The sequence below is a fragment of the Marmota monax genome, unplaced genomic scaffold, assembly GCF_021218885.2.
Source record: "Marmota monax isolate L192 unplaced genomic scaffold, Marmota_monax_Labrador192_F-V1.1 WCK01_AAM20220418_F8-fsc00005, whole genome shotgun sequence".
Classification (NCBI taxonomy): domain Eukaryota; kingdom Metazoa; phylum Chordata; class Mammalia; order Rodentia; family Sciuridae; genus Marmota; species Marmota monax.
Genome location: NW_026692254.1, coordinates 21545671 through 21689849, shown reverse-complemented (window position 1 = coordinate 21689849; position 144179 = coordinate 21545671).

Sequence of the window (144179 nt, the reverse complement as noted above, 5' to 3'; positions counted from 1 at the left end):
GTGTGCAGGTCTATTTGCCTGGGGAATGGATTTTAGAACTACTGGCCAGAAGGACATCTTTATAGAAAGCTTCCTGAGGTTACCGCCCCCCCCCCATTCCCTCGCCTCCTTCCAGTAAGACTCAGAATGGAAGGTCCCCAACCCCCGGGGGCAAGGATACAGGCCAAGGAAGTGAAAAGAAGCACCCTTTCCAAAGCATAAAGAAACTCTTTACCCTTCTACTTATAAAATCCCAGTATCCATGACAACTGGATGGAGTGAAGAAAATGGCTGTCCCTCCCCTCTTCATTGTGTAACTTTCAGTTGCTGCAGCAACTGAGTACACTGGGCCCAGCCAGATTCTCTGGGTGCTTTCTTCTTTCTCAGTCCCCCTTTATTGCGGGCCCTCCTCGGTGCCAACACTGCTTTGTCTCTCGCTGGAGACGTCTGTGAGAACCAGGATGGGCAAAGTGTCAGGCTCTTGGTGCTATTGAAAATCCTTTGAGATGGGAGAAATTGCTGGAACAAAGGGACAGGGGAACAAAAAGCTTGAACAGCTTCGCCCCGGACTCTGAGGGTCTTTATCATCTTAAACCTTGGGATTTGAGAGTGTCTGACTTTGCCTTTCCCAGGGATGGTTTGGCAAGGATACAGACAGAGCTGGTCCAGGAAACTGGTTGAGAGAACTTTCCAGGGAGATGAAGCCTGGTTAAATTAGGTTGGAGTCCCTCCCTCCCTCCCTTCCTTCCTTCCTCCTTTCTCTTTCTCCCTCCCCCACTTTCCTCTTCTTCCTCTTCCCTCTCTTCCTCCCTCCCTCCCTCTCTCCTTCCTTTCATTCCTGCCTCTCTTGTACATGTTTCTGGTTAATATCTTTTCACTTGAAAAAATTCTGAACAATGAGATGGGAGCCTCAAAACCTTTGATCTATCAATTCCTTTCAGTAGTTTGTGTTAAGGAAATAATCAGATATTTACACAAATTATTTATCTCTCTGCGGATGCCTCACAGTGTTGTGAAACAATGGAAAAGGCCTACCCAGCTGTGAGATGGGTCCAATACATTTTGCCTTATTTATACGTTGGCGAAGTCATCATTTTTCATCTACTCATCTTACAGCTGTAAATTGGCCCTGTGCTGGCTTCCTGGCACGGTTCCTGCCCTAGGAGAGCTGTGAGTTATGGTTACACGATGCAGAAATAAATGCAGATCACAATTCCCGGCAACTGCCATGAGGGAAAGTAGGAAGAGTAGGCATATCGGTGGCACTTAACCTCATCTTGGGATGGGGAAAGAGTCTCTAAAAAAACCCAATGACCTCAAGCTGTGATTGAAGGTTGAGCTAGACACATAACACATGGATGGAAGGGGGAAAGGAGAAGGCCAGGCAGAGGAGCTGCCTTGCCCATTGTGAGGGCCCAGCTGTCACAGGGAGGGCCCTGGCTTGTCTAGGAAAAAGAGTGGGTAGGAGCAGCTGGAGCTCAGGGATGGAGAGCAAGGCAGGGCTGGGGCCTGGGGCCCTCTGGGTTATGTCAAGAGAATGGTCTTCATTCTAAGAGCAGTGGGCAGCTTCAGTGTGGTCAGGGGCTGAACATGGGGGTTAAGGGTCCTGAGGGTTGGGTGACAAGGTCAGATTTACAGAAAGGTTCTGTGAGTTTAATGTGGAGAAAAGTTGGCAGGGGGCAGAGGGTGTGGGGAGACCAGCTAAATGTCATTGCCAGAGTTCAGGAGAGACAAAGGCTTCTGGACCCGGTGGTGGAGGAGGACAGGGCAAGAAAGGGTGGATTGGAGAAGCACTTAGGAGGTAAAGCTGAGGAGATGTGGTGGTGTATGGGGTATTATAGGGAGTAGGCATTAGAAGGAAGGATCAGCTACCGTTAACTCACCCACTACTTCTCGATGTTTAAGTGGCACCGTGTGATAGCACTGGGCTAAACGCTGGGGCTAGAAATAAGAGCAAGGCATACATGGCTCCTGCCCTCAAGGAGCTCAGACTCGAATGGGGATAGACCTCAAACACATAAACAAGAATAAATGCCAGGTATAACCCATGCTACAAGAAGAGGTAACTTGAGAGCTTACTATAGTAAAATTTGATCCTATAACAGGTTAAGAAAGGGTTCCTTGAGGAAGAGATGCTTAAAAAAAGAGATAACTAGTAAAAGAGAGAGAGAGAGAGAGAGAGAGAGAGAGAGAGAGAGAGAGAGAGAGAGAGAAAGGTTCATGCAAAGGTCCTGTGGTGATTCTGAGCAAAAAGAGTATAAGGAAAACGGAAGGCTGGATACAACAGCTGGACTGCAGAGAACAGGAAGCTGCACAGTGGGAGATGAATCTGGAGGAGTGAGCATCCAGCAGGACTTGCAGGGAAGTCAGTTTGAAAAACTTTATGTGTATTCTAAGAGCAATGAATGGGAAACACTGGAAGACTTTGAGCCAGGGCTTGGGCTGATTTAACATATGAAAAGGATCTCTCTGCCTGCAGTTTGGAGTATGGGGAGGAGGAGAGCAGAGAGGATGAGGGTAGATCAGTTAGGAGACTCTTCTCAAGAAGCCCAGCTGAAAGGTGAGGGAAATGGTGGTGATGGAGACAAACATAAGACTCTGTGAGGTTGAGAGATATCTACAAGGAAAATATTTTTTTCTTCATCTTTTCAGTACTGGAGATTAAAACCAAGGCCTTGCACATGGTAGGCAAGTGCTCTACCACTGAGCTACATCCCCAATCATTTAAAACAACTTTTTTTGAGATAATGTCTCATTAAGTTGCCTACGGGCCTCCTGAGTTGCTGGGGTTACAGGAATGCACCATTGAGCTCCACTCTTAAGGGAAATTTGAATGCCTTCATGACCAGCTGGATACAGAGTGGGGGAGAGGGAAGTGTGCAGAATGGCTTTAGGTCTCTTGCTTCTATGAGTGCTGGCAGAGAACACGGAATGAGCAACTGGCTTGGAGAGAAAGTCATGGATTTGTTTGGAAATGGAGACTTTGAGGTGCATTGGAACCATTCAGGAGGGGAGAGGCTGGGAAGCTGCTAGATGTTCCCACGCAGTGCTGCGGGGTCTTGGCCAGGTGAGGGGAGGTGGGACCCAAGCAGATTTGGTAGGGCCCCGCTGAGCTGGCAGAGAACTGCCTACCACAGCAAGGAAAGCCAGGGGGTGAGTGTAGAGTGGCTGCGAGGTTTGTAGACTTAGTAGCAGAAGCATGAGGGAGTTGCCACTTTCTGATGGCTTCTCATTTTTCTGAGAATGAAGAGGGTAGGTTTCCTGCTTTGAGTGAAAGGTGAGAAGGTAGAGTGTGAGGCCCCTGGGGGGCTGGCAGGGAAGGTTCAAAAACGATATAGGAGAAGATGGAAGTGAAAAAAGTTTGCAATATGTGAGGAACAGAAAGCAACAAAGCAGAATGTCGACATGACTTCAATTTTGTACAGAAAAAGTAAAATGGTAACACACACATATGGATGTATATATATACAGTATGCACACATGCTCATATGCACACTTCCTGATCAGTTGTACTCTTAGCAATTTAAAACACTTTGTGCTTTTCTGTATTTTTCCAGATTTACTAAAATAAAGTACGTATTGCTTCTGCAATCAGAAAAAAGTAGCTTATTTTTTAAAAGTTATATAACTTTACTTTTATCCTTTTCTTTTCTTTTTTCTTGAGGGGATACTTGTACATTATTATATTGAAAAATTATTATTAAGCTGTTTCTGGTCTAAAACAACAAAATGGTCAAGTATTTGTTAACCAGAAATGTCCTTAAAATTGCAGAAGGCATGCTAATTTTAAGGTGACAAACTCAGTCCCTGAAGTCAAAGCTTTACTGTCTGTAGGTCTTACCCTGGGGAATCTTTACTCCCTGAGGAAAACCCAACCATGGCTGCAGAGTCATCTTGGTGGCCCTGTGCCTACCAGAGAACTCAATTCCAAGCACACTGGAGGTGTCTTTGAGAACTCTGAAGATTTTGATTAGTAAGATCATTCTTGCCCAAGCTTGGACATGCTATTTTTATTATTTTCATGTTATATTTATTATTTTCAACAAGAGTAAGTGAATAAATGTTGCAAATAAATCCTTTTTGTTTTGATAACTTTATACCTTTTGCAATGACAAAACTCACAGATGAGAAGAAACTTCTCTTCTGGGGCTTGGCATATTGGTTATAAAAGAGTAATGCTAGCTACAGTAACAAAGGACCCAACAAATTTTAACATGTGAAGAACCATAGAGATTTAGTAACTTGAAGAAGGTCACACAACTAAGGAAATGAAAGGGCCAGCATTACCAGCCCAGGCAATCAGAACACTGGTCTTCATTTTATTCCTGTATGGTTGGTCCTTGACTTAATGATGGTTTGAATTAATGATTCTTCAAATTAATGGTAGTGAGAAAGTAATATACATTCAGCAGAAACCATACTCTGCAATTTGAATTTTGATCTTCTGCTGGGTTAACAATATGATACTGTCTGGTGATGCAGAGCAGTGGCAGTGAGCCTCAGCTCCTAGCCCCCTGTGCAATCATGAGGGGCAGCAACAGTGAGCCGCTGTGGACAGGCTATGAGTAGGTTTGATGTATTACATGTATTTTCAGCTTATGATAATTCCAATTTATAATAGGTTAATCAGGACATAATCCTCCTACAAGTCAAAGAGCATCTTTATTACCTTTCAACATACTCAGACATCTTTGAAATATAATTTCTTTCTCATACCTTGGAGGGTAATTTATATATATATATATATATATATATATATATATATATATATATATATATATATATATATATATATATATTATTGCTGCAGTAAGGAGCGATAACATATATAGATCATATGAAAGCAATAATATGGAGGGGGCAAATTACTAGCACACCACAAATTATAGATATAGATCTATCAAATTAGCCTCATCCTAGGCAATATCCATGAAATCACTGTTTAACTGGGCTTTGCATAGCTAATAAGGATTAGAATAAATGCATAACTCCTCCAATAATGTTTCCATTTGTACTACCTGGAATTATCTAGCACATGACACACTTGGGGAAACAAGTCCCGAGCAGTCACACATTGTGTTCTGGAATCCTGACACATAGTGGGGCATGGGCAGAGCAGATAGGCTCTTTTAAGCATAGCCTGCCTTTTCCAAGGAGAGCACAGGACAACACCAGGGGACCTTATCCATAATGGTACAGGGAGCTTGAAAGTGCACTCCACAATGCAAACTTGGGTCTGCAGAGCCCTTAGAGAAGTGGGAGCTCTAGCCCCACCCCTCTGGGCCCCGCCCCCTCCAAACAGGATTTCTAAGTGCATTCAGGCCAGGAAGGATGTGAAAGGAAGGGAAGATTCCTCTCTTTCTGAGTTGTTGTGGGAGTCACCACTTTCACGAGGAATCCTGACAGAAAAGGCCAAGGTACTAACTGCACAACCCTTAAACCAAACTTTAGTTGATTGTCAATATCAGCTCTGAGAGGAGCCCTGGATGAGATAAAGTTTAGAATCTGACTTAATTTCCAAATCTGGTGATAAAAAATGTAGGCATCTCGGCTTTCTCAGGATGGTCTGCACGTCTTGGTACCAGAGAGCCCTGCCTGGTGCTGGCTCATGGTCATAAATTTCTGCAGTCCCAATTATCTAGTATGTTAAATGGGGCTAAAACACTGTATCAACATGTTCCTCATTCCAGGACCCCATATTTATTTAAAAATATTGAAGAGTGAGAATAAGTCAAATCATTCCACCAACTTGTGATTTTTATCCAATATCCTATAAGCAAATTAAAAAAAATTTTTTTTAGTTATACAGGGACATAATATCTTTAATTATTCATTGTTTTTTTAATTTTTATATGGTGCTGAGGATCGAACCCAGTGCCTCACACGTGAGAGGCAAGCTCTCTGCCACTGAGCTACAACCCCAGCCCAAAAGCAAGTTTTAAAAGTACATGTACAGCAAATTTACTAACTGGAAATTTTACTATCATCCCATTTTAAATCAGTACATTTAAATGACACTTTTCCAGTCTCCAAGTTCTTTCTCATAAACGACCTCATGAACCTTAGCATGTTTGTCATAGAATTTTCCTGTTACTTATAATTTTTTTCCCAGCCACAAAAACATCCAATACCCTCTACCCCCACAGTTACCTCCACTACATACAAACTCTTTCTTTCTTCCTTCCTTCCTTCCTTCCTTCCTTCCTTCCTTCCTTCCTTCCTTCCTTTCTTTCTTTCCCTCCCTCCCTCCCTCTCTCTCTCTCTCTCTCTCTCTCTCTCTCTCTTTCTTTCTTTCTTTCCCTGAATTGCCATGGGAGGCAGTGAGAGTGTTGAGAGGCAGGTGTGTGTGTGTGTGTGTGTGTGTGTGTGTGTGTGTGTGTATGAGACACTGAGGCTGCTTGTCAGGGGAAGCTGGGTGAGAAAATGAACTAGTGTTCCCCAAGTGTAAATCTCAACTGGAGAGACAAATGTTTGCTGTCTGTCACTGTATCCAGATGGAGGGTAACTGATCCACTCTGCCCAACCCCCTTGTCTCACTAGTAACTTCAGCAAATAATGGGAGGTTCCTTTCTCACAGAATCACATGGGTTGAGAGACCCTTTGACAATAAGTATGCATTATGCTACTCTAGTTTCTTTCTGAACATAATATATATAGAGAATATAATTACTTGCTTGCATTTAATTTAGTTTCTAACTGAACTAGAGCATTTGTAATTAAAAACACTTTAAGTGGATCCAATAAATTATTAAAAGTTATGGCTAGTGAAGCAATATTGTGATCATTGGTCGCTAAAACCGATTAACCAGGAGCAGAGCTCTTTTTGGGTGGGGCAGTGGGACTGAAAAAAAATATTATTTTGTATGAGGTGGAAACTCCCTTGGCTGGTTTGACTAAAGAAGGCTGGCAGAGAGGATGGGAAACTGTGGAACTGTGGAACTTGAATAAGAGATAGGTGCTGGGTGCGGGCCTAAGCAATTCATGTAGGGATAAATGGCTCATACTCAGGGCAACCTCTCGAGGTAGTACTACTGTTATCCACTTCACAGATAAGGAAACTGAGCCACATGGAGGTGGGAAAGCCAATTCTGACCCCTGGCAGCCTGGATCTGCTTACTAAGCCCCTCTGCCTTTTGCTCTCTGGTATCTAATGGCTAAAGGGCAGGTGGGGAATAGAGTTTCCAAAGGCCAAGTCTGAATCATCAGGTGAGTGGAATAATTGAGAACTCTGAGACCAGCAGGGGCCCAAGCTGCCTGTCAGAGAATACGTTGTGTAGAGCCTAGCACATCGCAGATTCTTGATAAATGTTGAACTGAAGGTGAGCATAATGACCATTAGCCCTGTCTACCTAGTTCTTCAAAGTTTATCTTCATTCTTTGATTTTTCTTGAACTGGCTAAACCACAGAAAATGTATTTCCCTACAAAAGAAAAGTTTGTCAACTTCATGGAAAACTACAGCTAGACCTGTGAGAAGAAATCTCTAATCACAATCACAATCCTGAGAGATCTGATCAGAGGCTGGAGCCAAGCAATCATTGCTTGTCCTAGAGCTCACTTAAGGGGTGCCCCCCACATCACCCCTCCTATTACCATCCTCTAGCTTTCCCCACGTGAATATTTTCACGGTGAAGTTTCGGTCTAACTGTGTCACTCTCACTGCCCACAAAATATACAGGATTCCAGTGAGCAAATAGCCTAGCCCAGAGTCGACCCAATACCCACCACAGGTATACCAGCAGGAACACGAAGGGCAGACTTGCAGGCATCTGGGTGGGGGCTGAGCTAGCAAGGTTCAAATCATCTCTTCTCTCAATGCCACCCTTTACCCGCCCTCTGGGCTGTGGTCCAGGTGCCGTCAGGGCAGCTGAACTGGGAGTGAAGCCAACTCCCTCTTGCATTGTCCCATGAGCTGTGTTGCTGTTCACCTCCTGACTCATTCCTTGGCCACTCTGCTCGTGTGTGCAGGGATTACCACCCATTCTGTCTTCCTGGATTATTGGGAGGAGAGGTGAGCTGCTGTGGAGCGCTCTTATCTTTCCAACAGCAAACCTGTCCGTGTGGTCATTCACTATTTGCCTGAGGTGATCATCCCTCTTCAAAAATTGGGCTTGTTTGGAAGTTAGGCTTATATTCTGAGCCCATTAGACAGAGATGATGCACACAATGTGTTGCAGCTGAGTCATGGGCAGTGGGAACCCTGAGTGGCACTATTGTTGCTGCTTCTTATATCTGTAGGATTCCAGCAGGGCAATGAGGAAGGGCTGACCGACAGGAGTTGGGTGACTTCTCCACGTTGGCCAATGTGCCTCACAGTTTAGCATTTGCACATTGCTAACTAAGCTTATTCTCATATTCTGCTTAACCATGTTCAATGGCTTCCCACAGCCTGTAGGACAAAGATCAGTCTTTCTCCTGTGGCATCAGAAGTCCTCTGTGCCCTGCCCTGTGGAGCTCTGTCTCTAGGGCTCACTCCTTCCCCCCCCTTTTTTTTAGAGAGAGAGAGAGAGAGAGAGAGAGAGAGAGAGAGAGAGAATTTTAATATTCATTTTTTAGTTTTCGGTGGACATAACATCTTTGTCTGTGTGTGGTGCTGAGGATCGAACCCAGTGCCGCACGCATGCCAGGTGAGCACGCTACCAGTTGAGCCACATCCCCAGCCCTCCTTTCCCTCTTGCAACCCACATTCCAGCTACACAGAATAACATGCTACTCATTGGCAGTGACCTACATGGGTTCTGGGCCATGCTACTTTCAATACTTGGATGCCTCATATCCTCATCCTTCAGGGTTGTGCTTAGCTCTCCCTCCATCTGAGAATCATCCCTGACATCGCTGGCTGGGTTAACCCACTCTGCTTCCATTTGTGGACTCTATTAGGATGGGCGCCCACAGGAAGCAGCATCATGACATCAGAGAGACCAGAGTTGAAATCCTGATTCTAACATCATTACTATGCAGATTCATCAGGAGTAAAATGAGGCCTTTAAGTACTTGCCTTGGAAGAGTGTTTTGAGGAGTGAGCAAATTGGTTTCTATAAAGTCTGTGGTAGGTTGACTTTTAGCCCCACAAAGACAAATCCACCAGGAACCCCAGAATGTGAACTTATTTGGAATAAAAGTCTTTGCAGATGGAGTTAAGTATCCCAAGATGAGGTCATCTTGGATTGAGGTTGGGTCCTTATTCAGTGACAGGTTCCATGTAAGAGAAGGGCAGAGGGAGGTGTGAGATATGCAGAGAAGTGAAGGCAGAAGCAAGAAATTGCTGTGATGCGGCCCAAGTCAAGGAAGGTCTAAGGCCACCAGAAGTTGTAAGAGGCAACAAATGATTCTCCTCAGAGCTTCCAGAGGGAGGGTGACCCTGTTGCACCATGATTTTGGACTTCTGGCCTCCAGAACTGTGAGAAAATTAAGTCCTGTTGTTTTAGATCACTAAGTTTGTAGTAAATAATTATGGTAACCCTATAGTACTAATTCCAGTGCTTAGCACTGCATGTGGCATATTGTGAATGATCCACTAAGGTGACCTGACAATATTACTGTTGTTTTGATGGTTCTTTGTTCTGTTTCTCCTCTTAGCTGTGTGTGTGTGTGTGTGTGTGTGTGTGTGTGTGTGTGTGTGTGTCTGCTCTGTGTCTCTGCATTGTGAATTTCTCAAAAACACAGAATGCATTTTTTAACCTGAGTTCTCAATTCTTACTACAATGTTCGGCATAAAATAATTGCTCAAGAAATGCTCACTCAGTGATTTTTGAGCAATGACATGCTGACATGGTACTGTCACCTGATGGGGGCCTCGCTTCCTTTTGTTTGTTCTATGATCACACATCCCAAGCTTTCTCTGCTTGATCAAAATCTTAATCGAGATTTTGCTGTTATAACAGAAGACATGAGACTAGATAAATTTTTAAAGAACAGAGTATTTCTTTACAGTTTGGGAGTCTGTGAAGTTCAAGACTGAGGGGCCCACATCTGGCAAGGGCCTCTTTCTGCATCAGCCCATGACAGAAAGCAGAAAGGCAAGAGAATATGCATGTAAGAGAACAAGAGACTGAATCTGCAGCCTCAAGCCCTTTTATAATCAGCATTAACCCATCTGTAAGAGCACAGTTTTTATGATCTAACCACCTCTCAAAGTCCCCAGCCCCAACGCCTTTGCATTGGGGACTAAGTTTCCAACACATGAACCTGGGGACACATTCTAACCATAGCATTGCTGAGTCTGATGATTTGGATTTCTGGTTCAATTTTAGTGCAGTCTGTAGTATGTAGCAGTTAGAGCAGTAACCAAAAGCAGTGGTGAAATGGATTGTACCCCGTGATGTAGAGTCGCAACATGTGACTAAATCAGTCAGGGTCACTCCAGGTGAATTTGGGTTGGCTCAAAATAATTACACACAGACAGAAAATACCTTTTTCTTTGGGTTTTGTGACCGCTCTCAACTTTAGGGGTCTGTTGGAAAGAGAGAAAGAGCATGCTTCGAACCCTGATTTTATTGAGGGAGACTGTTAAAAGGAACATTCCATCCATATAAGGCAGAGGACTAATGTTACAAGGGGCAGCCCACTCCCATTGGGTAATGCCCAATCCCAAAGCTTTGTTCCTTTGCTGAGCGGAGATGGGGATCCACCTGCTTCTGGGTCAGGGAAGCCAGTCTCCACATTTCCATTGCTCAAAGCTAGGGAGTGTTCAGCTCCTATGTGGCAGCTCCTGACAATGTAGCAATGGTGCTTGTCCCTATGGAGGGATAGAGTGTTGCCTAGTGGAGAGGGCTGGTGCAGGAGGAGAGGTGTCGAATGGTACCTGACCAGACAAGCTTCCGGGAAACAACAGCGGTAAGGGGGGTCTCCAGGGTTGTGCAGATACCTGTGGCATCACATTGCTGCAGCATAGCACTGGGGAGAGGAGGGCTCTGGAGACCAGAAGCCTGGGCTCGCAGCCAGCACAGCACACTCTTGCCTGCTTTATCGAGCCTGTGTGGGCAGTGATAACACCACCAACAATGAGAACGGGAATTCAAGGAGTGATTTGACAGAGGCTATTTAGGAAATGACAGTGTCAGAGTTTGAATCGGGTCCTTGATCATAATGCCTGGGCTTAGCAGGGGTGTGGGTAAGCGGAGAGAGGGAAGGGTATGGTGTGGGTATGGGAGAAGTGGTATCACCATCATATATTTTAATTCTACATGTTCTATAAATACCATAATACACTTACTGATTGGCTTTAAATGGTCAGTTATCTTTTCAAGAAATGAAAATGTACTCTGTTATATTTACTCACATGTTTACAATTCCTGGTACTTTGCATTCCTTCTTGCAGATCCGAGTTTCCATTTTTACCATTTCCCTTCGTTCTGAAGAATTGCCCCCTTAGGGCAGGTTTATTGCCAATAGGTTTTTTTCAGCTTTCCTTTGACCTTGAAGTCTTTATTCTTTCATCATTTCTGAAGGATATTTTTTCTGGATATCCTGTTCTGGGTTGACAGGTTATTTTTTCTTTCAGCATTTACAGGATGTTAATTTATTTTTAAAAATGTATTTATTTTACCGTGTGTGTTCATCTTTGGAAGAGTACTTTGGTATTAATATTTTTAAAATTTCAATATTTTAAAATGTTTTACGGTATTTTAATATCCATTTATATTTTGGATGCAAAATATGGGATTTTTTAAAAACAGTATTTCCTTCTAATGTCCCTCTTTTGCATTAATTGTTAAGATATTCAAGTTAATTAATATAAGTAATATTGCTATATATTAAGCATAATACTTGTGTTATTATTATTATTATTTTAAATATTTTTAGTTGTAGATGGACACAATACCTTTATTTTATTTATTAATGTTTTTATGTGGTGCTAAGGATTGAACCCAGTGCCTCATACATACTAGGCAAGTGCCCTACCACTGATCCACAACCCCAACCCATTATTATTATTATTATTAAAATATACTGTTGGGCTGGTAGCAGAAGGAAAATTTACTTTTTATACTCATTGGTGTAGGTTGAATATGTCCTCCAAATTTCATGTGTTGGAAGCTTAATCCTAGTGCAACAGCGTTAGGGGATGGGAACTTTAAGAGGGGATTCATGGATTAATGCCATTATTGTAGGACAGAGTTCATTAGAACGAGAGTGAATTTGTTATAAAAGTGAATTCAATCCTGTCTTGTGTGGCCCCCACCCTCCCTTATGTTCTCTCATCCATGTGATGCTTTCTATCTTGTTATGATGCCCACAGAAGACTCTTACCACATGCATCCCCTTGATTGTGGATTTCCCAGCCTCCAGAAATTGTGAACTAAATAAACCTGTATTGTTTATAAATTAAACAATATTATTTGTTTATTATCTGCTGCTATCACAGAATACCAGCCTGTGGTATTCTTTGATAGCAGCAGAAAATGAACTAAGGTACCAGTCTTTATTTCTTCACCATGAACCTATATAATTTTAATTGAAATGAAACAAACTAAAAGAGTGATGGATCATGAACTACAAGTGAGCATGTTATTAGGACTGTGCATTGATTGATTGGGGATAGGCACTCACCCTTTGCTTCCTTGAGTTGGCTGTGGTTGAATTTCCTCCCAAGGGTGTTCTCATTGCCTCCTTCTTTGACATCCCTCACCTTACTGTTTATGCGCTAACTAGTCATGAGGTGAACATTCCACAATAAGGAATCAGTGATCTTTGTATTTTGGAATCAGTGATGAAGGATGACGGCTATACTGCCTTTTGAATGTTATCAGAAATGTGTTTTGAGGTTAAGAATTATTTGCCAAAATCTAAAAACCTGGGGTTTTAGTCGGGTGTGGTGGCATATGCCTGTCATCCCAGTAGCTCCGGAAGGAAGCTGGGGCAGGAGGATCACAAGTTCAAAGCCAGCCTCAGCAAAAGTGAGGCAGTAAACAACTCAGTGAGACCCTGTCTCTAAATAAAATACAAAATAGGGCTGGGGATGTGGCTCAGTGGTCGAGTGCCCCTGAGTTCAATACCTGGTACTCCCCTTCCCCCCAAAGAAACCTGGGGTTTTCACACAAAATTCTGGATTTCCAGCTTCTCTTAGAAAAATGAAAGGTATGGAAACATTGAATCCAGTTTTCTTTGAGGGTAGTTGGGGAGCTACTGCCTCTTCCTGTTTTCACTTCCACCATTGGGTCCACTTCACCAAGGACATACCCAGCAGGTCCCTGCGTTCAGGTGAATCTGCACACTTTGTGTTGGAGAAAGAGCAAAGAAAAGCAAGGGAGGCATGAATAATTCCCTCTGGGAGGTGACGAACAAGAAAGCATTTGAACCTCGGGAGATGGTACTTGGGGAAAACGAAGCGGACTGTGAGTTTAGCCTGAATGCGGCATGGATTGGGATGTCCCGTGGTTCCTGTATAGACTGAGTCTTCTGTGCTTGCCTCTCCTATCCTCACATTCGTTTCAAATACCATGTCGAATGATTTCCTAGAAGCTTCCTCAGCCCATCCCCTGTTCTCCCCATCCTAGTTCAGCACCATGTTTATCTCCACCTGGAGGACTTGTGCTCATTCCTTAAGGATTTGCTGATCCAAGTGTGGCTGTAAAGCAAGCAACATTAGCACCTCGAGCCTCCCTTAGGCTGGTAGACTCAGGCTCCCCCTGAGACTGATCAGGAATCTGCATACTAACAAGATCTCCAGATGATTTCTATGCGTTATTCAGTTTCAAAAAAGCATTCCTCTAAGGTAGTGATTCTTGACCTCGCCTGCCCACTAAGACTACTTGCTGAACATTAAAAATCCTCTTGAATTCCTGGCCACACCTAGACCAATTAAATCAATTCTATCTGGGCCCCAACTCTACAGGTGTTTCCAATTTGCAGACAATTGGTGCTTTAGGATGGAGGTTTTCAAAACCGCCTGCTCATTAGATTCATTTGGAGATCTTTTGCAACCAAGCCACACCCCAAACCAATTAAATCACTGTGCTGTTGATGGCGTTCTATGTGTGCTTGTGTAATTGGACCCAAGCATCTGCATAGTGGAGCTTCCCAGGTGATTGGAGTGTGTAGCCAAGATTGAGAGCTAGTGCCTTTTCCTTCCTGGAATCCCTTCATAGGACATCCCCTACTCCAGTGATGAGTCAGGAGGCTATTCTTACTATTCCCATGATGCTCTGTGCGGATGGCACTAACTCTCCATCTAATTATCTATCATATGTCTTTCTTCACCAACCCCATTAGACTGGGAGCCCTGGAGGTGGGGGGGTGGACAGAAACTGTTTTCTTTCTTTTCCTCATGACTCTCACAATGCTTGGCAAACACAATATAATCAAGAGTTTATTCTTCTTATTGCTTTTATTATTATTGCAATCATGAGATCATGGTCAGGGCTGTGGTAAGGAAAGTTCCCCATGGGGCAGTGTAAGTTGGATGAGGGGACAGTTTGGCAGCAGGCATAGCAGCCCGGGGCCTGTTGCAGTGGTCCATGGAGAAGGTGACGAACTGAACAAGAGTGGTGGCGAATGAGGATACAAGGAAAGGGCCTGATGGGAAGTACATCAGGAGGTAGAATCAGTGGATATGTTAATTTTTGTTGGGCCGCTGAACAGAACAACAGAAATTTATTGTCTCACAGATTTGGGGCTAGAAGTCTAAGATAAGTTAACAGGGTTCCTTTAGCGAGCTGTGAAGCTCCCAGCTTCTGGTCATTTCCTAACCCTTCTTGGCATTCTTTGGTTTGTAGCACAGCATTCAACCTCTGCCTTCCTCTTCCCTTGGTGTCCTCTGTGTGTCTAAATTTCCCCTTTTTATAAGGATACCGATCATTTTGTATTTCTGCCCATCCAGTATAACCATCATCCTAATTAATGATATTTGCAATGACTGTTTCCAAACAAGGTTATAGTCTGAAGTATTGGGGATTGGGACTTCACCATAAAAAAGTGGAGGGACACAATTCAGCCTTTAACAGTAGGTTCAGATTTTTTTTTTTTTTTTTGGTAAATTGTGTCATGTGCACGAATTGAACTTTAGGAATTTTGGTTTCTCCATTTTAGAGATAAACCAATTTTTTTGCTGTAAGGTCAACACACTAATTTCTAAGCATTTGTCAAAATTATTATCATTTATGCCCAGGAACTCCGGGGATATTGACAAAACTGGAAAAACAGATATCATTACCAACTGGAGATCCATATGAGCTGAAGAGCTTGAAAGATTCAGGTGAATAAAACATAAACAACTGTTCCTGGTTATTTCTCCACCAGCTGTCTCTTTCTCTGATCTGGGCTCATACTCAAGTGCCCTGAGATTTTACAAGTGAGCTTTTGCAGGGTAACTGAGAAGCATGAAACTATTTGAAATAACAACACACATAGTCATAACAAACTATTGCATTCACACCCATCCTCCTTCCTTCCCTCACTCTTTTCTTTCCTCTTTTAAACTTTTTTTTTTTGGTACTGAGGATTGAACCCAGAAGTGCTTTACAATGGAGCTACACCCCCAGCACCCCCCTTTTAAAAATTCAAGACAGGGTCTCACTAAGTTGCTGAGGCTGGCCTCGAATTTGTAACCTTCCTACCTCAGCCTCCCAAGAGTTGCTGGGATTACGGGGATGAACCACCTGCCCCAGGCTTTCTCTTCCTTCTTTCTAAACTTGGAGTTAGCTTGACTTGTTAATTGTTCGTTTGTGATTTTGTTTGTGGCAATTAAATGCAGTGGTGGTTTGGTTATTAGCTCCTCTAATTAAAAACACCTTCAGGTTAGAAGGGCATTTCCTTTGTGTGGCTTTAGGAGGCCTTGGAACGCCTGCCCTTGGTGGGGACTTGCAAAGGGTGGCCGGCTGCCCACAATTGGTGGCAGAAGCGGTCTTCTGCTAACATGGGCACTTGCATGCTGCCTTCAGAAGTCTCCCCTGCAGCTACAAGCAGAACCGAGGTGCTGAGAGGACTGCTCTTGTGGTTAATAACTGCCAGACCTCCTGCTGGTCCTTGGGTGCACACTTGCATGTTGGAATCTGGACAGTGTTATCCGGACAGTTCAATCCCTGTCGGAAGGGTATCCTCTCCCCAAATGTTGTCTGTCTGCTTTTCTTCCTATTTTGGGCCAGAGGGACTTTTAGGAATTTATATATATAAATAGTTTATATTCCAAATGGGAATACCTATACTTCTTGTCAAAACAAAAGCTAAAAAAAAAAAAAAAAAAAAGAAAAGGAAAAGAAAAACCTCACGATTGATGACTGTCTTCTCTAAAATTCTTTCTCCCATCTCAAAAACAAAAGCAGAAACAAAAGACAAGAAAAATTCTCCCAGAATTGAAATAAAACAGGGGCAAAGATCTCCAAGTGGCAAGAGCTGTGGTTGATGGCGTCGATGGGGAAGAGGGCAACTGCGTTTGTATTCCCTTGTTACCAGAAGCTGAGCTTCTGGGAAGAAAGAAAAAGGTCTTAACATGTGATTTAGCCACTCTACTTTTTCAGTCTTGACTCTTTTTGAGGATTTAGATTTCAGACTGTCTTAGAGGGCCAAGAGAGGAGAAGGTCTTTCTGGGTTCGGATCTGTACCTACTTTGACTACTGCCTTGGGTTGACTGCTGCCCGCCCAGACAGTAAAATACACCTCACCAAGAGAGCTCCTCAGACCAGTGTGGACCCAGGGGGACAGATTCACTTGTGGGGAATCTTGAGTTCCCCCAGAAGTACTCTGAACATCCCAAACAAGCAAATAGCTGCCCCTCATCCCTTAGCACCCTGCCTCACCCCTAGGTCTGAGGAGGGGGACAGCTTTTGAAGAGTCTTTGAAGTGGTTCAGCAAAGTTATGACATCAATTCATGATTTCTCTCTCTCTCTCTCTCTCTCTCTCTCTCTCTCTCTCTCTCTCTCTCTTTAATTAAAAATGCATGTGAGTAGGATGTTCTCTTCCTTACTGTATCTATTTTGGTTCCAGGGGAAAGATGACACTTTCTCCACCGGATTTGTGATTAAAATTGTTTCTCCCCTGTGGATGGTGCCTGTCTATGCTGACGGGGTGGGGAACAGGCAGATGGGTGGAGGTGGCAAAGAGCTGCCTGCACTTATCAACTGGAAGAACAAAACAAAAACATTTGGAATATCACCAGATTGGGGCTGTCTCAGAGAGAGAGGCTCCAGAACCTGTTGCCAGCCCTTGGCATGACTACTGCCTCACGTTCCTGTCACTGCTCGGCCCAGTTTCCACAGGACAGTATCTGGTGAGGCTCTGGCTCGGCCTCACCCCTCCAGGCACTGTGGACTCTCCTTCCTCCAATATGGCATATGGTTCTCCAAGTACAACCTGGGTTCATAGCAAGGATTCAGCCTTCCATGTGGGGCTTTGCTTTGCCCTTCTTCCTTTACTTTTTGAGTCTTAGTAAACAGATCTTGAAGTCAAAGGACCCTCAGCCAATGTCACCAAACCACCAGGGCAGATGCAGTAGGCTCCCGGCATTAGCTTGACAGTGAAACCTAAATATCCTGTAGTGATGTTAAGTCCCTAGTGACAAACGGAGGGTGGTTGTGGATTTGGAAAGGGTAACTTGTCGATGGTGTGCCCTCCCTCACTGTCTCACAATCCAGAAAGCTTGAGTGAAAATGCAGTTGGCATTGACTTCCCTCTTTGCTGCCCTTTGAAGTTTCCTTCTAGGCAGTGATGTGATAAGAGAGAGAGAGAGAGAGTGTGTGTGTGTGTGTGTGTGTGTGTGTGTGTGAAGCATCATGGACCCCTGGTTGGCTTATCTTGGTCACAAAGAAGCCAAGGAAGAAAGGCATCATGCCAGGACTTCTTGATCAAGTGAGACTCACTCTTCTTACTGATCATGTTTTTAAAATTCTCCTCATTTGACCCATTTTATTTCTATGTAACATATCACCTACAAGATATTTCCCAACATAAATGTCTTTCTCTAGCGCCACAAAGAAGATATTCTTCTCAAATATTACATAAACCAAAAAATTCCCTTTTAGGCTATTATAATGCCTAAATACATCTTACTGCTCAAATACAAAGAGCATCTGTTTTGTCATTGCACAGAGCTGAGTTCAAATCTGGGGTCTATCACTGCAGAGCTGTGAGACTTGAGCTCTCTGAACCCCAGTTGTCACTGCAGAAAACAGGACAGTAAAACTCCCTTCACAGAAGAGCTAACATGAACCGGTAAAGATGACACATGCTGTTTCTAGTGTAGTATCTGCTACATACAGAGCCCTAACCAATTTGAGGTCATCTATTCTTTTCTTTGAAGGAGAAAGCATGATAAATGCATATAGCCCCCAAGAGTCCGCTTGAGTTTGTAATAGAAACCCATTGAAACCAATAATTTAGGGACTTGGAACATTTTACTCAAATAAATGGATTTGGATTTAATCCTTATTTGCGAAAAATGTAGCCGAGATTGCTGTTGTTAGACCTTAGTCTTTACAAAGTAAATGGAGAACATTATATTAAATATTGAAAAAAATATACAGATCTAGATGTTAAAATAACAGACATATTTTGAGTTAAATATCAAAGTGTGATATGTTCCATTCACATTGTTCCATTTAGGGGTCTGATAGATGAACCCTTTGCCTAAATTTAGTTGATTTTGATTCCTCATCAGAGATCTCAGTGATAATATATCACCCAAGTTAGACTATGGGTGTGAGGATTAGAAGAGGTAATGGTAAATACTTGGCAGACAGAATTCACAAGCAAATATAGCTCTGATTATTCCTCCAACATATTGTAGAAAGGTGAAGAATGCAGAGATAGAGCAAATCAAAGAGAGTAATTTCTTTAGATCAGTGATTTTCAATTGGGACAACTCTTATTTTCTTTTCATGAGATACTTGGCAGTGTCTGAGCGTTATTTGTTGTTATTGCTAGGGTGGCAGGGACAGTAGGTGTGGGTGTGCTACTGGCACCTGGTGGGCAGTGGCCAGGGATACTGCTAAGCCTCCTGCCCTGCACAGCACAGCCCCCACAGCAAGGAACTCTCTGGTCCCCAAGTCATAGTACCCAGTGCAGAGACCCTGCCTCAGCTGCAGCTTGTCTTTGTCAGGTTCTATGTGAGAAGGGAAAATTTTGATTTCTTCAGTAAATGAGAACAATGATTACTAAAGTCACAGGTTTTGCAAGTATATCTACCCATGATCTCTCAAGAAAATAATATAGAATTTAATAAAAATGATTTTAATATCACTATGTTGGCATATTTTATTACAATGGTGACAGAGTGGTCATGTTTTTAGGTTTTAATAAAAAAAAGATCTAATTTGTATGCTGTAAATCTGAAACTGCTCTAAAAATAAAATCTTTTTTTTTTTTTTAAAGAAAGTAAATGAAAAAGTGATTGTGATCAATAGAGCTTTGCGATTTGTCTGCAAATCTTGTAAGTGAAAGTTATGGTCAAATGAGTTCCAGCAATGAAACTTATTTTAAATAAGATTATTCAAATTTCCACATCTTTTCTCATCAACAAATTAAACAACATCAAAAAGGAACTCTCACTTTGATTTAATCAGATCTGGGAATAAAACCCATCACTATCACACTGTTCAAGATGAGAAGTTAATATGTTGGCCAAATTAAGATTCTGTGTTTTTAATCCTTTTGCTGTCCCCCCACCCCCAGTTCTGCACGTATTACTTTGTTGGTCATTTAACCATTGGGCCCCAGTTTACTCAGAAAAATAAGAAATCAGACAAGCAACCTCATTAGGAGCTCACACACCAAGATTGTATGCTCTTTAGTATGGAGATTCCTCAGAAAACTTGGAATGGAACCACCATTTGACCCAGTTATCCCACTCCTCAGGGTATACCTAAAGGACTTAAAATCAGCATTCTACACTGACGTGGCCACATCAATGTCTACAGCAACTCAATTTACAATAGCTAAACTATGGAATCAACCTAGGTGCCCTTCAACAGATAAATAAATAAAGAAAATGTGATATATATACACAATGAATAAGAATGAAATTATGGCATTTGCCTGTAAATGAATGGAACTAGAGACTATCATGCTAAGAGAAAGAAGCCAACCCCAAAGAACAAAAGTCTGAATGTTCTCTCTGATATGTGGGTACTAACATACAATAAAGGGTGGGAAGGGAAGAATAGAAGTTCATTGGATTAGACAAAGGGAAATGGGGGCAGGGTTGGGGCAGGATGGGGGTAGGGAAAAGGAAAGACAGAATGAACCAGACATTCCTTTCCTCTGTTCATATATGAACACATGACCAGGGTAACTCCACATCATGTATAACCACAAGAATGGGAAGTTATACTCCACGTATGTACGATATGTCAAAATACATTCTCCTGTCATGTATAACTAAAAAGAAGAAATAAATTTAAAAGGTAACACAAAAAGACATAAAAGAAAAAAGATACTATGCTCTTGTGGAGAACTGTGACGTGCGTGCATCTGGGTTATAGGGGAGACATTTTGGGTGGGGGTCACTATTAGAGTATTGTTGAGACATGAAAATGCTTCGTACTTATGGCCCCCTCTGGAATACAGGGGGACCTCACCACATCCTCCTTTTGTTCCTCCCAAATATTTGCCAAGACATTGTGAACCTGTCCTCTACAGTACTTTTTCCTTTGTTCTGGTGTCTGGATCGCAATTGATTGGGCGACATTGGCCTCAAGTCTCTGCCTCCTGAGGCTTTGCCTAGGAAGGCTGCTAAGGGGCTTGGGCACCATCTTGATCCCAGCAGCTAGGGAAGGTGTGGAGGCTTTAGCTGTCAGTGAACATGACCCTGCCCCAGACTCCTGACTGAACTTGGTTCTTCATGAAGGATGGAGACAGGTGGAGGCGGGTCCTCAGCAGCATCCAACATCAGATCTGGGAAAATTCAGAGAAGAGAACTGTGATGTAGTATGACAGTAGCAGCCTTTGTAAGGCATCCTTTCGGCTAGCCCGTGTGTAGTTCCCTCCCATAGTGCTCTGGCTCAGCTAAATAACCGTCTACAGTCAATTGGATATTGTTATGGTTTGGATGTTAAGTATCCTCCAAAAGCTCATCTGTGAGACAATGCAAGAGGTTTAGAGGAGTAATGATTGGGTTAAGAGAGCTTTAACCCAATCAGTGAATCAATCCCTGATGGAATTAACTGAGTGGTAGCTGAAGGTGGGTAGGGTGTGGCTGGAGGAGGTGGGTCATTGGGTGTGTGCGCCTTTGGGCTATATATTTTGTATTTGACAAATGGAGTCTCTCTGCTCCCTGATCATCATGTGACCTGCTTCTCTCTGTCACACTTTTCCACCACGATGTTCTGCCTCACCTTGAATCCCGAGGAATGGAGCCAGAGTCCTATGAATTGAGACCTCTGAAACTGTGAAGTCTCAAATAAACTTTTCCCCCTTTTAAACTGGTTCTTGTCAGGTCTTTTAGTCATGGCAGCAAAAAACAAAAAACAGACATTATTATAATGATATGAGAAGAAGCTTGATAAAGCCTGGGTTTGAGACTTGCTCTTTGGGAACCCTGAGAAACAGAGAGAAACCCAGGAAACAGAGCATCGTCAGTCGGGAAGACCAGTCCAAGCATACCGAGGACTGCAGCCATGAATGAACCCAGGCAAGAAGGTGAAAGAACAGCTCAGCTGAGCCCAGCTCCTAATCACCAAAATTGGGGGCAATAAAAAACACTTGGTTGGTTGGTTATAAAGACATTGATAATCTCTAGGAGCTGATTGGTTATTTAGTCACTGGCTTGTGAGGTCTAGTGGGCTGGGGAAACCAGCTCAGGCTCCCGCCACCCTAGTTATCTGCATGCCCGCCAACCCCTGATGCCCCGTGCTTTTAATATGGAGTGTTGTTTTTTTATGTCATGTGGAAAGAAAAAAAAAAAAGCAAAAACCGTTGTATGTGTACAATTATGAGAAAATATATTTGTTTCTGGATACAGGACAAAAACACAGGAAAATTAAAAGGTTAATCCATTGGGACAATGAGCTTGTGAGTATATATATATATATATATATATATATATATATATGTATGTATGTATTTAAATTTTGTTTTCTCTGTTATTCTGCTTTTATACAACAGTATACAGTTTTTAAAGAATAAAGAAAAAATTCCAATACTTGCTCCAGAAACTACTTATCTGAAGCACATTTTTATCTGTGGAAAAGCACCCAGCACAGAGTAGGTATTCAGGAACTGCTAATGCACAGAAGAATGAATGAATAAATAAGTGAATGAACAAGTGACCAGAGAACCCCCACCCGCAAACACAAGTTAAGACGAAATATGCACAAGGCTTAGGCGGGGTGTCTGGCACCTGGCAAACACTTGACATATCAACCATTGCTATGACCCTCAGGTGTGGACCAGCAGGTCAGCTGCCCTGTGTTTGCCATGTTTTGTATGCATCTCCTCTGTGCTCCCACAGTGTCCCGTGCCCATTGCTCATGACACTGCATCAGTTTGCTCCTTCATTCACCCCTCTGACTCCAGCACTTCCACAGCTGGCTATCTCCAGGGCTCAGGACAGAGCCTTGCAGAAATTTGGTGTTTAACAGACAAATGGAGAAAGAGTTTATGCAGCATGACTGTTCACGTTACAGAAAACCTTGAAGTCATGGACATCACACCTTGCCCCTTGAATCTTCCCAGCACAGGGACTTGCTATGCAGTTGACAGTCTAGCAAAGCAAGCTATGCGAATTCCAGAGCTAGTCATGGCAGGCAATCAGGACTTTACCCAAATTACACCTTACCCAAGTTACACCCTGACTCAGTTTCCACCAGCTCTTGATTATTTGAATTATTTCCACCAGCTTATTGATTATTTGGATTATTTGAAACTTATCTCCAGAGCCGGTGCTCCTGGCTCAGGTACATTTCTAATGCCTTGCCATCTCTCTTCTCCTCACTTCAGATGCCCTGCAGCAGGGCCCTGGCTCCTTTCTCTGTCCCCCACATAGTCTCATTCCCATTCTTCCCTCTTCCGACGTCTGAAATTTGGTGAGGGACCATTTAGGGGTGAAGTCCACCTGTGGCTTAACCATAGGAAGAATGGTATGGAGATGAGGTGAGGAGCAAGGTGCAGGTAATTTTATACTTCAGGCTCAGCCCTTCTAATTTCTCCCTTTTTAAAAACATTTTTTTTTCTTCTCTGTAATTAAAAAATAATAACTTATTCTCGGTAAGTTGTTTTTTGAATGGGAGCCTAAAATACTATCACTGATAAAAAATTGCATCACTATGGAAAAATATCCTCCCCCCAAAAAGTAAAACTGCTGAATGGCCATAGAATCTTTCTATGTGTTGTATTGGAACTCCCCATTTTGGTATTTGTCCCTAAGGAAGACTAGAGTTTTGTATCAGCAAGGCTGAGAGTGTCCAGGAGCTGAAGGAATCTCTCCGGAACATCACAAGATGGGAATTTAGCCCCCTTTTCTACTAACATCATCTATTATAATTTCTTTAGTTTTTAAGCTTATAGAAAAGTTTAGTGCATTACTGACCTATGGATACATTTCAAATATGGATGTTCATCTCAGCCCGAGAAGCCCAAGAACTATGGAAGACACTTCCACAGTTCCATCTTGAATGTTTCCCTAAGACCTGTCTGTTGAAGGTTAATCCCCAGCCCACGGTGCTATTGGGAGGTGGTGGAGCATTTAAAAGGTAGAGCCCAGTGGGGTATGTTCAGGTTGCTGGGGGCATGCCATTGGAGGGCATAGTGGGTCCCCAGTCTTTTTCTCTTCCTCTTTTGCTCCCTGGCCATGAGATGAGCAATTTTCCTCTATTAAACGCTCCCACCATAATGTGCTGCCTTACCACAGGCTCCACAGCAACAGGGCCAACAAATCGTGAACTATGATCCCAAATAAACCTTTTCTGTCTTTAAGTTGATTATCTCAAGTGTTTGTCACAGTCATGGAAAGCTGACTATCAAATACACACAGAGGTACATGACCAATGAATAATGAGAACAAAGTAAACCAAGTCAAATAAACGTGTGTCACTCTGTACCTTGAACTTCTTTTGAATTGAGGTTTATAGAACTAAAAGGAAGATGAGATATTGGAAATGGTCTATTTTCAATGGAGAGTCTTCTCTTTAAAACCACCAACCAATTTTAATTTCAGGCTTGTTATAATCTTAATTGTTCCATGGATATTGAGGGAGACTGGGTTTACTACTATTTATTTGAACTAGGGTTCAAAAGGGTTCCACTAATTTAAATTCCAAGAACCTAGCGATTTCTGTTGTTTATGGAGCATTGCTCTATGCTTAGCCCTTGCTAAGCACTTCAAATGCACGGCTTCATTTAATAATCCCAATAACTTTAACAAGTCGGTATTAGTATCTTCTTAGAGATGAGGAATCAGGCCGGGAGGCTTTACAAACTGCCCAAGATCACTTAGAAGTCAGAATGGAACTGGGATTTATAGAAACAAAAAGTCCATTCTTTTAACTTCTGTTGCCTTCTAAAATGACAGTTGATCATCTTTGAAAAAAATGTGTCACCTGAATCCTGTTGAAAGGGACAAATATGCAGTTTAAGGAATAGATATTAGACTTTTAGAATAACTAACTGTAAGTTTTAGATTTATATTTCTTTGTCCTCATGTGAGACCCATGAAGTAATGTTGTTGTGATGCTGGTGGCAGATAAAGCAAATTCTCTACCAAAAATCTCTGGGTCCTTCCATGGTACAGGGTGCTCCTTGAGAAACGGTACTTACTTTCTTTTTTTTTAATTGGTTGTTCAAAACATTACAAAACTCTCGACATATCATATTTCATACATTAGATTTAAGTGGGTTATGAACTCCCATTTTTACCCCAAATACAGATTGCAGAATCACATCGGTTACACATCCACATTTTTACATAATGCCATATTAGTAACTGTTGTATTCTACTACCTTTCCTATCCTCTACTATTCCCCCTGCCCTCCCCTCCCATTTTCTCTCTCTACCCCATCTACTTTAATTCATTTCTCTCCTTGTTTTTTTTTCCCATTCCCCTCATAACCTCTTATATGTAATTTTGTATAACAATGAGGGTCTCCTTCCATTTACATGCAATTTCCCTTTTCTCTACCTTTCCCTCCCACCTCATGTCTCTGTTTAATGTTAATCTTTTCTTCCTGCTCTTCCTCCCTGCTCTGTTCTTAGTTGCTCTCATTATATCAAAGAAGACATTTGGCATTTGTTCTTTAGGGATTGGCTAGCTTCACTTAGCATAATCTGCTCTAATGCCATCCATTTCCCTGCAAATTCCATGATTTTGTAATTTTTTAGTGCTGCGTAATACTCCATTGTGTATAAATGCCACATTTTTTTATCCATTCATCTATTGAAGGGCATCTGGGTTGGTTCCACAGTCTAGCTATTGTGAATTGTGCTGCTATGAACATCGATGTGGCAGTATCCCTGTAGTACGCTCTTTTAAGGTCTTCAGGGAATAGTCCGAGAAGGGCAATAGGTGGGTCAAATGGTGGTTCCATTCCCAGCTTTCCCAGGAATCTCCATACTGCTTTCCAAATTGGCTGCACCAATTTGCAGTCCCACCAGCAATATACAAGAGTACCCTTTTCCCCACATCCTCGCCAGCACTTGTTGTTGTTTGACTTCATAATGGCTGCAATCTTATTGGAGTGAGATGGTATCTTAGGGTGGTTTTGATTTGCATTTCTCTGACTGCTAGAGATGGTGAGCATTTTTTCATGTACTTGTTGATTGATTGTATGTCCTCCTCTTAGAAGTGTCTGTTCAGGTCCTTGGCCCATTTGTTGATTGGGTTATTTGTTATCTTATTGTTTAATTTTTTGAGTTCTTTGTATACTCTGGATATTAGGGCTCTATCTGAAGTGTGAGGAGTAAAAATTTGTTCCCATGATGTAGGCTCGCTATTTACCTCTCTTATTGTTTCTCTTGCTGAGAAAAAACTTATTAGTTTAAGTAAGTCCCATTTGTTGATTCTTGTTATTAACTCTTGTGCTATGAGTGTCCTATTAAGGAATTTGGAGCCCGACCCCACAATATGTAGATCGGAGCCAACTTTTTCTTCTATCAGACGCAGAGTCTCTGATTTGATATCAAGCTCCTTGATCAATTTTGAGTTAACTTTTGTGCATGGCAAGAGGAGGGGATTCAGTTTCATTTTGTTGCATATGGATTTCCAGTTTTCCCAGCACCATTTGTTGAAGATGCTATCCTTCCTCCATTGCATGCTTTTAGCCCCTTTATCAAATATAAGATAGTTGTAACTTTGTGGATTAGTCTCTGTGTCCTCTATTCTGTACCATTGGTCCACCCGCCTGTTTTGGTACCAGTGCCATGCTGTTTTTGTTACTATTGCTCTGTAATATAGTTTGAAATCTGGTATCGCTGTACTGCCTGATTCACACTTCCTGTTTAGAGTTGCTTTTGCTATTCTGGGTCTTTTATTTTTCCATATGAATTTCATGATTGCTTTATCTATTTCTACAAGAAATGCCTTTGGGATTTTGATTGGCATTGCATTAAACCTATAGAGAACTTTTGGTAATATCGCCATTTTGATGATGTTAGTTCTGCCTATCCATGAACAGGGTATATTTTTCCATCTTCTAAGATCTTCTTCTATTTCTCTCTTTAGGGTTCTGTAGTTTTCATTGAATAAATCTTTCACCTCTTTTGTTAGGTTGATTCCCAAGTATTTTGTTTTTTTTGAGGATATTGTGAATGGGGTATTTTCCCTCATTTCCGTTTCAGAAGTTTTGTCGCTGATATACAGAAATGCCTTTGATTTATGCGTGTTGATTTTATATCCTGCCACTTTGCTGAATTCATTTATTAGTTCTAGTAGTTTTTTTGTAGACCCTTTTGGGTCTTCTAGGTATAGAATCATGTCATATGCAAATAGTGATAATTTAAGTTCTTCTTTTCCTATTTTTATGCCTTTAATTTCTTTCGTCTAATTGCGATGGCCAGTGTTTTGAGAACTATATTGAATAGAAGTGGTGATAGAGGGCATCCCTGTCTTGTTCCAGATTTTAGAGGGAATGCCTTCAATTTTTCTCCATTCAGAATGATGCTAGCCTGAGGCTTAGCATAGACAGCTTTTACAATGTTGAGGTAAGTTCTGTTATCCCTAGTTTTTCTAATGTTTTGAACATAAAGGGGTGCTGTACTTTGTCAAATGCTTTTTGTGCGTCTATTGAGATGATCATATGGTTCTTATCTTTAAGTCTATTGATGTGGTGAATAACATTTATTGATTTCCGTATATTGAACCATCCTTGCATCCCAGGGATGAGTCCTACTTGATCATGGTGCACAATTTTTTTGATGTGTTTTTGTATCCGATTCACCAGAATTTTGTTGAGGATTTTTGCATCTAGGTTCATTAGAGATATTGGTCCGTAGTTTTCTTTCTTTGATGTGTCTTTGGTTTCGGAATCAGGGTGATGTTGGCCTCATAGAATGAATTTGGAAGTTCTCCCTCTTTTTCTATTTCCTGAAGTAGCTTGAAAAGTATTGGTATTAGTTCCTCTTTAAAGGTTTTGTAAAACTCTGCTGTATACCCATCCGGTCCTGGGCTTTTCTTGGTTGGTAGTCTTTTGATTGCTTCTTCTATTTCATCCATTGATATTGGTCTGTTCAAATTGTGTCTATCCTCCTAACTCAGTCTGGGCAAATCATATGACTTAAGAAATTTATCGATGTCTTCACTATCTTCTATTTTATTGGAATATAGGTTTTCAAAATAAATCCTAATTATCTTCTGTATTTCTGTAGTATCTGTTGTGATGTTGCCTTTTTCATCCCGTAAGTTAGTAATTTGAGTTCTCTCATTTCTTCTCTTTGTTAGCATGGCTAAAGTTCTGTCAATCTTATTTATTTTTTCGAAGAACCAACTTTTAGTTTTGTCAATTTTTTCAATAGTATCTGTTGTTTCCATTTCGTTGATTTCCACTCTGATTTTAATTATTTCTTGCCTTCTGCTACATTTGCTGTTGTTTTGCTCTTCCTTTTCTAGGGCTTTGAGATGAAGTGTGAGCTCATTTATTTGTTGGTTTTTTCTTTTTTTGAGGAATGACCTCCAGGCGATGAATTTCCCTCTTAAAACTGCTTTCATTGTGTCCCATAGATTCCGATATGTTGTGTCTGTATTTTAATTTATCTCTAAGAATTTTTTGATTTCCTCCTTTATGTCTTCTTCAATGAACCCACTGATCATTCAGTAACATATTGTTCATTTTCCATGTGATGTAGGATTTTTCCTTCCTTCTATTATCATTGATTTCCAGTTTCATTCCATTATGATCAGATAAAATGCATGGTATTATCTCCACCCCTTTATATTTACTGAGGGTTGCCCTATGGCATAATATATGCTCTATTTTTGAGAAGGATCCATGCGCTGCTGAGAAAAAAGTATATCCACTTGTTGATGGTTGATATATTCTATATATGTCAGTTAAGTCTAGGTTATTGATTGTGATATTGAGTTCTATAGTTTCTTTATTCAACTTTTGTTTGGAGGATCTGTCCAATGGTGAGAGAGGTGTGTTGAAGTCACCCATAATTATTGTGTTGTGGTCTATTTGATTCTGGAACTTGAGGAGAATTTGTTTTATGAATGTCGCAGCACCATTATTTGGTGCATAAATATTGATAATTGTTATGTCTTGTTGGTGAATGGTTCCTTTTAACAGTATATAATGTCCTTCCTTATCCCTTTTGATTAACTTAGTATTGAAGTCAATTTTATTCGATATGAGGATGGCCACCCCTGCTTGCTTACAAGGACCGTGTGCGTGGTATATTTTTCCCAACCTTTCACCGTCAGCCTGTGTATGTCTTTTCCAATCAGATGTGTCTCCTAGAGGTAGCATATTGTTGGATTTGTTTTTTTAATCCATGTTACCAGCCTATGTCACTTTATTGGAGAGTTTAGGCCATTAACGTTTAGAGTTACTATTGATACATGGTTTGTACTTCCAGCCATGTTTGATTATTTATCTTTTTTTTTAAATTTAGTTTGTTTCTCCATGATTAGCTTTCCCCCCGCCCTCTGTCTTTACTGAGGCACTTCCCACTGATGGTTTTGGTTATTGTTTTTCATTTCTTCCTCGTGTAGTGTTTTGCTCAAGATGCTTTGCAATGCTGGTTTTCTGGCTGCAAATTCTTTTAACTTTTGTTTATCATGAAAGATTTTTATTTTCTTGTCGTACCTGAAACTTAATTTTGCTGGATACAAAATTCTTGGTTGGCATCCATTGTCTTTCAGTGTTTGAAATACGTTGTTCCAGGATCTTCTCGCTTTCAGTGTCTGTGATGAAAAATCCATTGTTAACCTTACTGGTTTACCCCTGAATGTAATCTGCATCCTTTCTCTTGTAGCTTTTAATATTTTCTCTTTGTTCTGTATATTGGATATCTTCATAACAATGTGTCTTGGCGTTGGTCTACTGTGATTTTGTATGCTTGGTGTCCTGTATGCATCTACAATTTGTATATCTGTTTCCTTTTTTATTTCTGGAAATTTTTCTATAATTATTTCATTCAGCATGTTGCTCATTCCCTTGGTTTGAACCTCTATACCTTCCTCTATCCCGATGACCCTTAAGTTTGGTTTTTTTATGTTATCCCATATCTCTTGGATGTTTTTCTCGTGATTTTTTACCAGCCTTTCTGAGTTGGCTAGACTCTTTTCAAGATGATATATTTTGTCTTCATTATCTGACGTTCTGGCTTCTACTTGCTCCACTCTGTTAGTGATACTCTCATTTGTGTTTTTCATTTGGTTTATGGTTTCCTTCATTTCTAGAATTATTGTGTGATTTTTTTTTATAATCTCTATCTCCTGATAAAGATGCTTAAATTCTTCTTTTATCTGTTTATGTGATTCATTTTTAATGTGTTCTTTCACTGTTTGAATTTGCTGTCTCATATCCTCTTTAAGGTTCCATTCCATCTGTCTAAGGTAATCCTTGAGTTCTCTATTTGACCATTTTTCTGATGCCTCTAGGTCCTCCTGAATATTTAGGCTGTCCTGCATTGTTTGTACTCCTTTTCTTCCTTGCTTTTTCATGCTGCTCATGTTACTTCTTGTTCTGTTTGACTGCTGAGTTACTGTTTACTCCTATAAATTTATTTGATGCTTGGGAGGAAAGGTATTAGAAGGGAAGGGAAGAAGTCACTGAAGAGAATGAGAGTAAGCAGGTAGAATTCAAGGAAGTTGCAATATGGAAATTGAAAAGAAATGAAAAGACAAAAGAAAAAAATAGAAAAGAAAAAAAGAAAAAAATTTAAAAAAAGAAAAAAAATTAAAATTAAAATTAAAAAAATAATAAAAAATTTTAAAAAAAATTTGAAAAACAACAAAAAAATGAAAATGTAAAAAAACCCCAAATTAAAAAAAAAATTAATAAATGCAGTCTTAGAGTTTGATTAACTTCTCTTCCAGTAGGTGGAGCTGTTCCCACCGGGCCAAGCTTCTCCTCTCAATACGCAGGAACCAATCACTGTGCAGCAGTTCCTCCTCCCAGACTGGGCGGGTTTCCAATCCTGAGTGCCTAGAGCCTTCTCTTGTGTCTAGTCACTTCCCCACTTTTCCTCAAGCCAGGCCCCGCTCACCGGTGATGCTCACCACAATACTGGCTACATGCCAGGTCTGCTGCTCTCGGGAGCCCTGTTTTCATGAACGACTGGGCACACTCTCCCTGTTTGCCATTCCCTCAGACCCTAAGTTTGTATAGCTTGAGGCTTTTGCTTGCCCTCCGGTAGCCATGCCCCCAGTAGCTGGTGCAAGAGACCTCAGTTGCCAGCACTGGTGGGAGCGGTAGCAGGGAGTTCCGTGCCGCGGGTCCCGCGCCACTCCTGATTCCCTCGGTCTGGCTATCGCGCTCACAGGAGAGCTGGGAGGGGCCCTTAAGTTTTACCTGCTGTGTGGAGAGGGAAGGCTAGGGGTGTCGCCGCCGGTTTCAATGGAGTTATCTCCTCCGCCGCATTCTGGTGACGTCAGTTCTCTGCCATGGTGGTATCCCATGCAAATGGCAACAGTTCGTTCCCTTTGCCAGGTGACCAATGCAACGGGTGGGTCCTGACTGGCACTCCCAAGCTCCGTTTCAATCCTTTGGCCACTGCCTATGAAAGCTCGGTTGGCATTAACCTCTGTAGGTTCAGAAGGGCCGACCAGTTGTTTCAGCGGGATCGTTTAGTGCTGAGTCACAGCAGTTTGTCTGCGAGAAGCAGGCGAACGGGAGCTTGAATTCAGCCGATCTGGGCTCAGTGTGTGTTCTGAGAGGCCCAGACTGTTCGCCCTAGATCCACGTCAGCTCAGCATTGCCTAGTGATCCTGAGCAAACAGCATTTAGACGGTTTACGGCTCCCTATGCCCGCGCAGCTGAAGAGGTCAGAGACTTGATCTCTCTGTGCCCGCCGCCATGTTGGATCTCCTCAAATGGTACTTACTTTCACTTGTGAATGGAAATGATGTTGGTGGCACCTTGGTGGAGGTGGCTAAGCAGGACCTGTGCCTTCTCCACCTATTTGCTGGGAGGTGACACCAAGGTGAGCTTAAAAGCTACCTTTAAGAGATGGTGGAGGCTCCTTCGGGGTGGTCTCTGCAGGCCTTACCCCTCCACCCCAACAGGAGCAAACACAGGGCAGCCTGTGGGTGGGGACCACACTTTGGTTGTGAAGACATTGCAATTGACGGCAGCGTTGGTTCTTTGTGGCAGCAGTAGACATTACCCTAACAAAAATTATACCTCTGCTGGAGTTCAGGAGAAAGTGGGTTCAGTGCTAACTGAAGAAGTTGATGGATCCACTGGGAAGAAGGCGGGGCATGCCTCTCCACTTCGCCAGAGGGGATTTTCCAGTTATATAGTTAACAAGAGTCAGGTTGATGATCAGGACTTATTTTAAATATGGAACTGGTGGGAGGGGGTGGAGAAATGGTGTGTGGGGCTGGAGGTGAGGCTCAGGGAGGAACTGAGCTAGAGGCCTTCTTGTTTCTCTGTAGTTCAATCAGTACATTTGCAATGATAAGAGATGCTGGGGAGACAGGGAGGGGTAATGTTAGATAAAGAAGAAATGAACTGAAGTGGATGTCTTCAAACTGAGTGAGAAGTACCTGGCTGAATGACTTTGCGAGAATCTTTAACAACACATGATTCCTGCAGCCAGACAAGATGCCTGCACTTTTCTGGTTCCAAAATCTTGGATCCTTCTCTGCAAAATCCAGAAGATTAAAAGCACCCCCTCCTCACCCTGGCCCCACGCAAGTACACACACACTGCCATAAAATAAAACTCACATTACTTTCCTTATTTGTAAAGATGTGTTTTTCTGGGCACAAAGGTGATTGAATATTGATTTGGTTAAAAATGGATACTGTCTCTCTCTGTTTAAACCCTGTAGTTCATCTTCCCTCCTGTTCTCCACATCACTTCTATTGCATTTTCTGAAAATCAATTTAATTAAGACCGTCATGTACAGTTTATTGAATTTCATCTGAAGAATAAATGATAATAAGAAAAACTGTTCAACCCTATAACCAAGCAAACAGATATTTGGATACTAAGTTTGGGGAGAAATAAAACTAATGTTCAAATGTTAGTTAATGGGAACACTCTGTTTTGCAGTGCACTGTTGGAGAACACATTTTTATTTGATAATGGAAAATATCAAGTCACATAAAGCAGCGGTTGAAGTCACTACCTAAGGTCTCTCTCTATATATATAATTTGTGGATGGGTCTAGCTCTCTTTAACCAGGTAGTTGCAATACCAGATCTATTTCAGAGAATAGTTGCAGAAGTATACCTTCTATTATCTAATTTGTCAATGGAAACATTACTTTATCTGATGTTTGAAGAAAGAAATCCCTGAAATTTTGACTCAGTGTAAAGGAGAAAATTTTCTTTGGTCTTAAGAGAGAAGAAAGGGAAGCCAGACTTTCTTCTCTTGGGCAAGAGCAAGGAAAATAGCAGTAGGTGACCAATCATCTCTCCCGAAAAGCAAGCCCATTTTAAAAGCAATTACGTAGTTTCCACTGCAGACAGTATCAGGGCTTCTCCACTTTGGCATTACTGACAATTTTTAGATGGGATAATTCTTTGTGGTGGGATCCATCCTCTGCATTATAGGACATTCAGCAGCATAAAGGGCCTTTGTCCCCCCAGATGACTGCAGCAACTCGTCCTAGTCATGATAGTCAAAACTGTCTCCAGGCATTGCCAGATATTTCCTGAGAGGCACAGTTGCTCTAACACAGGGCAGTGAAGTCATATAAGTAATCGAAAAAAAATTTTTTTGTTGTTACATAAAAAAAGCAGAAGAAAATAATTTAAATATCTAATTATATGAAATATGATGATTGCAACTATAATATGAAATTGAGGGCTGGGGTTGTGGCTCAGTGATGGAGCACTTGCCTGGCATGCATGGGGCCCTGATTTTGATCCTCAGTACCACATAAAAAGAAGTAAGTCAAATGGGGTGTTGTGTCCAACTACAACCAAGAAAATAAATAAAAAAAAAATTGAGGTATTTTACATTCACTTTTATTTCTGTACAAATTCTCTGAAGTCTAGTGAGTATTTATACTTATTTATATACTTAAAGAATATCTTGAGGCCAGAGGTGGTGGTGCATACCTGTAATCCCAGCGGTTTGGGAGGCTGAGGCAGGGGGATCCCAAGTTTAAAGCCAGCCTCAGAAAAAATCGAGGCACTAAACAACAACTCAGTGAGACCCTATCTCTAAATAAAAATACAAAATAAGGCTGTGGATGTGGCTCAGTGGTCAAGTGCCCCTGAGTTCAATCCCTAGTACCAAAAAAAAAAGAATATCTTGACTCTTAGGAGCCACATGTCAAGTGGTCAACAGCCACAAGTAGTTAGTGGCAACAATATTAAAAAGTAAAGTTCTAAAGCTACAAACACAGGAACTGGCTCTATCTTTTGACTTCTAGTTAATTGAATCTATAAATGTCTTTGTGTTTCTCTCTCTCTCTCTTGATGTATGTATGTGTGTGTTTCAGTGCTGGAGATGGAACTCAGAGCCTTGCACATGCCAGGAAAGTATCACTGAAATACATAATTGAGCTACTTTCCTTTTTAAATTTTTAAATTAAATTAAAATTTTTTTTTAAAAAATTTTTGTGGCAAGGTCTTGTTAAGTGGCCTAGGCTGGATTTAAACCTGAAATTCTCCTGTCTCTGCCTACTGAGTAGCTGGGATTATAGGGTGTGCCACTGTACCTGGCTGTCCTTATATTTTTTAAGACCAATTTAGGTGAGTTTATCTCCTCCTTCTGGCTGACGGTGTCCTAATATTCACACACATGGCTCTTGTTAATTAAGACATTAAAATTCTCAGCTCGATATCTTTGCTAGCGTTTATTGTGTGAGCTTTGGCCTATAGTGGCCAACAGCACTCCTTATGTGGTTCTAAGGAGTTGCTTCTGTTAAGACAGCAGGGCATGGCGAGAGAAAGGGATTCAGTTTCATTTTGTTGCATATGGATTTCCAGTTTTCCCAGCACCATTTGTTGAAGATGCTATCCTTCCTCCATTGCATGCTTTTAGCCCCTTTATCAAATATAAGGTAGTTGTAGTTTTGTGGATTGGTTTCTGTGTCCTCTATTCTGTACCATTGGTCCACCCGCCTGTTTTGGTACCAGTACCATGCTGTTTTTGTTACTATTGCTCTGTAGTATAGTTTGAAGTCTGGTATCGCTATACCGCCTGATTCACACTTCCTGCTTAGCATTGTTTTTGCTATTCTGGGTCTTTTATTTTTCCATATGAATTTCATGATTGCTTTCTCTATTTCTACAAGAAATGCCATTGGGATTTTGATTGGCATTGCATTAAACCTCTAGAGAACTTTTGGTAATATCGCCATTTTGATGATGTTAGTTCTGCCTATCCATGAACAGGGTATATTTTTCCATCTTCTAAGATCTTCTTCTATTTCTCTCTTTAGGGTTCTGTAGTTTTCATTGTATAAGTCTTTCACCTCTTTTGTTAGGTTGATTCCCAAGTATTTTATTTTTTTTGAAGATATTGTGAATGGAGTGGTTGTCCTCATTTCCATTTCAGAGGATTTGTTGCTGATATACAGGAATGCCTTTGATTTATGTGTGTTGATTTTATATCCTGCCACTTTGCTGAATTCATTTATTAGCTCTAATAGTTTCTTTGTAGACCCTTTTGGGTCTGCTAGGTATAGAATCATGTCATCTGCAAATAGTGATAATTTAAGTTCTTCTTTTCCTATTTTGATGCCTTTAATTTCTTTCGTCTGTCTAATTGCTCTGGCCAGTGTTTCGAGAACTATGTTGAACAGAAGTGGTGAGAGAGGGCATCCCTGTCTTGTTCCAGATTTTAGAGGGAATGCCTTCAATAAAATGGATCAAGGAGCTTGATATCAAATCAGAGACACGCCGTCTGATAGAAGAAAAAGTTGGCTACGATCTACATACTGTGGGGTCGGGCTCCAAATTCCTCAATAGGACACCCATAGCACAAAAGTTAATAACTAGAATCAACAAATGGGACTTACTCAAACTAAAAAGTTTTTTCTCAGCAAAAGATACAATAAGAGAGGTAAATAGAGAGCCTACATCCTGGGAACAAATCTTTACTCCTCACACTTCAGATAGAGCCCTAATATCCAGAGTATACAAAGAACTCAAAAAATTAGACAATAAGAGAACAAACAACCCAATCAACAAATGGGCCAAGGACCTGAACAGACACTTCTCAGAGGAGGACATACAATCAATCAACAAGTACATGAAAAAATGCTCACCATCTCTAGCAGTCAGAGAAATGCAAATCAAAACCACCCTAAGATACCATCTCACTCCAGTTAGATTGGCAGCCATTAGGAAGTCAAACAACAACAAGTGCTGTCGAGGATGTGGGGAAAAGGGTACACTTGTACATTGCTGGTGGGACTGCAAATTGGTGCAGCCAATTTGGAAAGCAGTATGGAGATTTCTTGGAAAGCTGGGAATGGAGCCACCATTCGACCCAGCTATTCCCCTTCTCGGTCTATTCCCTAAAGACCTAAAAAGAGCATGCTACAGGGACACTGCTACATCGATGTTCATAGCAGCACAATTCACAATAGCTAGACTGTGGAACCAACCTAGATGCCCTTCAATGGATGAATGGATAAAAAAAATGTGGCATTTATACACAATGGAGTATTACTCTGCATTAAAAAATGACAAAATCATAGAATTTACAGGGAAATGGATGGCATTAGAGCAGATTATGCTAAGTGAAGCTAGCCAATCCCTAAAAAACAAATGCCAAATGTCTTCTTTGATATAAGGAGAGTAACTAAGAACAGAGTAGGGTCGAAGAGCATGAGAAGAAGATTAACATTAAACAGGGATGAGAGGTGGGAGGGAAAGGGAGAGAGAAGGGAAAATGCATGGAAATGGAAGGAGACCCTCAGAGTTATACAAAAGTACATACAAGAGGAAGTGAGGGGAAGGGGAAAAATAATATAAGGGGGACAAACGAATGTCAGTAGAGGGAGCAGAGAGAGAAGAGGGGAGGGGAGGGGAGGGGAGGGGAGGGGAGGGGAGGGGGGATAATAGAGGATAGGAAAGGCAGCAGAATACAACAGACACTAGTATGGCAATATGTAAATCAATGGATGTGTAACTGATGTGATTCTGCAATCTGTATATGGGGTAAAAATGGGAGCTCATAACCCACTTGAATCAAATTGTGAAATATGATATATCAAGAACTATGTAATGTTTTGAACAGCCAACAATAAAAAATTAAAAAAAAAATACAGCAGGGCATCTGCCTGCGTGCCCAGTGTCTGCAGATTTGGCTTTCCCACGAAGGCCTCTCTCCTCTGTGAGTCATGCTTGCTCCTCTTGGCATTTTCTTGAGCCCTTGGTCTGACTGCAAAGTCCTGGCTTGTTCCTTCCCTCCATGCAGTAGTTCCTAGCTTGTGAGCTCCTTCCATGGGTTCAGCATGTTTTGGGGTGGCAGGACTAGCACAGACAAGTGGGAGATGAGAATTCTCTTCAAGCTGAATGAGCAAAATCAAGGCCGCTTTCTTGACTACAGCTGGGAATCGCAGTAAAACCAAAGGAGGGAATTCTTGCAGAGCGTCAATATCAGAAACCAACACAAAATTTATCAGGAACTTGCTTCAGGACATTTCCCCTCCCAGATGCAGCAGGTTTATATAATTGAAAACACTTGGATTTTCAAAACCAGGAATATCAGAAAATTCTCATAGCCTAATCCCCCCTCTCCATTTTACAGATGAGGAAATGGTGTAGAGGGGTTAAATGACCTACCCAGGTCTATGCGGTGTTGGTAACGGTTTTAGGACCATAATCTTTTTCCTTGGTTCACACGATGTTTCCACCTCAAATGCTCCCTCCCAATTTTTAGAGTCTATTCAAATAAATCCCATAACAAATAAATTCCCAGGAATTTTTTCAAATAAATTCCCAGGAATTTTTCAAAATAAATATTATTTATTAAAAATAAATATTATTTCAAATAAATTCCCAGGAATTTTTCAAAAAATTAAACATTTTCTTTTGAAGCAATTTTAGATATACTTAAAAGGTGCAAGAGTAGCACAGTTTCCTTGTACCTGTTGCCCAGCTTTCCATGTGATGATCAGCATCAGGAAGTTGGTGTTGCACAGTACTAACTCAGATCTTCTTCAGAGTTTATCAGTTTTTACATGTACTCTGATTTTATCCATTCTATTAAACTTTATCACATATTGTGACTATCACCATAATCAGGATGCAGAACCGTTGATCAACCCAAAGAAACTTCCTTGATTCCTTCATAGTTATGCTCCCCCCATTTCAGTTCCTGACACTGATCTCTTCTTCAGCACTATAAATTTGTTGTCTTGAGAGTATTATAAAGGGAAGTGTACACTACAAACTCTGGAAATATGCTTCTTTCACACAGCATAATGTCCTGGAGACTCATCTAATTTTTGCAGGTAAAGTTCATCCCCTTTTCTTTGCTGACTTTTCCATCCCTATGAGGATGCAACAGGGCTTGTTTAACCAGTCACCTGCTGAAAGACATTTGTTTTGTTTTTCAGTTTTGGAAAAAAAAAAAAAAATATATATATATATACACACACACACATTATGAACATTACAGATTTCACTTTAGTCATTTTCCAGTGCCATAGGTTGAGCTTTTGATAATTATTATTATAATAATTATTATTTTGGCCATAACTCTTAGTTTGTAAGAAACTTTATCTACCTGGCAGGAACAGAAATGAAAGAATCAGGCTGAAGATTGTTAGTTTCCCAACCAGGGACATAATGTTCATGATGAATCCTACTGACTTCATGGGCCAGACATATCATCAGGGAAGAAATTATCATTAAGATCAGTGGGTTTTTTTTTTTTTTGGTACCAGAATTGAACCCAGGGGAGCTCAACTACTGAGCCACGTCCTTAGCCCTTTTTCATATATATATATATATATATATATATATATATATATATATATATATATATATATATATATTTTTTTTTTTTTTTTTTTTTTTTTTTTTTGAGGAGGAGACAGGGTCTTGCTAAGTTGCTGAGGGCCTTGCTAATTTGCTGAGGCTGGATGTGAACTCACGATCCTCTTGCCTTAGCTTCCTGAGCCCCTGGGATTATAGACATGTGTCACTGCACCCTGTAGATCAGTGATTCTTAGAGGTCCTGAATCTGACAGCTTTGGTGTCACCTGGGAACTGGTCACACATGTAGACTTCTAGGACCCTCCCAGACCTCTGAGTCAGCACCTCTGTGGGTTGAGCCCAGCAATCTGTGCTCCAACCTTCCAAGAACGACTGCCTAATGTAACAGCTGAGAGACTTCATGTTTGCACCCAAAAGAGGTCCAGGGGCTGTGCATATGCAGGCCCCGAGTCCAGGGAGGCTGATCTCCCTCTGTCCTCGTGGGCACTGGTCGGAGGCTATGTTTTTGCTTGTTTGTTTTATTTTGTGCAGAGAATGCCTGGTGGGTCCACTTAATTTGGCACATTTTAGAACAACTTGTGTTATTAGACAAGGTGGAAACACGGATGATTAATGGAACCTCAAAGGCGCAATGGGGATGTTGTGCTGTCAAAGAAGGAAGCTCTTGGGAGGCCCCTGTAGATCAGTGGATATTTTTCATTTGAATAGATATGTTCATAACACATAAAAGACTCTTATGTAGATGGGTTTTAGGGCATTAAGTGTACCAGGTTTAGGAGATTTAATAGAATAAGATGCATTCTGGCCTTAGGCAACATTAAGAAGCAGGGAAAAGATAGCTTTGTAGGTTTGTTTCTGTTTTTCAGTTTTTCCCTTGGTTCCCTAACCCCCTTGTTGAGATTTTTTTTTTAAATCTTTTTGTGCAATTCTACTCTTTCCTCCTTCCTTGCCTCTCCTCTCCCAGAGTGTCAATCAAAATTTATTCTCTTCTGTGCAAATCACTTAGACCCTTTTCTCTGCCAGGTGACACTGGATTAATTAGATAAGTGAATCCCTCAATTTTGTAATGAATTTGGCAGATTATCCCAAAGGCATGCTGTCACTCTGTTACCTACTCCTTGCTCTTCTTTGGGAATAAAATATTGCAATCTGACAGGGCAGGGTAGGTATTCCGGGCAAGCTGGAGGAGGCATATGGGTGCTAATCTTCCCATCTGAGTAAATAGCTCCAATTACCAGAGGATGCCAACTGGCCAAGTTTCTCTCCTGTTGATAGTTCTTTTGGATGTGAAGGATTTGTGTATGTGTGTGTGTGTGTGTGTGTGTCTAGTGGTCCTGGATGATGGGGAGAAAAACAGATGCATTAGGAGGAGTAACGTGAGACTTTATCTTCATTTGCCACATCTAGGGGAAGTTGTTTCAAGTTAAAAGTTAAAGGTTGAGGTCAGACTAATCTCAGTCATGTTCTTTCTTTCTTTCTTTCTCTTTCTCTTTCTTTCTTTCTTCTTTCTTCATTTTTTCTTCTTTTTTTTTTTGGTGTGGTCTGTTCCACTTTGGTCATCAGTACTTTTGAATTCATTCTGATGCGTTAAAAGGCAAAAGCTCACAACTGGGTCGCACTTACAACTCTTCAGTCTTTACTGGGCAAAGTTTTTCCCCCAGGCAGGAAGGGGGCGCTGAGGGTGAGGTGAGGTTACTTACGTGCAAAGACTGATACCAAGGCACAGACCAGAAGTTTTGAGGGACAAGGGATGAGCTCCCTGGCTTTATCCTAACTCCTGAATAAACTTTTTAAAAAGAGTCTTTGTGTGCTTGTGTGAATTGGAATTCCAGCTCTGCATTACCCCTTCCCCCAGAGCACAGAGAGAATGGAGGGGCAGTGAATGATGGAACTGCCTCTTAGAGCAGATTCTAATTTCTTTCTGTGAAGCCTGCCCTGAAATTCAAAGAAGCATTATTTCATCCAATTTAAAGCCCTGCCTGACGCTGAATGGGCAAGCACCTAATTTCACCTCTGTGGGCAATTGGTAAGCTTTTTGTAGTAAAAGAAAGAAGAAAAGAGGATTCTGGAGGATAATTGAATGAAAATCCCTTTAAGGTGCCAGAAAACAGCTCCCTTCCAAAAGGGATGAAACGAGGTCAAAATATATTTGTTAAAAGTGTGGGGCATGAAAGCCTTAATTATTTCTTTGCAAAGTCGTGTCTTTTAAAGACTTAAACAAAAGCTTCAAGAAGGTAGAAGCTGGGAGAAATTGTCCGTGGCTTTAGAAAAGGTGAAGTCAAAGGAAGGCAATTACTGGTTAACAATGGTATGTTAACAGGGATGGTTCTTACGGACAGGCCCCTGCTCTGGGTTTGGGATGAGACCTAGGAAGACTGCCTGGTGGCCTGCCCAGGTGTTTGCCCATGAAGAAGTGGGAGGGAGGAGGTCTGTGGGCAGATGTGATGAGCAGGCTGGGAAGAGAGCTGGGTTTGCTAAGAAAACCAAGAAATTATCCTTATTTCTACCTTCTAAGGAAAATATTATTTCTCATGAAGTAAAATGGTGGTTGGCTGCAGTGAATGCTCTCTGGCTTTAGTCAGATTTGTATCTTTAATCTGCAATCCCTCATTGCTAGCCTCCAGATCTTATGCATATTCTTTGACCCTCATCTTTCTCACTTGTAACATAGGGGAAATATTAATCTGCTGCAGATGGTGACAATTACTTCATGCTCTATCTAAGAGAGGACAGGTGCGCCACAGGTGGTGGTTCTCTAAATGTCTTTTCTAAATCCCCCTCTGCTTGGTTTGACTGGTGGGCAGGTTCCCTGCAGCATGGTGGATTCCTGGTCTTGAATTCATAGAGTGAAGCTTGCTGGGGATGCTTATCTCATACACTGACAGGCAGTCTCCTGGGAAGTGCCAGGAGCTGTCAGCTTCTCTTCCTCTCTCCCTCCAGACCCAGACTACCTGTGCACTGACTTTCCCAAATACCCAGGTTCCAGATGAACAGAGTCCTGGAAAGAATTTGCGTTTTTGCTCCCTGCAGGGCAGTATTTTTCTTCAGGAAAGGAACTGCACTGGCTGAAGCAATTCATTCTGTGCCTTTGGATTGCCATGCCCTGCAGAACTTGTCCACGAAGTGTTCCAGTTTTTGGGTTTACTCTGTTTTGAGATTCAGTCAGGAGCTCTTTCTGGCTCCCCATCAATCGCTTTCATGGCAGGAATTGACAGTCCAACTTGAACGGTCTCTCAATACCTCTTGCTGCCCTTCCTGATTGACACAGCACTCTCAGAGCTAGGGTCAGGTCACTGTGTGGGGCTCCTGGCCAACCAAGCTGTGCATTAGCAGTGGGCAGATATTCTTGTGGGTGGAAAGGGAATGGGGAGCCCCTTTTCAAGGAGTCAGGAGGCTTCTTTGAAAAGATCACCCAGCCTTGTTGAAAACAAACACCCGCAGGACTGTCAGAGTAGTGGATGCAAACATTTCTTGAGGGTTTCAAAGACTGGATGGGTTTCAAAGCTTTTGAGGAGATCATTAACTCAGACACAAGGGCTTCCATCATGTTTGCTGCTTTTCAGGCCTTGGTCTTCTTTGTTGGCCCTTAAGAAGTCAAATAGAGTCTTTTTCTAGCAAGAATTGATAAGAAGTAGCAATTCTTTCCTACTTTTCCAACTGATTCAGTAAAAGGGGTTTTCTGGGTGATGTGATTTTTTTTAAGCTCTTTGGGAAGGCTGGGCACATTATCAGAAATATAAACATAGAACTTGTCCTGGTAGAAACGCTGGATTTTTTACAGTAACTAGGTGTCTTTGGACACAGAGATTGAGGAATGTTAGACTAGTGGCAGCGGTAAAATTCCCTTTTAATCTAGGATTCTATTGTCACCAAAATTTGAACGAGACCACTCCTTGGCTAGAGGTCTCTATGAAGCTCAGTGCAGGAGATGCCCGCAACTGCTTTTCCAATTGTTTTGGATTTCCCTAGAGCGTGCAAGTTCTTTCATCCCGTTGTTCATTTCATCCCCTTGTTCCTTGTTCCCTCTTCCTTTTCTGTGCTACCTTCCCCTTTCCTGTTTCTTCCCCCTTTTGTCTCATTAAGGTTAAGTGCAATGGTTTTGGTATAATCTGAGTCTTAAATGTGTGTGTGTGCTGGAAGCCTGATTCCTAATGTGGTGATGGGAGAGGCAGGACCAAGTGGGAGGTGTTAAGTCATTGGGGACATGACCTTGGAGAGAATGTAGTTCTCAATGGATTCTAGTTAGTGCCTGTGAGCATGAGATGCTATGAAAGAGCAAGCCTGAATCTCTCTGGCACATACTCCTGCCATTGAAATACCATCTGCCATGTTGTGATATAGTCAGGGAATACCTGAACCTTCAGAGTACAGCAGTGCCGTGCTTCTGAACCCCCAGAGCTGTGAGCTAAGTAAACTTCTTTTCTTTATTAAGTCCCTAGCCTCAGCTGTTTTATTATAGCAATAGAAATGAACTACAACAGTAAGTTTAGCTGTATGTCTTCCTGATTAGGGCCCTATTATGTTAATTATAACAAATATCCTTGACTCTCCACACTTGTAAGAGTCTCACACTTGAGTGAAAAATTTGCATGCAGCTCTCACAGGTCTGACCTCTATAAGGAGTTGGCAGGGCCTTGGGTGGATCCAAAAACAGATACGGGAATGAATGTTCTCTGAGGTAGGCTTGGTATGCACCTGGGATTGTCTTCAAAACCAGAGGCAGAAAAGGGTTGGCTAATTACTTTTTTGTTTTTTTAAATATTTTTTTTGTTGTTGTAGTTGGACACATTTGTTTTATTTATTTGTATTTATGTAGGGCTGACGATTGAACCCAGCACCTCACACGTGCTAGGTGAGCGCTGTACCACTGAGCCACCACCGGAGCCCCTGGCTGGTTACTTTTAGGAGTTATCTTGAACCCCACTTATCATGTGTGTTAGTATAAGCCACTCTAATCAGAAATTTCCTTGTGGTATTTCCTTGATCTTAAAATACAGTATGCTTTGGCTATAAATTTCTATAGTAAAAGGGCCCACATAGGCTGATGTGAGTCAATTTGAGTGTATATATGGTGCAGAAAATTGAGATATTTTGCTTTGTGACTAGAAACAAGTACAATGAGTTTGTTTCCATGACTCAATCGATTACTTGATTAATTTTTTTCATTATACTTATTGAATGCCACTATATGCAAAGTACTACTTTAAGAACTAGAAGGAGAGAGGGGAATATTATGGTTTGGATGTGAGGTGTCCCCAAAAACTCATGTGTGAGACAGTGCAAGGTTTAGAGGAGAAATGATTGGGTTATGAGAGCCTTAACCTAATCAGTGAATTAATCACCTAGTGGGATTAATTGAGTGGTAATTGAAGGCAGGTGGGTTGTGGCTGGAGGAGGTGGGGCACTATGGGCGTGGATCTGGGGTATATATTTGTATTGGTCTCTCTCTCTGCTGACTGATCATCATGTGAGCTGCTTCTCTCCACCACCCTCTTTTGCCTTGACGTCCTGCCTCACCTCAAGCCTTGAGGAATGGTGTCTGCTGTCTATGGATTGAGTCCTCTGAAACTGTGAGCCCCCAAATAGATTTTTCCTCCTCTACAATTATCCTGGTTGTTTTTTTTAGTCACAGCAGCGAGAAAGCTGACTGAAACTGTGAATAAAACATCTGCCTTCAAAGATGTGAGCCTAGCAAAGGGAATAATATAGGTAAACAGAAAATTTTGATGTAGGAAATGTGGATATTTTGTTGCTGTCTTCAAAAAAGAGAGGTCCTCACCAGCCTGGGGTGTGGGGTGGTAAGAACAATCTTCCCTTTGAAAATCCATTCTCAGCCAGGCATGCTGGTGCACACCTGGAATCCCAGTAACCGGGGAGGCTGAGCCAAGAGGATTGCAAGTTAGAGGCCAGTCTGGGAAACTTAGGGAGAACTTGTCTCAAAATAAAAAGGACTGGGGATGAAATTCAGTGGTAGAACACCCCATATTCAATCCCCAGAAAGAAAGAAAAGAAGGAAAGAAAGAAAATGTATTATCAGAGCTTGGCATTGGAAGAGGTTCTAAACTAAATGAAGCACACAGGACCTGACCCCCCCCCCCAAAAAAAAAAAATATGAAGAACAGCAGCTTAGCAATTTTAATACTTTGCCTATAAAACAGTATACAGCCATCTCTCATACCCTTGGGGAATTGGCTCTAAGGCCTCGGAGGATATTCAAGTCTGTGGGTGCTCAAGGTCCTTATGTAAAATGGTGCACAGGATTTGCGTGTGACCTGTGTATATTCTCCCATATACTTCGATACTCTCTAGGTGACCTATAATAACTAATACATGTAGACGCTAGGTAAATACTTGTTATATAATATATTGTTTAGGGAATAACAGCAAGGAAAAAACCTGCACTTGTTCTGCAAGATGCAAACACAGAAGGCCTTACTCATTCATGAGCTTTGAGGCAAGCATTGCTCCTGCAGGAGTGTTGGGGGAGTCTGGGGACCTGGGACCCTGTGGAGGCCACAGGAGGGTATGTACACACCAGCACATTCATTTAAGTTCAATGCCATGTTATGTATGGGGCAAATTCAGGATTTGCTTTTTCAAAACTTCTGGCATTTTTTCAAATATTTTCCACCTGTGGTTAGTTGAGACTCTGGATGTGGAATTCAAGAATACAGAAGGTCAACTGTCTTTTTATGAAACAGCATCCAGAGTGGCTGTGTGGTGTTGTAAAAAGACCAGAGAATTTGGAGTTACACCTATTTCATCTCTGTGCAACCAGGGTGGGGGGTGTCTTAGGAAATTCACTTTCACTTGCTATCCTCAATATCCTTACCTGGGAAACAGTGTTGAAGATGCCTCAGGGATGCAGACAACAAAGGAAAAGGAGGGGGAATTGCCTGGTTTGGGTGGTGCATAAGACACACTTAGGAAATGCTGCTTGTATTAAAGGAAGAAGTAAAAACATAGATATCACCACTTGAAAATATTTGATTGCATACAGAGAGCCAGATCTGCTAACAGCTGAAACATGGAATACATTGGCACAGGCTATAAATAATTCAAGCATAATAAATTTAAATTCTGGGTTCCTGGGAAAAAATTATCCAATGAAACAAGTATTTTGGATCAATTCTGGAACAAATGGTACCCGGCAAGTTCTCAGAGGCCTCTGGATTGGAGGGCGTTCATGACAACGGTGCTTATTTCTCTTTTACTTTCTTGACAAGATACATGTGACTAAGAAATATTTGGATAAAAAGATCCAGTAAACTCAGAGTGTTATTGGTTACAATCAATAACAGAGCCCACTACAGGATATGCTCTTTTTTCCTATCAACTTATTAAAAGAAAAATTGGAAACTGCTGAATAAAGAATTTGCTATTGAGTCACAATTGTGACCCAGCCAAAAATGGACCAGTTTGTGAAGGACATGGCCATCAAATGTTCACACTATTTTTTGTGGTTCTTTCAAGGTAAAGCTAATATGGGTTTCGGATGTTTGTCTGGGAATGACGATGCCTCACTATTGTTGTGCAGTTTCTCCCTGGCTGGGCTGGCAGCACTCTGAGATGGAGGAACGTAGGTGAACAGTTCACTCGTTACCTAACTAAGCCTTCTAGTGCAGTGGTGAACTCATCAATCATCTGCAGTAGACCCAGGAGTGCTGGGCGAGATGACTTGTCATCAGAGAGTCATGAGGGGACAGGCGTGAGGCCACTGGGCTCACCCAGTGGCCCACTTGAGGGGCTCAGCTTCTCAATTTACTTTTCTCAGTGTCCTCTATAACCAATGGCCTCTCAAGGGTGAGTGCATTTTAGGATTTCAGGCTGCAAAGACGTATACAGATGACGTGGAACTGGCAAGGGATGGCTTGCGGGTGTTGAATACATACAGGGCCATGTTGCAGAAGCAGGGTTTGCCTCCAAAATTGAGATTGGGGTTCTGCCTCAGCTCTAATAATAAGTTGATGACATGTCCTCATTTACATAAGAGGGACAAAAGGATGGGTTCAAGTCCTATGGTTATATAAAGCAAGAGGAGTGACAGTGTAATGACTCTGTACCAGTCTGCTAGGGCTGCTATACATGGGACCGAGGCTGGGTGGCTTAAAAAACTTGTTTTCTCACAGTTCTGGAGGCTGGAAGTCCAATATCAAGATGTTAGTGGGTTTGGTTTCTCCTGAGGTCTTTCTGGTTGGAGATGTCAGCCTTCTTTCCTTGTCCTCAAATAGCTTTTTCTCTGTGCACAAATCCATCTTTGATATCGCTTCCTCTTCTTATAAGGACACAATCATATTAGATTAAAGTCCATACTTACGACCTCATTTAAGCTAAATTAGTTTTTTAAAGAAAGACTTCATGTTCCATACACTCACTTTGGGGATTAAGGCTTTAACGTATGCATCTTGGGAGGACCCAATTCAGTCTATAACATTAAGTATCATCTGCACAGAGCTTTCTCCAGTATGTGATAACACTTTCTCTACTTTGTGACAAAATGAGCAGAATAAGCAGCTTGAGCCCAGCTGAGCTAACCAGCCCAACACTTATCCTACACTCTCATGTTTAGCGACACATTGCTGCTTATGCATATCTTTCTGCCAAAATTCAAATCCCAATGACAGTGTCCGAGTGTACACCTGGGTCCTGCTGGAGGGTTTTAAATGCAGCATTCAGTAGCTTCTGATAAAAGAGCTCTTCTTCAGGGAACAGGAAAGAGAGATGGCTTGGCATCTCTTCCCAGCTTTACCCATCAGAAGCCCGTATATGGTGCCTGGACTAATGACCCTTGTTTGGGTTTGTCTATGTTCTAGTACACCAAGCACCCATGCCCAAGTCTTCTGGACACACAGGGCCACGAGCAAACACTGAAAAAACTGTTTTCACTACAAGCCTCAGCAAGATTTAGAGCTTGGTTGTGTTGCTTTAATATGCCACCAACAGCATTTAGCACATTAAGGGGGCTGTGTTTTCTTTTAATTTGCTAACTAGATGAAGGTATCCAGTACAGATGGTTCTACCCAGCGCAAGTGGCAGTGATGAATGGCAGGCCTGGTGGTCCCAGTGGGGACAGCATCCTGTGTGGTGATGCAGGAACCAATAGTACAGGCAGGAGTGGCTCATTTGTGGTCAGAGGTACAGAGCGAGATCATGAAAGCAGCCTGGCGGGCAGTGCTGACCTCCGCTTAGACATTCCTGAGGAGGTGAGGACATGTTGATCATATTTTTCTTTCTCTCTATTTTTCTTTTTTTTTTCTGCAGGAGAATATGGGTCTCCCTAAATATGGGTCTCTCTTGTGTCTCCCTAAAATAGTTGGGCTGGGCTGGGGGCCCTGGCACATTGGAGGAAATAATAGCTAAGCCTGATATCATTGACATGGACATATTTCATATGCAGAATTCTGGTGGTCTTTATAGAAAGATAGGTACAAAAGATGATTCACCACCATTATTATGGTTTAGATATGAGGTGCTAATATGCAAGACAATGCAAGAAAGTTTAGAGGTGTAATGATTGGGTTTTCAGAACTTTAACCTAGGCAGGTAGGGCATGGCTAGAGGAGGTGGGTCACTGGAGACCTGCTTTGGGATTTATATTTTGTCCCTGGTGAGCAGAGCTCTCTCTGCCTCCTGATTGCCATGTTCTGAGTACTTTCTCCCATCATTCTCTTCTGCCATGATATTCTGCCTTACCCACTGCCCCAGAACTATGGAGTTGGCTGTCTATGGACTTAGACCTCTGAAAGCATGAACCAAATAAACTTTTCCTCCTCTAATTGTTCTTGTTAGGTCTTTAGGTTACAGCGACAGAAAAGCTGACTGAAATAATTACCATCACATATCTGGAGTTTTTGAAGGAGATAGATTTCAATAGTGTTTTGAAAATAGTCTATAAAGCTGTGTGAGCTAGCAGAAGAATGGCATTTTGGGTGTCATGCATGTTCTAGAGATGCTGCCTTTTCAGCCACACCTCTGCAGTCTGAAGCCTCATGCTGATTCAAACTGATTTTTCTCTGTATTGTTCCTTTTGGAGCCCCCTTAGCAATGATGCATCTGTATTAAGTCTGTTTTTTTTTTCTGTTACTATAATTAAATACCCAAGACAGACTACTTTATAAAAAAGAGGGATTTAGTTTAGCACACAGTATTGGAGGTCTCATTGGTGATGTCCTTTTTGCTGGCCAAATCTCAAGGTGGCACAGAGCATTACATGACAAAAGTCAGGAAGTGCATGTATAATGAAAGCATCCAATATGAGGACATCCTCAATGTCATTCTTGACCTGTGGGACTCTGGGTCAAGATGTCGAAGATGTCACTTCTCTTTCCCAAAGTTTAGGGTAGTGGATCATGAAGGCATCCACTCTGCATGTTTTCCTGGGAAGCTGTAAGAATAATATCAGGTGAACATCAGAGGCTCTCTATCATTTCCAGGTCTCTTTTTCAGTGGCCTTGACTGAGACAGCTACAAGGGCTCTTTCTTTTTAAATGAGATTGAGATCAGAGATTTCTGACTATTTCTCTATTAAAGATCATTTTATTCTAGATTCTTTTGTGTTCAGTGCTTGCTTGACATGCTAGTTTGTTAAGAAATCATTAATATTTTTTTTCAATTTTTAAGAAATAATATATTTGTCCTTTTCAGGGTTCTGTTCTTCATGAGTTTGCCAGTTCTACCAGATTATGTCAATACTGTGCAGAGCCAAAGCAGAGAAATGTGACAATTAAGCCAGCCTGGGCAGTCCCCCATGGGCCCATACATGGCTTTTATTAGCATTTTTTAAATGCTGAAAGGAGTTGTGAACATTTTTCTTCTCTTTGAGGAACTCTGAGGCCTCCGACTCCCAGGATGGGAACAAGACCTTGAAAATTTTTTTTTTTTTTTTGAAGTTGCTCTGCTGTGTGGTCTGAGTTAGAGAAAGTGCCAGAGAGGCATTTGCGAGTGCTGTTTGGTGTCCGCCTGGTGGGGGGCATTCCTGGCATGCACATGGTATCCCCACAATATTTGGAGAGGGCTAGCCTGTTTGCAGGTCCTGGCCTCAAAGCTGCTTTCAGTGTGCGGGGGGCACAGCACTTGCTCCTCTCGTACAGTTGCTGGAAGCCCTGACCCTTCTCTTTCAGGGATGGTGGAGTCAGGAGAAGGGTGAGGCAAAGGAAGAAAGGGGCGACAAGATGGGGCATGCTGACATTGTTTGTAAATGATTGCAGTTACCAAGAAAGAAGCCACAGCCCATGACAGCAAATTATGGAGTGACCTGGAGTCAGAAAAGTGTGCAATAAGTGAAGAAAATAGCAAGGAGTTCGAGAGAGAAGAGAAAATGGCAGTGGGCAGTGGGCAGAGAGTGGTTTACCCAAGTGTCCGTCTTCTGTTGTATTTTACCACAAGGGCTCCTTTTCCTTTCTTTCCTGGTCTTTCTTTTCTTTAGGGAAAAAAAAACTAAAAATTTTATTTACACAATCACAAAACAAAAAAAAAAGCATGACTTATTCTTCATAATTTACACAGGTGACTAACCACAATTCTAGCACACGTCCAACAGCTGTGAAATTCTTTTTCCTTGGCAGGTTGGGACACAGGAGCACTTGCCCTCCCCAGTGCTACCCGCTGCCTGGGTATTGTTCCTGCGCATGGCAGAACAGAACGGTTGTCAGGAACAAGCAGCCCAGTCTGGTGGGTTGTGTGTGGTCCAACCCTTGACTCTTGCAATGTGTTGCTGTTCCCCTGGCGATCGGCTCTATCTCAGAGTATTGACCGAAGTGGGGAGTGCTCAGTTTGGCACATCAGGAGGAGAAAGCCCAGGAAGGAGTAGGGGCCCTCTGATGCCAGGCTTTCCACTAGGCTCTGGAGAGCCTGGGGTCTGCAGAAGAGCCTAGAAACCCATGTGTTGTACTGTAAAATTCTAGGAACACGCCATCTGCACTGCAGGCCTGAGAATACCCGGCGTGACAATATATAAAAGATTCCTGGCTTATGCTTCTTAATACCAGTCTGTAAAACTAACAGTCCAACTGCGTGAGATCATAGGGAGTGTGCACAGGGCCACATGCTGTGGGCTGAGCTGGTGCTGACTGATATTTGGGGGCTTATGTTCTGGGGCTCGTTGGTTTGGGAAAAAGAAGAAAGCAGAGGGTGGAGAGTAGGAGGAGAGGATAGGACGCAGGATTCTGTCTTAGCTGAAGTGATATCTGTCCATTAAAGCATAACAAGGAAAAAGATATTATATTACATTTACTGGGTATCCACCATATGCTTGAAAACATTTATATTTTTCTCACTTAATCCTCTCTACAATATTAGTTGGGTCTCCCAAACCCCATTTTCTAGTGGAGAAAACCATGTTTTAGGTAGAGTAAGGAATTTGACTGAAGGGTTTGAGGGGCTAGAGACCATATTAGAGAGACCATATTTGACCCCAGGTCTTTCTGATTCCAAAGCCATGGAATCAGAAAGACCTGTCATTATGTTGCAGGATTTTCACATGTGATGGAAGTCAGTTTCATCATGACCAAAAGTCTCCAACTGGAGTTTATGGGGCTGTGGGAAATTGGTTTTGTGGATTTTGTTAGACAGAAGCTGTTTTAGGAGCCCTGGGGCGAACATTTTTTTTTTCTTCTCTCTTTTCCAAGATCAGATGACTTGGGATTTGCCATATGGACAAATATGGTTGCTGTTGGGTCTGTTAGTTGGGACAAGTGACCAGTGACTGGGAGTAGAAGTCAGTTTTTAAAAGACACTCTTATCCTCTTCTTGGGTAGTTCAGACAGACTCAACTGCAAGGGACACAAGCGTGCCCACTAACCCCAGTCCCCTCAGAGGAAGGAGAACCAATTGGCATCCTCTGGGGGGCTCCTTCAAATCTTGGTTCAGTTGCATCTCTAGTTTTCCACAAAAATCCAACAACTGCTGAGAATCTTTGTCTCATATGCTTTCATGCATGATGCATTTAAATTGTCATAGCAATCTGATAAGGCAGGTGGGGTTACCTCCAATGTATGGAGGGAAAAACAGAGGCTCGGACTGGGTAAGTCAGCTGCCCAGAACAACAGATGATTTGAGATGTTGTTTTGAGATTTGGACTCTACTTCTTTAATTTTAGAAATTTTTTCTCCATTAATATCTATCTCATCTCAAGAAAGACCAGGAAGGTTCCTATCCCCTTATGTACACTGGGTGTACTCTAGTTAAAACAGAGCCCTAGTGGTATTTGCCACCAACTTAACAAATTGTGCTCAGAATTTATCCAAAAGCCTGTATGATCCAGCTGTTGAATAGCACTGTTCCTTAAGTTGGAAACAAAGGTCTTTTTCTCTCTTCATTGAAAGTGGCTCACATTTTTTAAAACAAAATTACATGTTTTATAACAGCTTTATTGAGATAGAATTCACTTACCATATAATTCACCCATGAAAAGTACACAATTCAATTTTTTTGGACATTCTTACAAGTGTGCACGCCTCCCCACAATTAATGAACATTTTCATTTTCCGAACAAGATTACACCTTTTAATCAGAGAAAAGAAATCAACAATACACAAAATGGAGAAAAGAAAGAGGATCTCTCATGATTCTTCTGGCTCAGTTTAACACTTTCCATTCTTGCTACACTCTCCAATCTTTATTTACCAAAGGTACACAGTAACCTCATCACAATCACCTGTGCACGTTGCTTTATGTCTGCTTTTTAAAGTTGACATTTTCTGTGTTGTTACTCTGCATTTTTAATAACCCCTAATATTCTCTCACACGGATGTGTAATAATTTACTAACTAATCCCCTTTTTGCTGAGCTATTTTTAAAATCATAAATAATGTTACAACATATATCTTTGTATATAAGTTTATTTCTCCTGTTGAATATATTTCTCTGGGCTGCATTCCCAAGAGTGGAATTACTGGGCCAAAGGGATATGGGGTGTGTGTGTGTGTGTGTGTTTTAGACATAAAATTCATTTAGTGTTAACAAAGTTTGGACTTCATTGTGTAAATCAGGCAGGCAAAATCAGTGAGGTCAAATATCATCCATTTCTTGAGAGCCAGGAAAAATTGTCCTTTATATGTCCCACCTGGTGACTTAAGCAACTTTACCATTTCCCTTAGAAAATTATTCCCAGGGAAAATAATTCCCTCAACCTCCTGACCTTTTATTAGTTGCTGTCAGCCTGGGGCAGCAGTTTTTTCCAGCTGTTCTTAAAAGCCACTTCTCTAGCATTTAACCCTTGGAAGGTCCACGGGCGGGGGGGGGGGGGCAGGGGGAGACAGAGGTGGGGTCAGGGAGGTTGGGAGGAGGAAGGGAGAGAGGACTTGCACATTTATACCACCAAGCTGCTGTGGCATCCCTCTCCAGAAGGTGAACCTGAGAGAAATACATGGCATCTATGATGTATGTACATTCCATGTATGTATTATATATCAAAATGCATTCTACTGTCATGTATGACTAAAAAAAATAAATAAAAATTAAAGAAATACATGGCATCTGAAAAGATGAGCAAAGTGGTTTTGTTTAAGTAGCAACAATTTAGGAAGCTCTCATGCCATTAATGTCTACACAGGAAGGGCTGTTAGTAGTGAGAGCAATGCGGAATTCTCCAGAACTTCAGGGGCTTTTTAGGGCTCAGGTATATTTACCTTTGGTGCCACATCTCCCTAGAAAGGAGTGTTTTGAATGTCAGGATTTATGGTTTCTTGGATCTTACCCAGGACCATCCAGGAGCCCTTCTGGATTCATGAGTTCCTTCTGTTTCAGTTGGGCTGTCAGCTGCAGAGAATACAGGTCAAACTAGCTTCAAAGCTAACAAGAGTTTACAGGTCATTGAAAAGTCTAGAGGCAGGTTGACACCTAGCAAAGAAAAAACCAGTAGCTCAGCATGGCACCAAGGACTGGATATTCTTTTTCTTCTCTTCTTCCAGGGCCCCTGCTACATCCTCAGGCTGACTCCCCATGTAGTCCTAAGATGGCTTCCAGGAACAAGTGGGGGAGGATGTTTGCTTTGCCCTTCTCCTTCATGTCCAGTAGGAGAGAAAGGTGATTTCTGTCCCCCAACCACAGAACCTAAATTCTAGACTTCACTGTGATTGGGTAAACTCAGGTCATGGACCCATTTCTGACCTAAGTATTACATTGAGGAGGTGAGGTTATGCCCATTTGTGAATCTTGGTTTCAACCCATCAGGGCCCATTCATGGAGTCGGAGCTGGGTTCTATCCCACTCAGAGTGTGGGACAGGGTGCTAAGTCAGCTAGCAGCACTCCTTCTACCTATGGTGACCTCTCAGATAAGGGATCATGTACCTTTGTTTGAACTGTTTTAAGTGACATACTTATGTGATAAACCATTCTCTTCCCCAAGAATTTATGAATATCTGGAGGATGTTCCCCTGATACTTAAAGGGTATGAAAAGAAAAATGGGCTCTAAGGGTGCAAATTTTGAACCAGACAAAATTGATTGGTTAACGCACAGGACTGGAGAGTCATAAGAGTCAGCTCAAGCTTTGGTTTAGAATTGTGGTGAGTGGGCCAAGGTGTGGAGCAGATGGAACTGGTCAAGTGAGAAGAGCAAGGGACACTCCTCAGTCAAAGCACTGCAGGTAAGTGACTCTGCTGGGAATTTTCCTGAAATCATTGTATATCTCCATTCATGGACCTCAGGCTAGTAGAAGATGGATATTCATTGAAAAGATTTATTAATGAGATATTTGGGTTGAATTCCAGTGTTGAGGTTCTATGACTAAATTTAGATATACTTATAAAAAGTAAGTTTCTACTTGAGACTGCAGGGCTCTGTCTAGATGCCTCTTGAAAAGCACCAACTTTCACCAAAGATGAATGCTTGTAAAGGGTCAGACTCATGGCTGAGATGGACAAGGCTAGTTTATCTTAACAATGGAATTAGTTCATGCTCATAAACATATTAATATATACTTCCATGTATCGCATATAAATGACCATTCCATTTGGTAATACAAAACTAAAGAATCATAGTTAGGCAATTACTGGGATGTTGAGTGACATGTCTGAACCCTGGAATTCTCCAGTGACTGGTGAGAACTGGAGGCCTGAACTTCAAGGTGATTCCTGTGTCTCCTGCTAGTTTAGCTGGCCCTTGCCTGGCTCTCCAGAGTGCCTGTGAAGAACTCTTGGGAGAGGAGGATGCAGGAGGAGGTGATATTTGTACTAAAAGCTTCCAAAGAAGCTGTTCTATAGAAAGAGCCTGGCTAAGGGTCTGCTCCTATCACTCATCACTCCCTCCTTTAAAAAAAACAAAAAAACAAAAAACTTGGGATTGAACCAAGGGCACTTAACTACTGAGCCACATCCCCATCCCTTTTTAAAAATATTATTTGGAGGCTGGGCCTCGCTAAGTTGTTGAGGCTGGTCTTGAACTTGTGATACTCCTGCCTTAGCCTCCTGAGTTGCTGGAATTACTAGTGTGCACCACCATGCCCAGCCCTCCGTGTTTTCTGGATGTCTCTCTGCATCTTTTCTTTCATCTATCTTACCACTCAATTGGGGAATGTCCTGAAAGCTATGTGAGTAGTATTTATAATAATAATTGTCAAAGTCCTTTTTCTGGACAGAAAAAGACATTTGAAGTTGGGCCTGTGCAGAAGAGAGCTGGCAGGGGCCAAGTGTGACACAAACATGGTAAGTAGGGGAACACTGAGAGGCAGAACCCCAGGGGAAGCTGGAACAGGGAGCCCAGGGTGAAGGGCTGGGTATGGAGGCACTAGCTACGGCAGAGGCCATGTGTAAGACAGACTCTCAGTGACTGGACTGGAGGCAGATGCTAGAACAACCCTAAAGTGGCAGGGTCATTGTGCAGGGTATTTGCAGCCTAGCTGGGGCATTCTGGACAGGGGACACTTGGTGCTGCCTGGAAAGTCTTTGATTATGTCCAAAGGAACTAGAGGCCCTGGGGGCCTGTGTGGGAGTCAGGAATGGACATCTCCAGCCACTTTCATCGCTGATGGGCTGCATGATTTAATGCAGAAAGATGCTTCCCCTTATGAACTCAGTTTGTTGGGACAAACAGAGTGAGACAGTTGGTAGTAATTACAAATTGTATGTTTCCCCCAGAGAGTTAATTGTTAACTCAAGGATAAACTGTTGATGGCTTTAGGTGTGACTTCCTACTGGGCTATTTGCATTTTATAATGCACTCCTAGGTGACCAACATTCCTAGAAAGTGCTAAAAGAATGGAGCTTTAATAGTGGTGTGTGTGTGTGTGTGTGTGTGTGTGTGTGGGTGGGTGTTCGTTGAAAGCTCCTCAAATCTTAAATCTGTCCCTGCTACCTTGAAGGTTGAGGACTTTATGAATCCGGTGGAATGCTCGACTCCAGGAGTAGCATGGTGAGACAGGCAGGAACTATTTTTAATATTTTGTAGTTGGGTTTGAGCTAATTGAACTGTCAGATATCCAGTAAGTGTGATTGCCATTTAATGATATTTAGGATTTTGGATTCTAGGGGTGAAAAATAATTAGATGGGAGCCAGCTACATAGGTTATGTGATATCCCGAGACTTTTCCATTTAAAAAAAGCTGGCCCCTGTGCCTTTTTCCTCTCTCATTTCCCATCCCCTTCCTCTCAACAGGGCCCAACCCCTTCTCAGTAGCAAAACATCAGCTTCTTCAGGCTGAGACTTGTCTGGCTGGTTAGCTGTTGGCATCTAGAGCCTGGAAGATAACAAATGCTCAACACATCATGGCTGAAGTTTGCTGTTATTATCTTTGTTTTGTAGATAAGACAATTGAGACTCAGAGCTAAGTTCACCAGCTGGAGACTGGCCTGTTCAGATGGCTCCATGGTGTGTCGATGTGTCCTGTCAGCAACTTGGTGTGTCCTGTTCAGCTGACACCCAGGACTTTCTCTCTGGCATCTGAGGCAGATGGCCACAGGACAGGCAAAGCATGCTCTTTACCACTGAGCCAGGGCCTATCAGGCTTCACTCTTCCTGCAGCTGACAGAGCTCCAGCCTGCCTCTCAGCTACATTCTGGCCACAGCTGCTGGACTTGGTAGTCTTTTAGAAGAGTTTGTGAGGTTGAATACAAGTTACCCACCTCTCTCACCTTGGTTTCTCAAGAATAAAGAATGAGCTGGGTGCGGTGGCACATGCCTGTAATCCCATTGGCTTGGGAGGCTGAGGCAGAAGGATTGTGAGTTCAAAGCCAGCCTCAGCAAAAGTGAGGTGCTAGGCAACTCGGTGAGACCCCATCTCCAAATCAAACACACACACACACACACACACACACACACGGCTGGGGATGTGCCTCAGTGGTTGAGTGCTCCTGGGTTCATACCTCTATACTTAAAAAAAACGTGAGCTGTCACTTTGAAGAAAACTGCTGACAGTACGTGTTGACAATCATAGCACTCTGGCTTTCTAGTGGAATGACAGTTTTGGAAAACCTATTTATCTTTGTAAGCCTGATGGCTTCCCAATACTTAAGGACTTTTCTGATGAGAATGATAGTGATATTACTGAATGTGACTTTTTTTTTTGATACTGCTTAATGAAACATGTCAATGTCTGGAAGATTTGCATAACTCTGTGGACTAATATTTCCCAAATGCTTAATGAATGATGCCTTGAAAGCATGCATAGGTAAAAGATCTATTCAAAATGCAAAATAGACCAGTGAATTTTTATGGAACAGTATATAAAAATCTCATTGGGATTCAACATTGTAAAGACCCTTTAGGAAACTACTACTGTTGGAGTTTTGGTATAGTAGCAAAGAAGAGTACCTAAAATTAAACTGCAAGTGTTATTAAAGTAATCTTTCTTTCTCTTCTATACATCTTTATATACTTCAGTCAAAACAATATAATAGCATTCAGATGCCAATGTGAGAATCCAACTGTCTTTCATCAAACCAGACATGAAAAAGTGTTGGAAAAATGAAAACAAAAAAAAAATTGCTTCTCTTCTCAATAAATTATTTGTTTTAGAAAATATAGTAATTTTTATTAAAATGTTATTTATGTCAACAAATACTAAGTTTAAAATTGTTATTTTTAAATGAGTTTACAACTTTTTAAAATTTCCTGGTTTTATTTTCTAACATAATGAATGTTGATGGGTGTAGCAAATGAAAGCAATAGCTCTTTGGGGTTCTAAATCATCATTATTTTTTTAGGAATATAAAGGGTACACCTTCCCATGCTCAAATTTTTTAAATTGCTGGTCTAGAATACACAAACAGGGACAGGGATTGTGGCTCAGAGATAGAGCACTGGCCTAGCACGGGCGGGACCTGGGTTCAATTCTCAGCACCACATAAAATAAAGGCATCGTGTTGTGTTCATCTACACCTAAAAAATAAGTATTAAAAAAAAAGAGTTAAAGTTTTTGAAAAAAAATAGAATATACAAACAAATTCTTCAAATCAACAAGAATAAGATAGGATCCCAATAGAAAAAAATAGACAAAGAATGAAAAGGCAATTTATACAAAAAGCAAACAGACATGAAGCTCAGTTGAATACAGTGATATCATTCATAGAATGATATGGTTCATAGAAAAACCAATGTAAATGTGACAATTTATTTTGTGGGTAGTGCCATGGATTGAATTCAGAGCTTCCAGTGTGCTGGGCATGTACTCTACCATTGAGCTACACTCCCAGCCCCAACATTTCTTTATAAGTTGACAAAATGTACAAAGCCAAATAATGACAAGAGTAGATGGGGCTTTAAGAATAGAGAAACTGGGCTGGGGATGTGGCTCAAGTGGTAGCGCGCTCGCCTGGCATGCGTGCAGCCCGAGTTCGATCCTCAGCACCACATACAAAGATGTTGTGTCTGCCGAAAACTAAAAAAATAAATAAATAAAAAAAATTCTCTCTCTCTCTCTCTTTAAAAAAAATAGAGAAACCTCATGGGTTGCAAAGAGTGAGAAAAATAGTCATGTTGGAAAGCAATCTAGGAGTGATTGTTTCAATTATATATGCACAATCCTTAAGACATAGCAATCCCACTTTTGGCTACAACTACAACAAAATTGCCATACCCAAGGCATCTGATTGTGGACAGATGCTAATCTCAGCTGTTTATGGTGCAGGTAGCTAGACGCCATCTGTGTGCCCACCACAGGAGATGCGTTGGAAGTATGTGGATGCACACAACTACCAGATGGATGCATGCTGTGGGGCTATCACAAAGAAGCTAAAATCAGAAACGAGAAAGAGCCCGTGTTCATTAGTTTTCTGTCACTGTGACAAAACACCTGAGAAAAACAATTTAAAGGAGGAAAGATTTAATTTGACTCAGGGTTTCAGATATTTCAGTCCACGGCCACTTTGGTTCCATTGCTATGGGCCGGTGATGAGGCAGAACATCATGGAGGGGAGCCTGTGGCAGGGCAGAGCTGGGAAGCAGAAAGAGAGGAGGAGAAAGATAAAAGGAGAGAGGGGGAAAAAAGAGCAAGAGAAAGAAAGAATGGGCCAGGAACAAAACAAACTCTGCAAAAGTACGTATTCCATGACCTACTTCCTCCAACTAGGCTCCACCTCCTCATATTTTTATTACCTCCCAACAGCACGGTTAGCAGGGACCATTTGGGGGGACATTTAAGATCCAAAGCATAAGAGAACTGAAGTGATCCAGGACACCATATCATTTATGTAAATTAAAAATATACTAAAAGCAATTCATCCTTTTCAGGAACACAAAGACATAAAGATCTTCCTTGTATTAGTTTCCTAGGACTGATAGGAAACACCAGAGACCAAGTGGCTTAAAACAGGAGAAATTTATTCTCTCACAGCTCTAGAGGCCAAGCCCGAGATTAAGATATGAACATGGTCGGTACCTTCTGGAGTCTCTGAAGAAGAATCTGATCCATGCCTCTCTAGCTTCTGGTGGTTGCTGCTAATCCATGGTTCTTCTTGGTTTATAGAACACATCATTCCAATCTCTGCTTCCATCTTCCTTCTCTCTGTGTGTTTCTCTCTGAATATAAATTTCTCTCTTCTTATAAGGCCATCACCAATCACTGGATTTAGGGGCCACCCTAATACAGCATGAACAAATCATAACTTATTTTTTTTTTAAGACACTATTGCCCTATTTCACAGATTCTGGGTATGCATGAACTTTTGCGGACACTATTCAACAAAACACAACAGACATATGAGAATAGTTGGCTATGTTGGGGGAGGGAAAAGGAATGGGAATGTGAGACGGAGGTACACAAGAATAAACAAGCAAATAGGGAACACAGGAACAAGAGATGGTAGTCACAGCACCAACAGTGACTGCACACACACACTCAGCTCCACAAAAGGAACAATCAGTCTTGGCTCTAGATTCAGGAAAGCAACAGTAAACCAAACCAAAACAAAACCAGCAATGGGAGCCCAAACCGAAAGCGCTGTCACCTAAGGATTCTTCCTGCAATCTGGCCTTCATATGAGTTTGGAGCGAGAAGTCATGCTAATGAGGAGTTCCAGAAGATCCCAAGCAGAAAATTAAGTTCAAAGTCGTCATGATTTGGTCGTGCTTCCTGCCATTTGGCTTAAGTAAGTAAACACAGATATCCTTTGAAGAAAAAACTTTTAACCAAAGCCTCAAAGAACTTTCTCCATCAAAGTTCCTCAAAAACCAAGAAAGGTGAAGCAGAACATCTCTGTTGGTCAGCTTTCTACTACAACAAACACCTGAGTCAATCAACTCCTTTGGAGGTTTCAGTCAATGATGGCCCCCTTGCTTTGGGCCTGTGGCAGCACATCATGGTAGAAGCATGTGGTAGAGCAAAGCTGCTTACCTCATGGAGGCAGGGAAGCAGAAATAGAGGAGAGAGGAGAAAGAGAGAGAGATGAACCAGGGTCCCAATATCCTTCTCAAGGGCTCACCCCTTGTGATCTAACTTCCTTTCACTAGGCCATACCTCTTCCAACACCTCCCAATGGGCTGGTGACCAAGCCTTCATTGGCCTTGGGGGACACTTGTCCCAGCATGGCGACGTGTAACTTCCACACAAGTAGAGGGAGAAAATGAAATAAGAAAAATTTCAATCCATGTGAAAAAAAGACAGCAAGGAGAAAAAGTGACCTAGGGTAAAAACAATTTACAGAAAACACAAAAGGTAAAAATTGATTCAAATATATGAGCATTCATAATAAACATGATCTAAACACATCGCCCGAGACAGAGATTGTCAGAGGGATTTAATTCAGTTATATGCATTTTACCAGAAACATGAGGTCACAGAAACGTTGATAACATGTGGATGAAGAAAATTTTATTAGCAAGTAGTCCATGAATGTGCGTTCTTGGAATTGTATTTATGTAAGGCAAAATATGCTATAGGACAGAAAGGTTTACCAGGGTAAATCCAGAATGTAAGATTGAGTCAAATTAGAAATTGGTTAATATTATGCTTGACAATAAACAGGTTAAAGGAGGAAAAACAGGTTATCATTATAATAAATGTAGGAAAGTCACTCAATAAAATCTAGTATTTACTCATGATAAGTATTCTTTGCAAACTAGGAGTAGAATTTTTTTTTATCTGATAAATATAACTGCCAAAGTAATTCACAATTAACCTCTCACTTGCTAAGCCATTACAAACATTTATAAGAAGTAATGATGCTTGCAAGAGCAGGCTCTTTTAAACTTCATATTGTAATCTTAACCAAAACAATAAATTAAGTGAAAATAAGACATTATTACAGAGATTGTCATTGCTTGGATATGAATATCTATGTAGAAAATCTGAAAGATTTAGAGGCAAATTATTAAAATTATGAAGAATTCATGTTGATATAAAGTGAATCTACAATATAAAATTGCATTTCTCTGCAACCATTAGTATATGATTTAAGAAACACAACATTTACAATTATACTGAAGATAAGGTACTTGGGAAATAAATCTAAACACAGGAGTCCAAGACCTTAACAGATAAAGTATACAAAACCTCATTTAGATCTTTAAAAGGGACCCAAGTAAATGAAAAGATATATAATCTTTATAGACAGAATGGTCAAATGTCATAAAGGGATTGACATTCCCCAAATTGATCCTCAAAAAAATTGATCCTTTGGACGATCACAAAGTAGTTCTAAAATTTTTATGGAAGATTAAGGGGCTGAGCACAACTCCTTTCTAAACAACCACCATTTCTGAACAACAAACATTTCTAAACAACCACCCAGGAGGATGTTTACTGATACAAAGATTTAAGGTGAAGCTATAGTAATTAATATATTGAGGGTCCTCTTGGATGGAGTCCTTGATCAGATTGTCCCTGAAAAAGCCATTTCCCTTTCCTTGGCTCTGTGGCAGGAAAGTTCTCTCCCAAAGCTCTGCCACCAGATGGGGAGCATCACCCACAGCCTCCCCACTTGCCTGAAGCAGGTGGGAGTAAGATGCCAATCTCATTGGTGCCAGTGAGACTCGAATTCTCAGGGTCTGCTGAGGTGTAGCCTTGCATAGCATGAGCAAGGCCCTAGCATGGTGCACATACTCATAAATTCTCTGTGCTTTTTGAAATTTCCCCCCTTCAACTTGGAGTGAAGGGACAGGTGGCATTGTAGGCCCTTCTCCTGTGGAGGTGGGTGGGCACCGCTATAGCCTTGCTCAATACCTCCAGAGAATCTCTCTCCTGCTGCTTTTTAAAGTCATGGAGGTGATGACCATCCCATGCTGCAGAATTACTGTGTCTCCTGCATGTGTAATCTACTGCATAACTTTGTAATGGGGGCACATGACACCTACTATTGTCCTTAGCCTCTGGGACCTTGGCCAAAACTGAAATGCTGAGACAGAAGGATGAGTCACATTTGATATCCTGTTACAGTGATCTCTAAAAATGGTTGGAATTGGGAGAAAGGATCCGATCAATTCCTACTTACTCTGTTCTTATCTGTTTCCTTCATGTGGGTGTTTTTGCTAATTCAGAATGATTATTTTTTTATTGGCTGTGACATCAAAGTACAGAGCTATCTGTGTGTTGTGTGTGGACTTCCTTCTTCATGTGAAAGTGATTGGTAGCTCCATCAAGAGGGGAGTAAAATGGGCGGAGAAGAAGACTCATACTGACACTCGTCTAGCAGGCTGGAGAAAAGGACAGAGTGAGTAGCCATCTGGAAGGAGCCTCCAGAACCCTGTGGAAACCCAAACGTGGTTGCTCTCAGTCACATTCGGGCATTTGCCAGGGGCTCTAGGGTGCAGGGGGAGGGTTCTTTCAGGACATATTTCTATGTGACCGGAAGTTGAATTCATATGTTGTAAACAATACCTTCATCCCAACTCCCTTGATTTTCCTTCCATTTACAGAGGGTGTGTGTGTGTGTGTGTGTGTGTGTGTGTAGAACAGAGAAAATTCCAAGCCAACATGTTCTATTGCAATGCGGTAACCTGAAAGGTGCTTTCTAATAGTCCATTTGTTGACCAAAGGTTTATGGCAGATTTCTTGGGTGCCCCGGCTTATAGTGGTGAAAATAGTGGATGCCTCTCCTGCCTGCCTGGCAATTACCTGTCATTGATATTAATCAAATAATCATACAATTTCAAGCCCTGCTCTGTTCTAGGAAGGAAAAGCAAGAGCAACATGAAAGAGGATATTAACTGTGGATGAGGGGCTTTCCTGAGAGACTGGCATTTGAGCTGGGAATTGAAAGGAGAGTAGGGATTATGAGGCTAAGGGAAGATGAGGTGGAGGTGAGAAAAAGCCAGCCTGATGATGGAATGTCAGGATGAAACACTCCGTTGTGGCATCCCGATGGAGGTAAATGCAATTTTCTGGGGTATTGTTGCAAAACTCCTGCAACATAGACATCAGGAGGTCCAGGACTTCCAGCAAATGACCCTCTAATTTGTAGTTAGACTTATGAAGTGAACCTTCCTCCTCTGTTATTGACTTTTCTTTTTCTGTAGACAAAGGCATTTCTGATGTTATGTGAAAACGTGGGATTCAAATGTGGTAACTCTATGAATGTATAGGCTAGCTCACTCTGCTTGGAATAATGATTGGAAATATGGTAAGTGAAGTCAGGAAGGTAGTCAGGAGGTAAAGACAGGGGACTGAAAAGGAGAAAAGACCTCCCTAAACCAGACTTGAGGTCTGAGAGAGATTAAAAATACTGGTATGATATCAGGAGGCATGAACCACCACGATAATGACGTCAACTCAACAGCTCATTCACTTTGTTACAGGAGACCAAGAAGAGATAGGGTAAGAGGAGAGGTTAAAAAAAAAAAAAAGAAATCTAATACTTGGATGCAACAAACAAACAAAACCAAAGACAAAAACAATTTGCCCAAATGCCAAGTTGGTAGGACATGTAAGAGCCCAACAATGTGGTGAAGAGCAAATCCCAAACCTCAGTGAGCACTCCCTAGGATGAGACATCAGGGAGCCAAGGTGACCCAAGGCAGTACTTCAGACATAGATGCTTGAAACAGGGGTGGAAGAGTTCTGGGCTATATGTAGCTCCTGCTACTCTGGTACCCTTGGAGTGAGATCTTTGGCAACAAGTTCCTTGGAGGCAGACAAGTATGGTTAAAACCCTTTGAGATGGGAGAAGAGATAGCCATGAATGAAAGACACAATGTCCATGTGAGGGGCTCACATGCCCAAGAGGGATTCACCGCCATTGCAATCTCTTTTTCAGGAACGATGGAGGAGGGGAACCATAGAGGAATGGTTTGAGGATGTGATTATTAATAGTTTAAGTTGCCTAAAGGTGAAATAATCATCATTAATAGGTATAACAAGTTTATTATTGCATGTGAGCAAAAAAATGTCATGGGGGCCACGTGGAACAATTACAGTATACCAATCATCAGATGAAATACCGTGTTTTGTATTTCCTATCAACTCTGAAAGGCATGATTCTAGTGTCTGGTATTTTTATGCCTTTTCCCCTTTCTGCACTGCCCACTCCTCTTTCTTCAATCTTTGTGGGATGATTTTGGCTAGATTCTGTCAAAGAAAATGAAATCCATTTGGAGGAGATATCTGAGTAGTTTGTGTTGGATTGTAAGGCTCTGGATGGAGGTTGGGGTGAAATATTTGCCTGGAAGAGCTGGAATTAGTATTTTCTGAAAGCTAAATTCAAAAAGGGAGAAAAGGTCAGATGCCATAAAGGTAGATCCAGGAAGGAAACGAGGTATAAGGTGGGTGTATTTGTCTATTTTCAGTTGTTGTAACAAAATACCTGACCTTGGGTGTATTTAGCTTACAGCTCGGGAGGTCCAAGAGCACGTTCTGGTGAGGGCCCCCTTGACTACATCACATCATGGCAGATGGCTTCATGGCAAGAGGGAGAGATCACACCGGTAGATTGGAAGCCAGAGAGCTTCAGGGGTCAGGTTCCCTCTTTTATAACAACCCACTCTCATAGGGACTCAGTCCCTGAGGTCATTATGGATTCCTGTAATTAGGTTGTTGGGCTGCAGTGCCCCCCACAGCAACCTAATTACATTGTGCTAAAAGTTTCACCTCTGAAAGATTCCACCATCTCCCAGCATTGCCAAACAGAGGACCAGGCTTCCAATACATGATTCTGTGGGGAATACTCTTAAATCATGCTCAGACCCTAGCAGTGGGTAAAAGTAAAATGTTTGGGAAAGTGGAAGAAGGGGAAGGGAGAAAGAGAGAAAGGCTGAAGTGAGTGGCAGGTGCAGAATAGAGAGTCTCTATGCAACAGCTTGGGCACTTGGAGGCAATGGCAGGGACATCCACAGTTACTCTGTTCTTGGGGCAGTGGTGACTGGGCAGGAGGGTTGTACTTGGGTACTGCAGTGTCCTGATCCAACTTTCCAGGAGTGGGGAGCCTGTTTGGAGAGTCCTGCTCAGGAAGGTAACTTAAGAAGAATCCAGAGCATTTCTGGATAATTTACACGTGAACTTTTGGAGATAATACAAGGTCTGTTCACCATTCAATTAGAATGGCAGAGGATGACTGCCTAAGAGCAAACCTTCCTGGGTACTTTCTTGCCTACCTCACCCAGCTGGGCACTGTGCTGAGTGTTTCTTGCATGTTGACCTTGTCAGATGGCAGCTGTCTTTTTGTTTTATTATTACAGTTAGTTGATGAAACTGAGATGACAGGAGGATGAAAGTCACAGCCAAACTCACTTAGTGACTCGTGGCTGAGGTGGGTGTTGAGGCCATGTTGCCTCACCCTGACTCCTTGGACCTGGAATGCTGAGGCCACAGGGTGTCCATGCTGGAAAAGGCACCTGAGGTTGGTTCTCTCTGCACAAGCTCTGTTCACAAAGGAGACAGCCACGGCTGTCAGGGTAATACCTGCTATGTCAAGGAAATACCTGGCTTTCCTCAAAGTTTACCAACCAAAGCAAGCATCAGAGCTAGGATTGGGAAGCCCTGCATTCTGCTCTTTCCCTCTCCTTTGGGTGCTGAGGAATTTTGGCTTCTTGCCCTAGTCCCACTATGACAGAGGAGTAACCCTCAGGCTCTCCATTTCCTCTAGTTAAATTGGAGCCCTTGGGCTTGCTGGCTCCTGGGCTCAGGTGGTATTATTATCAGGATTAATTACATGGCTGGAGAGGAGGCCGAGTCTTTTCCTTAGGATACAAGGCCATGTTAAACGCTATTAACATTATTATTTTTTCCCTCCTCTCGCCATGCACAAAAGTTAACTCAAAGTGGATCAAGGAGCTAGATATCAAATCAGAGACTCTGCGTCTGATAGAAGAAAAAGTTGGCTCCGATCTACATATTGTGGGGTCGGGCTCCAAATTCCTTAATAGGACACCCATAGCACAAGAGTTAATAACAAGAATCAACAAATGGGACTTACTTAAACTAAAAAGTTTTTTCTCAGCAAGAGAAACAATAAGAGAGGTAAATAGGGAGCCTAGATCATGGGAACAAATTTTTACTCCTCACACTTCAGATAGAGCCCTAATATCCAGAGTATACAAAGAACTCAAAAAATTAGACAATAAGATAATAACCCAGTCAACAAATGGGCCAAGGACCTGAACAGACACTTCTCAGAGGAGGACATACAATCAATCAACAAGTACATGAAAAAATGCTCACCATCTCTAGCAGTCAGAGCAATGCAAATCAAAACCACCCTAAGATACCATCTCACTCCAGTAAGATTGGCAGCCATTATGAAGTCAAACAGCAACAAGTGCTGGGGAGGATGTGGGGAAAAGGGTACTCTTGTACATTGCTGGTGGGACTGCAAACTGGTGCGGCCAATTTGGAAAGCAGTATGGAGATTTCTGGGAAAGCTGGGAATGGAACCACCATTTGACCCAGCTATTGCCCTTCTCGGACTATTCCCTGAAGACCTTAAAAGAGCGTACTACAGGGATACTGCCACATCGATGTTCATAGCAGCACAATTCACAATAGCTAGACTGTGGAAACAACCCAGATGCCCTTCAATAGATGAATGGATAAAAAAATGTGGCATTTATACACAATGGAGTATTACGCAGCACTAAAAAATGACAAAATCATGGAATTTGCAGGGAAATGGATGGCATTAGAGCAGATTATGCTAAGTGAAGCTAGCCAATCCCTAAAGAACAAATGCCAAATGTCTTCTTTGATATAATGAGAGCAACTAATAACAGAGCAGGGAGGAAGAGCAGGAAGAAAAGATTAACATTAAACAGAGACATGAGGTGGGAGGGAAAGGGAGAGAAAAAGGAAATTGCATGGTAATGGAGGGAGACCCTCATTGTTATACCAAATTACATATAAGAGGTTATGAGGGGAATGGGAAAATAAACAAGGAGAGAAATGAATTACAGTAGATGGGGTAGAGAGAGAAGAGGGGAGGGGAGGGGAGGGGGGATAGCAGAGGATAGGAAAGGCAGCAGAATACAACAGACACTAGTATGGCAATATGTAAATCAATGGATGTGTAACTGATGTGATTCTGCAATCTGTATTTGGGGTAAAATTGGGAGTTCATAACCAACTTGAATCTAATGCATGAAATATGTCAAGAGCTTTGTAATGTTTTGAACAACCAATAAAAAAAATCAGTACAAAAAAATATATATATATATAAATGAATAAATAAATACAAAAAAAATTATTTTTTATTTTTTATTTTTATTTTTTTTTCAGAGTAGAAATTAGAAGTTTATTAAAGGACAGCAGAAAAGACTTCTCCCTGTGGAAGAAGGGGACCCAAGAGGTGGAATCCGTGGAAGGGATGTTGTCTCCCCTTTTTATAGTTCTTTCAGTGATGGAATGTAGGTGGGAAGGCCCGAGGGGTGGGACACAGGTGGGCCAAAGAAGTAATCTGGTCAGGAAGGACTTCTGAGTCAGCACCTTTTTGCTGGGGGCTGTTCACTAACATTTCTTTGAGGTGGACTTTGGCCTAGGGCCTTTTCGGGACTTCATTAACATTCCTTGAGTTGTCCTGCGTTTCCAGGAATCATTGCCAGCATGGCCTCCATTTTAGATTTCACTTGATATTATCTAACTACACTGACTACCTAACTTTAAATCTGGCTTCATTCCCCCCTCTAAGTTGGGAACTCCTTACTGCTGTAAGGAAGGGGGGCGAAGAAGATCTTTCTGGCTTCTTCAGGCTGAAAAGGGACGATGTGGGGCAAGCAGTTTGGAGTCCCCCTTTAAAAATCGGGTCTATCGAGTGGTCCATGATAGAAGTCTGATTGAGAAGTAATAGTCTGGAGGGCCATTTGAGTGATGGATGGTCTATAAGAGAAACAAGAATTCATTAGTACTGGAACCATATTGATGCAGCAATAAATGCCATAGCACAGGAATATGCCAATGAGTATGATGGCAAAGACAAACAATGTTTTCCACCAGGAAGTACCAAGAACCAGGACCTAAGATGTTGTTTCCATGACAAAGTTGCTGAGGACATGGCTTCTATCTGAGCATGTAAATCTTTAAGGACATTTGTCACATTGCCAGAAATGTCAGGGATGTAAACACAACATTTAACTTTTAGGGTTACAGACGTCCTTTCCCTTAAGATATAGTTTAATAATTTAATGTCATCTGATCTTGCAAAATCCTTTTACTAGTATGACCTCTGTGTCTAATAGAGAAATCTTTAATTCTGTTACTTAGGGCTGGATAACCATACTTGCAAACACTAAGCCTACCTGTGTAGGTTAGAAATAAAGGCCTTAAACTAAAAACTACTCTGGCAGTTCCTTTTGATAGTTATCAGGCATTCCTGTCTGAGAATCTCTTTTGTAGCCTCCAGTTTACTTATTTTTGGAAGTTACATTTAACTATTATTATTATTTAAAATGTCCAGGAACAGCTGTGCTTTGGCTTTGACTGTCTTTGCTAAGTGTTTAAGATGAAGCAAGTCAAACTGACATTTGTTTCTATCTATTGTTAACAGTCAGCTGAGTTTCCCTGGGAGTCCTCGGGGAACTTCACAGCAGCTTCTCAGTTCTGCTAGTGCCATTTGCGCTAGGATGGGTCCAGGCCTTGCTTGACCATGTGGCTTCCCTTGGAAGCATCAGTGATGTCTCCCTTTTCTGATGACCCTCCTCTTCACAGCAAATGCACTGATTGGCTTTCTGTCCTCCACTGGTCTCATTAATCTCCCTGATCGGGAGGTTATGTGGCCTAGAGTTGCAAAGCTCTTTGGAGAAGTCCCCTATTCCCTGATTCAGACTGACTCAGAGGGCAAGAGCCAAATATTGGTTTTCTTGGCCATTTTAATTTAACTAATTTTAAAACTTAATCTTAAACATCCAGCAAATAAGTCTCAACAGCCTTATACTAAGAGTACTGGGCTTTAATGTCTATCTCTCTATCCTGTAGGTGATAACTCCTTATCTTAAATTAACCCAGGTTGTGTGTTCTTAAAGCAGTACCTCTGCAAAACATTAACAGGCAATCTTAAATCATTTATAAGAAAACTACAAAATAAAATTATCAAGAGTAAAAACATATTTAGTTCATGTAATAGCTACCTTGAATTTTGGTAGAGTTATACATTATAATCCCTTGTTTGAGATCCTGGTAATCGTGACAAAAAACTACTTTTGGACACAACTTTAACTGTACTGAAATCTGGCCTACTTCTTTCATAGTCACTTTCACATGTAGTGAGATGGGACAGAGCCTTATCTCAAGTAAGGCAGGGCTCTTCATAAATCTTAAGTACTGTAGTTCTGAAACTGATCTTTGCTTTTTAAACATCATTTTACAAAGCCTACATAAATTGTTGCTCAAGTTCACATGAATATTAGCTAACACAATATAATATCACACCTAAAACATGAATTAAAGAAAGGCTGAAAGCTTTTAACCTTTTGTAGAAAAGTAGCAAAGTACTTTTGTGTTTTGCAATAAAACCTTCACACAAATTAGGCTCTCATTAACTTAAAAATACATTTAAATTGTATCTCAGTGTAAAAAGTAACATAGAACTTTACATATCTTATGGATAACAAGTCCAGTTATAGAATACAAATGATATAAATAAATCAACATGTTTTTCTTTTTAAATCTAAAATTACCATACAATTTTAGAACACCAGCTTGATATAATGCTCTTTCTAAAGCTTCTACCTTACAGACTTGTATACCTGGAAGATATGGACCATTAACACCACAATTACATTGATGTTTTTATATTAACCAAGTTTAGCTTTTAAAGAAATAACATAGCACAATTCTCTAAAACAATGGCACTTGTTTGACCAGCTGTTTAATTTCTTTAAGATTACTTGCTCAAAAACTTACACTTATAAGCAACTTACAGAGACCTTTTTTATATCATTTACTTAAACCCTCTTAATTACTTAATCATATAGACTCTTATCCAGAAACACATTTTCCCTCTATTAAATCCATATCTAGAACCTTCTAGTTTCTCTTTTTTATCTGTTAACCTCCTTCTGTTCACATTTTGAAACAATACTTGTAAATTTTTGAATTTAAGCAGATTTAACATTTTATTAGGGCCTTTTTGAACATCTAGAAAAACTTATAAGCTTAATTTTAAAGACATCTTTACTTTCATCTGTTTACCCAATTTAAATTGAACCATTTGAATCACGTGAATCAAAGATATTTGGATCCATTTTTAAAAAATTTTTCATGAGCGCTCCTCATCTGTCAATTGTCATATCCCTGAATGATAGATATATGGACATACACACAGACATACCGACATACAACACGTAACACAAGTGTAACACAACACAATAGTAAAGGCCTTGTAGCTTTTTCAGGTGAAATCTCATTGCAATGTTTAAAAAAAACTCCAGTTGATCAAAAATAGAACTTATCAGAAAAACATTAACTTGTCTGTAGGATCAAAATCATGAGCTCAAAAAAAATACAGAATCTAAGAAAAAGCAAAAGTCCTAGAAAAAATTGACCGGCCAGTAATTAGTAAATGCCATACAATTTACTCTTTGGTTTAATCTAGTTTGAGTTCCCATAAAAAGACACTTTACTCTTTTTTCTTGGGCCTCAGATCTGTCTCATACTGAGTGCTCTAGGCTTCTTCTATTTGCATATCAACTTAAGTCCTGGCTGAGGTCTGGAAGGAACTGGGAAAACTGGAATTCTGAGCAGAAACCTCATGCCTAAGGCATTTTAACCATAAGTCACAATTTTCAGGTTTGGATGTTGAAAATTATGATACAAGTTTAAGATACAATTTACAAAATTTCATACCTTTACATTTTCCTACACTAGAAAAACTTGCTCACACAAAACTGAAAATAGGATCTTTCTTGATAATATAAAAGCCACCATCAGAAGAAATTCCTTCAGGATCATTAAGCTACTTCCTTTGTTCTGAAGTTCCTAAAGTAGTATTAAGTTACATTAAATCACCTGAAAAAAAATCTTAAAAGAGAACCACACTACCATGTATATCCAAAATTAAGCTTTAAAAATTTAAGACTGTTGCTATTCAATGTTATTTCAATAAGCCAGACCAACATTTTTTTCCTAAATCTTACACACTGAGGGGAAAGATACCATATCATAATTTGCTATCCTTGCCCAAGTTAATGCACTGGTACACCTAGTGAAATCTTCTCAGGCTACCCAGTTCAAAATAAAACTAAATGATTGGGAGTTACTTGCCAACTTGGAAGTAGAATTTTTTAATTTTCTATCCTAAGTATTTAAGTTCTCCAGCATGAATTATCTGAAATCACAAACTAAACAATTACCTAACCCCAACTTTTAACTGCAAGATTATGCAATGCTTCAAACTCATTTAGATACCAGATTGTTACAATAAAAAAATCTTTTAGATACGCATTCAGCCAAGATCATCCCCAAGAAACAATCTATAATAACCTTTAAAATAGAGAGACCAGATAAGAGAAAAATCTCTCCAGGTTTTTAACTTCCATTTAATTATGACTCCTATCAGTGGCACCTTAGATTTCCCATGAGTGGACCAGATGTTTTCACATAGGGGCAGCTATAGGTGTAAAATCAAGGGTCTCAGTGTGACTGACTTTACTGCATTCAGTGTCCCTTCTTTTTAAGTGGACAGAGATGGAGCAATCCTTACAGTGCAGGGAAGAATGAGGAAATTCCCCCAAGCGAAAATGGCTCTGGCAGCTGCTGGGAATCCTCAGTTTCCCTTTTACTTACAGGATTAGCTCCTTTGGATAGATCCAATCCCAGGCAATCTGGCATATCTCCTAACTTTCCAGTAGAGTCAGTTTTTATCTGCCTTAGGTCTTGAAGGGGGAAGGGGGTATGTACTTTGATCAGCCCAAATTTTTCTCTTGATTCTTTTTCCTCAGTGAGTCCAAGATTTTTCTCTTCATGGCAGATATCATAGCTAAGTCTACTTTACACTGTTGGCATAATTTAGGATTTTCCCTTAGAGCAAAGAAAATCTGAACATACAGCACCTCACACCATTTCCTTTTTTTGTAAATTTTATCAAACTGTAAAATTGTATTAAATTGATATTTCCCTCTGGTGGCCAGGTTTCTTCATCAGAGAGTTTGTATTGAGGTCAGGCCAAGAAAATGAGGCGCTTTTTCTTGAGCGTCTGAGGTTCAAATTTATCCCAATTTTTCAATACGCAGGCTAGTGGTGCACCTGGCGTATTGGAGAGAGAGAAGCTCCCGTCTGAGTGAGAAGAAAACAGGACTCAGGCGCCCACGCCGCGCCGGAGAAAACTGTTCTCATTAGGGACGTCTCCCTAAGCTTGAGCTTCCTAAATGGTCCAGAAAACCCGTCTCTCACCTTGCTTTGCCAAGGGGTTTCTGGTCCCCTTTAGCAAAGAGCTAGGGTCTCAGTTTGCCCTATGCCAGAGACCCTGGGAGGATTCAGACTTAAGGGCATTACTGCTTATCCTCCCGCCCACTAAAAACCCATTGCAAAAGAGAATCGTGTGCTCTTTTGTTGCCTTTGCTCTGTAGACTGAAGGAGCCGCCTAAGTGTTAAGGGATATCTACTGGTTGTAAGGTAGCAGATTACCAGAGGAGTTGATTCTAAAAATGCCTCTCTAGCAGCTTAAGGAACACAACACATTTTAAACATTGGGGCGGTAAAACAGACTAGTGAAATTTACCTATGCATCTTAGGGAACCTGGGCAGATTTTACTAATTATCCCATGCCTTTCTCTAAGTCCTACAACCTTAATTGCTAACATTTCTGACCTGCGAAGGAAGGGGAGCATCCAGGAGGAATGGATGCGAGGTTGGGAGTGTTGCATGGCCCATACGGAGGCAAATGTGATTGGGGCTTTCCCTCAGTGCCATTCATCTACCGATCACCCTAGATACCCCTGAGGGCTGTCGGGAGGGGGCTCAAGAGAAAGGAACCTTAGGAATCCTCTGAGTGTAGCCCAGACCTGAATTCCACAGTTGAGGCAGATCGGGATTCGGGACACTGTGTACTCACGCCAATTGCTCTCCAGGCCCAGACAGAAAAGTTGGAAGCGGCTTTGGCAGAACCCAACATGCCTGCTCTGTATTGAACAGGTGATTGAGAGCTGCCTAGGCCGGGAAACCTCTCACCCGAGTCTTGAAAGAGTGGCGGCTGCACTAATTGCGTTTAAGTAGCCGTCGGGTGCCCACCTTACCCTCCAGAAAGAAATAGAGAGAAAGATGCACCTCAAACAGACATGGGGTGCATGCACTTACCTCAGTGTAGAATCTCGGTCTGGGACCTCCAATATGTTACCGCTGTTGACCGGTGACGAGTCCTTGCTTCCCCAATGTTGAAGAATAACACCAAAGAAGCACGCCGAGGCAAGGTCAGAGTAGAAATTAGAAGTTTATTAAAGGACAGCAGAAAAGACTTCTCCCGGAGGAAGAAGGGGACCCAAGAGGTGGAATCCTAAATTATTATTTTTTAATTGCTCTGATCTATTTGTAACCAGGGCCTATTAGAATGATATTAAAAAATAAATAGAGAAGTGATCCAAAGTTTAAACTGCAATTCTTCCTGCCATTTCCTGCCAGCATAAGGAATATTGAATTTTCTATCGAAGTGCTCATATGAGATACAAAATACCTGGGTAGAGGGAGCAATTTGCTACTTAAATTGGAACCTTGCAAATCAATTATCAGGAACTGGAGCATGCATTTTTCTACTAAGCCAAAAAAAAAAAAGTATTCTTCAAAATGACACTTGGCTGCTCACCACGTCATCATCAAACCGGGAGTGAGCTCCGGTATAGAGGCTGCACAGCTAGGTGAAAAAGGGAAGAAAAAAAATGATCTGAAAAGCTATAATTATTCTAAGACACACGATTCTACATTTTCAAGATTGAAACTAGTGTTAGGAATCCAAAGAGCTTAAGAAAGCAAGATTTCACTCAAATTCACTTCTTTACTGAATCATGCAAAGCAAATATCCTGTTTCTTTGGGTGACACCTAACTGCTTAACTCAAGTCTAGAATCTGGGGGCTGGGGGTGTGGGGACATATAACAATGGAAAAGGAAATGGTTCTCTCTGCACAAGCTCTGTTCACAAAGGAGACAGCCGTGGCTGTCAGGGTCATACCTGGCATGTCATGGGAAAGGAACATAGAGGGTCTTGGGGATAGTGATTTTCATCCCAGCTGCCCAGTGGAATTTCCAGAGATGCTTTTAAAAATCATGAATGCCTAGATCTGATGCAGAGAGATTCAGATTCAGTTGATCTGGGTTGGAGCTCAACCGCAGTGATTTGAAAGAGCCCCAGATGATGCTTACATGCAGCTTCTCACAGAGATGTGGTGTAAGAATTAACTGAAATGACTAAGAAAAAGCACACCCAGGACAGGACCTGGCTCAAGCAGCGTGGCTTCCCTCCCTTATCTCTTCTGGCTCTCCCTACCTCTCCCGCACTCTCTGCCTCCCTCTATCCCGTATTCCCATTCCTTGTCCTCTCCCCCAGGCTCCTGATGAGCCAGTGTAAACAAGTCTTTCCCAATCCCTTCCAAGTGCCTGTGGTTATGTATGTGCTCCTGTACACGTGTGTGTGCATGTGTACAGGTGTTCGGGTGGGAAGAGTGGAGTCTATGATTTCTGGCAGAGTGCAGGGTGCTTGCTGGTCCTTTGCCCCTGAGGGTACCTTCTTGGAACATTCACTGTCATTGCAGTTAAAAGTTTTTAATCCACAAGCACAGAGTGTCCTAGACGTGTGACAGATGACTGCGTAGGGCTAGAGTTGCATGTTTCCATGGTCTGGGGGCTCACTGGAAATGAAGAAGGGAGGTGATTGTAAGGGGTGAGCTCAGCATTTGGTCTTGTTCAAGTGCCTTCCAAGGGAACAGGGGCAGCCCCAGGGTCCTGTTTGCTGGAGGCAGGGCAGAGCAGGTATGCAGCTGGCTAGTCCTCAGGAGCCTTCTCATGCTGCCCTCAGGAGCCTTCTCATGCTGCCCTCAGGCCCTCGGGCCTCGACTCTACTACATGTTTGGGCACATGGAGGTGAGGAGGCCCAAGCTGGAGTGTTCTTTTCCATCATGTACTTGGGCTTCTTCAGCTCTGTGAGGGCAGCAAGGGAAGTCCACCTGGACTGGAATTTGAGGTCTTGACCTTTGGCAGAGATGGACAAAGCAAAGGTCGCCTCTTGGATTCTTTAAAATCCCGTGGCATTTGGCTATGGGGTAATTTTCAGATCTGTTATGAAGAATGGGCATCTCAGCTGGGCAGCTGCCTAGAGAGACCACAAGGAGCCTCTTCAAACAGCTGAAGAACTTCTTTGAGTAATTAGTGGACCTAGGATCAGCCCTCAAATGTCCTCTTCAGGTACCAGGTGAGGGACCCTTCTGGGACTTGCTAAGTTCCTTTGTTATAACTCTCTTGCTAAACATATTTGTTTGGTGATTTGTTTGCCTTTGTAGCTAAGGAGTGGCACTGGCCTGGCCCTTCGTTTTCTTTTGAAATTGCGGAGCACTTGAGAAACCAAGTAACCTTGGAAGTTTATCCAAAGGAGCTTAACTTTTTAAGAAGAGCTTTAATTGACCATAGAAATGAAAAAGTTCTTACCAAGGACGGATATTGAAAAGACATACATCAATGATTTTATTTCCTTATTGCTGTTTGTATTGGAATTCAACTCTTTCAAATGAAGAGTCTGGGTGTTGGAGGAAAATTATGGGCCACTTCTGAGATTCACACCCCTAATATGGTGTATCTAGACACAGAGAGAGCTTTTCATCAATACTCTGCCAATATTAAGTCTGCTGCCCTCCGGGATGAAATTGCCTGGGTGGGGAGAGTAATTTGATCTTGGAGTGACTTTAATCAATGTGCTTCTGTTAAGCAAATATTTCCAATTTTTCAGCAGGTTTGTTTGCTGTGTAAATTTCTTTTCTCTGCCAATATGCTGAGCTGGCACCATTAATTTCCACAGGTGGGACAGGACTGTTGGCTTCCCTGGGTTACTTTTCAGCATGTTGGGGACTGGGAGGATAGAATTTCATGAGCCATGGCAGCCAGCTGCTCAGCACCTGGGGCAACGTTTGCAACAACTCGACTCAGGGTGACCACCCTCTAACTCTGAGTGCCCCCCACGTTGCCGAGGAAGGTTCAGTTGTCTGAGGTTTACTTTGGATGCATTTTTAATCACGGTGGTTGGCACAGACAGGAAGGCTGAGCCAGGAATGAAATATCTGAGAGCCACAGATGTTCCATCTGGGGAAACTCTCTGGAATGTGGTCCGCTGAAGGATCTGCTGGTGGCAGCGGCCATGATCCAGGCTCTGTTTCTCATCAGTCAGAAGCTTGGGAGAGAGAAGTTGAAGGTTTTGTGCCCTGGGTTTCTTTCTGGGTCACTCAAAAGTGGAGCTGTTGTTCAAGTTATGGAAACAGATTGCATAAAATTTGCTCAAGGGGAAGCATCACATCAATGCATTTTTAGCCACTCGGTTCCTTCAGCCCTCAGCAGACAAGAGAAAAATTCCCTTTGAATGGATCTTTTAAGTTTATATTGCCAAGAGACAAATGACAAGCAAAGCTGCAGGATCACAGAGGGGATAGGACACAACCCTTGTGTACATGAACTGCCCATGGCACATCCATACAGTGGCCCGGAGGTCATCCCAACACCCCTGGGATCTGTTTGGTCAGCTCTGCTTTTCCTGATAATTCTGGGGATATAGGGAATGTATTCCCCTCCAGTTTTATTCCTCTTCAGATTTTTCCTGTCATCAAGGCTTAGCCCAAGTGCTGGTGGTCTCAGTGGGCCTAAGGCTCCATTCAAAGGCAATTTTTCTCTGCTGAAGCCTGAAGGTAGAGGAGCTAAAAATGCATTGATATGCTTCCCGAGAACAAATTCTATGCAATCTTTTTTCATAATTTTACCAAAAGCTTGGTCCTTGTCCCTGATGCCAATCCAATAACAAGGACACGGTTTTGAGAAAAGAAGATTAATTGCTTTGCTACAAAAGGAGAAATACAGGGGACTACTATCCCAGAGGCTGTGATTCTGCCCATCAGCAGGAATAGGGAGTGGGGCCAGTGGGGTGGGGAGGCTTTTAAAGAGGTGACTCAAGGCTATATTCCAGGTGTTCTCTGTTGGAGTAGTTGTAATTCACTTGTTAATTTCAGAGATAGTTATTTTTGAGATCTTCTGGCACCACCCCCAAAGTCTGGATTACTTCATTCCTATGGTGGGTATGTACTTAGGGACAGATAAATCTGCCCAAAATGGGGAAAAAGGGTAATCCTGTTTCCCCTGAGATTAGGGAAGGGGAGAGATTAGGGAGGAGCAGGGAGAGAGGAAGAGAAAGAAACAAGTCCGTTTTAAAAATAAGTTTTAGTGGCACAGCAACAGGGCTGTATTTAAAGCATAAAGTGGGCCACTGTTACACCTCCCCACTGCCAATTTTTCCATTCCATTTCTATGGGAAAATGGGCAATGACTTCTCCAAGTTGCTTCCTGTTGAAAGAGGGCCAAGTTGTGGGAAGTAACCTAAAGTCCCTTGTTCTCTATCAGGCGGGGCAGGACAGTTAAGGGTATTCAGCATTAGAGCAGTCCAGAGGTCCACAGTGGCAGATCGCAGGTGACTGGACAGGCATACACAGGGCAGGGATCATGCTAAGACAACAATAAACACGACAGCAAAACATTACTTTCTTTGTAAACAATTAGCACAAAAACAATCAGTATTTCAGCTAGTCTCTGAAAACCGTGAAGACAGTAACTTTTAATCATATCAGTGAAAAATAGATCCGAGTTTATCAATGCAGGAGGTTAGGTAGATTTGTAGGTCTATGAGATCAGGTTCAAATTAACTCAGGGCCAACTTTTGATTCTAAAGTTCTTTGTGATCATTATTACTAGGCACTCCCACACAAGAACACTTCCTTTATAGTCTCCAGCTTTACTTACATTTAGTAAGGCTGACAAATGCACATCTTAAGTTACATTAAACAAAACTATTGTTTTTCCTTTTAAATGCCCACGTAGGACTGTGCTTTGGCTACACCCTCCTGCCAGGTGTTTAAGACCAAGTTGGCCCAAACTGACCTTGTTCCTAACTACTCTTCAAGAGTCAGCTGTGATTCCTTAGAGATCACTCTTGAGGATGTGTGTGAAGCCTCTTAACTCCTTTAGCTTTCCTTTACAAGTGGTGCCATCTGCCAGGATGGGTCAGAGTCTTGTTGACCATATGTGGATTCTCTTAGAAGCATCAGGGACATTTGCATCTTCAATGAGCCTCCTCTTTGCAGAATGTGCACTGGTTAGCTTCCTATTCTCTATGGTCCTCTCAATCTCCCTGACTGGCAGATCAGGTGACTCACCAGAGTTGCAGGGCCCCAGAAGGGTCCATCATTCTCTGGGTCCTGGCTAACCTTGGAGGGCAAGGGCCAAAATGTTGGCTGCCTTTTCCTTGGCCCTTTTACTTCCTTGACTCTGGTCTCCAAGTTTTTGATTTTAGACACCCAGCAGGCCAATTTCATAAGTCTTAAAGTGGGAGCAACAGGTTATAACTTCAATATCTATAATTTCACAGTTACTCATTTCATTTAGTTGGGGTCAGTATTAGTACTAAATGTCAGCATTATATCTGTCTTATAGGTGATGGCTTGTTATCTCAAATTAACTCAAGTTGTTTTCTTAGAAGCAGTACCTCTGCAAAATACTAACAGGCAACAGTTAGAAAGCTTATAAAGGAAAATACAAAATGAAATTAACTGAGCAAAAACATTCAATTTGTGTAATAGCAATGAACCAAGAAAAACAATTTTTATAATCTTCAACCTTTAGTTATATATTATATCTGCTCTTTATTTTGGGATCACAGTGATCTTCACAACAAAAGTTGATCTTCTGAACCCAACTTTAAGAGCTGAAGCCTAGCCTGTTTTGGAGCCATTGTAACATGGAGTAAGGTGAGAGGTAGAGCTACCTCAGATAAGGCGGGGGCTCTTGACAAATAACACAATACAATACTGCATCTGAAACACAAATCAAACAAAAGTCCAGGAGGGCTTTTAATTTTCTTTTTGTGTAAAAAGTGGCAAAATGCTTTCATGTTTTACAATGTCACCTTTAAACAAATCAGGCTCTTATTACCTTCTAAAAATACATTTAAATTCCAATTCCAGTGTGAAGAGTAACACAAAATTGTATATATAACTCATTGACAATAGGTTACTTTATCCAGTTATAAAACATTAAATGACATGAATAAACACAAACCAAATTTGTTATTTCTATACAAATCCTAGACTATTGCTACAGATAATTTGAGTTTAGAGAACACCAACTTGGCAAAGTGCTCTCCTAAGCTTTCCATTTAACTAAGTTTAACTTTTAAATCACAATTTATAATCCATAGTGCATGGTAACAATAATCACAAGTTTGCATGGGTTAGCAACAACCAAAGGATAGCCTTAAATCTCTTATACATTTAGAAAACAGTATTAATGATGAAATTGACTTAGTCAAAGCATACAGATATAAGACAGGTCTTCAAATGATAGTGTGGCCCTTCTACGTCAGATACAATTTATAAAAGAGAGCACTTTTTGGTTATCTTGCCATTAAACTTTCATTTTATAAACCTTTACATAATACTCAGGTAAAGTTTAGACAGATACAGTTCTCAGATGCATACATATACCTAGTCACATATATTTAGGGTGTCAACTATATTGTTATAACCTAAATAACAGTTGTTTGTCTAACCAGTTACAAAGTAACCATTTAAGACTTTAAAAACAAGTACAAGCCCTCTATTAAGACTTATTTTTCACAAGTATTAAAACCTAACAAATACAAGAAAATTATCTTGATAAGAGCAGATCAACGTTTCAGTCCTTGCTTCATATCATCAATACAGTAAAGTTCAAATAACTTCATGCTAATTATAGCCAACTTAATCACAAACAAATTTTTGAGATTTACCTTCTGCAGACCTTAGACATTCACAACTTAGTTTACATTCTTAGTTTTGTCCTCTTTCATCTTGGACTTTAGCACAAGAAATATACTTCCTCATCTAGAAACATTTATTCTAATTAATTAATTTTAATTAATTAATTTCAGAGATAGTTATTTCTGAGATCTTCTGGCATTCCCCCCCCCCCCCCGCCCAAAGTCTGGATTACTTCATTCCAATGGTGGGTAGGTACTCAAGGACCAATAAATCTGCCTAAAAGGTAACCCCCCTCTTTTCCCTGAGATTAGGGAAGGGGAGAGATTAGGGAGGAGCAGGCAGAGAGGAAGAGAAAGAAACATGTCCATTTAAAAAATAAACTGCAGTGGCACAGCAACAGGGCTGTATTTAAATCATAAAGTGGGTCACTGTTACACTTTCCCACTGCCAATTTTTCCATTCCATTTCTATGGGAAAATGGGCAATGACTTCTCCAAGTTGCTTCCTGCTGAAAGAGGGCCAAGCTGTGGGAAGTGACTTAAAGTCTCTTAGAACTTCTTGGTGATAATAAAGAGATCTTGATGAGTGAAGGAGGAGTCTTATCAGAAAGCATGCAGCTCCTAAAATCTCTCACACCTCCAGGGTTAGATGCTACAAGCAGGACTTTTGCATAGGAGGGCAACTGGGAACACACATGTCATTTCTTCCTCTCCCTGATTTCCACTGAATGAAAAAAGTAGACCCTGCCTTGAGGCTGTAGTGTGGCATCCATGTTCTGGAAGCTTTCAGGGATTTCTGCTGCTTCTGGATTGAGGAGGAGCTCCCTTGTGACTCACACCTTGCACATGGACAGAGTTTGCTTGGGAAGTTTTGCTTGAGAGAGCTCAGGGAAACTGCTGGGTACAGGCCTGTGTCCAAGGTTCCAAAAGGGGAGTAGATTTTGAAAAAAACATGGTTTTTGTTTTTAAAACCGGTACCCAAACTGGAGGATGCAAAATGTGATGGATCATAGCCACGACTTTGGGAACACAGGAGGAAAAATTTCCGTAGGTGAAATGATGAAAATAAGCAATGCATCCCAACAATGTACACTTATCTGTGAGATGATGGCTCCTAAGTCCATTGGAGACTGTTATGGGACAATGAGATCACTGAGAGCAAGCACACAAGTGGAAGCGTAAAAAAAAAAATCCATCTTTTGTGGTGTTGCTTCGACACTTGAGCACCTGTTTTCAACCCGCCACCCACATCCCACTCCAGCCTGGTCATGACAGCAACCTCTGGGTGACATTAATGCTTATTGCAGGCCAAGGTAGAAGCATTTAACTGAGTTTGGAACAATAGGACTTTAAAGTTATACTGAATGATTCCTTAGAAAAAGTCCTAGAGTATTTATATTATGGTCTGTATCATACTGTTTCACCAACCAGCTTAAAACAATGTACATTAACTATGAAAAATCTCTAATTAGATTTATCCCACTTGCTGGGACTCATCCTGTTTGTGTGCAGGTCATTTGATTTCAAGAGGTTCCCTGAAACCTGCCTGCAGTGTTCTGTGAACCCTGGGATCTGCTTTAGTAATTTTGTTTTAATGGGCGTTCACTTCCCAGGCCCAGCACCTGGGACCTGTTGTCTTTTCTTGATGTGCTGCTTCCCTTAGGCTACTGAAGTCTATTTTGTGCCTATGTAGCTCGAAGTGCTGCAAAGTACCTGATCTCTTAGCTTCTTATGCTTTTAAGTTTATGCTTGCTTGCCTTCCTTCCCTCCTACCCAACCCTTAACCAATGACTGACTGGATGCCTTGCCATGGTGGGTGCATCTTAAACGTATAACTCACACAAGATACTCACACAAGATACTTTTCTGATATCACAATCTTCCTCCTCCTACCTCTATTTCTTTCTCTTGTCTTTTAGGACCTCATGCATGCTACCCGCTCTTCCCCCCTGCAGTGCTTTGCCTCTGTCTTTCTGAATTCTGAAACACAGCTGACTTTAAAGGATTCAGAGAAGACATTGTATGTCCTCTTCCTTGGAGGGGCTGGGGCTAGGGCTAGCAAAAGGTGTAGACCTCAGAGCTTAAGAAGGGCTCCTCTCCATCCCACCAATACTTCCTGGAGGCTCACCAGGCCTTGAAGCCATATGGCCTGGAGCCTCTGCAGGGTGCTTTCCTGTCAGTATGGGCTGTGAGTAGCCATGCATGCATGGCTGACTCCTAATAAGGACAGCTCTTCCAGACAACCAGTAGGTGCTGAGGCCTGAGTAAATCCTGAAAATGCAGACAAGAATTTCTGGAACATGTTAACAAAGCTCCTTGCTCTAATAGCTGTTGGTTCTGGATCCTCCTTGTAGTTCCCAATGGCTGTGGCTTTCAAAGAGCAAAGCAACACAACATTTCCCCCCCCCCCCCCAAAATATCCCATTCTCTCTTAATTTGGGCCATAATGATATGATCAGAGGCCTTAGGTTTTTTTTGACAGGACTCATCTCAAATGCCAGTGCTGGGCAAACAAAGATCTTCCTCTATAAAGTGAGAAAAAGGAGGAAACCATTACTGGATATATTTTAAAAATTTCATTTGAAGAGAAGACGGTCACTCTGAGGAATTAAAGTGAATCAATACCCAGAAGGTGGTATCTTAGTACATTCAGGCTGTCATAACAAAAACCTTAGACTGGGTGGCTTATAAGCAACAGAAATTCATTTCTCACAGTTTGGGAGCTGGAGGTCCAAGATCAGATGGCCAGCTTGACCAAGCTTTGCGGACTGCCCTCTGCTCACCTCGGGGTGATGATGAACTTTGCAGCTATTGTCACACAGTGGAAGGGAAGAACTCTGATCTCTTAGCCTCTGATATAAGCTAATCCCATTCATAGGGACCCACCCCACCTGTATGACCTAGTCACCTCCCAAGAGCCTCCCCTCCCTAATAGCACCACACTAGGAATTAGGTTTCAACATATACATTTTGAAGGGAGAGCCCAAGATTTCAAAACCATGAACTCTTCCTGAAAAACTTAAAATACTTCCTCGCTGTCCTTGACGTATAAGGATATTGAGAATGAGAAACTTGTGGCTTAAAAGAATTGGCAGTTAGCAGTGAAGCTTATAAGACAGAAGTCAAAACAGTTGTTATTGATAAAACTGTTCAAACATCAAACTTATTCCTTAAATAGTAGATAAATGATGTTAAAATATAAATCTTAAATCACAGAGTATTAACACCCAACCTGGAGAATTAGGAAAAGCAAGGAAGAAAAAGCAGAAAAGGTGGGCTAAACCCCATTGCTCACAGGGTAGGTTTATCAATGCCATTTCCCTTTGACATTGAAAATTAGAGGAAAAGGAGCTCAAGTACACTTTTTAAAGAAATCACTTGTAGAATAGAAACAGGCACAGCTGTAAATCAGTGGATTATATATATATATATATATATATATATATATATATATATATAGCATTTAGCATCGAGCGACCAGAGTTTTTGTTGTTACAAAAACCCAAAAAGGAAGAGAGCAGGGGAGCACGAAAAACCAATGGCAACTGACAGAAGTGGAGTCATTGGACAATAAATTGGCCATAAAGTCTAATCAGGGTCTGTGTGACTGCAGAGAAATCCAAATGTTACATGTTGAACTTAAAAGTGAAATAAATGACAAAAAATAGATGTGGGAAAAAAAAATCAAAGACAAAGCACAGATGGTATTTTTATTATTAGACAAAATAGAATTTGGGGCACAAAGCATTAAATGAAACAAAGGACTGACGTGTGAAAGCCACAGTGAGCATTTAGAAAGCATTACTTTGTGATGAATAGCAGCATAAAAATACAAAGTAGTTAGAAATATTGAGGAAAAGGTAAAAATCTAGTAGCAATAGTAGAACTAACTGCAGTGTTCATCTATGGCTAATAAACTTTATGTAAAGAATATTTGAATAAATGACTTAGTTCAATTTACTAGATATAGAATTTTATGTTCTACAGGATACAAACATTTTCTCAAATTACTGTCCAAATTTTAAGAAAAGCTGATCATATACAAACAGACAGTCAATAAAATTCCAACATGTTAAAGATGGACATTTTTTTTTAAAAAAGTTTAAGATGAAATGTCACTGAGAACCGTGGAGTAGAAGGCTGTAAGTGTTCCTCCTTCTACTGAAGTGCAATTCTACTACTAAACTGTAAGATTCAACTCTTCCAGAAATTGAGAATCTAAAAGCTTAAACAAAAGGGCACTTAATGATGGGAGAAACTGCTAAATTTTTGTGACAGTGTTGTGGAGTTTTTGTTTCAACTGTCTCTAACCCTCTCCCCCCAGCCCCCCATTCCCCAACTCAGCAGTGGCCAGGGAGCTGACACCATCTCATGGTCTCAACATGGCTTGTTGGTGTCAAAAGGGACAACTTGGGCCTTGCACTTAAGAATTTGTGGCTAGTGTTTCCACCGGTCTGGTGGTACCCTGAAGGACTGGCTGAGTCATGTCTTTGTTTCATCCCCACAGAACACTCTTGGGATTGGAATGACCTCCTGGATGGTGGTTGTCCAAAGCATATACTAGTTTTTCCTGGGTTTAGGGACAACAAATGAGACAAGTAGCAGACAGCCTGCAAATCCTGGGAAGAAGGAAACTGAGGAGGGAGATACATGGTGAGTCAAGGCTTTGAAAGGCTTTGAAAGGCTCCTCAGTATAATGGGGAAACCAGTACATGCCTGCATCTAGACGGGCACTCAGAGCAACCTGAGAAGACCCTGGCTTGCTGAACAGGCTGGTATGTAGGCTGTGCATGACAGGAAGACAAGGCTGATGCAGAATTGTAAGCAGAGAAGTGCGGGGTGGAAAGAGCACATTGGTTCCCAGGTAATCTGCAAACATTGGGAGACTGTTTGATTTTGTTTTTGTTTTTCATTTTGTCTTCAGATATTTGAACTCTTGTCAAATCACCAATTGACCACTAAGCTAATGGAAGAGGAACTTCAGTGATAGCACATGACAAAGTACACAGTTCTCACAAAAACATTTTAGGAAAGTCACTACAACTACAGTCCCCCACATAAGTCACAAAATAAATGCTAGGAGGCAGAATCTGACTTTCAGAGTTACTACGTTATAATGTTAAAAATGTCCAATATTGAAATTTTAACAAGAAAATTGTGAGGTGTGCAAAGAAAAGAGGAAGGTATGTCCAATTCCACAGGGAAAAAAGATCAGAAACTGTTCCTAAGGAAGTCCAGGCATCGAACTTATGAGGCAAAGGCTTTTAAATTTAAATCAACCATTCTTAAAAATATTCAGCAAACTAAAGGAAACCAGAAGAATGGTTATCAAGAAAGAAATAGAAATTATTAAATGGAATCAAATAGAAATCCTGGAGCTTTAAAGTACAATAACTGAAAATTTACTGGAGGGATTCAACACTAGATTTGAGGAGGCAGAAGAAAAGAATCAGCAATCTTGGGAGTAGTTCAAATGAAATTATCTACTCAGAGGCATAGAAGGAAAAAAGAACAATGAACAAAGCCAAAAGGACCCGTGGGACATGATCAAACACTGAAATACATAAAAGAATGTGGGAAGAACTAAAGGCCCAAGTCTTCTCAAATTTGATAAGATACAAACCTACAATCCTAAGAAACCAATGAATTCCAGATAGGATAAAATGTGGAGATCCACAGGCATACCATAAATAAAGTTGTGATTTGTGGCAATAAAAACAATGAGGGGCCTGTCATCCCAGTGGCTCCAGAGGCTGAGGCAGGAGGAAAATGAGTTCAAAGCCAGCCTCAGCAAAAGTGAGGCACCAAGCAACTCAATGAGACCCTGTCTCTAAATAAAATACAAAAAAAATAGGGCTGGGGATGTGGCTCAGTGGTCGAGTGCCCCTGAGTTCAATCCCTGGTACCTGCCCCCACCAAAAATAAAAAATAATAATAGAAAAATGGGGTGAGGGGAGCACAGAACTGTATAAAAGCAGACCATTCAGATATTCTTGAAGCTAAGTTGGTATCTATGCAAACCAGACTGGTATAAATTAAGGATGTTAATGGGAATCTCCAGGAAGCCAGTAAGAAAATAGCAAAAATGTATAGAAAAGGAAATGAAATACAAATAAAACTAAACTTAAAAAGAAGCAAAATGGAATAATTAATGGACAAAAAAAAGGTAAGACATAGAAGGCAAATAGTGAAGTGGCAGAAATTTATTTTTCCTCATCAGCAATTACATTAAATGTAAATGCATTAAACTCTCCATTAAAATGCAGAAAATATAAGAATGGATTAAAACATGATCCAATTAACTATATGCTATCTGTAAGAGACTCACTTTAGATCTGAAGACACACATGGGCTAAAAGTTAAAGAATGGAAAATATATTTTGTGAAAATAGTGAACCAAGGACAGGGTTGCTACACTAAGATCAGACAAAATAGCTTTTGAGAGACAAAAAATCAACAAACAAAAAAACCCCGAACAAAACTGTGTCTAAGGAAGCATCACTTTCCTGATCTTGTTCTTTTTCTTTTATGATTTTATTCAATGTCTTTTTAAGTTGGGATATAATAATATACAGCATAATGCACAATTTGATGAATTTTGTCAATATGTTTGACATCTATGTAACCAATCAAGATATAGAACATTCCCTATCATCTTCGACCAAGAATCTCAACTTCTGCATTATTGGCCTGTGAGGGACTCTTCATCTTTGTTGCAAGGGACTTTCCTGTACATCAGGGGCCAGTTTATAGAAACCTGGACCTCTACCTACTAGATTCAAGTAGCACCACAACCAAAATGTCTCCAGACATTGTTGTGTGCTCCTGGGGGGACAAAAGTCACCCCTGGTTGAGAACTGCTGCCATAAATGTCCCTTTCTGACCTTTTTCAATCAACCCCCATTCTCCCAAAGGTAACTACAGATCTGATTTTTGTCCATACAGATTAGTCTTGAACTTGTGAAGCACAGTCTGCACTCTTTGGTGTCTGGCATTTTTTGCTCAACTTCCTGTCCATGAACTAACACTTCATTGTTGTATCAGTCCCATGATATCAATATATCACAGCTTATCCATTCTCCTGTGGGGGCACCGATGGGTCTCCAGGGTTAGCTATTAGAAGGAAGCAGCTGTGAGTATTCATAATGTATAACTCTTTGTGTAAACACATGATTTTCTTATTCTAGGGCTATTCTATTACCAAGGCACATGGTAAATGTTTATAAGATCTGCCAAACTATTTTTCGCAATGGTTATATAATTTTACACTCTCACCAGCAGTGCATGAGAGTAGCAGTTTCTCCACAACCTCCCTGACATTTTGTGTCATCTGTTTTCAAATTTAACCATCCCAGGAGGTGCATGAAGCACTATCTTGTTGTGGCTTGAATTTGCATTTCCCTAATGACTAATGATATTGACCATCTTTTAATGTGTATATTTCAAATACACACCTTTGACAAAGGGTTTATCTCTAGAATATATGAAAAGCTCCTTGACGTCAATAACAAAAAGCAAACCATTCATTGAAAACAGGGAAAGGACTGAACAGACACTTTACAAAAGAAGGCAATATAAATGTCACATCAATTTTTTAAAATATATTTTCCTGATCACACTCATTACTTCTGTATCAGATGTTGCTCTTTAACAATAGTGCCAAGCATATTTCTAAGTACTTGACAATATTAACTCATGTGTCCTTCAATTTTTTCCCATCTCACTTTCAGGACAACCTCATAAGGCAGTATTATCCCCGTGTGACAGAGGAGGAAAGAGATGCTGACTAAGAATCACAGGTAGTCAATGAGGATGCAGGATTCCTGCTGAAACAGCTTGACTCCAAGCTGTTAAGTGGTGTACATTGGTATACCTCTTGTTAGAAGGTCACTGCTGGTCTCTCTGACCTTTTAAGTACAGAGATTTTTTAAGTACAGAGGTGTTAGGTTTCTGATACCCAGAATTCAGGGATGGTGATTTTATTCTCATTGCATCTATTTCTGTTGCTGTTTGCTGTGATGCAATGTTTCATAGCAGTGGTATCATAGGGGCTGTGCCTTGGCTGCCCCCTGTGATTTAGGTGGTGTTTCCCAACTTCCTTTTGGCTACATATTTTCTTCTGGTGCAGACTGTAGAGTCTTCTTTTTTGGGGGAAAAAAAGACACACTAACAGCAACAGCAAGAGGTGAGACTTGGGTGTGAGAGCTGCCTTAAACCCAAATTTTTTCCATTCTAACTCAATATTTCACTTCATCGTGTTTCCTAATATCCATGTAAATTCTTACCCTCTTCTTCTGCCTGTTTCCCCAGACCTATTGTTAATGGGTTTTACTTCACCTAAAGCAAAATTCTGACTCACCTGGGTTTGCTGCATTACCTTTTCATACCCACTGGATGGGCCCCAGAGGCACTGTTTTATCTGAAACTACTATTATCACTTTCCCAATAATGGAGGACTTTGTAAGACTCTTCTCAATATTTTCTTATCTTTTTGAATTTGCCTCCTTTTAATAAAGGAATATTTGGGTTTGCTTTGGGAATAGAGAGTATATATGTATGAATAGACTCTTGGGTTTGTGCACAATCACAAATTAATGTTCATACAAGCACAGGGAACTATATTCATCCCATTAATCCAACAAACATTTATTGAGTACTTTCTAGGTGCCAGGCAGAGTGTAGACACACAAATGGAGTAGAATTGCCTGCTGTCACCTGGATGGTGGAAACCCTGGGTCAGATACGTTACATGCCACTTGCCTTTGAATCATACAGGTTCTTCATGGTGAGAGAGGTAGCAGAGAGGGCCTCCCAGTGGCCTGGAGTGGGGAGCAGCCTTTCATGGCACAGATCTAGAGCAGTCCTACTCCACGTCAGCAGAGTGACTGACCAGTGTGCAGGCTCTAGACAGCACTACTGGTACATGGATGAGTATAGATAAAGGTGTGCAGCCAGGTGTCCAGTATGGAGGGCAAACCACTCTGAGTGCTGGGCAAACAAGCTCTGTGGCCAATGGGCACAGGCTCTTTCTACTGTCTCCAAACAGTAGAAACAGTTTGTACATCCTCCTAGGTATCCCCTTCCACCCGACCTTTCTCCCCCTGAGATCACATGGGACTATTACAAAGACTTGAAAATTCAAAGAGTATTGAAATGAGGTTTTCTTTAAGCAGGCACATTCTCTCGTGATGAACAGTGGAGATGTTCCTCAGATTCCCTCTTCTGAAATAGTCTTTTGACTACTTTTTTCCCCTTTCTTCAAATATTTTGGAGGAAGTGCTGCCAAGTGGGTAAATACGGTCCCCAGGAGTTTGTGTTATATTTAGGAAGTCCTCCAAAAAAGTATCTAGAGTTCCCTGAAGACCCTTTAACACTTTTATTTAATTCATAATATATTAAAATTTTATAAAAGGAAATGTGCCATAGAGTAATTGGTGAGCCAAATTTATGAACCACCAAAATAATTCCCTCTCTACCATGAAGGGCTTGGGGCATACCATGCCAGATAGCCTGGATCTCAGCTTCCCAGATGATGTGATTTTTAGCTCACAAAGCATTGCAGTCAGAAGGAATGGTACACTGAGGCTGTTCCAAGTCTCATGATGCCAAGGGAATGGTTTTGGTGGCAACACTGTGCTCCATGAGAGGGAAGTTGGTGGCTTTTAAAATTGTCTATTCACCTGGACTGCTTCTTCCAAGGCCCATTAAAGTGAAAAATCAATCTAGAAGGTGGCACTTTCTCTACCCAAGCAGAGGGGTTCATGGTGTCAAATGCTCCATTCTCCCCATTCAGCAATGGAATTAAGAAGTCCACAGGTCATCAACCCATAGGAGAAGCAGCCACCACTGTTAGAACAGTTGGCTTAAAAGCAAATATCCTGTGGCCTTGCCCATGCAAAAGTGGCATGAGCTAAAGACCATGAGAGAGGAAGACCCAAGATGATAAAATTTGGCCAAGGGAATGGGGAAATGCTTTCATGTTGAAATGACACTTGGCTCAGATTTGGAGAAAGACTTGATTTTTGACACGTAGAGAAGGGGGAGCCTTCCAGGTGGAGAACACACCCGGTCTCGGTGAGGATGCAAAGTGGTGCTGAGTTTGGAATACATGAGTGGGAAGCCAGGGGGAGCTGGAAGATGAAGTTGCCATGTGGCCAGGGGCCAGGCTGTTACAAGTCTTACCCTGTAGCAAAAAGGATGTAGACCTGATCTTCCAAGTCTTGGGGAGACATTGAATAGGTTGTGCTAGGGAGATGCTGAAAGCAGTGCTTTGGATAGACAGTGGCGGCAGAAAGGAGGAAGCCGTGACTTGTGCAGGGACTGGGAAGAAGGAATTACTCTGGGAAGAAATTTAAGTGTAATTGTGTGACAGCCTTTGTGGTATGAAGAAGCATGGTGCTTTGGTTCCTGACTTCTTGGGTATGGATCCTAGCTCTGCCTCTTCCTGTCTGCTTATTCTTTTCCAAGTGACCTAGCCTCTCTGTGCCTTGTCCCCACAAGGTATAAAGTGCCTATAAAAGCAGCAACTACAGCAGGGTTTCCCAAGTTGGAAAATGCCTGAACATCAACTTGCCAATATGCAGATTCTGACTGAGTTGACCTGGGGTGGAACCTGAGATTCTGCATCTCTAACAAGCTCCTGGATAATGGCAATGTTGCTTGTTCATGCACCAGCCTTAAGTAGGAAGGCACTTAATGACACTTTTGAAGATGATATGAGTAGGTGCATGCGGGAAACACCCAGGAGTGACACCATTATTATGATCCCCGAGAAATACTAAAAAACATGCCTCAGCTATTGCTTTTCAAATGCTTTGTACACTAGATTATAAAGACAACCACTTGGTACCCTGGTGCACTTTCTGGCCAGCTACCTGGAGAGGGTGGTTAAGTGTGGCTCAGGCAATCCAAGCCACCTACAACCTACAGTTTACGAAGGTACTGCAGTGGATCTTCCAGGCCCCACAAGTTAGGAGAAAGGACCAAAAAAAAAAAAAATCTGTCCTGAGTAGACAATGAGGTTTCACGTGCAAGGAACTCCAGCAAACATGAGCTGACTATTAAGACTTTCAAACTCCAAGAATTTTAGCTGCTGTTCTATTTGGAGCGGGTCTGAGCTACTTGCTGGCTTTCTTGTAGAGAGGATCCTAAGTGGAAAAGCACACACTCAAGTTTTTGGAGAAATTAAGAAAATGGGACATATGAGACTGGATCCCAAAGAACAAAACCAATCCGATAAAATTCTATAACATTTTATATTTTTAAAAGTGAGGTTCTGGCCAGCAAAAAAAAAAAAAAAATTAAAAAGTTTCAAATTTTCCTCCCTCCCCCACTCTTCCTGCCCCAAGTCACATTCATCCTCCCTACTTTCAGCAGCTCTGCCCTTTGTGGAGAAGAATAAGTGCCCTGTGGGGAGCAAAGAGTGATTCTCCAGTGAAGAGCTTCAACAGCAGGGCTAAGCAAACATCACATTACATGCCATTTGACAGGAGAAGAAAAGACAGATTTTTAAGCAGAAATCCTGCAAGATGCAGATACTTGACCCTGTGAAAAGCCAGAGCAGCTAAAAAGAAAAGACCTCTCCAAACAAAACTACAAATGGCTCCAGAGATTCATTCCACAGACATTTCTCTATGGTATTTCTGATACATGTAAGGAACTGGGAAATAGTGATTACCAGGCTTGAAGCTTGGCTTGCTTTCTAATATCCGATTAGAAAACCATGATTGTTAAGCTGTATTACTTGGACCCCAAACCCTGAATAACACAGGAGATTAAATAAAAGACTGGTTTTGAGTGTTCCTAGTGTTCCAAATATACTTAGCACGTTGTAGGCACTCCAAAAATGTTTGTTGAATAAATGAATGAATGGATAGATGGGATGGATGGAAAGATTTTGTTTAGGTAGAACCATGCACATCCTTGAGTGCTGACTTGGATTTCCACTTTCTTTCAGAAGCCACTTCTGTCTTCCCTGCCAGTCTTTCTAGATTTGTTGTTATCTCCATACCCACATCACATTCACAGTGATAAGAGCCAACACCTCAGTCACAGTATGCGTCAACCACTGTGCTTCAGAGTATGGGGATTGCAGTCCGCGCAAAACCTGTGAAAAATTCTTCTTGCTTCACAGACAAAGAAACAAACCAGAGAGTTTATGGTCCTTATTCAAGACTAGCAGCAGGCAGGTTCAGTGTCCCAGAACTTTGACTCTGGCCATTTCCAAAAAATCAAGGGGATGCATTTGTGTATGGTTCTCCATTTCCTCTGAGTTGCTTAAGCCACATACTCCTTGTTCCCCATCTTTAGACTTCCAGTTCTCAGAGGTCAGGTACTTTGCCATCTCTTATTTCCTTCTTTGCTCCTTCCCAAACCCATGGAGCAGACAGATGCAGAGGAAGAGGGGCCTCGAGTGCCTGGGAGATCATCTCCCAGGCTGCATATGTGAAGGTGATGCTGCTGATTTGGGGAAGAGGCTTTGCCATATCAGCCTCCTCGACAACCCCAACACAGTTTCTGTGCACTATGCAATAGACACAAAATCACAGGGATCATGGGGATTCTGGTTGGTCCTTCTGGGGAGACTTTCCATAATGAAATCTGTCTCCCTTGCTCCTCTCCCACAGTACGTAAGTAGCAGCTCCAAGGGAGCAGGTAGGTTGCTGGCAATGAGGAGTGAGCTTATTAAGCAAGTCTTGGAAAATCTCAGCTCTTGGTCTCCTGGTTAACAATTACAGCATGGGGAGTCCTGACTTTCAATAGAAAAAGACAACAAAGTGAAGCACTTGCTAAGGCTCCCATGACAAGCTTTTTTTTTTTTTTTGGTTGTTGTTGATGAGAAAGCTTCACTTCACTCCACTCCGTGGGTGGGTTTTCCTCAGCATCCTTCAGTCTATGGGTAGAAGGTTACTCGTTGCCTGTTCTTTCTTTGCCTTTGGTCTGCCCTTGCCTACTGCGTCTCTCTCAAAACCACTCTGTTACAGACTCCTACACAATTTCCAACCTTTCCTTCTTGAAACTCCCTCCTCTCTTTTCTTCCATGATTCTTCAGGGTCTCCTCTTGTCCCCTCAGAAATGGACTTCTCCAGAATTACAGCCCCAGTGCCCTTGCAATGCTTCTTCTCTAGGCTCATCTCTCATACATGCCTGTTGTGCTGACCCAATAAACTGGCCACCCAAACACTTTCCTGCTCGCTCCCATGAGCTCTACTCTGGATGTCCAGGTTCCTTTATCTAGCAGGGGGCCTTTCACCTGGCAATTCCAGGGGCATGTCAAACTCAGAGCCACCAAATTGTCTTTACCCCTCAAATCTTCTTCTGACTCTCTTCTCAAGTTCTGTGAACAGTTCTCATTCATCTGTCATATCCCGGACAGATACCAGTTAAAACACATATCAAATTTTTATTGGTCATCTGTCGATCAGTTGTCTGAAAATGTGCTTGCTCCTTGGAGGGAAAGGGGAAAACACCGTGCCTGCCCTCAAGGAGCTCACAGTCTAGCGAGGATGGCAGATGTGCCAGCTCATGTGGGACCTGCCTGGTGGACTGGGACCTGCCTGGTGGACTGGCACCTAGCCAAGAGGAGGCAAGGAGGGAGGGAAGTTTTTTGCTCTGTCCAGGCAAGACCTCTTTGAGGAGTGGGCAGTATTTCTTATGGAGTAGGGGATAAAATAATTATTTGAGTTGAAATTTCTGTGCATCATTTGCAGTATTAGTGCTAGGCGCTCTAGGATTTGAGGCACACTTTCCATTGCAGAGTGTTAGGGTAATGTCTGAGAAGTGACTTCACTTGATTCCTCAAGGTAGAGGGTGACTGATGAGGAGACCAGGTCACTGTGATTTAGCTCATCAAGAAAGGAATGAGTGGAGAGTGGAGAGAAAGAGCCAGCTCCTCTTCTGAATTGTTCCCTTTTGATTTAGAATCCCATTTCCTGTTTCAGGAGGATTGCCTCCCCCACTTTTTTTTTTTTTTTTTAACTATAGAGCTACTTAGGGATCTATGGGAGCTGCTTCAGGCCAAATTTGCAGACCACTTCTGGCTACCTTGTGACTACTTTAAAATAGTCCACATCTTTTCCATACTTTTTATTTTATTAAAACCAGAAGAGGATGAGTTTGTTTATCCTCAAAACAATTCAGCTCCCTTTCCAAGAAAGGCCTCTAGAGGACATGAGGACCAAGCCTTCCATTTTACAGGTGAGGATACTGAGGCACATCTATGGGGCCCCCTTGGCTTGGGCAAGCTTGCAACCAGGGATCAGATAGAGCTGGGACTCAGAGGGTGGCCCTTTCAACACCCTGTCCACATTATTTTTCCAAGGCTGGGCAAGTTGCTGAGCATGTGTCTTGTGCTTGAGTCTGTTAACACTGTCTGTGGGTGGGGTGGCCATGTGGACGGGGCCCTCCTGTCCAGGCCAGCTATGCTGAGAGCTGGGTAAACAACCAGGTGACTGAAATCTGAGGCAGGGCGGTAAGGTCTGAAAGAAAATCAGCGCGGGTGATGTGTACCCAAAGGAAGGATGTGCTTCTCCTCATGGGGAAAGTGGTCCCATTTATTGAGCCCCTATCATGAACTCAGTGCAGGTCAAGCGGGGGACATATATGATCCTTATACCATCCCTGTGAAACAAGAGCCACCTTTGCTTTGCAGAAGAGGAAACTGAGGCACAGAGGGGAGTCACGTGTTTGGTGAGCTGCAGAACTGAGGCCCAAAGTTCCAATGAGCTCATCCTTGAACCCCCCCCCCCCCCATCACTTCTCCATGACCTCGTGGACATGGGTGCACTGACAGGGCCACCTCCTGTCCTTCCCTTCACTCCAGTTCCCTTTATCTTGAGAACTTCTCAGTCATCCTCTAAATGCACGCCTCCCCTTCTGTCTACATGCTCTCTGCCCAGGGAGCTGGGATTCTGTTTCTTTCTCCCTGCAGCAACGTTCACCAAGATTTTCTCTGAGCTGGATATTTGCAGCTGTCTGCAGTCCTTACCCCTCGAGGTGTCTCTCAACAGCAGTTGATCCTGCTGGCCTCCTCTGGAGACCCTGCCTGTCACTTCTGTCACCTGGCTCTGGAGACTCTAGTTTCTGCAGGGCAGATGATAATTTCCATAATATTTACAGCTCCATTGAGTCACAAGTGAGCCCCCATCTCTGAGCACCTCTTCCTGGTTTCACCATGTAGAGCGTGTTCCTACAATATAATGCTGTCTTCCTGTTCCAAACTGGACCCAGGGTGGACATTTGATCCCAAAGTCAAGGAATGTATTAGTGGCTACAAGTGCCCAGAGTCTCTCTACAAAGAATTTCATTTGAGAACTGCAAAGTCTAGGTCAGTCTGCTGTGTTCTACAAGGGTAGAGATCATGCCATGACCTCCCTAAGACTGCAAATGTGGGGATAGAGAGCCACAGAAATCACAGATGTCCCAAGGAGAAGGGAGCTGAAGTGCTGGACACAGGTCACCTGACAGAAGACTTGTAAGCCACGCCAGGAGGGCATGGGATGGAGGAGCTGAAATGATGAAAATAAGCAATGCATCCCAACAATGTACACTTATCTGTGAGATGATGGCTCCTAAGTCCATTGGAGACTGTTATGGGACAATGAGATCACTGAGAGCAAGCACACAAGTGGAAGCGTAAAAAAAAAAATCCATCTTTTGTGGTGTTGCTTCGACACTTGAGCACCTGTTTTCAACCCGCCACCCACATCCCACTCCAGCCTGGTCATGACAGCAACCTCTGGGTGACATTAATGCTTATTGCAGGCCAAGGTAGAAGCATTTAACTGAGTTTGGAACAATAGGACTTTAAAGTTATACTGAATGATTCCTTAGAAAAAGTCCTAGAGTATTTATATTATGGTCTGTATCATACTGTTTCACCAACCAGCTTAAAACAATGTACATTAACTATGAAAAATCTCTAATTAGATTTATCCCACTTGCTGGGACTCATCCTGTTTGTGTGCAGGTCATTTGATTTCAAGAGGTTCCCTGAAACCTGCCTGCAGTGTTCTGTGAACCCTGGGATCTGCTTTAGTAATTTTGTTTTAATGGGCGTTCACTTCCCAGGCCCAGCACCTGGGACCTGTTGTCTTTTCTTGATGTGCTGCTTCCCTTAGGCTACTGAAGTCTATTTTGTGCCTATGTAGCTCGAAGTGCTGCAAAGTACCTGATCTCTTAGCTTCTTATGCTTTTAAGTTTATGCTTGCTTGCCTTCCTTCCCTCCTACCCAACCCTTAACCAATGACTGACTGGATGCCTTGCCATGGTGGGTGCATCTTAAACATATAACTCACACAAGATACTCACACAAGATACTTTTCTGATATCACAATCTTCCTCCTCCTACCTCTATTTCTTTCTCTTGTCTTTTAGGACCTCATGCATGCTACCCGCTCTTCCCCCCTGCAGTGCTTTGCCTCTGTCTTTCTGAATTCTGAAACACAGCTGACTTTAAAGGATTCAGAGAAGACATTGTATGTCCTCTTCCTTGGAGGGGCTGGGGCTAGGGCTAGCAAAAGGTGTAGACCTCAGAGCTTAAGAAGGGCTCCTCTCCATCCCACCAATACTTCCTGGAGGCTCACCAGGCCTTGAAGCCATATGGCCTGGAGCCTCTGCAGGGTGCTTTCCTGTCAGTATGGGCTGTGAGTAGCCATGCATGCATGGCTGACTCCTAATAAGGACAGCTCTTCCAGACAACCAGTAGGTGCTGAGGCCTGAGTAAATCCTGAAAATGCAGACAAGAATTTCTGGAACATGTTAACAAAGCTCCTTGTTCTAATAGCTGTTGGTTCTGGATCCTCCTTGTAGTTCCCAATGGCTGTGGCTTTCAAAGAGCAAAGCAACACAACATTTCCCCCCCCCCCCCCAAAATATCCCATTCTCTCTTAATTTGGGCCATAATGATATGATCAGAGGCCTTAGGTTTTTTTTGACAGGACTCATCTCAAATGCCAGTGCTGGGCAAACAAAGATCTTCCTCTATAAAGTGAGAAAAAGGAGGAAACCATTACTGGATATATTTTAAAAATTTCATTTGAAGAGAAGACGGTCACTCTGAGGAATTAAAGTGAATCAATACCCAGAAGGTGGTATCTTAGTACATTCAGGCTGTCATAACAAAAACCTTAGACTGGGTGGCTTATAAGCAACAGAAATTCATTTCTCACAGTTTGGGAGCTGGAGGTCCAAGATCAGATGGCCAGCTTGACCAAGCTTTGCGGACTGCCCTCTGCTCACCTCGGGGTGATGATGAACTTTGCAGCTATTGTCACACAGTGGAAGGGAAGAACTCTGATCTCTTAGCCTCTGATATAAGCTAATCCCATTCATAGGGACCCACCCCACCTGTATGACCTAGTCACCTCGCAAGAGCCTCCCCTCCCTAATAGCACCACACTAGGAATTAGGTTTCAACATATACATTTTGAAGGGAGAGCCCAAGATTTCAAAACCATGAACTCTTCCTGAGAAACTTAAAACACTTCCTCGCTGTCCTTGACGTATAAGGATATTGAGAATGAGAAACTTGTGGCTTAAAAGAATTGGCAGTTAGCAGTGAAGCTTATAAGACAGAAGTCAAAACAGTTGTTATTGATAAAACTGTTCAAACATCAAACTTATTCCTTAAATAGTGAGCCCCCATCTCTGAGTGAGCCCCCATCTCTGAGCACCTCTTCCTGGTTTCACCATGTACAGCGTGTTCCTACAATATAATGCTGTCTTCCTGTTCCAAACTGGACCCAGGGTGGACATTTGTTCCCAAAGGCAAGGAATGTATTAGTGGCTACAAGTGCCCAGAGTCTCTCTACAAAGAATTTCATTTGAGAACTGCAAAGGTAGAGATCATGCCATGACCTCCCTAAGACTGCAAATGTGGGGATAGAGAGCCACAGAAAATCACAGATGTCCCAAGGAGAAGGGAGCTGAAGTGCTGGACACAGGTCACCTGACAGAAGACCTGTAAGCCATGCCAGGAGGGCATGGGATGGAGGAGCTGAGGCTGCTTTTCCCATTTCTGTTCTCTGTTCTGTGATAGTCTCCGTTTCTGAGTGAAACCAAGTCCTCGTTGGCCAGAGCTCATCTGGCGGGTTTTTTGTTTTCTTTTTATACAGCTGTGCTAAGCTTCTCCAAGGCAAGTGCCCTTGCATGGAGATATAGCCCAGTAACCCGAGTCCTCTGAATGGCATAGTGGGGTTAACCATCCTGGATCCCAAGGCATTTGCAGGACCACAGTGCCAGCCAGTGATCCAACTCACTGCACAGACCTCCCCCAGGAGAGCTCCTGGCCTGCTGAGGCCCACTTCTGTCAAGAAGCCTCATCAGCTAATGGACAGTTGGCCCAATCATTATGAGCTGTCATGAGAAGACAGGGGTGTCTCAGGCAAAATGCTCTCCCTATTTCCCTTCATTTTAGAAAAAAATCAAGGCACTTGTGCAAGACTCTAATAGGTGGGCTCTGTTAGAGGGCCTTCTACTTCAGTAGGCAGAGAGACACTTTCCCAGATTTTGTGTTGCTTAGCAGGGAGAGAGGCCTGTTTTCGCTAGGCAGAGAGGACAGCCCAAATGGGAACTTGTAACAGATCCAGCAGCTTGGACCAAAAGGTCCCGTGGGTGCTGTTTTGGGTCATTTGGAAATGGATCAGATCATCTGCAAACAGTGGTACTTCGACTTCTTCTCCTGCTTGTATTCCTTTAATTTCCTCTTCTTGCCTGATTGCTCTGGTTTAAATTTCAAGAATTATATTGAATATGAGAGTTATCTTCCTCCTGCTTTTAACAGAAATGCTTTTAGCTTTTCCCTCTTCAATATGATGTTGGCTTTGGGTTTGTCATATATAACCTTTGTGATGTTGAGGTAAGTTACTTCTATCCCTAAATTCTTCAGTGTTTTTAACATGAATGGATGTGGAAATTGTCGAAGGTTTTTTCTATATTGTGATGATCATGTGATTTTTGTCCTTAATTCTATGTATGCCGTGAATTTATTTATTTGCAATGAAACCAAACTTATGAAATGAACTTGATCATGATGTATAATCTTTTTTTTTGAATACGGATTGCTAAAATTTTATTAAGGGTTTTTACATCAATGTTCATCAGCCACATTGGCTCTAATTTTCTTCCCTTGATGTGTCCTTATCTGGTTTTGGAACACTGGTTGCATGAAGCGCTGAGAGTATGAGGTCCGGAGGAGATGGCTTCTTCAAGCAGGAACTCTACCTTTCTTGTAAGACCAGCTGGCTGCTTAGGGATGACCCCAAAGGTCTCCTTGGTGGCAACCTTGTTGTGATTGCTGGCTGCATGTGGAGAGATGGGTGGTGACAGAGCCTCAAATATCCAGGTCATGGAAGGAGCAGAGATGGGAGGCTGAACTGGCACCAGGGTTGCGTTATTCCAAGTTGGTATCTCTGGTTGTCAGGAAACAGAATTGAGGGGGAGTGAAGATAGATTACAGACCAGCTAAGGTTTGGGGGGCATACCCTTCCTGGGAAGGGTTGTCGGGCAGCCTGAATGGTGAATTCTGGAGAAGGATTGGAGACCACTATTTCTGCCACAGTGAGAATGGCAGAGGCCTGAAGCATCGTCAGGGCTTGGAGCAGATCCAAGGGAAATCCCAAGGTAGGATGGAGAGGTCCAGACTGTGAGGCTAGAGACAGGTCTTTGAACTTTCTAATTCTATTATCAGTGTTCTGAAATGTGGCCAGTTTAGACTTATATCTTCATTGGACAGATCTGAATTTTCAAAAAGGAAAAACATAAAATTATAATTCTCAAGAATCTATGAAGTCTGCCATGATCCACACCCTTGAAAGTTGGGCAGGACCCAACTCTCAAACATCGGAATAATTTGAATTTGGCATCTTAAGGTCTTAATTCAGATGAAGTAATTAAAGCCTTTGCCTTTTTAAAAGAGGCCATTTTTTTTCCTACTTTAGTAGGAACTTGGTTTCTAAGCCATTTTCAGAGCCAGGAATACCTTCCTTTTAAGTTTCTGCATAAACAATCTTATTCCCATTCCAGCAGGTTTTGCCCTTGACAGTGCTTTAAAGTGAACTGGTTCCAATGACACCTGCCTTACTCAAGCTTCATATTGTTCGCATCCTTTGCACAAAAAGATAACTGCTATTTATATTCTGTTTGTTTTGCATCCCAGGAAAAGAAAAAGGGAACTGAGGCAAGCTCTCAAATCTTTCACTGTTGAACCTAAATGTCTTATCATTTGACTGAAAATATTCCAATCAGCCAAACCTCTAAGATGTGAGTGTATACCTTTGTGTAGCTCATCACAAATAGCAAAGAGATTTACAAAGGAATGGTCATTCCTAAAGCCTCCCTCCCTCCCTCTCTCTCCTGAAGGGCAATTGCTTAAGCCATCTACTGATTCAAAGGAAGGGGTGTTGCTTCCTGGACTGGAGGCCCTAATGAGATGTAGGTTTTTCTTAGAGCTCCTGTGCCTTCCTCTTCACTATTAGACTGTGAACTCCTTGGGGACAGGGACTGTGTTTGATTGGCTTCTCATCCTTGCACTTGGCCCATAATGACATAAATATTGGTGGAACGAAAAGGCTTTGAAAATTCTACAAGGTTTAGATTTGCGGCTCTGGTTTCTCTCTGCAGAGCAGATACATTTTTTAAAAAAAATTTAAGTTCTGGTGCAAATAGCAGCATCAGGCACTGATTGTTAGACCTGCTATGAACTGCTTCCCCAGGGAGAGGGAGACAGGCAGAGCCTGGGCGTTGGGATGGAGGGTAAACCAGAGATCACCAAGCCCTTGGCTCCTCTGATATGGGAGGAAAGGGGACGCAGAATTTCTGTGATTCTCCTTACCATCAATTTCCCCCCTAAATACTCTTGGCAAAAGCAGAATTTCAATCCTGCCTAGAGTATTTGCACCCTAATTGCATCTAGTGTGCAGAAAAAGACTCAAGCTGGAGAATTCCTTCTTCCTCAAACTCCTTTTTTTGTACACCCGTGGCTTCCTCAGTTCAGAAGATGAGAGAAACAGGGTCTTTGTACATGTGTCAGCAGGGGATGGGGGGACAAGCTGGTTCCTTCCAGTGGCCTCTCTGGAGATGGGGACAATCCTTCCAGTCCCCAGGCAGAGCTCTTCAGGAGAGCAGCATGAGTTCCTTTCTGGAAGTGGCACAGCAGGTACCTGGGCAAGAAGGCTGGGAACTGCACTCAGGGGGTCAGAATGGGAAGCCACACACTGAGCGTGAACCAGCTGCTTACACTAGCAGTAGCTTGTGCAGCTCACTTTAGGGCCTCCTTACCATTTGCTTAGGAGTACCTCTGTGGGACAGTTCGCCGTCTCTGCCCACCCCACCTCCGTGGGCAGCAGGCAAGGTCTTGTGCTATTGAGTGTTTTATAACCAGATGTTGGAAGTGAGACATCCAGTGTCAGACCACAGGGCTCAGGCTCCAAAAGGGGGCCAACACCCATCATCAAAGTCAAGTTCATAGGAGAAGACGCTGAAGGCCCCACTCTTGTGATAATTTACCTTGGAAAGGGCAAGCCCTGAGCGGAGGAAGGAGGGATGGAATGCATCAGTTTGGGGGGCTTGGGAGGAGAGGGCCGGGACTCATCCCAAAAGAGGAACTTCTCTGGGTCTCTTAATTTGCCTCCTCCTCCTCCTCTGTTGGCTCCTTCCCCAACTGCAATAGCCAGACAGCAGCTCCATCAATGACCTGGCTCCCAGCTTGCCCTGGACCTGGAGACCATCCCAGAGTTGAGTGGCCAGAGAACCACAACAAGGGGCCCAGACAGAGAGGAGAGGATTCAGGCTAGTTAGTGGGAGGACTGCCCTCCTGGGGGAAAGAGGAGGCCTGCAGGGCCATGACCTCGGCATTAGGAAAAACATGCCAGTGGATCAGCTCTGCAAAAAGGTGGGCTCAAGATAAATGAGCAAAGGAATGAAAAGTTCCTCCTTATTTCACATCACCCTTAAGGCGAAAGGGAGCACTACTAAACCAGGAGGCGAAAACACTGAGAAAAGGAGAGGAGAGCCCACTCAAACCCCACCCTCTGCCATTGCATTTCTGGATGGTGGGTGACAATATTTGGGTATTCAATTTTGCAATTACGATTCTTTGTACACACACAGAGATTAAAGTCCTCATGTTTTTCTTTCTTTTCCTTTTGTACAGCTTTATTGAGATACAATTAGGATGTAATACGACCTCACCCATATAAAGTGTACAATTCGATGGTTTTTAGTAATCTTTACAGGTGGGAGACAATTATCCCATTAGCAGTCCCTTCCCACTCCCCCTCTTCAGCCAGGGCAAAAATGAAATCCGCTTTCTGTCTCCATAGATTTGTCTGTTCTGGACATTTTGTATAAATGCAGTCATATAATATGTGGCCTTTTGTGACTGGCTTTTTTCACTTAGCATGATGTCTTCGAGGTTCATCCATGTTGCAGTACGAATCAGTACTTCATTCCCTTTTTTTTACTTTTTTTTAACTGATGAATAATATTCCATTTTTACTCATATACTGTGTTTACCCACTGAAGTCCTCACGCTTTTCAAATTGTAAAATGGTGTTCTGTGCTTACTTAGCTATAGTGTATCCTTGAAAAACACACACTCAATTTGCTAAATCAAGCCAAGTTTGTTTTTTTTTTTAACTGATAGTGGATTTAAAATAAAAATACAGCCCCTAACTTCACCCCATATTAATTCCAGAGTTTCCCTACTGGTTTGGTAAGCAAATTGATTTCTCTTGGGCCTTTGTGAATTCCTATAATTGAGCATGGTGCTCAGTTGCTTGTAGTTAATATGGTGAGGAGTTAAAGAGATATTTGGGGGACTTCTAGGAGGTTCCTTCCAACTTGACATACAGAAGAATGCAGCATTAAGAAATGAGAAGTGCCTCAAAACAGACTATCTCCTGACTGGAATGATGGCATGTCTTAGGTTGTAGACACATGCACAGGTTTCAACATAGGAGTGGGAACAAAAAGCAATGTCAAGAGCAGCCTTCCTGAAGGAAGGGACAGTCTCTGGCAGAAAGTACTGTTGTGATGCATGTTCTCCAGCCTGACATCATCTCTGGGGACCATGTGAGCTGGGTGGGCTGTGAGTATAAGCAAAGAAAAAATAAGATCTATGATAAGCAGGATCAATACCATCTTTCTTAATTCCCAAGCATCTTACAGAAAAAGAAGCAAAGGGGTGGGGAGGGCCTCTGTGAATAAGGGAAAAGGAGAAAAGGAAGGATTCGTCCCAAAATGAGTAGGAAAAGGAGTGAAGAAAGGAACATGCAGCTGACTAAGAAGGTTTCTTGGGTAGAGTTTGGAGGAAAGAAGCTCAAAGAATTGGTGAGGATGCAGGAAGAGTCAAAGCCCTGGCCATTTGGCATGAGGGTCACAACCTGGTCTCCATTGGATTCTCAGGGTCAGGGATGGTCCCTTCTGTAGAAAGCATTTTCTGGGTAGAAAAAGGGGGTGTGGGATGAAAGATGGGTGCTCTGTCTGGCAAAGGAAAAGTGGGCAAAAACTATTGTCTGGGTCTGCTGTCCAACCACCAGCCTTGTCCTGGGGACAGGGACAACCCAGCCCCACCCAGTACCTGACATTACCCCCCTCTCCTGTTCCCATCAGAACTCCTGTAGGCACCCTGGGGCTCAGTTCTTCTTCTGCTCCCCAAGAGACAAGAGGCAGGTAGGAAGGACCAGAAATGAGATGCAGAGAAGATAGCCACAGAGAGAGGCGGATGTGGGCTGCACCCTGCCCACAGGCAGCCTGCCCTCTGTGAGGCTTTGCTGAAGGCAAAGCTCCCCCACCACAGCAGAGCAGCCAACTCCTGGAAAGCTTCCCAAACGGGAGATGGGGATTGGAGAAGGAACTCTCAGATCAAATTCAAATTCCAAATGAAGTCTGGGAGACAGGCTGCATTTCCCTGAGCCTCACCTTGGAGTCCAGCTCATTTTGGAGTAACACAGAGTGGGGATGAGCCATGTTTGAGAAGGAGTCAGGACCAAAGGATGGAGTGCCTCTGCCTATTCATGGAACAACCAACAGCTGGGCCATTTCAGGCTCCAAGGCGCTCTTCCTGGAATTTCCTAGTACCAAGAAGGTGCCATGAGCACTTGTAGAGGAAGCCCACAAGGGGTGCCTGGTTTGGGAAGGGCCACGCCCTAGAAGCTTTAATTGAGCTGGGAATGGACACATGATGCATAGACTGTTTCCTTGGGACTTTACAGTTTCTGGTATGTGCAAACTGGAGGAAGTGATCTGGGTGCTGGGAAGATAAGACAGATACAGCTGGTTGGATTTGGGAGCAGAAGGGAGTCTGTCAAAAGCTCAGAGAAAAGGGACAGTGAGGTGCCTAACACGGAGCTGTGGTGGAACCAGGGGCAAGGGATCCCCTGAGGAGTTTTGTCACAGCTGGAATTTGAGCTGAGTTTTCTTGAGCTCTGGCACTTAGTGGGTTGTTAGCACCAAGAGGTAAGAAGGAGCCATTGGAGGACCCAAGGACGGGAGTAGGGGCTCTCACATTCATGCTCTCATCCACAACTTGGCATGTCTGCCTTTCTCAGATTCTCTTTTCCAAATTATTAGGGATCCCCTCCCCCTTTCAAGTCATTTCCACATGATCTGAAGAGTACTTGTCATGTTGCTTCTTCTGCAATCTGGAATGGCTAAGTGCATCGGTCCTCTGATGTACATGACAACTTTTATCTTCCAGGTGGATTTTTTACCAAGAGTTTTTCGAGTTCTGTGACAGACAAGTATGAGTATTAATTAGTTCTGCATATCCAAATGCCACTTGGATATGTTTTTATTCTCACCATGACATACTTAGTTCTCCCTCCATTTATTCTTGCCATTTCATTTTATGATTCTGAGAAACTCTTTGCTTTAAAAGTAACTCATTTTAGTGTCTGGAGAATGGCAATTTATTTAGTATTTAATATATTTACTTGCAAACTCTGAGTGAAATACTGTCTGTATATTATCCAAGTCTTTCATGAACATACAGGAATGAATTTGGGGGAGTAAGTTTATCTTATTTTCTTGACAGGTGGTAATGCCAAGCATCATTGGGCCTATGTTAGAGAGAAACGTGAGACAAGCTAGAAGAGTTTCTAGTCTTCATTCTGCCTATTTCTCCTTTGTCTTTTGGAAAGCTATGTACCTGTCCTAAACCTTCATTCTTCATTGGCAAGATGGGATTCCAATCCTTTCTACATTTATATACAGATTTGGTTTGAAGAGTGATGTACACATGTACATACACAACACAGCTAGGCTAAGGTCTGACATTGGTCAAACCATAATTTAACCTTTACTAAGTTTCTGTGCATCTTGAGATGCCCGATGCTTTCTTTCTGTAATAGATACTGAGTACAGATTCCTTAATAGTGACGGGTTATGGTCCACGACTCCCTGAGACTTTGTATTGCATACAACCACACAAACCATTTTCAATAGTGTTGGACATGTTCCAACCCTCTGTACTTGACCTCTGCAATGCCATTGTGTGATTGTGTCTTTGCCTTCAGCATCAAGACCAGAACAATTCAACATGAACTCCAAAAACAAACGTTTGACCAGACCTGTAGGAACATGCGCGATTAGACCCATGCCTACCCTTTATTTTTCTGTTGGCATCTTGAATATGTCACACTTCTTACCCTGCACTTAGGCACTGCTAATGAAGTTCCATCCATCTAGATTACTGCTGCCCTTACTCCTCCTCTTACCCATTTCAACTAAGTAATTTTTTACTTATCTTTCATATTTTGGCTTCATGTTCATAGAGAAACCCTAAACTAGATTGAGGCTTTCAACTCTCACAGAGCACACACTGCCTTTTAAAACACCTATCACAGATCAGCATTATGGAGTTCTTTATAGTCTCTGTCAGACAGCAGATGTCCTGCTTGCTTTTATATTCCTACTATACAGTGCATAATAAGGGCTCAATAAGTATTTGTTGAATGAAAGAATGAATGTGTTTAGTTAGTATTTGAAACTTGTTTCTGGTTTGTGCCTCTAGAGATGCATCTGGACTTGATATTGTCCTGATTCCCAGTGAATACCCTGTGCAAAGCACCAGCTCATCCCTGTTAGACAGAGGCAAACTCCAAATGAAAGAACTTGTTAGCTCAGTGACTGAGGAAGAGGTTGGGTGCTCTGTGCCAGGTGGGACCCTCAGTAGAGCTATAGTTGTCTTCTGGTGCAGAGATTCCTCTGGGTCCTCAGCTTCTTGGGTATCCTGGACTCTCATATCTTCCTTCTTGTCGCCACAGGCTCCTGTACTCATCCCTCTTTCCTTTGCTCTTTCCCCAGTAACTGTGTTCGGTCTGTCTGCCTTTCCTGACTGCAGGGCCTGCAGGGCATCTCACTCTCTAAGCTCCTCTTTGGAGTATCTGTGCCTCCCTGGACTGTGAATTCTGTTCTTCCTGGGCCTTAATTTCAACTGCTGCCTTCAACTGTCATCAGAACGTTCCATTCTTAACATTCTTAGGGGTTGGTGCCCCGGTTTTGCAACTAGGAGATTAAAAGTCCCTGAAGACAGGGTCTGACTTCACCCCGGGGAGTGGGCTCAGTCTCCACTTAGTACACACTTGCCATATGAGTGCGTGGTTATTTGATTTTTTAACCAAACTTTCAAGACAGTTCTGGCCATATGCATGACACCTTTTCCAAGGCTTCACTATTTCGCCGAGAAGAATCCTCTTATGGACACATTGGATGACCCTGCCAAGAAAAGTGGGGTCCAAATCTTCCTACTATTTTACTTGGCCCAACCCCCTAGGCAACCCAGTACCCTATGCTGCAGGTGCCCAGAAGCAGCCCCCACTTTAAGGTGGCAGATACTTCTGCTTCTATACTCTTAGGGCTGGGGCCAGGTCTTGGAGAAGGAAGGAAGGCCCTAATGACGGCCCAAAGAGACAGTGAAAATATGTCATTTACGATGGCTTCCCCTGAGGTTGCAAATGTATTTAACTCTTAAGAAACATGAACTCATACCTCACCACCCATAATGCCTCAGGCTTCACCAGTTCTCTTCTGGGCTTCTGTCTGTACTGGGAAAATTGGAGGTCTTTCCCTTAGTTTTCTCTTTAATAAAGCCCAGATGTTTTGTATGTGGCAGCCAGAGAGCCATCTAATTAAGAGCTGTCCCTGGGCTCTAGTGCTTACTCTGCCACCTCTTGGTACTGCTAGAACAAGTCAGTTTAATCTTATTCATTCATTCACCTACTATTTGTTTAATATTTATCCAACATCTATATGCCAGGCATTAGCTAGGTACTGGGGATAAACAGAAAGGGTCAGGTAAACAGAAGTGGACCTTTACCCTCGGAAAGCTCTTGGGCTGATGGTCAGCCTGCATGCAGGGAGCAGGTTTTGAGGATATTTGGCTGGAATGAGAGAATCAGACAAGTCTTCTAGATGAGGACACGAAAGGAAGCCAAGATACTGCGAGAACCTGAAGAACAGGTTCAGAATTGTAGCTTTTATCCTAGAAGACTTGGGGAGCCATTGAAAGATTTTGCACAGAGGAAGTCAATGAGTACATCGTATTCTTTTTTTAAAAGAGAAGATACTAGCTGCTGTTAAGAGAAGACGAGAGGGGCGACTGATCAGGAGGCCCCTTGAGCAATGGAGGGGGTTAAGGCAGAAGTGGTTTTGAAAATTAACCCAGATTGAGGAAAAATGATAGGCTGTGGGGCTCAGGGGTCCCTTGGGGTGAGAGCAAACCCTGGAGGAGGGCTCATCTGTAGAGTAAGATCCTCAGTGTTAAGTTTGGGGCATGCTGAATTGAGATGACTTTGTTAGGAGGGAATATTTGGGTAGGGATCTCATGGGAGCCGTCTGACCTGTAGGTCAAAATTGGTGAGTCACCTGTCACAGGCCTGGTGAGCTTACCAAGCAGAAAGGCTGGAAAAGACTGAGTATGGTTGGGGTTGGGCAATGGAGACTGAACTCTTGATGAAGGATGAAGAGGGAAACCAGAGAAGTAGGAAGGACACCAGGAAAGTGTGGTGTCCCTATAGCCTTGAAAGAGTATCTCTTTCTTACCATAGTGATTTACACTTCGGAGATGATCCTCACCCACGTGTCTCCTTTATGCTGGGTGTGAGATATAGAGAAGGTATGTCCCCTGAAAAGGGCCCAGGAGGCAGGAGGACCGCTGAAGGCTCTGGCAAACTACATTAGATTTGGTGGCAGTGAGAGGAACATATGAGGGGTAGGGGCAGGCATGGAGAAGCCCCTGGAAGTCAGAGGTTGGGTGGCAGCACTTTTTCTGTTTGCAGGACCTTGGGTCCAGGAGGTTATAAATAGTGAAGCCAGAAAATTAAGGAGTGCAGCAGAAACGTGGAAGGAGAAGAGTGGTCGGTCATCGGGAGAGTGAGGTCAGCAAAACTGCCAGAACACATGGCCTGCCATGTCCTGAGCAGCAGCTCTTTTGTTTTCTTTACCTGGCATAGTAGTGTTTCCTAGAGAGGCAAGAAACAGGGGTTTGTTTGTCTAAAAGGTAGGAGAAAAGTCAGAGGGAAGGAGAGGCTAGAATCAGAGAGACCAGTAAGTGTCTTTCTGGAGATTCCAAGAAGGGAGCCAGCCAGGGCTGTAGGATTGCTACTGGAAATGCAGGAGGGCTTCAGGAGGGTCTCTGAAATTCACTCGCTCCAGTCTTTTTGGATCTTCCCAGAGCATCCAAGGGGTTCAGAGAAAAGAGCATATGGAGAGACGGGTTAACAGAAGCCTGGAAGGACCAGTGGAGGTCAGGAATAAGGACAGCTCCAGCAGACAGAGGCAGCCCAGCAGTGACCCTGTGCCAGCCCCTGGGCAGCACGGAGGAACTTGGCAGCAAGGCTCCTTTCTAAGCACTGAATTCAGCCATCATTTTGTGTCTGGTCACTGCAGAAAGGCCCCAACTTGAGTCCCTCTTGGTGAATCCTTCATGGAGGCTGTGCCATCCTGTAAAGGTGCAGGCTCGAGGCCCTGGCTGCAGTGGTGGTGGTGGTGGTGATAGGTGGCAGGGAAGGGGCAGAAAGTGCTCACACTTTGAGACTCACTTTGGGGTGTGGCTTCCTGAAGCCCTCCAAGGCTGGACACGTTGTGACAAAGAAAAAGGTTTTCAGGGGGCAACAGAAGACTCATTATCAGCACCAGAGGAGGCCATCATGACCTTGAAGGAATAATTTTAAAGTGGTTTTTCAAAGGCTGAGCAGCCAATAGTGTATCTCCAGCCCTCAATTTCTCCCTTTAGTAAAATGGGAACAGTAAAGTCATCCCTAACCCCACAGAGTTGTTGAGGGGCTCATGAGTTAATTTATGTATTGAATAGTTAGAACTGCCAGATACATCATAAATGCCAAAATGCTAGTTAATATTGCTACAATTTTATCAGGCATTGCCTATTTATTGAAATTTTATTGAAATGCTTGGACTTTGTATACACAAACCACATGTCCCATTGATGTGGCTCCATGCAGCTCAGAAAGAGTACATTTCATGTTGAAGATTAAAAGCAATGGTAATATTCCCTTTTAGGACTACTTAGTAGGACAGTTAAGAGAAACTGTTTCCCAAGAGTGGCAGGGATACAGAATTAGGAATCAGAATATCACAGATATTTATTGGCACATCTTCCTTGTGCTGGGACTAGTGGCAGGGGTTGGGAACTGAGTGGCCCATGAGTTAGAGATGACACTTGCATAAATGGAATTGATTTTTGGGATGACAGATGAAAAAGTAAATAAAAAAGATTATAAGCTATGATTAATACTGTGAAGGAAATAATATTGGGAACAATGGGATTGGGGTTTCCTACTTTATGTCCTGGAAATCTCTGATGAGGTCACATGAAGTGTTGGACACTCAAGGTGGGAGTGGGGATGTTTGAGAAGTAGGGAAAGTGTTTTGGATAGAAAAATAGTCTCCTTTTCTGATTTGGCGACCTTAGGCTTTGCAAACATCAGTTTCTGCATTTGTAGAACCAGGATAATCCTACCTATCCAGGTGATTGCACAGAGCTGGTGTAAGGACGAAATGAAATGTTAACCATAGATGGAGGCACAAACTCCCAAGTTTACTCATGAGGAAAAACTCACTGCTTCACTCTTATTTGCTTATACCTGTTAAATTTTGTTCATGTATACAGCATGATCTAATGCAAAGACATCTTTTTGGGAAGGACTGTCCCCCCATTAAGTTTCAGAAGAAGAGAAGCAGACATGCTTCGTTCTGGGTGCTCAGAAATGTTTCAACTAGCACATCATCAATAAGTGTTTGACAAATTGAAGGACCAAAGATGAGAGGTGTCCCGAGGAAGAACCGCCAGACTGTCCCTCTGCTATAACAGGGATCTCTGAGATCAGGATCTAAACCTGTGGATTTTCAGAAGCATCTTATTTTCCATACACAGTAAAACAAGTGCTATAAATGATCGAATCTGAGAACAGCTCTCTTCTGGGAAAATGGCCAGACTCCCAGGCTGGACAGTGGTCATTTCTGCATTCACTCTACTTCATGTGAAACTATGGACAATGACATGCTGGCTGCTAGTGATTGCAGAGGGCCACTGAAATCTCTAGTCACCATTGGCCAGTGCCTACAGTTTCAAAATGGGGTTCTGTATGATGTTGTTGTGTTGGTGATTTTGAGAAAATTTAGGAAGAAAGAAATGTCATCTAGTTGGTGAAGAAGTGGCTCACAACCATGGGCTGGTCATGTCCTGCTAGACTTTTTTTCAGTTGCATTATCATCTCAAAGGACTGAAGCCACTCAAGCAAGACTTCCAAGTGATGGGCCATCTCTCATGTGACCTTCAGGTGAGAGAGTGAGAGAGAGGGAGCCTCTTGAGGTGAAGCAGGTCGGAAGGGAGAGTCTGTTTCACCCAGGAGGGGAAGGTCAGAAGGACAGCAGACTGATTTTGAGGGTCACCTGGGGCCTGAGCCTGATGGGGCTATTTCCCTGCAGAGTCTGAGTCTTATTCTCACAGAGCACTTTCATCAGGGTCCTTGGAAAATAACTTAATAAGAAAAGCAGGCCTTTAGCTTTTGAAATTATACGAGCAAATTTTTATGAATGATTCCAAGTAGTGAAGAGAGGGCCTAAGGAAGGTGATTTGGGTTTAAAAAATAATAATAAAGTGTATAAAGGAACAAGAGAAAACCAAAGGCCTTGAACAGAAAGGGAGATTGGGTCAAGACAGGTCAAGGGTCCTGCGGGACAAGATTCCAAAGATCACAAAGAAGGAAAACATTCATTCAGTATCAGCTTCTGGAATGACTCATGTTGGCAATAGTGACAATGCAGAAGTTCAAGGATGTCTAAGTGCATCTCTGCCTCTAGGAGAGGTGAGGGAGGGCAGGGAAGCAGGTGAGAACCCCTGGGCTGTGGGATGGGGTCGGGAGGGGGGTAGGTGCATGCGCAGAGGGTGGTTGGCTCAGACACAAGGGTCAGCCATTTCTCTTTTATTACTAACAGCCTCAGTTGGTGGCAAGGTTCTAGACTCAGCAGGAAATGCTATTCACAGAAAAAGAATGCGAACCCAGCGTCTTGTGGGAGAGAGACTTCACATTGTACCAACGAAGAGGTCAGTGCCCCCCAAATGAACTGATACATTTAATGCAGTTCAATCAGAACTGCAATGGGACTTTCTTCTTCTTCTTTTTGAACTTGGAATGGCAGTTCTTACTATTCATTTGGAAAAACAGGTGAAACCAGTGCAGAGAAAAATAACAATAAAGAAAGTAAGTGGGCAAATGCTTGTGCTGGTAGATTTCGAAGTATGTTTTAAATCTGAAATCAGTGAAAGAGCAGGAGGTGGTGGCCAAAGAGAATAATGACAAAGATGAGAAAAACCAGGTGCAGGTCAGTTTTCATCTAACATGCTGTTAGGGGGATGGGTGTTTCTGTTTGGAACTTTGAGTAATGTAGTTAGATGCTTTGCCTTTTGGGAGGAAAATAATGTAAGTGTCCCCATTAATTGCCATCATCATGCAAAGGCTGGGGTGCAGGTGTGACCATGTGAAGAGGGGCATTGCTCTTTTTCTGTCACAAGTCCCCATTGCTCTGTATCCTGTCACAGTGTGTTCAACTGCCTAGAAAACTTCCTTATGGTCTTCAGTGCTTTTTGTAGCTGAGACCCTGAGGCCTGTCAGAAGGAGTCTGCACATGCTCACTAGTAGGTGCTCTTTATTTTCTTTGAAGGTCTGAAGGAAGAGGCAAAGTGAGTGTGCAGAGCATCTCCCTCCAGCAGGGCTGGGAGCATGTGGTGGCTCTGACTTCACTCTGAGCCCATATGAATGGCCGTCCTGTTTGCTGAGACTTGTCTCTTTCTCCCCACCACCACCACCAATGTGGTCACTGCGCAGATTGCAAATGTGAGCTTTCATCTTGGAGTACACTGAATATGTGATTTTTATCTAATAAAAGTGGCATTTCCAAATCAGTGAGGAAAATGTAAATCATGCAGTGATTGATACAGAAATGAACTCATCACTTTTTCCCCAGTGCCTGCTTGGGGGCAGGCCAGGCACAATTCCAAGTGCTAAAAACCAGCGTGTGAACAAAACAGATGAAGTCTTTGAAGTCTTGAGAACATGTGCTCTCACTTTCTACAGTATGGACTAGCTGAGAATATTCTGTAAGTTCTGGTTCCTCTTTGCTTAGCAATTCCTTCTTGAGCTCATTTTTCCCTTCTTGCCTTTGTCTATACCTGGTCCAGAGAAATCCAGTGCTCCTTCAATAATTTAGAAGTCTCCTCCACTAAATGTCTGGTTTCATTACATGCAAGTTCTACCTTCCACAAAATATTAGAGTACAAAGATAATTCAGCTGAGTCTTTGCCACTTTATAATAGGCATGGGCTTTGACATTGTCCAATACCATGTCCATCATTTCCTTATGAGCCTTTGTCAGAATGGTCTTTATCATCCATGGGTATATCCACATTCTGGGGGATGAGAAGACGCTTTCTCTATGGCTCTTTGATTCTCAGCCCTTTCCTCGATTGCTTTCAGCAGTCCCTACTTGGCCACATTAGCTCTTTCTCACAGCACCTCGAAGCTCTTTTGACCTCTACCCATGTTTTAGTCAACTTTTTCACTGCTGTAACCAAAAGACCTGACAGGAACAATTTTAGAGGAGAAAAAGGTTATTTGGTGCTCACAGTTTCAGAGGTCTCAGTTTTAGATGGACAACTCCATTTCTCTGTGCCAGAGGTGAGGCAGAATATCATGGTAGAAGGGGATTGAGGCAATGATTAGGCCAGGACTCTCATAACTCAATATTCACCTCTGAATTTTATTGCATTTTTCTCATACACGAGCTTTTGGGGGATACCTCATATTTAACCGTAACAACTCATTGCCCTATTCCAAAACTGCTTGCATATTATTAGGTATTTGTTGCTACAATGTCTTGCTTCATGGTACCAGTTTTAGTCAATGGGGACTACTATAACAAAATCCCACAGTCAGAGTGGTTTAAGCAACAAACTTTTTTTTTTTTTAATAACCTGGAGCTGGGAAGTTCAAGGTCAAGGTGCCAGCAGATTTGGTGGCTGATGAGGATCTGCTTCCTGGCTTATAGACAATCACCTTCTCTCTGTGTCCTTGCCTGGTATAGAAGGAGGTCATCTCTCTCATGTCTCTTCTTATGAGGACACTAATCCCACTCAAGAGGACTCCATCCCTATTGCTTGTCTTTCATAGATTCTACCTTCTATACCATCACATTGGTAATCAGGGTTCTAACATATAAATCATGAGGTGGAGAGGGACACAAACATTCAGTTTATAGTGGGAGGTAACTCAGATTCTCTTCTTTGACTTCACAGTCATTGAGTATTTGAACCTACTGGTTCAACTCATTTCAACTCAGGGATACATAATGCTTCAAAAATTAGAGCATGTCCTATGCCAAAGCTTGTCAAAACAAGCTCAAATGATTCTGAACTGCTGTGCACCGAACTCTGAGAACACACGTATATGCGTCTGTGTTTAGAGACCTAGTATTTTTGTGTGTGCCTCCTCCATCCCCCAGAAATATGTGGAAACTCAGCATTTGCCAATGAACAATGCCTTGATTGTTTTTATAGCTGAGTTTAGGTTAAGTCAGGTAGTATCAGCTTTGTGGTTTGTACCGAGTTTTTTTTTTTTAAATTTTCCACATTTTTGTGTATGTGTGTGCATTATATTTGTACATAACAGTGGATGTGGATGTAGCAGGTTCTTTAATGCTGCTGTGAGATGTCCTCTCAGACCTGCATTTCTATTACTTTGACTAGATACATGATAAGCTTCAGTCTTGGTCTTACATTGCTACTCAGACTTGGTCTTACATTACTACCCGTTGTGTGTCTTCCATGGAATTTTACTGCTATGGATTCTATTCCCATGTCACATCTTCCATACACCAACCAATACTGGGCTTTTGTTTACTGTGATGTTCAGTCTCCAAATGGAGGTAGCAAGATGAACATGGGCTTAGGGGTTAGAAGGCCATTATGACCACTCCTAAGTTATCAGCTGTGCAATAGAGTGGCCGCTGCCCATTGTAGTGCGTAGTTGGAGCCCAGATCCCTGATTAGGTAACACTGGGCAGCCAGGGAGGTAGCTAAAATCTGTTCCTACCTTCCTTAAATAATGCTAAGGAAATTCATTTCGTGAGGTTATAAGCATGCATGAGCTCTGGTTGTTTTCCCAATTTAACTTTGTAAGTTGGAAAAAATTACTAAATGGTGCTCAGTTTACCAACCGATTGGTTGTTGGTTGTGTTTTACATTCCCTTTGGTTTCAACTTTACCTGTTTTGTAATTTGCTAGAAAAACAGGAGGTATGTGCCTTTATTTTAAAGCAAGGGTAAGGTCTGAGGTCCTAGTAAAGGCATTTTTTTCCTTGATTCACGGTGTCTTAGTGTTTCTGCCAGAGGAAGCCAGAAGCAGGTGAAGGTAGGAGGGAGTTTCAAATGTCTTTGTGCGTTTTGCACTGGAGATGATGTTTTGTCACCCAGCTTTTCCCTAAGAGGATCCATCCAGTGGACCCCTCCCTTTATGGACTGATGTTGGTGACCTGAGGAATGGCAATGCGTACCTTGAGAATATGAAGATTGCTCCATTTCTATACTATGTTTGTGGACCTTTTACTGAAGGGTTTGTAAATAGGGGTTCTGTGGGCTCCCACTTTAAACACTATGATTTGGAATAAGCCAACTGAGCCAACAGAACTACCTCAACCTCTAGGGGAATCCTTGAGTCGCCAGGAGTACCTGGTGGTTGTGGACTCCAGTCTCATGGGTCTCTGGCCACAGAGTATGAAAGAAATCCAGACTATTTAAAAAATGTGTTTGCTTTAGGAAAATGTGTTTGTAAATGTGTGTTTTAAAAACATTCCTAAGGATGACAAGAGGAGATTTGGGTAGCCAAGGGAGGAAACCTTGGGAGGCGAAGAGCTTCACTTCCTCCCAGCCCCACATGTCCCCTGCAACGCCCCCATCCCACTATGATCTCTGTCAGTCTAAGGGAAAGCAATCTTGTTTATTGCCATTTAATTTTTACTCACAGCACCTCATCCATTGGGCGATAGGAGAAACATCAATTTGGATTTTACATTAACTTTTTTGAATCCTAATTAAGTTCCATCTGGACCTATCTAGGGAAGGCAGGTGGCCTCCAGGGAGCATGGCTGGGAGATGATTTCCCTGCTTTGCTGTCGACATTACTGACTTTCTCCAACACCAAGGAGTCTCTAGAAACCACTGGAAAGTAAAAGAGAGTTTGAAGACCAGATGTGTCCTCAGAATTTCCAGCTACATCCTCATAGTTGAGTGAAGATCAATGAACAACATGATTGAGAACTTCCAACTCCAAAAAGATCCCAAAGGAGATGACAGAACTCACAGCCTCTCCTTTGAATGTCCACCTATCCTCTTTCAACTCCTTGCCAATGCTTATTGTATCTCATCACCCAAAAGGTAAAGACCAAAAGGAAAATTATTTAGGATCATCAGATCATTAGATTTTAGACTGGGAAGTACCATGGAAATCATCTCATCCTGCATTCCATTTTTAACAAACTAACCTGAGGGCTGCTTACCTGCCATGACACACCTGTGCTTTATAAATGATCAACCTTGATCTAAAGATAGATAATGTGTCAGAAACATGCCCTGTGGCAAAGGATATCTAGTTCTCTTTTTTAAGGCCAAGGACGTGTGGGGGTTGTGATGGGAACTCTCTGGTCCTTTAAAAACCATTCCACTTTTAAAAAGCCCAGTATGAAAAGGAGCTAAAAGTAAATTTGGTAGAAGCCTCTACCTTCTCCGAGGGTGAGCCCCCCCCCGCCTGAGCCTACAGGAACAAGAGGTACTGTTGTCGTGTTTCTGTTCATCTTGGGGTCCAGAGAACTGGATTATGTGGTGTGTGAGGTCAGTAAGTCCTTGGGAGCCCAGGAACTTCAGTCAACTTTAGCATTTGATGGGATACCACGTGAGTGTCCTCTATAGGGAAGGTCATTCACCTGGTCACATGGGAGGAAAGTACCATTGAAAGGAAGGCCATTTGGTGATGGGACTGGACGTGAATTCCCTCTAGGAGAGGCTCAAAATGCTTTTGGCGACTTTCACGAAGGACGCAGGAGTTCCAGAGGTGGACTTGCCTGCCAGTCGTATGACTATGAAGGTGAAGAAGGGGCAGTGGTCGTACATATGGGATCTGGGGCAGGCTGTTTGTAGAAAGGCTGTGGTTAATGGGGCAGACTCAGCATCAGGGTTGAAGGATGATGGGAGCTGTGGTGAGGAGGCTCTGAGGGGGGGATGTTGGAGGCCACTGTACTGAGAGCCTGGGGTTTCTCAGGGGAGACATAGTTACAGTTTAAGTGATCTGGGTCTCAGTCGGCACATGAGATGCATCCCTCTCAAGGGGACTGACATAATTTTCACTCAGGGACCCACCTGAGTGAAAAGAGCTATTCCACACACTGACCATCGTGAACGAGGTTTAAAGTGGCTGATCTACAACTGGTTACAACCCCTCACTCACATCAAGGGTATAAGTGAGTCTGGAGAGACATTTTGAAGGGAAATTTTTTGAAAGCAAAGTTTGGGAACAACAAAACCATGTAGACAGCATTGCATCATAATGTCATTGTCAATAGGGGACAGAGTCATCTAGTGCCTTGTTTTTACCTGAGTCAAGGACAAGAAGTGAGCTTGCCAGGTTGTAGATGGATGAGATGCCGCGAGGTGGCTGCTCTGCATGACAAACGCTGCTGGAGTGTGTGGGAAGCAAAGAATGCATTTCTCTGGACAAGAGGTGTGCCATGTGTGAAGCCAATCATGGGGTTGTCTGAGCATCCCTTGTGAAGGCCAATGGAACTCCACAGAGGAAAGCTGAAAGGGACTACAGAAAGAGCAATGGCCATACAAGTACTGATCACCACAAAGAAAGGGAGAGAGATCCTGGCGATGGTTCAGGGGACCCAGGGAGTGTGCCAGCAGAGGAAACAGGCGGAAGCGTCTGCCAAGCCCAGAAAGTGTGGGCAACCTCTGGTGGTGCCAGGTAGGTAGGAACTTTCCTCTTTTCCTTCTCTTTCTGCTTCATCTAAACATCCCTGGAAGGATCAGCACTGAATTTACGCTGAGAAAAAGGCAAATAGGAAAGGAGTAAGTAGCAGAATAGTCAAGTAGTCAAACTTGAGTGACAGGAAGTGATCCCAGTGATATAGTAACTAGAACAGCACAGTGTTGGACTGCTGTTAAGAATTTCAGGATGGATCAATGAACAAATAAAGATAGTCCAGGAACAGAGAAGAGTCTATATGAGAATAAGGTATATAAATATAGACACAAGTTACCTGATATAGAGAGCTAAGACCAGTGACTATACGCACTGCAGTCCAAAGTAACAACAAAGTGATATTTGGTTTTTGCCAGTATGATGAACTCTGTACCTAGACTGACTCTTTAAAAATTCCTAAATGCTTATAGGATAAGACATTAAAGGACACTAATGCAAACATGGAGTGCGGTCAATGGAGCCATTTTCTAGCTTTTGTTTTGAGGTATTGCTTAGGCCACTGCTTGTATGGTCTCACATTTTGTGGGATTCAATGTCCAAGGTCAATGAAAGGGAGGGATTTGAATAGCAGACTTACTCCATATAACTGGGACTCAAAAGAATTGCATTGTTGGGGCTGGGATTGTGGCTCAGCAGTAGAGCTGTAGAGTGGTTCCCTAGCACAGGCGGGACCGGGTTGGATCCTCAGTACCACATAAAAATAAAGGCATTGTGTTGTGTCCATCTACACCTAAAAAATAAAAAATATTTTAAAGAATTGCATTGTTTAAGAACTGCAGGGGATTGAAAAGATAATTGTCAGACTAAAACTTGGAATTGAATTGATATACGAATATTTCCTGAGAAATTGTATAAAAAACTGGTGCTTTTGTTTGCTGTCCCGACACTTGCCATCTGAGAGGCCCACAAAAATCTCAACTTAAGAATTTAGTTTTAAGGGATTGTGGACTGGTAATTTCTACATTTGCCTGTCAAAGTAAAAACTGCTCTATTACTACTGAAAGACTTCATCCTCATTCTCAAAGAATTTAAGTCTCAGATAAAAATAGAAATAAATCACAAAGCATACAAGACAACAAGCCACCTTAAGTGAAGGTTACCAATACATAGAAACATCAAATCCTTGAAGGCTTCAGATACTGATATTTTCAGTTACATAAAAATTTTTTAAAATAAGCTTCAAAATGTAAAAGCACAATCTGAACCTGAGTGAAGAACATTTGTAAAGGAACCAAACAAATATTCCAGACATGAAAAATTATTGGAATTTAAAACTCAACGGTAACAAATTTTTCCTTTTGATCAAATTTGAGTGACAGGAAGTGATTCCATTGTTTTATGCTTTTCCTGAATCAACTAGAAAATTAGGCAAAATATATGAAAACAGTTTCAGAAGCAGGACTTCAGGCAGGTAAAGACTGAATTCATATGCAAGAGCAACAAACCAAATGAGCCCTGTGACTGTTACAACCTTGCATCCCATGGGCAATTTCCAGGCTACAGTGCAGGGAAAAGGGACTTAAATTAAGGCCAGTTCTCTTACGGTGTTAAGCAGATAAGAAATAAGACACTGAGCAGGCCAAATGGCTAGAATGTATTAATAGAGTAACAGAATAAGCAGTAGCATTTATAGAAAGATCTCTGGAGAACTGCAGAGAATACCCCATAAAATTTTGGTTAAGTGCTAAATGTCTGTGCATGCTTAAAATTACCCAAAAGGCCAGGGAGGAAGAACTACTGGAAATGAGCAGAATAATTATCAAGGCTCAATAGAAATTCTAATAATTTGGTTTTGTAGGGGAGAGTGAAGACTTTTCCTGCACCCTCTGAAGGTCTGACTATGAAATAAATGGGCAGTAGACAGATAAAGAAAACTTATATACATTTATCACAAGCACAGGTGGATCAGAGAAAAAAGTGAATATCTTCAAACTCAGATCTGGAAGCTTAAGTAACATTATGGGCTATAAGAGGTAGTAGGAGCTTGAGGGCCTTGGAGAGGCAGCAAGGAGAAGCTATGGAAGGATGAGAGGAGGGAATAAAAGTTGTCCTGTGTAGATAGAAATTCTATCAGATATAAAAACTGTCTCAATGCAGAACTGTCAGAACAGGTGCCATTTGCAGCAGAGGCGACCTGGGCGATGTTTCCATCCCCAGGCTCTTTCTCTGTGCACCATCTTTCCTGGTTGGTGAGCTCCCCAGGGGAGAGGCTCTGTGACAATCATCTCCCTTTTTGGCAGATCTGTCATTTAGTCAGATAAAGAAACCTCAGATAAGGCCTCTGTCACTGTGTGCTGATTCCCAAGTGCCTTCAATTCAGACTAGTCAGCACTTTGGGGTGGCATCCTCAGTTTCTACTGACAGGAGTGGAAAGCACAACACTTGAGGCCTCAGATAAAATCCTCAGAAGGGTGTCACCTTAAATATGGGTCTGAAGTAGCCCTGGACTAATGGCTACTCAGAACCCTTGCTAATAAAGCCTGAAAGCCAGACTTGAGAAGATTCAGCTGATTCCAAATAATCTACCATGTGTGTCAGAATTAAATTACACACTGAATAAAAAAAAAAGCACCCCAAAATTTAAGATTTACAATGTCTGGCACCGAAACAAAAATGACCAGACATGTAAGAATCAGGAAAATGTGTGCCTAACAAAAGTAAAACTCACTGACAATGACAAAGATGATAAAAACAGCAAAAAGGACATTTAAAAATACTCTTCATATATCCAAGAAAAGTATAGGAAAAATTAGCATATTGTGAGAAATACAAAAAAATAATTTTGTGAAACTTAACAAACAAAAAAAGTGATTCCATTGCTGCCAGCCTGAGGTTGCCTGGAGGTCTTCTTTGTGAATGATGCTTGGATGCAACTGAAGCCGACACTGCTGCTGACTCCCGGAGATTGCCTGGTGACACTGCTCCCATGGTTGCACCTGCAGCTGTTGCTGCAATTGCTGCTATTGTTGACACACTGCCTGCTGCCAACAACCACCACCCACTACTGCTGCTACCACGGCCCAGAGGACTGCTTTGGGGGAGACTCCAGGTTTGGTTGCATGTGGCTACACACATTTTGGGACACCAGCCAGGGTCTGGGGCCTGGATGCCAGCAGGTTTACCACCACAAGACCCTCTGTCTGGGGCTCCAGCTGGGACCTGCAGATCCGGTGTGGGAGAGCCTGAAGTTTGGAGGAGCCTGGGGTCTTCCTGCTGAGAGTGCTGGTGGCCCTTGTCTTACTGCTGCATCTCAGGGTTGCTCCTTTGCATGAGTGTATTCCTGGTGGTCTCTCTGCAATAGGAGCAGCACTGAGATCTTGGGACTGCAGCATGGCCGAGCCTGAGGTATCTGAAGCCCAGATCAGTGGGATAGAGATTGGGTTTGCAAGGGCTGATCTGGGTTTGGTGATCCCGAGAGACATCAGAGACAGGGCTGAGAAACTGTTGAAAACTGAAAGAGACAATTTGACTTTCCAGCAAGATTTATTTTATTTTTTGATTCACTAATCTCTCTACCATATTTGGAACAGGATGTTTTTTATGTGTGTGGAGGTCAATGATATATGAATGGTGTTTTGCATTTTTGTTATATTGTGTCTTTGGTTTTTTTTCTTTGTTTGTATTCTTCCTCTCTCGTCTATTTTCTTTCTAACATTTCTTCAACCAATAGCCAATCTCCTATTTCACTCTTCCTGTGAATTTTTATTTCTAGCTTCTCTCTTCCTCATGAGTATTGCATACTATACTACCTCTGTTCTCTCATCCACCATTTGAAATTGTAAATTGTTTTAACAAATATTCTTTGTACTATAGATAGTTATTGAACTCATCATTTTAGTTTAATGCAAGAAAGCAGTAGACACCTTAGTGGGAGCTTTTAGGTTTAAGGCTATGTATTGTGTACACTGGGTGCTGTTGATATTGGTATATATCAATATAGATCTATAGGGCAGAATTTATGCTGTCTTAGGTCCATACTTTTAGATGGGAAAACACACTAACAACATGGAAAATAAAAAGAAATAAAGCACCCCAAACAAACCAAGATGCTTCAACAACAGAAGCCACTGATAACACAGTAGAAGAAATGTCCAAGAAGGAAGTCAGATTGTATATAGTTAAACTGATATGTGAAGTAAAGGATAGTATAAGGAGGGAAATAAAAAAAAATACAGGAAGTGAAAGACCACTTCAATAAAGAGTTAGAGATCATGAAAAAACAAAAACAAAAACAAAAAACCAAAAAAACTAGAAATCCTCAAAATGAAGGAATCAGTAAACCAAATTATAAATTCAATAGAAAGCATCACCAACAGACTAGACCACTTGGAAGACGGAACCTCAGACAATGAAAAACAAAATATATAATCTTGAAAGTAGAGTTGAACATCTAGGGAGGATGGTAAGAAACCATGAACAGAACATCCAAGAATTATGGGGTAATATGAAAAGACCAAATTTAAGAGTTATCAGAATAGATGAAGGAGCAGAGATACAAACCAAAGGAATGCACAAACTTTTCGATGATATAATAGCAGAGAATTTCCCAAATCTAAAGAATAGAATGGAAAATCAAATTCAAGAGGCTTACAGGACCTCAAATGTACAAAATTGCAGCAGATCCACACCAAGACACATTATAATGAGAATGACTAACACACAGAATAAAGATAAAAATCTTAAAGGCTGTGAGAAAAAAAAATCAAATTATGTATAGGGGAAAACCAAATCAGATCTTAACTAATTTCTCAACCCACACCCTCAAAGCTAGGAGGACCTTGAATAAAATATTTCAAGCTCTGAAAGAAAACAGATGCCAACCAAGAATTTTATATCTAGTAAAATTAAGTTTCAGATTTGAAGATGAAATTAAAACCTTCCATGATAAACAAAAATTAAAAGAATTCACAACTAGAAAGCCTATACTACAGAGCATTCTCAACAAAATATAGCATGAAGATAAAGTGGGGAAAAAAAGTGAAAACCAGCAAAGGAGGATCTACACTAAAGAGACATTCAACCAAATGAGAAACTAAGACAAATCAAAAACCAGAAATAAATCAGAATGACAGGGAATACAAATCATATCTCAATATTAACCTTGAATGTTAACAGCCTAAACTCATCAATCAAAAGACATAGACTAGTAGATTGGGTTAAAAAGCAAGGACCCAACAATATGCTATCTTCAAGAGACTCACCTCATGGGCAAAGACATCCACAGGCTGAAGGTGAAAGGATGGGAAAAAAATTATCGCTCATATGGATTGAGTAAACAAACAGGGGATTCCATTCACATCTCAGATAAAGTAGACTTCAAACCAAAGTTAATCAGAAGAGACAAAGAAGGACATTTCAGGGAGGACATTAAGGGAAGTACATATAAGCAGGACATAACAATTATAAATATTTATGCCCCAAACAATGGAGCATTTATGTACATCAAACAACCCTTCTCAATTTCAAGAGTCAAATAGACCACAATTCAATAATACTGGGTGACTTTAACACACCTCTCTCAATACTGTACAGATCTTCCAAACAAAAACTAAATAAGGAAAATATAGAACTAAATAATACAATCAATAATTTAGACTTAACAGACATATATAGAATATTTCATTCATCAATGAGCAAATATACTTTCTTCACAGCAGTACATGGTTCCTTCTCTAAAAATAGAGATTTTTTAGATATTAATATTTTAGATATTAAATAGACCATATCTTATGCCACAGAGCAACTCTTAGAAAATACAACAAACAATTAAAAAAACAAAACCCAGAGAAAATACCCTGCAATCTATCAAACCATGAAATTAGATATCAACAATAAAATAAAAAACAGAAGCAACTGTAACAAAAGGAGACTAAATAATACACAACTGAATGATGAATATATAGTAGAAGAAATCAAGGATGAAAAAAAAATTAGAGGTAAATGAGAACACTGATAAAACATATCAAAATCTTTGGGACACTATGAAGGCAGTACTAAGAGGAAAATTTATTGCATTGAGGGCATTCATTAAAAGAATAGAAATTCAATAAATAAATGACCTAACACTGTATCTCAAAGCCCTAGAAAAAGAACAAATCAATACCAAAAGCAGTAGAAGACAGGAAATAATTAAAATCAGAGCTGAGATTAATGAAATTGAAACAAAAGAAACAATTGAAAAAAAAAGTTGGTTCTTTGAAGAAATAAGTAGCACGACTAAGGAAAAAAGAGAGAAAACTCAAATTTTAAGAATCAAGATGAAGAAAAAGTATCACAACATACATATCTGAAATACAGAAGATAATTAAAAACTATTTTGAAAATTTATACTCTAATAAAATATCAAAGACATCAACAAATTTCTAGAGTCATATAACCTACCCAAACTGAATGCGGAGTTCATACATGATTTAAACAGATTAATATCAAGTAATGAAATAAAGAACACCATCAAAAGCCTAGCAACCAAGAAAAGCCCAGGACCTTATGGATTCTCAGCTGAGTTATACAAGAATTTCAAAGAAGAATTAACACCAAAATTCCTCAAAGTATTACATGAAATAGAAAAGGAGGGAACCCTTCCAAACTCATTCTATGAGGCTAATACCACTCTGATACCAAAACTATACAAAGACACATCAAGGAAAGAAAACTTCAGACCAACATCCCAGATGAACATAGATGCAAAAATTCTCAATAAAATTCTGGCAAGTCACATACAAAAATATATTAAAAACAGTGCACCACAATCAAGTAGGATTCATCCCAGGGATGCAGGGTTGGTTCAACATACAGAAATCAATAAAAATAATTCATCATATTAATAGACTTAAAAACAAGTATCGTGTGATCATCTCAATAGATGTAGGAAAAGCATTTGACAAAATTCAGTACACCTTTATGTTCAAAACACTAGAAAAACTAGGGATAGTAGGAACATACCTCAACATTGTAGAAGTGATATATGCTAAACCCAAGGCCAGCATAAAGATAAATACATAGAATAAATACATAGAAATAAATAAATACATAGATAAATACATAGAATGTTATGTATTTATTTATTTTTATGTGATGCTGAGGATAGAACTCAGGGCCTCGTATGTGCTAGGTGAGCACTCTACCATTGAGCCACAACCCCAGCCCCCAACATCATTCTAAATGGAGAAAAATTGAAAGCATTTCTGCTAAAAACTGGAACAAGACAAGGATGTTGTCTTTCATCACTTCTATTCAATATCATCCTTGAAACTCTAGCCATAGGAATTAGACAAAAGAAAGAAATTAAAGGGATACAAATAGGTAAAGAACTCAAACCATCACTATTTGTTGATGACATGATTCTATATCTAGAAAATTCAAAAATTTCCACCAGAAAACTTCTAGAACTAATAAGTGAATTCAGCAAAGCAGCAGAATATAGAATTAATACCCATATATCAAATGCATTCCTATACATCAGCAATGAATCCACTGAAAGAGAAATTAGAAAAACTACTACATTCACAATAGCTCAAACAAACAAACAAACAAACAAAATACCTGGGAATCAATCTAACAAAAGAGGTGAAAGACCTCTACAATGAAAAATACAGAACACTAAAGAAAGAAATTAAAGAAAACCTCAGGTGATGGAAAGATCTCCCATGCTCCTGAGGCAGAATTAATCTTGTCAAAATGGCCATACTACCAAAAGCATTATACAGATTTAATGCAATTTCTATTAAAATCCGAATGACATTCTTTATAGAAATAGAAAAACAATCATGAAATTTATTAGGAAAATAAGAGACCCAGAATAGCTTAAGCAATCCTTAGCAAGAAAAGTGAAGCAGGAAGTATCACAATACCAGACTTTAAACAATCCTACAGAGCTATAGTAACAAAAACGGCATGGTATTGGCACCAAAATAAGCATGTAGACCAATGGTACAGAATAGGGGACACAGTGACAAACCCACATAAATACAGTTATCTCACATTAGACAAGGGAGCCAAAACCATTCACTAGAGAAAAGATAGCCTATTCAACAAGTCATGCTGGCAAAACTGGAAATCCATATGTAGCAAAATATAATTAAACCTCTCTCACTCTGCGTAAAAATCAACTCAAATTGGACCAAAGACTTAGGCACTAGAACAGAGACCCTGCACCCCATAGAAGAAAAAATAGGCCCAAATCTTCACCACATCAGCCTAGGATCTGGCTTCCTTAACAAGACTCCTAAAGAGCAAGAAGTAAAATTAAGAAGCAATAAATGGGATGGATTCAAATTTAAAAGCTTCTTCTCAGCAAAGGAAACAATCAATACTGTGAGGAGAGAGCCTATGGATTGGGAGGAAATCTTTACCACTTGCACCTTGAATAAAGAATTAATTTTTAGGATATATAAAGAACTAAAAAAAAAAAAAAAGAATAACCCAATCAATAAAAGGGCTAAGGAACTGAACAGACACTTCACAGAAGAAGAAATACAATGATCAACAAATATATGAAAAATTGTTCAACATCTCTAGAAATTAGAGAAATGCAAATAAAAAATGCTCTAAGATTTCATCTTACTCCTATCAGAATGGCAATTATCAAGAATATAGGCAATCAATGTTGGCCAGGATGTGGTGAAAAAGGGTACACTCATACATTGCTGGTGGGACTGCAAAGTTGTGCAACCACTATGGAAAGCAGTATGGAGATTCCTCAGAAAACTGGAAATGGAACCACCATTTGACCCAGCTATCCCACTCCTTGGTTTATACCCCAAAGGACTTAAAATCAGCATACTAAAGTGATACAGCCACATCAATGTTTATAGTGGCTCAATTCACAATAGCTAGACTATTGATCCAATGATCCAACCTAGGTGTCCCTCAACAGATGAATGGATAAAGAAAATGTGGTATATATACTCAGTAGAATATTACTCAGCTTTAACGAAGAGTGACATTATGGCATTTTCCAGTAAATTGTTGGAGTTGGAGAATATCATGTTAAGTAAAACCCACAAAAACCAAAGGCCCAATGTTTTCTCTAATACGTGGATACTAATTCACAATAAGTCAGGGAGCACTAGGGAAGAATAGTGTTACCTTAGATTAGGTAGAGGGAAGTGATGGGAAAGCGATACCAGACTTCAAACTATACTACAGAGCAATAGTAACAAAAACAGCATGGTACTGGTACCAAAACAGGCGTGTGGACCAATGGTACAGAATAGAGGACACAGAAACCAATCCACAAAACTACAACTATCTTATATTTGATAAAGGGGCTAAAAGCATGCAATGGAGGAAGGATAGCATCTTCAACAAATGGTGCTGGGAAAACTGGAAATCCATATGCAACAAAATGAAACTGAATCCCTTTCTCTCGCCATGCACAAAAGTGAATTCTAAATGGATCAAGGAACTTGATATCAAATCAGAGACGCGCCGTCTGATAGAAGAAAAAGTTGGCTACGATCTACAGTCGGTGGGGTCGGGCTCCAAATTCCTCAATAGGACACCCATAGCACAAAAGTTAATAACTAGAATCAACAAATGGGACTTACTCAAACTAAGAAGTTTTTTCTCAGCAAAAGAAACAATAAGAGAGGTAAATAGGGAGCCTACATCCTGGGAACAAATCTTTACTCCTCACACTTCAGATAGAGCCCTAATATCCAGAGTATACAAAGAACTCAAAAAATTAGACAATAAGAGAACAAACAACCCAATCAACAAATGGGCCAAGGACCTGAACAGACACTTCACAGAGGAGGACATACAGTCAATCAACAAGTACATGAAAAAATGCTCAATATCTCTAGCTGTCAGAGAAATGCAAATCAAAACCACCCTAAGATACCATCTCACTCCAGTAAGATTGGCAGCCATTAGGAAGTCAAACAACAACAAGTGCTGGCGAGGATGTGGGGAAAAGGGTACACTTGTACATTGCTGGTGGGACTGCAGATTGGTGCAGCCAATTTGGAAAGCAGTATGGAGATTTCTTGGAAAGCTGGGAATGGAGCCACCATTTGACCCAGCTATTCCCCTTCTTGGTCTATTCCCTAAAGACCTAAAAAGAGCATGCTACAGGGACACTGCTACATCGATGTTCATAGCAGCACAGTTCACAATAGCAAGACTGTGGAACCAACCTAGATGCCCTTCAATAGACGAATGGATAAAAAAAATGTGGCATTTATACACAATGGAGTATTACTCTGCATTAAAAAATGACAAAATCATAGAATTTACAGGGAAATGGATGGCATTAGAGCAGATTATGCTAAGTGAAGCTAGCCAATCCCTAAAAAACAAATGCCAAATGTCTTCTTTGATATAAGGAAAGTAACTAAGAACAGAGTAGGGACGAAGAACAGGAGAAGAAGATTAACATTTAACAGGGATGAGAGGTGGGAGGGAAAGGGAGAGAGAAGGGAAATTGCACGGTAATGGAAGGAGACCCTCAGGGTTATACAGTGGAGGGGGTAGAGAGAGAGGAGGGGAGGGGAGGGGAGAGGTGGGGAGGGGGGAGGGTGGATGATGGGAAAGGCAGCGGAGCACAACAGACACTAGTATGGCAATTTGTAAATCAATGGATGTGTAACTGATGTGAATCTGCAATCTGTGTATGGGGTGAAGGTGGGAGTTCATAACCCACTAGAATCAAAGTGTGGAATATGATATGTCAAGAAATTTGTAATGTTTTGAACAACCCACAATAAAAAATTAAAAAAAAAAAAAAAAAAAAAAAAAAAAAAGATAGAATGAAACAGACATTATTACTGCATGTATATATGTGACTACATGACCAATGTGATTCTGCAACATGTACACTCAGAAAAATGAAATTATATCCCATCTATGTATGATATATCAAAGTGCATGAATCCATTCTATTATCATGTATAACTAATAAAAACAATGTTTATAGCAGCTCAATTCATAGTAGCTGGACTATGGATCCAACCTAGGTGTCCCTCAATAGATGAATGGATAAAGAAAATGTGGTAAATAATTAATAAAAATTAAAACAATAAAAGGAAAAATAATACACTGGATGGAATTAACAGAAATTTAGACATTGCAGAATTAAAAAGCAGTAAACGTGAACAGGTAGCATTAAAAACTAGGGAAAATGACCAGTACACAGAAGAAAAAAATTATATTCCTACATCAATGAGCAGAGAATTAATGTTAGGTATGAAAGTACTAAACAATACAAATAAGTAAACTGGAGTCCCAGAACAAGAGGCCAGGAAAGGTACAAACTATAAAGTGTGAAAAGCAGTGAAAGTGACTGGGAGACTAGTGTCCGAGATTGGGGTCCCTGATGACTTCAGGGCTGTGGCATACTCGGTGACTGGGAAAGTTTCTGTGCAAAGGTATAGGATGCCCAGTTGCTATGGAAATGTCCTCCATGCTAGAGTCTTATCAACCTTGACCTTATTCTCAGGCACAGCAGATCATGGGAATGAAGGAACTTTCTTGCTAAGATAAGCACAATGTTTAACCAGTTCCACTGCTCCTGAATCTGCCCCCAAATTAGTAACTTTAAACAACGGACTTTCTTGAGAGCTGTACAATGCTCCTAACATTGCACATTGCAACTATAGAATGTAACTGAGGAAATAGCTGCATACTATTGCTAGCTATGTAACTTTTATGACTACAAAGAATAATGCTTGAATAGTCTTTAATCTGATTTAGAAATATATAAAATACAGATTTCTGGTGTAATTCTTTAGACCTGCTTCTCCATCAGAGAGCAGCGCTCCATCTGACCCCAGCTTCATCTTCAAGATCTGCATGAGTTGACTCTTTATTTTTTCTAATCTCCCGTCACCCTTGCCAGAACCTGCTGGTTTAGCTGTGCTAGTCGTGGAAATAAAGAAAAATAGTACTAATTTAAAATTGTTTAAAGAAAAATCATCACAATATATTTATTATTAGGTGTATAATGTATGTCAAAGTCAAAGATGAGATGGTAATAGCATAATAGAAAAGGCAAAAACATATAGTTGTAAAGTTTTTACATAACAAGTGATGTGTTACAATGTCATATAAAGAAATACAATGATAAGTTAAAGGTGGAATTTTTTTCTTATATTTATTTTTATTTAAGTTTATGTGAATTTTTTATTTATATGACAGCAGAATATATAACAATTCTTACTATATAGAGAGAGCACAATTTTTCATACCTCTGGTTGTATACATAGTATAGTCACACCAATTTGTGTCTTCATACCTGTACTTTGGAAAATAATGATCATCACATTCCACCATCATTAATAACCCCATGCCCCCTCCCTTTCCCTCCAACCCCTCTGCCCTATCTAGAGTTCGTCTGTTCCTCCCATGCTCCCGCTTCCTATCCCACTATGAATCACCTCCTTATATCAAAGAAAACATTCAGCATTTGGTTTTTTGGGATTGGCTAACTTCACTTAGCATTATCTTCTTTAACTCCATCCATTTACCTGCAAATGCCATGATTTTATTCTCTTTTATTGCTGAGTAATTGTAAACCATACCGTAACCAAAAAAGTAAATGAAGAAAGCAAAGCTAATAAACTGAAAGTGGAGATAAAAACGCAATTCAAAATGCAAAAAAGGCAAGAAAAGAGTAAGAAAGGAACAAAATACACAGAATAAATAGAAAACAAGATGATATATTTAAACCTAATTATTAATAATTACAAGACTTCTAAATGACATAAACTTCCCAGACAACAGAGAGTATTGAATTAATTGAATTAACAGAGCAATCTACAACTCTGTCATTTTAGAGGAAAAGTACAAATATTATACAGATAATTTAAATACAAAAGTTTGGAAAAACATGGCGTGCAAACACTAATCAAACTAGTTGAACTGGCAATATCAGAAAAAGCAGAAGTCAGAACAGAGACTATCACCAACAATGAAAAGGGGCATTTCTTTTTCTTTTTTTATATACAGAGAGAATTTTTTAATATTTATTTTTTCAGTTTTTGGTGGACACAACATCTTTATTTTATTTTTATGTGGTGCTGAGGATCGAACCCAGTGCCCTGCGCATGCCAGTCGAGTGCATTACTGCTTGAGCCACATCCCCAGCCCGAAAAGGGGCATTTCTTATTTAATACGTTGTTATTTTATCATGATAATATAACAGTCCCAAGATGAAAGCTTCAAATACTTTTCATACATAAAAGTATTAGAACTGAAAGGAGAAAAAATGGACAAACCCCCCCCCCAAAAAAAACCAATCATTGCTGGAGCTTTCAACACTGCTCTCAGTAATTTAGGAATACACAGGAAATCAATAAGGATAAAAAAGATTTGAACAATTCTAGTAACTGATATATACGATTGTTATTTATAAATCTCCAAATGAGAAGAGGCACATTCATTTCCAGTGTAAAGGAAACATCAAAGAAGATATAATACTGAATAAAGCAAATCTGAATAGATTTAAGATACTAAAATTAACAAAGCATATTCTCTGCCTACAAAAAATGAAAAATATATGAAATATATGAAAAAATCTTCAAATGTATAATTCTAAATAAATTATAAGTCAAGGAGCAAATCACCAAGTTTGAAAAATTTCCAGCAGAATAAAAAAAGCTTACATACTAAAATTTGTTGTATACAGCCAAAATAATGTTTCAGGAGAATGCATAGTTACTATTATTGGCTGCATTGCATCCTCTCAAATTCCTGTCTTTGAAGTCCTTAACCCCTATGCCTCAGAATGTGACTGTAATAGAAAGTAGTGTTTTTAATGAGGTAATGGAGTTAAACTGAGGTCCTCAGGAAGGGCTCTAATCCAATATGACTGGCATGCTTGTAAAAAGAGGACATTAGGGCATAAACACACACAGAAGAAAGACCATGCAGAGAAACAGAGACGATGGCTACCTACAAGCCTGGGAGAGTTCTCAGAAGATATCAACCAACCCTGCTGATAAGCTTGTTCTCAAATTTCTAGCATTATGAATTATGAGAAAATAAATTTCTGTTGTTTGAGTTTCCAGTCTCTGGTACTTTGTTATGGAAGCCCTAATAACTTATTGATATTATAAAATAATAAAAGATCTTAAAGGTCTAAGTTTTCACTTAAAAACAGCAATAGAAGAACATATGAAAACCAAAGCCAGCAGAAGAAAGGAAATACTAAAGATAAAAGCAGAAATGTATGACACAGGAAACAGAAAAGCAATAGAGAAAAATCAGAAAAATTCAAATCTGGTTCTTTTAAAAGGTAAAAAGAAGGAATAAGTCTAAAAAAAATCAATACCAGACAAAGCTGGCTCATTGAAAAGAATAGTAACACTGACAGTAGTCAAGCCAGATTGACTAAGAAAAAAATTAAATGACAAAGATTCATACCTGAAGTAATAGAATCTTGATAGAAAACCTACAAATCGTAAAAGAATTAAAAAAGAATACCAGGGACAATTTAATGCCAATATTAAACAACTTGGATGAAAAGGAAAAATTATTAGACACAAACTACCAGAATCTACCCTAGAAGAAATGAATAGCCACATATGTACTTAAGAAACTGAAATAGTCATAAACATTCCCATATGCAACATTTTAGGTCCAGATGATTTCTGTTAATTCTGTTTAACATTTAAGAAATACATAATCTCTACAGCATTTATAAAGGAGGAAAAACATTGTTTTATGAGGCCAAGATTATTTTGATAGCATAATAATACAAATTATTTACAAGAAAATGAACTACAGACCAATCAATACAAATTTATTACAAGAAAGTAAATTGCTAACTAATGTACCTCATGGATAGAAACGCAAATAACCTTAACAAATTTTAGCAAATCAAATCTAATAATATGTCAACAGAATAACATATCATGATCACAGTAAATTCATGCCAGGAATTCATAGTTGGTTTAACATTCAAAAATCATATTTTAATTCACCATATTAACAGACGTAAAAATTCACCTGAATATATACTGAAAAAAGAATTGAGACATTTCTAAATTAAAATGTTTATTTAAATAAACATCTACTGTCTCTTCATGACAAAAGTTCTCAGAAAACTAGTAATAGAAGGAAATTTCCTTAATATAGTAAAACCTTCCAGCTATCATCATATCAATGTTGAAAGAATGATTTCCTTCTCTTAATGGGCTATTGTATTCATTCTCACTACCACTTTTACTCAACATTATTCTGTACTGCCAATACAATAAGTGAAGAAAAGACACACAGATTGAAAATAAAAAATATAATTGTCTATTTGCAGAATATATAATTGCATATGTAGAAAACCCTAGGGAACTTACAAGGAAATTACTAGAATTAATAAGTAAATTCAGCAACATCTCTTGAAACAAAGACAGAATACCAAAACAAAACAAGAAAATCCCTCAAAACCTCAATTATATTTCTGTAGACCAGCAATGAACAATCAGAAATGCAAATTTTTAAAAAAACATTAAAAATTTATCAAAATATAAACTACTCAGCAGTGAATTTTTAAAAGTATGCAATACCTGTACACTAAAAATGACAAAATATTACTGAGAATAATGAAAGGAAAACTAAATAAATGCAAAGACAAACCATTTGTTCATGGATTGGAAAAATCAATATTGCTAACATATCAGTTTCCCCAAATTTGGTCTATATGTTATTGCAGTCCTAGTCAAAATGTCTGCAGGCTTTTCTTTCAAAAGAAACTGAGAAAATAATTCTAAAGTTTACATGGAAATGTGAAAAACCTAGAATACACAAAGATAATTATGAAAAAGAAGAGCATATTTGGAGGACTTTCATGATCTCATTTAAGGACTTATTATAAATCTATAGTAGTTAAAACAGTGTGTTTGTTAACATTAGGATAAAAAAATAGATCAATGAAGCACAATAGGGAGTTTGGAAATAGACCCACTTGTACTTGGTCAGTTAATTTTTTACAGAGATGCCCATGTAATTTAAATGAGAAAGGGTCAGATTTTCAATAGCTCTTGCTTGAACCATTGGGTGACGGCATGTAAAAAAGAATCTTGGCTCTTACCTCATGTTGTGTACAGAATTAACTCAAAATGGAAAACAGAGCTGAATGTAAGGGCTAAAAATATAAAACATCCGTCAAAAACAGCAGATAGTTTTGTGACCAAAACTTAGGCAAGGATTTCATGGTTTGTACACAAAACACAGAACTTTAAAAGTAAAAAACCATTCTTAATCAAAATTAAACATTTTATTCTAAAATTAAGTGTCAAGAAAAATGAAAAGAAGCAATAGACTTGGAGAAAATATAAGTAAAACAGATATCCAATAAAGTACTTGTATCTAGAACATATAAAGAACATTTACCACTCAATTATAAGAAGACAAACCAGGTGTGGTGGCACATGTCTATGATCCCAGTGGCTTGGGAGGCTGAGGCAGGAAGGTCATGAGTTCAAAGCCAGCCTCAGCAACTAATTGAGGCCCTAAGCAACTCAGTGAGATCTAACTCTAAAGTGCAAAAAAGGGCTGGGGATGTGGCTCTGTGGTTAAGTGGCCCTGGGTTCAGTCCTCAAACAACCACAAAAACAAAATTAATAATAATAGTAAAAAGACAAGCAACTGATTGAAACTAAGGTTTTGAATACATATTTCACTAAAAGGTACGATTGACCAACAAGCATATGCAAACCCAAATAGGAAAATACAAAACCAAACCATAATGAAATGAAATACCATTGCATATTATTAGAATGGGTAAAATTATAAAAGACTGATGACTGCGATGTTGGAAAGTATATATAGCAATTAGAATTTTCATACATGACATTCTGCATGAATTTTAAATAAATGGGAATTTAAAATGGTATAGATATTTTGGAAAAGTTTGCACAATGGAAATGAAAACGTGTATTTGCACAATACTTGTACTCAAATATTCATAATAGCTGTTTTATAATAGCTGGAACATAAACAACCCAAATGATCATCAACTACTGAAAGGATGAATATTTTGTAATATTCCTTATCAGTAAGAGAGGAGGTACTGCTGATATGCAATAGCATGGATGAATGCTGAAGGTACTGCATTGTGCTAAGTAAGAGAATACAGACATGAAAGAATTTATATCGTAGCATTTCCTGTATGTGATATTCTAGCCAGAGCAAAATTACATATGAGTGGTCAGGAATGGAGTATAAAATTAATTGCTCAGTGCTACAGCGCAACATTTTGGTGGTGATTGACACATATTCTCTCATGATGTGGTTGTACAACAGTGTATGTACATTTGCCAAAACTTGTTGAAATATACCCACAAAATTGGTGAGTATTATTGTATGTAAGTTATACCTCATTGATGCTGATTTAAAAATGTATAGGTTAACTAGTACCAAACATTTTTTTTTTTATAAGTTGTGTCATTTTTTTGTGTGTGGTACTGGGGATTGAACCCAGGGCCTTGTGCATGCAAGACAAGCACTCTACCAACTGAGCTATATCCCCAGCTCACCAAACATATTTGAAGGGATAATTTGTTATACCAGAACATTGATCTGAATAAATTATCCAGAATGGTGTGAGAACAATAAATATGTTTAAAAATATGATAGGCTTAGGTATATACATAATAAATATATAGACATATATACATACATTTTTTATGTATACATGTATGTATGTGTACACACTTTTATACACACACATACAAATACACAAAGGATTTGCAAATTTTCCAGTATATGTCTCATTCATTTGATTTTTAAAAGAAGAAAAATCAGGGGGCTAGCAACATTTGAATAGGAAGTGGTTGATAATTTTCAAGGACACTGAAAGACATCAATCCTTAGACTTGAGATGTCAAATGAATCCTGAACAGAAAAAGACAAATATACATCTAGAAAAACCATAGAACATTTGGATATTAATAAAGACAAGGAGATCTCAAAGAAGAATATGAAAATCAATTGATTACCTTAAGAGGCATACAAACAGACATAAAACTTTCAAGATCTAATATTGTGGGCTGTGAGAAAGTAATTGTCAATCTAGAATTACAGACTCAACAAAAATATCTTTCATAAATGGGGACAACTAAGTAACGAGATCTTCACAAAAACAGAGTTTGGTTGTTTTTTATCCCTCCATTAGACTGTTCATAAAGTAAGAAATTTTTTTTTTAGGTACCAGGGATTGAACACAGAGGCACTCTACCACTGAGTGACATCCCTACCCCCTTTTAAAAAATGTTTGATTTAGAGAAAGGGTCTCACTAAGTTGCTGAGGCTGGCTTTGAACTTGTGATCCTCCTGTCTCAACCTCTGCAGTCATTGCAGGCATGCATCACCACACCTGGCTCATAAAGTAAAATGTTGATAGTACAACTTGGGTAGCTAGAGAATTATCCCAGATGACAAATTAAAAGTACTAAAATATTGTGGAGTAATATAAGTTTTGACCATGTAAGAAAACAGTATCTTGTGGAATACAAAAAGAAAATACTAAAACACCCCAAAATAATAGCAGAAAAGCAGTTAAGCCAGAAATTTTGCATGTGTACTCAAAGTGATCTAAAAAATGTTCAAAACAGCAGAGGTGATAATAACAAAAGCTAAAAATAATTCTAACGTCCACTAGTAACAGAATAGATAAGTATGCACAGTAGCGCAATGGCTTATTTTAGAACTCAAAATGTACTTGCATGTAACCGACTGGTTGAAACCAAAAAAATAAGTTTGAGCTAAGAAAGAGCAAGTAATAGAATACCTCACATTATTGAAAGTAAACAAAAAATCAAAACAATGTATGTGTAAACAATATGGTGAAACTACAGAAAGCAAAATTTAGAACAGTGGTTACCTTTGATGAGAAAAGAATGTATGTTATCTCAAGGGACCAAAAGATACTTCAGAGACTATTGTTGATTTTCTTAAACTTGAAAGTGGGTACATAGGTATTGATTATTTTATGATTCTTGTATCTCTTATTTAATCAATTTCTAATCATACTATTCCATTGCATAAGTACCTGGGTCTAGGATACTCACACATAGTTTCCAGTGTCCCCAGTTAACCCACAGGATATATTTTGGTAAGAAGATGATATGAATACAAACCATGTCAACACACAGGAAGGCAGTGGGACAGGGAGTTAGGGGCAGGAGAGGGCAGGAGGATGGTGAGGAGGATTCTCTCAGTTTAAATATTATTTTGATGTGTAACCCCTGAAAGAATAAGTGATTAGTTCCTATTCTATAGTGGGGTTAAAGTACATAAAATGGAAGTGATCAATGGAGAAAAAAAGAAAATAGATTGAGACAGAACATTCCCTGATCAGAAATCAGTACAAATGGATCCCTGGAAAGTCCTCATCTATTTAGGGATGATTTTGCAAAAACCTGACTGTATTATTCAGAGTTCTTCAGAGAAACAAATTTAATATGGTCAGTAGGAAATATCTGGTCAATAGGTCTATATCAGGATACACACACACACACACACACACACATCAGGTTTTATATATATAACTCATTGCACTAAGGGTCAAACTATTCTGAAGAAGCTGGAATAGTAAGGTACAGACCAGCTGCCAACATTTTCCACAAAATCTGCCCCCTTGCCATAGCTTCTCTGTCAAATATTTCCAAAGGTATTTTATTGTAATTTCTATCAAAAGTTTAATACCCAAAATGGAGCATGCTAACACACTGCTGATCTAAGACAGCGAATCATTCAATAAGGATGGAAATCTTCATGAATTTTTGGAAATCCTCTAACTGAGCTATGGTTCTTTCCTTTCTTCCTTTCTTATCCACCATCTCTTAACAGTTTTTTACAGGTACTGAAAGATGCATTGAGCTATGTATCTCATTTGTTTTGAATCAAATTTACTTTTTTTTTTCCTTTGGCCAACCAATCCCTGTTATTATTAAGGGTTTCAAATTATTCTTTCCCAAATACTTTTTGTCTACATGTTTTTTTTAATTAAGTCTATAATTAAAAGCTTTATTTAACTTATTATGTAACTAATTAAAATTTAAGGTTTAACATAGCTATACATCTATAAATGTTACAAAATCACTTTTCATTTATGTCATTTTGCCATATGACATATATTTTCTATAATTGGAGTTTATAGATCGGTTTTTAGAAATTCCAGATTCCATCTGATTTGAGGGCTTAATGGTACCCTAGCAATGGAACTTACTTTTCAAGGAGAGGAGCTTCAAGATACCAATATGAAGCAACATCCACCTACTTGATGGGTACGAAACGATAGTAATCTTTAACCTGTCCAATCTTGAACAAATTGTGCCTTGGGATTAGTCAGTTTTCTTCTTATTCAGAGAATCCTGGCCATGAGAAAATAGTAATAAAAACCACAAAGACCACAATTAAGTTTTGCCATAGCAGTCTCACAAAATCAGCCCTATTTGGTAAAATTAACATGGATACAAATCATTTCTGGGTGAGGATACATGCTTTCTCACAATGTTGTTGTTCATTAATTGGTCACCCCATCCATTTGTGAATTGCTTCATAGACTTTCCAGGCCAACTGCCAGCTGTGACCAGTTTATGGGAAGAAAATTCCTTATGGAATACCAGTTTGGGTAAGTAAATCATTTTCAATGTGGTCAAAAGGCCTAAGAAAGCCATTTGTGCTTGACTAAACACACATAGTCCATTTTCCAAGGCTTTTGGTCCTATTTTGTCAACTCCTTTCCATTACTTATAGCTCTTCTTCTTCTTCTTCTTCTTTTTCTTTTTCTTGTTTTATTGCTTTGGTTAGGTCCACCACCAGTATTACATTCAATGGGGCAATAAATGATAATTGTATATAATAAATGATTATAAATTGATAATAATCTTATTTCCAAATTTAATGAAAAATTTTCTAAGGTTTTAGCATTAGGTGTATTGTCTGCTACATATTTATAGAGATAATGGTGCTTATAGAATAGTAACTCAATGAAATATTTGCTTTATCCATTTCTCATAATACCTATCTTCCAGATAATGAAATTGAAGTAAAGAGAGGTTAAGGAGTTTGACCATGGCTTCACATCTTTTAGATATCTAATTCAGAGTTTAAATGTTTAATTATTTTGTAATAGTGATGATGGGTTTGTGCATTTATCAGGTTTAGAAGAATTTCTTCTTCAGTTTTCAAAATATAAGCTGCTTAAAAATATACACACAGATATCCAAAGTTTGTGTTTGAACTTATCACATACTTTCCCACCAGTTATAGATGATAATATGGTTTTGTCCTTTATTATGTTAATAAATTAAATTTTGTTAATTAATGTACAGAGTTGCACAGATAAATTTCTAAAACTTGGAACTTCCTTGCATTCCTAGGATAAACGTATGTATTTATTAGTTTCTTTCTTTTGATAGACTAATAGATTACCTAAGAATGGTGATTTATTAAATATAAGCAGTCATTGATTTTCTAGGCACTAAGATAACTGAAACTTATATATATTTGAAAAATATCTTTATTTTGCCCATTTCCAAAAGCACAGGCTTCGGTTAACACAATTGCATTGAAAGCATCAGCCGCCTATAGTTTGAACTTTGTGCCTGCTTTTACTTGTAGCATTTAGTAAGGGGTTAATCCTAATTAAATGACCAAATAATGGTTGTTGGTTTGGATTTATATTGCAGGTGTTCTGCCATAGATCAGGGAGTTCCTGTTTTCGTCCTTTTATTGTACTCAATGGCAGCTGGGCCATTTCTTAAGTTTATTTCATATCCTGATCTTTCATATATCTACATACTTCCTGTCTCTGAAAGAACTGCTTGCCATTTTTTGGTTGGTTTGGAAACTTTCCAGGATCACAGAAAGAATGGATTTGAAACGGGAATGATGATCATATTTATCATTTCATAGGATTTTTATGAAGATTAGACAAGTAATACTTATCAAACACTTTGGGATCTAAAATTCTATGAATGAATCACTTGAAACTCAGAATCAAGGATGATTACTTTTCTAGGATAGTATATGAAAAAATTTTCTAAGCTATGATGTTGCTGAACGGAATTTGTAAAGTAAAACTGAAGCATTGATCCATTATACTCATTCTATAGAAACATACGCTTGAGATTGCAATTTGCCTCCTTAGGGGACACTTATATATCACCTGAACTGCAGAATCTCTAGTAGCCAATACAAGCTGGAGGTCTAACAATATGCTAACTGTCGACAGAAACATGGTGGCTTTGCAGCAGGTCAATCTGGGTGCCCAGAGTTGCTAACCTCTTTGAGTGATATGTTCCTCATTCACTCCACCTGTGCTGGACAGAGAGCTACACTCTGGGGCATGTAACATAAGCTGAGCCTGCAAACTGTTGGCCATCTATTTGAGGAGACAGAAACATTTTAAAAAGAGTATAGTGCATTACAATAAAGATAATAAGGTGATGTGGTTGAAAAGAGGACAGAGTTTGGCTTTATCTGGGCCCCTTGGAAGAGATGATAATTACACTGTTTTGAAATGTCGATACAAGTTAGATGTTGAGCAAGGGTGGAATAAAGTCCAGAATTACTTAGAAAGTAAAAGTGACAGGATGTGGTGACTGGTGGATTTAGGGGTGAGATAGGAAGATTACATTACATTTTACTTTATTAACTAAAGTAAAATGCCTGCTCTCAGTCTCAGTGTCATCTTTACCAAAGTCCAGGCAAGGCCAGGACTTCCAGTTTAGGATTTTTAGTAAATGGGAAGAGTGAAACTACCCTGTAGGCAGTGTATGAATTCTATGAGGGGATGTTTGGGAGGTGCCAAACATATAGTATGATAGAAATAAACGCTAACCCTTCCTTTCTCCTTGGAGGGGTAAACTCTAAATTTATTATTATTTAGAAATTAAATGAAGACATGTGGGTTCATGCAATGGCCAAGTTTTCTGTTGAAATTGGATCTGATGGCCTCTCAACTGCCTTTGGTCAGTGGAGTCCTTCTGGAGTCATTCATGGAGTGATTAGCTCTGCTAAGTCATCTTTTTAAAGTCACTGCATAGGATGAGTGACAAGTCAATTAGCACAGGGATATGGGGGGTTGGGGGAGAGATGTAAGCATTACCTCAAGAGAAGGGAGTTTTTTGGAGTCTGTGTACAAAGGTTGCAAGCAAAGCTTTGGATTGCTTAATACTGCCCTCTCTCTTTGGCTGCTGATTATCAGCATTTAGAGTCTCATTAGGTATATTTGTGCTTTTTTTTTTAAGAGTCTACATTTAGTCCTCCAATTCTTTTGATTGTCCTAATCTCCTGTCCACCTTTATCACCATTCATTGAGGGCAGGAAATTGGCTTTGCATTTGCTCAGCTTCCTGCTTTCAGACTCCCATCTCTCAGGATCTCCTTCGGCACTGCCCAGATTTTATTGGTGGTGTCAAGTGTTACCTCAATCCCACTCCCCACTTTTCAACAGGTCTCCCAGAGGGGAGAAAATTCCATTGCCCATGGGTCTCTGGATATGGCCTCCCATCTTACCTAGAGCTAACAGAACTATCTGCCCAACTGGGGGAGACTTCCTAACTCAGACTAGAATGCAGATTCATGTTAGCTGGTTCTGCAGGCGATGGGTGAGGGTGAGTGCCAGCCCCTTGGCCCTAATGCTGCCTCTGAAAGGAAGGGAGGTCTGTGCCAGGGGAGGGAAACTCAATCACTGTGCAGAGGAACAGGAGGCTTTTAGTCAAAGTGCCAGTCACCAGGGGCTGCTGATACCATCACACACCAGGTCTGGTTACAGCTCTCTGCCTCCCCAGAGCAGTGGAGACCTGAGAAGGGGATGAGGGCAGGTCTCCTAAAGAGCTGAAAGGGGCGGCTGAGGAGAGGAAGGCGGTGGGGGTTGGTGGAGAGATAAAGGGGCAGCATGATTCCAGCAGAAGCTCTTACTCTTGAGATGAAAGGCATCTTGTAGTTCTGCCTAAAATGATCACTTCTACTATAGAAAATCAGATCCCCATTTTCAGGGGAAATTGATAATGGCTAAAAAAATATCAATCGATATTTTTAAAAAATAAAGCTGCATTTCCCGCAGCACAGAAGATCATGCCAATTTTTGAGGCATGTAGCCTCTCCCTCTTGCACCAATCATTGCTACCATTTGAATCGCAGACACTAGAAAATAGATGGTACCTCCTCTTCCCCTCAACCAGCAGTTGGTTATTGAGGGCATATTGTAGCCACGCTGTCTCTCCCCAGAGTTCGGACTCTCCCTAGAGCACACCATCTGGCTGGGAAGAAGATCATGAAGTCAACGTCAAGTTGCTGCAATGAGCTAGACTCATTCTGTTCTGTGTTTGTCTGGCTGTCTTATTTGGTTATTGTTTTGCTATTGAATTGAAGCCAAGAAGCTAACCCCCATATTCGGTCACTTATTATCACTTTCTTGTATGACCACAGAGAGAAGGCTGAACTCAATTTCTCCCTTCTCCTCAGGAGATGGAGACACATCAGTTTAATTCTCTAGATTGTTTCTGTCCAACTAAAGTAAAATGCCTGCTCTCAGTCTCAGTGTCATCTTTACCAAAGAAGGAGCCTCCCCACCCAAGAATGTTTTCTCTTGGCCTGGTGTTAATGAAATGCTTTGCATGCATTATCTCGGTGATCCTCACAGGAATCCTTCCAGATAGGTACTGTTTTTCATCTCCCCATTTTGCAGATAAGGAAAATGAGGTTTGGAGAGATTAAGTCACAGGCACAGGGTAACGACATCACTGAGGTCTGAGATAACCTAAGCTTTCCGGCTCCTATGCCTCTTGACCTAACTTAGAGGTGTCATCCAGTTTGTTCTCTGGTATCTATCACCACTCATGACAATTTGCAACTGTCTTTTCTTCATCCCCCCTCCCTCTTACTGGAGAGACTCTGCTGTCCACTAGCATTGGGTGCAAAAGTTTATGAGGTGGGCTCTGCCCGTGAGCAAGGGAAGCTTCAGGTAGGGAGCCAAGCTCAGAGCTCCATGGAATGACTACAGAAGGAAAACTCAGTGCTATAGGGATGCTGATGAAGCCATATCAAGGGTCAGAACAGTGGGGCTCTTTGGTTTCAGGGGACCTTCCAGAGAGAAGGCACGGCATGGCCAAAGCCACAGAGGCAGAAATGGGGGACTTTGCCTGGAAGGAGCTGGGAGAGCCTGCGTAGAGTCAAACCAGGAAGGGCCCCACTAGCCACGGGTCTTGTTTTGACTTTAGCAAGTGCTTAGTGGGGTTTTGGGCAGGGAAATGATTAGATAAAATTAGTTCATAAAAAATACATTTCCAAGTTCAAAGCCAGCCTCAGCAAATTAGTGAGGCCCTAGGCAACTTAGCAAGACCCTGTCTCAAAAACTAGAAAGGTTGGATTGTGGCTTGATGGTTAAGCTCTCCAGTCCCTTCCCCCACCCCCACCAAATATGTTTCCCATTTTACCTCCTAACTATATAGGGCCTTTCATTTCCAGGCATGTGGGTGAGAAGTCCTTATCTCAAACCCTACTCTGTTTCCAGGTGTTTTTTGTTTTTTGTTTTTTTCCCCTTGGTATTTAAATAGATTGTTTCCTCCAAGAATGGGAGGAAATCCCCTTGTTGCTTCTGGACCTGTGTGGGGGATGTTCTGTCACAGAACAAGAACCTGGATAAACACCCAGCTGACTCAAGCCCTCTGGGTCTGATGAAGCACAGATGTTTTTAGAAGAGTTCTGGATGCAGTTTGGTGCACCTGAATTGTTTCCTTCCTTCCTTCCTTCCTTCCTTCCTTCCTTCCTTCCTTCCTTCCTTCCTTCCTTCCTTCCTTCCTTCCCTCCCTCCCTCCCTCCCTCCTTCCTTCCCTCCCTCCCTCCCTCCTTCCTTCCTTATTTTTAGTGAGGCAGCTTTTCTTTTTCAGTCACTATTTAAAAGATGTTTCTGGCATGTTCAGTGAATCTCATGCAGCCCCACAAAGAACTTTGGGACGAAATCTCAAAGCCACACTTGGAGTTTGGGCCACAAGGTTTCAACCAGACAAATCAGTACAATTCTGCATCAGAATAGCTAACAAAAGTCTTGGAAATTCTCTTCTCCCTAAATCTCATTAGATTCGTGGGGCACCAAGGCCCTGATCAGAAATGATGAAACATCACATGGAATTTTGAGTAATTTTGAATAATTTGTATTTGCCTTTGGTTTGCTTCCTCGCAGCCTCCTGGGCTCAGGGTCATTACAACCCATTGACACTACTGATAGGTGGGGATGGGAAGTATTTTTACTGTGCAGGTTTGTTTTGTGTGTCTCAGGATGTTTAACAGCATCCCCGGCCTCTACCCACTGGATACAAGTCTCAGCACCTCAACATTGATAATGAAAAATATCTCCAGACATTGCCACGTTTTCCTGGAGGAGAAATTGCTCCCAATGAGAATCACTTGTCTCACCCTTTATTTTAATCTTAGCTTCTCTACTTCTGAGCTGCATGGCCTTTGACAAGTGGCTGAAATTCCAAGAAACTATTTACCCATTCAAAGAAATGG